Genomic DNA, 144,179 nt, shown 5'->3' on the forward strand with positions numbered 1-144,179 from the left:
CAGGTAGCTTTAAAATGGGTGATGTTACCAAACCTTTCTTGAGATGCTCAAAACTGTTGAGAAATAGACAAATGATGTATGCTACAGGAGGAGGTGCTGTATCCCATAAGCACAGTGAGGAGAGTGGAGAAGTTGGAAAGCTATAAAGACATATACTTGGCTCACTTTTCAATGCAATGCTATTGTCCTTTCAATCAAGTGTCAGGGTCATTGTCCTTACAGACAAGAATGTCTTTATGAGTCCAAGTCTTAGTCTTGGAACCTAATTCACTTGTGTGACAATTGGTCTTGTCTAGTCTATGTCTTCATGAGTTTGTACTTTGAGTTCTAACCTCCATAGCTGCCATGCTCTAGATCTGTGTTTTTCGACATGGTATCAGAGCTCAGTTGAGCATGGTTTAGCTCTCCTCTGCTCTCTCTCAATCACTCTTCAACTCTAGTTAGCTCAGTTCTAGTCCATGACTTCATCTCTCAACTCTACCTTCACTTGAGCTTCCATGTCAGCCATAGCCAGCAACACCCTATCATCTTGAAGCTCATGTATCTCACTCCACATACCAAATCTCTCTGGGCTTCCTTCTGGAGAGTGTTCGCCACCTCACAAAGCTTTCCTATATCACATCAATCCAATTGTCAGTTGTTGCTGCCATAACCCCAGTTTGTGGCTTCCAGGACATACCTCACTTTGAGCTCTCATATCTCTCAAATCAGGCAATATTTCATTGTGCTTTCTTCTGGGGGATTGTTCTTCTACTCAAGGATCTTCTTCCTATCACATCTAATCTTGACATTGGGCACTCACAAGCCTGGCATTGCTGAAATTCGAGGTCACTGCCATAACTGTGCTTGCTGACGATTCGTTGATCTGCACGCATACTACTGTACCCGATCCTGATGATTTTCATGGGGTTGTTGTAGAGCATGGAGTAAGCTACATTTTCATAATTTTTTTAAAAAAAAATGATCAACTCTAGCTCTAGATATCTGAAAAAAACCAGGCTTGGGTCAAAATCCTAATCTAGGAAGCCATAGCCATCAAGGTCCAAGCTCACTTTTTCTTCAATTTCTCATTCCCTTCAACTTAGGGGACACATTGCCACTCTCATCTGAGTCTAAACTTAGTTCCCAACAAGTTCAACACTTCAAATCAACAACCAAGAAGAAGATCAAGCACTGACATTTAATACTAAGCTCAAGAATAGTATCTATTGATACTCAACTAGTGTCAATTGACACTGACCTCCTTGTGACACTTCACAAATCCTCCTTGCTGGTCTTTTCTCAGTTAATTGGAGCTACTCAACATGGCAGAGCTTGAGAAAATAGCAAAGTTCAATGGAGAAGGCTTGCATGCTTGGAAGGAGAAGACCATGTACCACCTCATGCGGAAGGGTTTGTGGAACCTATTTGAAGATGAGGAAGAAGATACAGATGACAAGAAGGAAGAGGCAAAAATCAGGATACTTGCAATAGCTCCACCAAGAACCAAAGAATGGAAGAAGATGAACAACAAAGCTCTAGGCATCATTGCCTGGGGACTATCTGATGATGTCCTACATCATATCTCTGGCATTAGAGATGCTACAAAGGCTTGGGAAGAGCTTGACAAGATCTTTGGTACTCAATAAAAGAATTCAAAGGTAAAATTGCTCATGCAGTTTTATAAGCTGGATATAAAGGATAGTGCTTCCATGTCCATACACATTAATAAGTTTAAGAGTTTAAAAACCCAGCTTGTAACTCTTAAAAAGAATATTGATGAAGATGAAGCAATAGCCGTACTGCTTGCAAGTGTAAACAAGGATCCATATGAGAATTGTGTCCACTCTAAGTAATGTTCCGAGTCTCTCACTCAAAGATATTGAGCACTCACTGCTTGATGAAGAAAGCAAATTTAAAAGCAAAGATGTAAAAGAGACCAGCTCAAGATCGCATGGATTAGTGTAGGATAATGAATTAAGAGGCACTTGGTTTGTGTTTGTGTGTTGGATCTTTCATTTCTATTGCATGGATGATTGGTTGCAAAGTGTAGATAGATTTAAGATTGCATGTGAATGTAGAGTTTAGGTATTAAGGTGCTAAAGTTAAGGGGGGGAAAAAAGTAAAGAAATTTCAGTCTTTGTATACTCCACTTAGTTGCAAGTAAGGGGCTTGTAAGTAGGGGGACTTGTGAGTTGTCCAAAAGCAGGATTCTTGTTTTTTTCTCTTTTTTACCTTTTTATTGGATTTAGCATTAGAGTTTGGAGTTTGCTTTTCGTTTTGGTGTTCACATTTGCTTTCAGTAACAATATTATATTGTGGAAAAACTATAAGAGCAAGGGGGGAAAGACACAAGGCATCAGTTGGAATCTTGCATTGGGAGGAGAGCAAAGACTGTAGAAGAAATTATGAGCTTGCAAGTCTACTCCATGTTGCTCAGACTTGTAGTTATGACTACCATAACCTTTGGATGATGTTAAATTGTTTCCATCATTGGTGTAAGTTGTGCATGCATTTCTCACTTCTCGTTGTACTTGATCTTGCTTTCAAATTTTGCTTTAAGGCCCATAAGGCTACTTATCCACTTGGATGAGAGATAGAGAGACTTAGTCATACAGACATGGAGAGAGTTGGCCATAGAAGTGCACATGGATGAGCATAGCTTTAAACAAGAGCCATTATGCTTAAGCCTCAATGCTCGAGCCTTAGCCATAGGGATTTAGGCTTCATGACAATAATGACCTTAGCATGATGACATCTATCTGAGCCATTTAGCCATGAATACCATGAGTCCAAACACAATGGGTTTTATATATGCATTGCCAACTTGCCACTTTGTGTTCTACTATCATGCCAACATTGCTATACATGGGCTTATGCATTTTACTAGCTACACCTGGATACATTGGGCCTTGCACACCATGCATTGGTTGCTACATATGATAAGGACCTTAAACATCAAAGCCTTAGCATATGAGAGCCATAATAAGGCTTTGAGCCATTGTGCTTTACATCTAAGTAGCGTCTGAGTTGTGATAATAAGGCTTTGAGCCTTTCAATTTTACATTTGAGCCTTTATGATTGAGCCAACATTTTATGACTTGAAGCCTCGATGGTTGAGCCAGCCAAGGCATCATCTATCCACATGAGAGTCATGAGGCTTAATGCAAGTTGTTTGCTAGAGCCATGGGCTTTAAGCCTAAAAGAATTTAATAAGGGGCCATTGTCTAAAGGGCTTAGAGGCCATTTAATGGGCTCTTCATGCTTAATTCTTGAGTCGATGCATATAGATGTCATATTCATCCACTCACATGTGGAATAGGTATCAAGCACACCTCCGAGGAGAAATAGCTACATTATGTGCATAAGCTTATTTGTAGGATAGGACTATCCACCATGGCCTCACTAAAGACCTTGCACACAAGCATGGCATGCATAGTCCTTAAAGTCATAATCATAGGCACAAATGCTTAGGCCTAGGAAGCACACATAGAAGTTGCAAGAGCTAGGCGAGCTGATGTGAGATTCAAGAACTTGGTACTAACTCCTACACACCAAGGCTAATCACATTTTAGAGTTTGCAAGTACCTAGGTATATGAACCTTGACCCTAGGACACATGGGTGCCATCAAGTTATAAGAGCTTAGACCTTAAATTTGCATTACTTGGGCAACTTGCACTAAGGAGTCAGGAACTGGGGACATCAAAGAGAAAGTGAGCTTGAATTACAATAGGTTTCTAAGCCATCCCTTGAAGTGCATCATCAACAAGGGAGGCCTAATGATTAGTGTGAAGCCCTTTGCAAAACGAGATGCATCTTTTGCTTATCCAAAGTACCATCACTATAGTATTTGGTCTTGAAGACCCATTCCACACCAATCACCTTCCTATGAATAGGCCTACGCACAAGATCCGAAGTGCCATTCCACTCGATAGTATTCAACTTCTACTCCATATCCTTCTTTCCAATGTTGTGATTACAAAGCCTCCTTCATGGAGGTGGGCTCCATATACTACATGGCACAGATCATCAAATAGTAGTTAGTACAAACGAGTTTGGTGGAATGTGCATGGTTCCTCTGAGAATGGCATAGTCCATCTTGTAGCTAGCACTTCTCAAGGATTTCCTCAATCCCTAAATCACAGAGTGTATAATGAGCCCAACGAGGAGGAGGTTGATACTCCCCTCATTGCTCACTATCTACCAAAGTCTCTAGAAGATCCATCAAGACTGACTCAAGGGGTGAATCTGGTGGTGAAGCAATCTCCTCCTCCACTAAGGATGGAGCCTCAATAGGCAAAGGCTCCGAAGGCATTGGATTAGGTTCCCAATTGTCACCTAGATCTCCAAGAAGGAGATGCTCAACAGCCCCCTCTTTGCAACAGCTAGAAACTTTGCGAATCGAACGTCTTGCCTCGTGTACACCTGTTGGAAGTGAGATTATAAAGCTAGAATCCTTGGGACTGCAAGATATATCCCACGAACACATGTTTCTTGGAAGCCGACTCAAACTTGCCACTCTTCTTCCTTGGGATGTGAACATAGGTATCACACTTGAACACCCTAAAATGAGAGACATTTGGCTTCTACCCAAAGTAAGCCTCAAAAGGGGTCATATCAGCCATGCCTGAGGTAGGGGATCAATTAAGGATGTGAACAATGGTGGCCACTACTTTTGCCCATAGACACTAAGGTGTCTGCAGATGCTTCATCATAGTCTACGCCATCTTGATCACACTACAATTCTTCGGCTTGTAATGGACACTCAAGCAAGGACAACCCTTGGTTCATATGCAAGCCATGGTTCCATAAAGTTTCTAGATGATTCTAGAAGATTCTAGAATATTTTAGATATATGCAACATTGCTTATAACATAGATGATGTTAGTGTGCCATGTGTGAATATGCATGTCATGCCATCTGTTGATGTGTATATCATGCCATGTGGGATGCTCTTGTAACGACATGTGTTCCCCTTAGCCTCCTCAGGCTAAATTATAAATATGGGTCATGGCCTACAAGCCATTTAGTCTTGCCAACACTAATTGTGAGGCTCTTGTAAGGTAAGTCCTCTTCCAATTCTTGTCTTGTTCTAGTCATGTATATTGAGTCTTGTCATGTTATCTCTTGTAATCAAGTTCTAGTCCAATTTCTCTTTCAAGTTCTACTCTTGTAAGTTGTGAGAGCAATCTCCTCTCTCTCGACGAAGAGCACTTGCTGTGTCCATAACAGTTTGGCAAGACCCTCCTACCACGATCCTGCCTAGTCATAATGGAGTCTGAAATGGAAGGTATTGTTGCTTCTTTACAAAGCATCTAGTAGAACAACTTCATTGTCTCCTCATGACAAGGATAATATACACACCACACATATCACTGAACATAGGATATAACACCCACAAATACACATCAAAATATAGTTTGAATGGAATCAATCCCCAAAAATGAAGAACTACAAAGGAGAATCTTCATTAAAAAGATAGCACATCCAAAGACTACACCACTGCTATGCAGGATGAAGATATTTCTTCCTAAACTTCATGCTAAGCTTGAGACACTCTAGGGTTTTGCTTTCATCCACAAAATGGAGAGGTACATTCTTTGAAGGAATTGTAGACAAGACATCCTTTCCAATAAGACAATGAATTTGGTAGGAACCACCTATGTAACATAGTACAACATATCCATCTAAGCAACAGTCACATCCTCATTAGGATTTATTGTCGAAGGCTTTAGAGTGTTCAGATTGAATTGTTGATACATAAAGGCAAGATACCAACAAAAATGTGCATCAAGATGTATAGAATTATCTTCAGACTAAGCATTCACGTGAGCAAATTAAAGATATGAGTTTGAATATGCTGAAGAAGTCTCCTAGGACCTAGGAATGAGAGGCTAATTAAATATAAGTCTTGTCATCACAGAATCATGTAAAGTCCATTGCCATCGAGAGAGGATGTCATTATCAAATCCAGGAGCATCCAATACATATTGAGGTGAAATATTGATATATTCCGTAGGAGGTGGAATATGAATTAGGGTTGAACATTGAAGAGATGGATATGATAGATCATAGAAAGATGGAAAGTGTAAATATAATGATGTTGGAAATGGAGGAAATGGTACTAAAGAAGCTTTAAACAAAAGGTTAAAGGAATAGGTGGAACAACAAGAGAAGGATCTGTAGGAGGAGAAGAGGTAATAGGATCAGCAAATAAAAGGGCATGGAGTAAAAACTAGAATATGAGGGGATAAAGCAAGGGTAAAAGATAAAAGAGGAATGGAATCAAGATTAGTGGCAAGAAGATGGCTATAAGAAGGAAGGCGAGCAACGATAAGGGAATAGGAAATAAGATAATGAGGAGCATGAGGATAAATAGAATAAGAGAATTTAACATTTTAGAAGAACTCCTCAGTAAACAAGGGATTATAAAAAATGTGTTGCAACACCTTAGCATGTAACTGCTGGATATTAGACTTATAAAAAGTACCCTATCAATGACATGGACCCATGACAACATAATCCAAAGGAGGATGCCAATTAACTCCTCTACACCATGATGTGCGCTAATGAAAATTTTGCAGACCATCCACAAGATCTAACTCCACAGAATGTACATACAATATAGCTTGCAAAACCACATCCCCCACATAAATATTCGAATTGTCCTCTTTTGTAATTTGCGAGTCCCCTTTAATATACACAAAAGAGAGCAATCTGACTTGAGGATCAAGGAGGTCATCCAAGGCTTTGTCAAATATTGATTTAAGTAAGCCTTATTATGGATGTTCCAACCACCCTCTGGAGGCTATAAATCCACATTGCTCAAAAAGATATATGAGGCTAACCTCTACTGATGATATTTAAGCCAAAAGTAGGGAGGAGGGGAGACAAGCTCACTAAAATGAGCAAAAGCTTCTTGCACACAATCCATATGGTGCTGTAATCTTTCCACCTTGGCAGAGCAAAGGCATCACCTAGCCTAGACCATTCCTATAAATTTTTTAGCTCCTTCTTAGAAGGAACAACATAAGGCATAATAGGAGTAGGAGGGGGATCAGAGAGGGTAACTATTTTAAACTACAACTCATCAATATGCTTTTGTTGAAATTCCATAATCACTTGGGCATGCTTCAATTCACCCTCACAAACACTAAGCTTCGTGGCTAAAGTAAGCATCTCTATCAAAGCATCATCCTTCTCTTTAGTGATGGATACCTTATTTGCCTCTAAGCTTGCAATTTTAACTTCCAGCTCTCTAATGGTAGCTTTCTGAGAATGCATTATGACAGTAGCTCTTTGCATTTGCTAATGGATGCCATGAGGGAAAACCTTTTTGAAGTCAAATTTTCTAGTGCCTTACTCAATCTGTGAATCTAGTGTACCTTCCTATTTCACTGCAAACAAATTAGGACATGCAAGGAATGGGGGAGGGTAGTATCGGAATTTGTACCATAGGCGACAGAATAGGGACAAGGGGCACATCTAATGATCATGAAAAGGGGCACATCTAATGAATTTGAAATGGGTTGCATAGGAGGAGAAGGAATATAAGGAGAAGACTACTTTGGAAGTGTAATAGAATCAGGCACACAAATGCCACCTAGGGGAGGTCCCAATAGAATGATATTCTGTAGAAAAACCCCATAGGAAAAAGTACTGAGTTGACCCTTCTTTACATGCTAATCCATTTTAGCCAACAAAAAGGTTGTCCTGTCAAACTTAATCCCCTCAAGGATTCTGGTAGACATAGTAAATAGTTCCTTGGATAAGCACTTGGATGTAGGCTTGCCTTCTTGGAGAAATTGGCATAATTGCTTCCATAAGGGAGAGGAAATATGTGCCACCCACTGATACTCTTGAATTGGTGTTAACCTTATTTGCAACAATACAGTAGAGGTCTCCTTCTGCAACAAGACAAGGATCTCTACAGTGGATAATAAATGGTTACCACTAGGTACAAGGGAAGCTGCAAAGGGAAGGATTAGGGCCTCATTGTCAATAGCAGGGGATAAATAGAACTAACAGCCATGAATCAAGTTCGAAAGCTTCTTGTAAGTCTCCAAAAAAGAGTAATAGAGCTTTGCATCCACCATTGGAGGAAATTTCATGGCCACAAAAAGATGAAGACTAGCCTTACGAATGCAATTAGCATCTAATAGGAGAGAATAATCATGGACCAAAAGAGAAAGATGTTGAATCACAAGTGTAGGAGATTCAGAAGGTGCCATTCAGACTATTTAAAAGAGCAAGACTAACAAGACTAAACTAGACAACCCTAGGCAATTTACAGCCTATGGAAAAATTTTGACATAACCTATGTAAACATGCGATTGAAAGCTTCATGCTATGCAGACAAACAAGCACCCTAATCCTTGGTAATTAAGCAATCCAAATAAAGTATAATCAAGTCACACAATATCCCTGACTCAAACTTAAGCAAAGAAACCATAATAGACTCATGAACCACATATAGTAGATAGGATTTAACCAGACTACCATTGGTATGATAAATCCCATCCTTGTAAAGTGTATGTCATCAACCTAAGGTACGGTGATGTGGGTGGGTGAGAACTACACGGATTCCTTTTATGGGTGAAAATTTTACTTTGTAATTTATTATTTTTAAATTACCCATTACTACACGGTGAATTAGATTATGTAACCCAAACCCACTCAAGCTTAGATTGAACTTTGGTCTCTACTAATGCACTTCCTTGTTACAAATTAGATGATGTTTGCACAAAGCGCATGCATGCATGACAACAAATTTGGCGCAAAGTGCATGCATGCATGACGATAGGGGATTCATTTTAGTTACAAATTAAATGTATCTGTAGCGCATGTATGCGCGTACTGTGGACCTTCAGAGGTGAATTTTAATTTAAAAAATTATGTGGATTATTGTGCCATGTGCTCGTGCAATAACAAGTTTCCTTTTACAAGTTAATGGTCTTAATTTAACATTTTATGGGGTGCACTCTATTAATTTTGTGGGTGTAGCAGTCAGGATAATTTTATTTATAAATTACATGTGTATTATGGTGCACATGAAGAAGGGAAAAGAAAATGGAACTTGGTAATGTGTATGGGGCACTTGCAAAGTCTGATGGCACAGTGGAAAAAGAACTAGCACAACTCCCCCTCCACAAAAAATCCATAAACAAGTCTTGTGTAGCAGGTCAACTATAGAGAATCGTCCGCTTAGACAATGGTAAAATCGAAAAAACCTTATGGCTAATGCCCATCATTCAAAACAATAAGAGTGTCTAGTTTAGTTTGTAAATTATGTTTTTTTCCATTTTTTTAATTTTTTTAAAATGGTGTTTTTGTGTTCTTTGTAAGTGTGTTTATGTTTTTAATTTTCTTTTTTATTTATGATTTAAAAAAGAGTGTGATTGTATTATCAGTTTGTTTGTTTTCGTGGATTTTATTTATGTAAAATATATGTGAGTCAAGTTATGTTTTATTTAGTTTTTATATGTTGGCTTGTGTTTTTTTAAAAAATATTTTTACTTTTAGAGTGTTATGTTTGTGGTGTCCATATTTGTTTTGTTCTTTCAATGATGATATCATGTTGAAAAAAAGAAATAAAAAATGGGTGGAATTTATGTAGGGAATGGTGGTGGAATTTTAAGGATTTTTTTGGAGTTTTTAAAGCTATTTTTATGATTTGTACAAAATTTTCATAAATTTATTAATTTCGATGAAATTTTCAAATTTTTTCTTGAATTATTTATGTAAAATTTCCCTTTTGGAATGAGTTGTCCCAATTTCAAGATTTTTTTGATTTTTATGTAAAATTTTAGCAAATTTTCCCATTTAAATTAAAATTTTAATGAATTGTTATGGATTTTTGGATTTTTTGTTGTTTTTTTTAAATTTATATAATAATGTGGATAAAAGATGGGTATTGATGACACTGAGTGTGAAGAGTAGCAAATCCACCACTCAAGAAAGACTACACGCATGTCTTTGTGCATGAACGACCACGAAAGAACAAACACACAAGATGTGTCCGTCACAATCCACATGAATGAGGGTGTGCATGATCACGAGCACGACACGAATAAGAATTGTGGCATGCAACACAAGCTCAGACACAAACTTGTGCTTCGTGACATGGTGTTGGGGGGGTCAAATTAAGGGGGGGAAGGCCCAAATGTGGGGGTAGGGCCCAAATTGGGAGGGGGACTAAATTGTGTGGGTGGTGGGTTAAATTAGGGGGGAGGGGCTAATTTAGGGATGGTAGGACAAGGGGACGGGCATGTGGGGATGAAAATTTGGAGGTGCGGTGGGCAAAGGGAGGGACGGGTGGAGAGGTGGGCGGATTGGGAGCGGTGGGCGGTGGTCCGGCAAAGGGACGAGTAAGGGAGGGGTTGGTCGGGTGGGGAAGGGGTTGGTCGAGTGGAGGCGGGGTTGGTCGGGTGGGGGGGGGGGGGGGGGGGGGGGGGACAAGGGGTGGGTTAAGTTGGAGCGAGGTTGGTCACAGGGGGGGATGGGGGTGTGGGGGGTGGGTTAGGTGGGGGTGGGGGGAAGGGAGGGTAGGGGGGGAATAGGATGGGGGGTTGGGGAGTGGGGATGGGGGTGTGGGGTGGGGGTAGAAGGGACGGGGGGTTGTGGAGGGTGTTGTTGGGAGAGGAGGGTGAGGGAGAAGGAGAAGGACGAGAGGGTGTTAGAAGAGGGACGGGGAGGAGGAGGAGGAGGAGGAGAGGGAGAAGGAAGCAAGAGAAGAGGGGGAGAAGGGGAAGGAGAGGGAGGAGGGAGGGGGGTGTGATGGGATCAGATGGAAGTGGGGGAAGCAGGCACGGACCAAACGTCAGGCGGATGGCCCAACACGCAGGACGAGGCAAAAGATGGTGTTTACATGGAAAAATAATGAAAATGCAAACAAAAATACATGTAAAAATTAATAATGTAAAATCTGTTGACCAAAACGAAGTGCGGAAAAAAGGAAAAATGTATGGGCAAAGGTGTCACACACAGGCTTATTAAGTCAAGACATAGTTTCGACAAGAATAAGGCACGTTTACATGGAAAATAAAAAAATAAAGCCTAAAAATGTAATAAAAAAGTAATAACAAAAAATCAAAAAGTCAGAATTGAATGTAGCGAGAAGGAAAAATGTTTGGTTTGATGAGCTAGATAGGGCTATCAAGTCGAAATAGTTTTCCAATGACAAATGAGATGGTTCACATGAAAAAATGATAAAAACATAGACGAAAATTGAAATGAAGATTAATTCTAGACAAGCCATAAGCTGAAACAAGGGGCAACAAAAAGTAAAAATATTTGAGAAATGGTGGTCAATAGGGTTGCTAGGATAGAATGTGATTTCAGTGGAATAATGTCACATTCACAATTTAAAATTAATAATGAAAAATTGTTAGGTCGAAAGGAGGGGGAGGAAAAATGAAAAATGTACGAGGGGACTAACAGCTATAGGCTATCCAGATAGGATACCATTCTGATGAGAAAAAAGTACGTTTACATGAAAAAATATCAACAATCGTGTAAAAATAAACCCACAAACATGCAAAAATAAATAACAACTAATCCATGCATTAGAAAGATAGGCTAAAACAAGAAAAAGTGTTCGAGAAAGGGGATAGTTAAGGACTATCACATCAAATTACAGTTCCGATGTAAAAAAGATAAATTTGCATGGAAACATGTTTGATTCATGAATTTTTTTAAAAAATTTAATAACTAATAAACCATTGCTTTGAATATAGAGACTTGTAAAAAGAAAAAGTTACTAGTTCAAATAGGACTGTAAGAGCAGATTGCAATTTTAGTGAATGTAGGATGTGTTCACATGGAGGATTAACCAAATGATAAAACAATCAAAAGGGCCAGAGAAGACCGTGGGAATGGGTTAAAATAGGGTGGGGGGATGAGGAAGGGACCTCAACAAGGCATATCATGTAAGGATATCATGTGAGGATCAATTAGTAGGGTGTTCATGAATGTATACAAATGAGGCTCGTAGGGACGCGTTCCCACACTTAAAGCGTGAACATATCAATTTGACTAATCAATAGGGGCCTAATACTTGACCATGACCTGTATCCATACATCCCCACACTTAAGACATGAGACACACATAAATAAATACAAGAGGTAGGGTTAGAAACACTTAGCCCATTCAGTTGGTTGATGGAGATTGTCAACAATACCCACCGACTGGGGAGTTGAAGTCATCCACAGGAGATACTAAGTCTCATCATAGCATGATTTTATCATGGTAGGGACCAAGCAATAGTATCCAGTAAAGTAGCATCGTTGACGAAAAATCGATAAGTCGTTGATGGTGAAGAATGCAACAATTAATCACAATACGAAGCGGAAAGCTTTAGGGTTGCGGCTATAAAGCATGTCCAAACAAGGCAAAAATCAAGAAAAAAAGGGGGAAAAAAGTGTTTGAATGGATTTATGTTGCTAAGAGAGTGGTTGGAGAGGTCAAGGAAGGGTTTATAACCCAAGAGGCCAAGGGAGAGCTCATTTGCAACTATAGCATTGAGAGAGAGAGAGAGAGAGAGAGACCCATTGCCCACGTTGGATCGATCAATTCACCCATGAGTTTTTTGTGCATTGCAGGTATATACAACTCTTCCTCTCTATCCATAGCTTTGATTGGGACATGCATGCTATATCTAGTGAACGAAATCGTGAGGTCGGATCAATTTGTCATTTTATCTATCGAAATCGCACCACATTCGGCCCATCCAAGTGACGGCAACCCTGGGCCAAACCCCAAAATCGGCCCTTGGCCCTTGCATGTTCAACCATTCGGCCCACTACCATTCGGACGTTCACCACTTGGCCCAACCCCACTCGGACAAGTTGACATTCGGCCTGGCCCAATCAATCATTTGGACCAAATTGGCATTCGGCCCACTTGACTTGGCCCTCGGTCATTCGGCCATTCGGCCCTCAAACAACTACCTTCGAACGGTTTGAATTTGACATTTGGACCAATTGTATTTGACCCCTTCTCATTTGGCCCTTGTCCATTCGGATGGGTTGAATCAGACATTTGGCCCCTACAATTCGGACCTTTGGGCGGAATTTGGATTTTTCCAAATTTTAAACTGAAGGGCCTGATTGACCCAAACCACTATTGTCTGAACCCTTGAAGGCCATATAGACACTCAAAACACCTTTTTGGCACACAAGAAACAAGAAAATCTATGAAACACTGACTTAGAAGCGACTCTAGCCGATTAGCTAGTAGTCCAAGCCACTAGTAGCACCAGACTAAGTCATAGATCCCCAAATAGATCTCGATCAAGCTAAACGATGCAGCATAGACCCTAGGACTAGCGAGATCAGCCAAAGACCCCGGACTAGCGAGAATGGCTAGAAACCAAACTTACAGCCTACCATGCCAAATCCGTAAACGAGAGTGCGATAACCACATAGTCCCTATACCTTCACAACTCGTACTATTTTTCAGCACTTGAAGTACATACACACGCTGAGTAAATGTAAATTGAGTATTGTTTGTAATTAACAAGGAACACACTCAAACGTAACCCTAAAATGAATCCACTAGTAGGGGAGGACCTTGAGACATAGTCGGGTGATCGAAACCCCAAGCATAGGACCAAGCGAAAGATGCAAGAGAGAAGCCAGATGCAACAAGGAGAGACACCATTGAAGAAGTGGATCTACCCGATCTAATCAATCTTATCGACAACATGGTGGAGAGAGAGACCGCTGACATGGCAAAGACAAGCACTAACCATGGACAAGATGAAGAGCTCGACCTAGGCAGCCTCCCCAGACAGAAATCTAGCAGCTAGTCGCCAATTACGATCTATAAACCCAGGACAGACCACCACGGTAAGATGACTGAGGATATCATAGCAGACCTAGAATAGGAGAGGAGACTAACACGAGAAGCTTTGCAAGGCCTAGTGATCAACAATATAGAACAACAAGCCATGAGCTTGCAGTAGAGCATGGAAATGTGCGAGAGCCGACAGGCCCTGATGCTGAGAGGGAGAAAGCGTTGGAAGGAGATCTTACATTGGGTGAGCTTCTCATGAAGCGACTGGTAAACAACACTTCTGTCAAGCGAAGCGCTGCTGCAATGGCAACCTTGTTGCTTGCAAGATTAGGAGTTAACCAGGGCTCCAAGAGCCAATCTAAAATCCCTATAGTCACAAAGCAACTAGAAAAATACCAGCCCGACAATGATCCCTACAGCTTCGTAGAGCAGTTCGAGTAGGTTAGTGAAGCCAACGGCCTCACCGATCTCGCTCAGCGATCATAAGCTTTCAACCTATACTTAGGCAATAAGGAAAGGACTTGGTACACTAGCCTAGATGCCATAGAGAGCACAATGACTTCAATAACCTCAAGAATCTCTTCATTAAGATATTCTCGGAGGTTGGGTACTCAGGCAACCTGATCATACGACTCATAAACATGGAGACTTAGTACTCTTGTACTCTATCAAGGGTCAAAATTAGAAGATGAAGTTTAGAGGGCTAGGGCCTTTTAAGGTCCAGGCCATCAACAAAATCTGTAACGTGTCCGCCTATCGGCTGTCCATGCACGTTTTTAGCAATCCATCGAGAGACGAATCTAAGTGACGCCACACAGAGAGAGAAGGAAGACATCAGGGATTATGTGACCAATGTAAAGAGTCTCTTTAAGAGAATCCCGATGAACGAATGACCCATGGAGAGAGCGGTGATACAGGGTGAAGAACTCTACAAGGCCTTGGCAGGAAACTCAAGCTTGCAACGAGATGCGCTAACTAGGATCTTTGAAGAGGCCATTAGGGTGAATGTCCAGCTCAAGGAGAGAAGATCTAGGAGCTCAAGCCGAGAAGAGCCTAACCCTATAAACTCCGAGAGAGCTGCAACATCAAGCGAAAGATCAGACCCAATTACTCAGGACAAAGGAAAGGGTGTTGACCCAAGTCTAGGAGCTAGCGGCGGAGATGAAGATGGAGCTAGCCAAACTACAAGAGATGATGAGATGGCCAACACGCCCTCACATTCAATGTGTGTACTATGGTAGAAACCACCTGCCAGCTGAGTGCTAGGACCCTAGGTCCCAACCTTACATAAATTGTGGTAGGTTTGGCCACAATGCCATACATTGTAGACTACCAAAAGGAGACTTTCGTATTTACAATCTTACAATCAGCCTTACCTAATGAATAGGCCACCAACCTTCTTCGGAAGGGGAGCCCCATTGTGTCTCCCGGCACCCAACGATGCTAAACCGGTCATTCCTAGGATGGAGATAAATCCCACAGGAATACCTAGACCACCTGGACACTATGTAACCCACCCACCGAGCGATGCTCTAGTCCACTATGTGGAGGATCAGAACGATGAAGAACCTTACGTGAACCCTTACATCTCGCACGATGAAGCGGGTAATCCAATCCTTATGGATTATAAACCAATACTGGTGATGGCCTTAGGTAGAGGTAGAGGTAGAGGTAGAGGTAGAGGTAGAGGTAGAGATAGAGATAGAGGTAAAGGTAGAGGTAGAGGTAGAGGTAGAGGTAGAGGCAGAGGCAGAGGCAAAGGCAGAGGCAGAGGCAAAGGCAGAGGTAGAGGCAGAGGTAGAGGTAGAGGTAGAGGCATAGGAGGGCAGACCCAAGATCCTGTTGGACTTGCGGTCACCCAGGACATACCTCGTAGCGTTGCTCCCCCACCCGAGAGTGAGTAGACCAACTCGTGATAAGACAGATCTTAGATACACGGAGTGTGGAATCACTCTTCTCTTTGTTGTCAATATTCCTAGAGGAAAACCATCCTCTAGTTTGGAAATCATGCCATCAGTCCCATTGGGGTTGTTTAGCATCGAGGCACTCGATGGGGAGGCCACGCCCATCTTGTTGCATATAATGACCCACCCGCACGCATATGAAGTAGGCCAACATATCATTGCCAAGGCCTAGTAACTTAGATGTAGTCTCAATTGGAAAAAAGAGTTGGAGGTGAAGGAAAAAGAAACCAGACACAAAGGTCATGCTAAAAACAGAGAGTACCACAACACTACCTCTTGGAAGAAAGGTGAGAGACGCAGAGGTAGAAACGTCGGCTCCAAAAACAACTGAGAAGGGAAGTGTGAAGGTTGAGGAGTACCCCAACTCAAAGCCATTGAAAAGTGAAGGAGTGGATGAAAGAGGCCCAAGAACACTTAAAAGACGTTGAGCCCATATTAAAAGATGAGATTGATGATCTCTTAAGCATGAGCACACTAGACTTGCCTCTACGACCAAAATCGAGAGATATGACTGCGCCACAAGAGCAGTATCACTTAGACAGAGCTCGAACACTACAGACTAGCAAATCAGTCAAGGCCATTGTCCTAGAAATGCATAATTTGGAGAAAAGCTTAGGGAAGTTACTATATGTATATTCTCTACATCCGTGCGTTCGAGGTCTATTGATAAATATCCTTATCTGTGAATTTTTTGTGAATAAAACGTAACCCTTTTCTATTCAATTTGTAAATGCACTTCATATTACACCCTTGTGTATGTGAAAATTTTATAGGCTACTCCATCAAACTGGTTAGTGACCAAGGCATGCACTTCATTAATGAAGTGATCACTCACCTCCTACCTTTGTAATCATCCATCAAAAGTCTTCGCCTTACTATCCTCAAATGAATGACCAGGCTGAGTCTACTAATAAAATCTTAGTGAACGTCTTGACCAAAGTAGTGTCTGCTTCACATAGCGACTGAAATAACAAATTGATGACAACTTTGTGGGCCTACCGCACAGCCTATAAAATGACTATAGGACAGACTCCCTTTAAGTTGACCTATGGGATTGAAGTAATTCTACCAGTAGAGTTCTTCATTCCTAGCCTAAGAATCACTCTTCAAAAGAGATGGGATGGAAAGGAGGCATGGACAGAGTGCCTAATTGAGCTCGAACGCCTCTATCGGAAACTTGACTTCTAGCCACCCATGCACTGATATGTGAGAATCCAAGATGCAAAAGCTAGTTTGACAAGCATGTCAAGCAGCAAAATAAGGGAGACTTAGTACTCTTATAATTAGTCAAGGATCATAAACAAAATGTTACCGGCAACAGTAAAAAGCGGGAAAATAGAAAAGCAACAATAAAAAGTGGGAAAATAGAAAAATCTGAGAAGCAGGAAAAGGCGTAGGGCAGACATGGAGAAGGACCCAGAAGAATAATAAGTCCGAAAAAAATCCAAAAAGAGGGGAACAACCGCAAAAAATCCAAGGCGTAGCCACTAAAACCGCAGGAGTTAAAAGCAAGAAAGCACACCCTTAAATGTGCAGGCACCCTCAAATCCTTATAAAAGAGTGCCAGACTCCCTCCTGTGCAAATTGTGAACTTAGAAGGGCGGAACGACCAGCTAGGAAGTGAAGGAATGGAGAAAAAGGGCTTGGGCCATGGCCGGCCATGTAAAAATCAATGTTGACCACCCGTGGGAAGTGGGGCATGTATTCAAAGTTGAAAAGTGAATGAGAAGCTCATTCTTGTATGTGGCAAAAAGCTTCTTCTTCTTCTTCTCTTCTTCTTGCCTTATTGCTTATGCTTGAGAGAGGGAGTGAGTGAGTGTGAGGGAGTGAGGGAGTGAGTGTGTGAGAGTGAGGGATCGAAGAGAAGAAGCTCCCCATCTCCTCTCTTCATCTTCTTCTCTTCTCTACTCCTCTCTTGTCTCGTGCGGCTATGGAGGATGGAACTTGTTGGAGAGGGATTGAGGTTGCTTGAGCTTGCCTCAAGGATCGTGGAGCTACCGGAGTACGCGGGAGAGGAGGGTACTCGATCGGGAATTAAGGTAAGTTCACTACACCCCATAGGTAGGGAGGGTGCGTCGGCTATGTGAGGTAGCCATGGCTGCTCGGTTTGAAACGCTTGACCAATAAGTGGTCCGTAGGTCTTGGGAGTTAAGATTGAAGCTCCCTTCATTTTGGTTCCATTGCCGGGACCAACGAAATCGAGCCTTAAGTGCCGCATGCTTCGAATCGAGCATAGAAGTAGGGTTTTCAGCCCGAACCAGTGCTTGAGATAGATAGGAGATTTAGGTGTTTTGATCTTCGAAACAAGTAAGTATTTTGGTTTGTTGTTGAGCAGGCAAGTAGGTAAATCAACCTCAGCCAACTGCTTTTGATTTTTGTTGCATTAGGATAGGACTAGGACCAAGGAAACAAGGAAAAGTAGGAGGGTTTTCTGATGTTGTATAACAGGCTGAAACAAGAAAAAGAAGGGCAAAAAATGAAATCTAGGATTAAATGTTGGTAAGAGGAGCAAGGTTAAGGTGAATGCAAACCTGGGCAGGGCAATAAGAGGCCAGGAGTGGCAAGGAAGACCTCACTTCACATTTGAGATATTAAGGAGAGCTTGAGAGAGAGACTGTGAGTGCAGGTGCAGAAGGGATTCGATCCAATCATTTCGTTGTTGCCCAGCCATCCCAGGTATTTCTTGACCTTCTCTGAGTTGTGCTTGTTGGATTTGGAAAGTTAGGGCTTGTGCCAAGACCCCTACGCATTGCATTCATCATTTGCGCTCCCGCTACTGCACCGCGACAAACGCAGTCGGACCACTCTCCAGGTGTCCAAGTCCCAGAATCGGACACTCGGACTGTCCGACTCTCAGAGTTGGACCATCTGCCAGTCGGACCATCTAACTCAGCACAGCACATTAGAGTCAGACCACCTGGTCCGATTAGACCAACTAGATGACCTGACTGTTCCACCTTGCCAGTCGGGTCCTGCCACGTGACAATAGACCCATTTTGAGCCTCGGACCACTCAGTTCGATCGAATAGTCCGACTTCACCAATCGAAAGAATTTCAGTCGGACCACCTGGACTCGGACGGTTCGACTCCTAGAGTCGGACCACCAGGGCAGAACACTATAGACTGGTAAGTGAGCCACCCCCTTAGGCCAGGGCCGCTTCGAACCCATCTCCAAATATCCCCGAGTACCGGACCCATCTCTCAGAAGCCAAAGATTGGAGGAACCACGCCTGGGCAGCCTAGAGTCAATATCTAGAAGCGGGCCATAGAACAGGTGAGACTTAGAGTTGACTGATCTTCAGATTCCAATCAGGACTTGACGAAGTGTAGAGTGTACAGCATAGACCCTAGACAATACGAGAGGACAGCCAAACAAAAGGGGAAAGAGCGGGAACTGATTGGTCACTTTGCATTCGCACCCCACACTAATTTCACCATTTAAAGTGCACTAAAAGGAAAAAAGCCTGATCTGGCACTGTGCACAGGAAAGCACTAAGCACAAGTGTGAATCAAATTAACAGCTGCTTCCAATAGCAAGGAACTCACATGGAATCATAATAAATACAAAGAACCCACCAGTAGGAGCAGACCCTGAGGCGTAGCTGGGTGCCACAGAGCCTTGTTAGTAGGGCCCCAAAGAGATTGAAGACGATAGGATTGAGGGCAAGTCACTACCCGAGCCGATTGGACTGATCGACAACCTAGTGGAGTGAGAGGCTGCAGAAATGTCAAGAGTGGACACGGACCGAGAGGATGACTAGCTAGACTTGGGTGAATTCCCCCTCGAATTGCAGCGTATGGTTGATCAATATGACCGGCTAACAAGGACCGCGATCCAGAGCACACGGATCGAGGAAGTAGTTACGAGTCTTGAGGAAGAGAGGAGGGTAGCTAGGAAGGCGTTGCAGAGTATCACAGCATATAATCACGAGGAAAGGATGAGGAAATTGCTGCAAGACTTAGAGGTGCACGAGACATGATGCATTCTAGCCTTAGCTGGTAAGGCCACGACAGGGCCGAATGCAAAGAGGGAGAGGGAGCTAGAGGCAGACCTGACGCTGAGCGAGCTTGTCACCAAGCGGCTCATAGACAACACAGCTGCAAAACAGGGTGCAACATCACTAGCCACCTCTTACTCACAAGCTTAGGAGTCACACAAGGGGCAAGAAGCGACAACAAGATCCCTACAGTGGCCAAGCAGCTAAACAAGTACCAGCCTAGCAACTATCCCTATAGCTTCGTGGAGCAGTTCGAACAGGTTTGCAAAGCCAATGGTCTCACAGACCTCACCCAACGCTCGTAGGCTTTTGAGCTTTACTTGGGTGATAAGGGAAGGACATGGTACACCAGTCTAGATGCAGCAGAGCGAACAGACTTCAATCGCTTGAAGGATCTCTTCATCAAGAGATTTTCAGAGATGGGATACTCTGACAACCTCATGGTTCGACTGATGACTGTCGGTCATAAGGACAAAGAGGACATTAGAGAATATGTCACTCATGTACGTAGCATGTTTAAGAGAATCCCTACCAACGAATGACCAAACGAGAGAGCGTTCTCTACCGTCTTTATAAATGAAATCCGCAGCGAGGAACTTTACAAGGCACTAGTAAGCAACTTGGGCTTGCAGAGAGATGTGCTCGCTAGGGTTTTTGATGAGGCAATAAGGGTAGATGACCAGCTTAGGGAGAAAAGTGCTAGAAGCTCGAATCGAGATAGCTCTAGCCAAAGAACCACAGAGAGAGCCACAACCTATAGCGAGAGATCGGCCCTTGACATGCAGGATAAGGGCAAGGGCACGGCATAAGACCAAGGGCTGGCCGAAGTCAGGATGGAGCTTGCACGATTGCAAGAGCCAGTAAAGAGACCCACTAGACCGCATGCCTAGTGTGTGCACTGTGGAGGCAACCGCATCCCCACTGAGTGCCAGGACCCAAGATCCAGGCCTTGTGCAAATTGCAGAAGGTTTGGCCACAACGTAATGCATTGCCAATTGCCAAGAAGGCTTCCTTATGCACAGCAATATAACTCACCGTACTACGGGAATAGGCCGCCTAACTTCTTCGGAAGAGGAGCTGCACTGGCCCTTCCAACACCTAAAAATGCGAAGCTGGCCGTTCCTAGATTAGAGATCAATCCCACTGGCATATACCCAATCCGCCTGGACCCTTCGTGACACATCTACCAAGCGACGCTTCCATCCACTACATGGATGAGCCCAATGATGAGGAATCATATGTGAACTTTTACATCTCATATAATGAAGAGGGTAATCCGGTCCTCATGGACTATTGACCAATGCCAGTGATGGCATTAGGAAGGGGAAGAAGTAGAGGTTTTTCAGGGCCAACCCAAGATCCAATCGCCTGCTGGACTTGTGGCCACCCTGGTCACATATCGACACGCTGCCTAGAAAAAGAGTAGGCTAACGGGGAGAGAGCTAACCTTAGGTGCACTGAGTGCGACCTCTTCAGGGAATGCCCTAGGCAAAAGCCATCCTCAAGCTCAAGCAATGTACCATCGATACCTTTGGGGCTGTTTGGCGTTGAGACATTCGACAATGAGGATACACCCATCTTGCTACATGTCATGACACATGCACAAACGCGGTAGGTCGACATATCACTGCTTGGACCTAGCAACCTAGACGCCGCCTCGATAGGGAAGAAGAGTCATAGGCGGAGTAAGAAGAAAACCAATGCTAAGATCACTCTCAAGACTGACGAGGAGACGACTCTAGTGAGTGGCAGGAAGGTAACTAATGTTGAGGCTAAAACCACCGCTCCAAAAACAACAGAGAAAGGGAGTGCCAAGGTAGGGGAGTACCCCTGCCTAAAGCACCAATTAGAAGCGATTGAAAAGGTCAAGGAGTGGGTAAAGGAAGCCCAAGAGAACCTGAAGGATGCCGAGGCCATCATAGAAGATGGAATTGAGGATTTTTCTAGTGTGAGCACCCCAGCCTCACGCTCTCGACTAAGGTCAACAAATGCACCCAGCCACACGAGTAGCACCACCCAAGAGAAGCTTGGGAGCCACTAGCTAGCAAGACACCCCAAGCCAATGGCCTAGAGGTGTGGGAATGGAGGGGAGGCAAACAACGAGTAACCTCCGACATTAGTAACCACCCCAGTAACCATGAGCCTAGGAGACCTGCTTAGGCAGCATTCGACTCTTTGGCTGGAACTGAAGCACTGGGTGGAGGAGCCAATGGAGCAGACTGTGGCTGACCTACATGAGCATGATGCAGTCACACAGATACCTAGTTTGATGCTGCACTCGGTACCTAAATCTTTGCATGTAAATGCTTTTTGGGAGGGCACCGAGATGCACGTGGTGCTACCTATTCTGGCTCTAGGAGACATGACGCGGAAAGGAATCGTAGACATAGGTGCAAGGGTTAGTATCTTGAACCACACAGACTTGTAGGCCTGGGGAAACCATCCCATCGAGACTGCCACGTTCAATGTTACACTAGCAAATGGAATGAAGTTAATGCCATTCACCAGTGAAGATTGCAAGTGTCCAATTCTCTGTACACATCATTGTGATGAAGGGAGTGGACTACAACATCCTGCTAGGCCGACCTTGGATGAGGAATGCACGAGCCATCAAGGATTGGGGCAACGGTCTAATCTTCTTAGGAAATCAAAAAGAAGCAATAAGGGTGGAGATGGATACCTAGAAGACAACACATGTTGATCTGGATGCCATCTCAATCACATTGAGGGGTGACACGAAACCAACCATGTCGTATGGGGCGCTGACTAAGTATATACCCTGCCCTGAGGATGAGCGAGATTGGATGCAAGTCCTTGCAACGATCGATCTCCCATTCTCAGAAAATGAGGAGGAGTGCAAGCAAGCCGCACAAGCCATGTGGACACCAGATCAGGAACACTCAATACCACTCTGCATGGTGACAGGGAGTGCGTGTGGTTGGCCCAAACCTGTCACTTTCCATGTCCCAAATAATAAACTAGAACTCCAGGAGACCCTAGAGTATTTGACAGGTAGACTAGAGGGTAATCCTTCTGCTAATCTCATGCTTCTTAGAGACCTCTTGGGAGAGCACAAGTGGAAGTGGACCAAAATTCACGATCTGAACTTGTTGTACCATTGGGGTCTAGTCACCAACCAGATAGAGGCTAGAAAGGAGGACCTAGGAGACGATGAGTAGCCACGGAGTGATAGTTCTGATAATGAATATGAGAATTGTTCCTCCATCAGTGAAGGGAGCAAGGAGGAAATGGGTACTGTGGAGTATGATATTGAGGGAAGGGTGATAGAGCAGATAAGAGCAAACTCTAGGCCCCAAGAAAGGAATGCATATGAGATCATGAGAGGAGTTGTGAGATTGGATTGTAATCACTCTTGGTTGGAATGCATAGGGGCAGTGGATTATGAGCAGGCTGGAATTGGCCAACCACCAGTGATGTCTATGTTTAGGACAAACACACTGATCGAACTATGACCACTCGGGGAGACTCCTTCCTCCAGTGAGGGCTGTGAGTTCAACTCAGAGTGTGAAGCCAATACGGAGAGTGACCCTGAAATACCCATGCCATCCAAAACCAAACACACCAAGTGGGACTTGCCAGTCCACCTAAGACGCAGTTGGCTAAAGGAGGAAAGAAACAAACAAACAAAAGGGCCAAATGCAGAACGATAGAGGAAACTACAGGGCCTACCCAAATGCTTCACTAAGTTCAAGAAGGGTGACAGAGTGGTGGTCCTGCTAGGTGCAAAGAGGCAGGGCCAGACCAGCGAGCCTATCGAGGGACCCGGCAGAGTCAAGGAAGTCAACCTGGTAGGGGAGGGAGAGAAGCCTCGACCAGTATTCATAGCAGATGACCTAACTGAGGATGAGTAGGCTAACCTTGTTACTCTCCTACGAGAGTACGTGGAAGTGTTTGCTTGGTCTCTGGATGAACTTAAGGGGGTTAACCTGAGAGTTGTGACCCACAACATTCCTATGGTCCCTGATGCTGTTCCTGTAAAACAACGCCCTTACCCCATGAATCGAAAGCATGCCCATGTAGTAAAAGAGGAGATTGATAAACTCATGAGAGCAGGATTCATCTATGAAATAGAGCACACGGACTAGGTATCACCAATAGTGATCATTATGAAGAAAAATAGAAAGATCTGAGTGTGCGTCAACTACAAGAAAGTCAACGCTATTACGAAAAGAGATAACTATCCATTGCCATACATCAAACACATGCTCGAGAGGGTGGCAGGTAAAGAAGCCTACAGTTTCCTAGATAGTTTCTTGAGTTACAATAAAGTGCGAGTACACCCCGACGATGCCTTCGCTATAGAGTGGGGGGCATTTGCTTACATCGTTATGCCTTTTGGGCTAATGAATGCACCTGCAACCTTCCAACATTTGATGTGCACAATCTTCAAAGATATGCTCAAATGCGAGCTAGAGGTGTTTGTGGATGATCTATGCATACACTCTAGCTGGGCGGAACACTCAGAGAAACTACAGGCAGTCTTTGAGCGGTATCGACTTTATAATCTCTCATTGAACCCTCTGAAGTGCCAATTTTGGGTGAAACATAGATGCATCCTAGGGCACATGGTGCCCAAGAATGGCATCACCACTGATTTCTTGAAGATCAAGGCTATTGTCCACTTGCCACCACCCAACAATTATAAGGGTGTTCAGTGCTTTTTAGGTCACACATGGTACTTTCGACACTTTGTATTGAATTATGCATTAATTGCAAGACCACTGTACAAGCTGCTAATTGTGTTCGAGTGGATCGAAGAATGCCAACATGCTTACGAAGAATTGAAAATGGTTCTTACCACTGCACCCATCTTACAAGCCCCAGATTGGACCACAACATTCCATGTGCATATAGATGCATCTAAGTTTGCCACTGGAGCTGTGATGTGCCAACTTGGCGAACACAACCTGGATTACCCAATGAGCTTTGCTATAGCAAGCAGCTCACTGATACGGAGATGAACTATTCCACTACGAAAAGGGAGGGGCTGGCCATGGTGTTTGCCATTAAGAAATTTAGACATTATCTCTTGGCCACACCTTTCATCTTTCTTGTTGACCATCAAGTATTGCTCTATCTAGTGAACAAACCTTGCGCTACAGGATGCATTGCACGATGGTTATTGCTTCTTCTAGAGTTTGACTTCTCTGTGGTTGTATGCAAAGAGAAACAACATTACATGGCAGATCACGTGTCCCACATACCCACAGGTGAAGCCACTAGACAAGAAATAATGAACGACCTTCCAGACACGCATCTCTTTGTCTTGTCCAATGATAAGGAATTATTCAAGGCTTATTTAACGCCGTACTGGGCTGACGATGTCGTCCACGTGCTCAAAAACGGTCTACCCAAGGGACCCATCAAGAAGACCAAGCTTAGGAGGCTTATTGTGAAGATCCAACCCTATCAGTTGATTGCCGACTAACTCTATAGGTTGGGGAAGATGGGTTGCTACACAGGTGTGCATGCGAACATGAGATGCACGACACATTGAGAGAGGCACATGCCAAAATCACTATGGGGCATTTCAGAGGAGACACAATAGCCCGCAAGGTGCTGCAATCTTAGATGTGGTGGCCCACTATATTCCGTGACGCAGCTAGATTTGTCAAGCACTGCGATGAGTGCCAAAGGACCGAGGTCCCTGTGCGAAAGGACAAAATGGAATTGTCCCCTGTGATAGCACAACAACCTTTCAAGAAATGGGGCATTGACTTCATTGGACCCATTAGTCCTGCGGCCCAGTATTCACAGGCTCGATATATCATCGTAGACGAAATGGGCGGAAGTGCGAGCCACAAGGAAGAATGATGCAAGGATCACAACGAAGTACTTATGGGAGCAGGACATCTCGAGATTTGGGTGTCCTATTGAGATAGTGAGCGACCATGGTACCCACTTCATCAATGAGGTGATTTCCCACCTGATGTCAACCTTCTTGCTACCCCAAATCCAATGGCCAAGCAGAATCAATGAATAAGATTCTGGTCAACGTACTCACAAAGGTGGTGTCCACTTCACGGACAAACTGGGATAACAAGCTCATGGCAGCTTTATGGGCCTATTGAACACCCTATAAAACGGTTGTAGGACAAACACCCTTTAGGTTGACATACGGAATGAGGCTATCCTGCCTTTAGAATTTTTTATCCCTAGCTTGAGGATAGCGGTGCAAGAGTGTTGGGAAGGGAAAGATGCTTGGACTAACTATCTTATCAAGTTGGAATGTCTCATCGAAAAACTAGACTCATCGCCACCCACACTCTAATTTGTGAAAAGGTGTGAAGAAAGATGTGGTTTGACAAGCATGTCAAACAACGTGATTTTGACCAGGGCAACCTTGTGTTGTTGTACTCTGTGAAGGGTCATAAGCAGAAAATGAAGTTCTGAGGGTTAGGACCTTTTAGAGTGCGTGCCATTAGTAGGATGGGCAATGTCGAACTTGAAACACTAGAAGGCGAGGGCATGGGCTTTTTCAATGGCAGTCGCATGAAAAAATACTACCCTCCTAGACATCCTTTACATGAGCCCCCTATGATAGAGGCTCCTATCCATGTTTGCCTCGCAACCATCACCGAGATAGAGGATGATGAGGAAGCTATTGCTCCAGCTTATTTACGAATCATGGCCATAGCCCAAAAAACGCATTCTTTTGATGCTTTGATTGATGAGGGAGGTGACTTCAATATCCGAACCCATGCTCATTGGACCCTCATTGGTCAACCCCAGTTGCAGCCAATTAATGCTAACCTTAGCCCATTTGGGGGCACATCCTATGCATTCCTTGGGAAGTGCAAAGTCGTTGTCTCTATTGAGTCTAAAAGTTTGCCAATCATCTTCTATGTGTTGCCCAACACGAAAGAGCCGAGCAGGCATCGCTGCTAGGGTGCACTTTCAAAAAACAAACCCATTGTTACGTTGATTACGACTGGCAACGTATCCACCTCGCCATAGGAAATGAGCGCGTCGTGACAACTTTCAACAAGGGCAGTGCGGGTCCCTCCAAGATCGGTGCTCCACCAATAGAGAAGACCATGTCTAAGGCTAAGGAGGGGGGTAGTGATGTGTCACACCCCACTCAGCTCCCAAAACACCACCCCACCAAGCCCACTCCTCCGGTTAAGCAACCTACATTTCAATGGGTACCAAAACGTCAAGGCAAGCCTTCCCACAATAAGCAAACCCAACCCCGCAGACCGAGGAGCTTTCATGCAAGGCCTAGAAAGTAGCCTAGATGCCACTATCGTAAACGCACCCTTAAGCCACAATGGGTCCCCATAATCCTATTACGTGCTCAAGGATACTATGAGGGCAATAGCTGAATCTGGGTGCCCAAGATATCCATCCTTACGAACAGATCCCTTACACTGCCACACCTGCTTCAAGTGGCATATTCACTAATCCACCAGCCATGCCTAAGACCCAAGCTGTCAAATCTATGATAGCCACAAAGGCCGAAACCCCAAAGCTTAAGCCCATCCATTGGCCAAAGTCGCAACCTGCTGGCTTTAAACCGGCCACTACTAATTGCGAGAGCACCGTCTTTAGAGACTCTACCAAAATCAGTCCCACGCAACCTGAACACACTATGTCTCTCGAGATCTCACATCAACTTACGCAGTAGCTAGATATCTCGCAATCATCTAGCGCAACTAACTCTTGCATGCCCAAAGCAACTCACGATGGAGGTTGCATGTCTTCCGAACCGCAAAACACACAACCAACCTTCCAGGCGGATGTTTCTCCCAGGGCGCAGTCTAGCATAACATTATCGCTAATGCAACCATCTAGTTCGGTTCCACCGCAGCCACCAACAAGTCTTAGGCCTTCATATGAGTGACACTCATTCCTTGTCATGGCCAAGGACCTCGTTGCCAATTCAGGTGATGACCTGGTCACTTGCATTAAAATGCTAGACAACACATTTACGACCTTCGCCAGAAGTTATGAGCGGCTAGACCTTGGCCTTCTTGATGAGCCCCTTGCTTCTAAAGTTCGTACCTTACCATGCACCTGGGAAGAGTATGAGCTCATGACCATCAAATTCCCTCAGGTTGCAGCTAAGCTTATCACTAGCGGTGAAGTCTCAAAAAGCAAGCAATCATCTGCAGGATGCTGACCTCCTACCGAAAGCCTGCCGACTCTGCACCAATCCAAGAACTGGAAGAGCTCCTGAGTCTAGCAAGCTCTACCTCTTCATTCTTACAGCATTGGTACGCCTTTCCTCCAATGGGAGCAAAAAGGTTGCCAAATTATGATGAATGCCGAGTAGAGATGTGCAATCAAGGCTGCGGAATATGACCCCACATACGTAGCTTCTACTTCTTTTAGGGTTATGGCCATCCTACGTAACAAACTGCTCGATGATCATTTATCGGCCCATCCTTACATCTACAAAGTCCTTACAAACGAGGAGCTACACGTGATTAGCTACCTCAAATTTGGTGATGCACTCTAGGATGTCCTAACGTACATCACACAAGCATCCATTAGACCGCATGAACTTGACTGTCATGCCCAATTGGAATACAAACCAGATTTCTACCAGTGGTTGTTGTCAAAGTAAGCACACCATGCTGTGCTTTAACGTCTTGCCTCATCCTATTCAATCCTAGGAAGGATCTTCATCTTCCCACGAGGGGGAGGGGGTAAGGTGATTAGGGAAACATAACACAAAGGAAAAGTAGGAAACATAACACAAAGGAAAAACATAATGAAGAATGAACACGCATAAAAACTTGAGAGCAAAGTGCACATGGAAAATTCATGTATTCTCTTCCAGTGTGATATTCCTCAAATTTCATGTTCTTGTGCAGCTTTTCTAATTGTTCGAATCTTTCATAATGTCATAATTCAGTCTTGCCTATCCCATCAACACTAATTATGAGTACTGTCGCATGGCAGGTACCCATAATGGCAGGACAGGAGAAAGACGGTAAGCTTTCGTTCACAGAAGAAGAGCAAGCCAAGTACTGGATAGGTATGGAGACATGGGGATTTAATCAGTTCACCTTCAAGCACACTCTAAACTTGGACGAAGCCATCCTAGAGGGGCTAGTAGTAAAGCAACTAGTGGACAAGTGTGCTCTCTGAAAGTATGTGGAGAAAGTGGGACATGCAGTGGATTACAATGCTTGTGTAGAGTTCCTAAGGAGTTTTGATGCTCATAGGAACTGTGGCACAGTGACAGTAAGAAGAAGGGATGTTGCCCACTAGGTGGAGGTACCGCTTAATGCGAAAGTGGTGGAGAAGCCCTTGGCTTGGCCCCCAAGGCAGTAAAGCATCAGAGAAGAGACATATATGCCATGCTGGGGATGAACAAGGGTGAGGTGCACACAATGGATGGAGTAAGCTTGGCAGACATCCCAAACCTGAAAGTGAAGATGCAAGCAAAGATGGTCCATGCCCTCTTCTCAAGACAGAGGTACAATGCTTTGATAAATAGGATCAGTGTCCCGGTGCTGGAAAGCATGGCGGCAGGGTTCGTGGATTGGAACGGGTTCCTCATAAAGACCATCAAGACAACAGCAAAAGCCCTTGCTATGGGCGCAATAATGGCTAGAGGAGAGTCCCCTACCTCTACAGCGAGATCAACCCGCAAGAAGTCCTTTGCCAAGGCTTCTACCATCAGATACAGTGGTGTACTAATAGCCATTACTCACGAGGCCACCAAGGAAGCATGGGGAATTGAAGAGATAGTCGCACCTCCCATCCACTACTCCATGAGGAAGACAAATCGAGCAAATGCACCATGAGTGACAAAGAAATGCTTGAAGCACGATCCACACAAGCCGAAGCTAGGGCACAAGGAAAGGTGAAGACGGCCAAAATCCAAAAACAAAGGAAAAGATAAGTAAAGAAGATAAAGATGAGTTGAAGAGAGCACAAGAGGAGTCCAAGAGAATGGAGGAGCAATGAAGGAGAAAAGAAGACGAAGAATTTGAAAGAATCAGAGAAGAGTCATGAAGAGACGAGGAGGGGAGGAAGAGGAGAGGGGAGGATGAAGCTGAAGACATAAGGAGGAAGGAAGCGATAGACTTGGCAGAGGCAACTCACAGGTCCAAAGAAGAGACCCATGGAGGGAGGGAGATGAGCCTACTGAGCCTGCCTCATGAGGTTGGAGTTGGTGGCACTGTAGAAACAGTCCTGGTGGTTGCAAGAAAGGGCAAGGCCCCACTGCACCCCATCTCCTCTTCCCTTGTGCCACTCCCAGCTGAAACCACACCCACCACAACATAGGAGTCGGTGCCAACTGTGGACACCGCTCAACTAATGGCAATGATACAGCTCCTGGCTAACAAAGTGGCAGAGATTGCCCCTGAAGAAGGAACAAAGAGGCCAGCCGTAGTAGATGCAGAATCACGGCGAGACCCCAAGCAGCAAAAGTTGGAAGCATCGACAACTACGGCCCCTCTTAGAGTGCCACCAGCAGCAGACTACGATGCATACGTGGCTAAACTCCTCACTCAATTGATCTAGGCTAGAGAGGAGAAGAAAGCGGCCTTGGCAAAGCTGGCTTTCGAAAAGGAAGCCTCGGTAGCTTTGAGGCTCAAAATGTCCAAGCAAGCCGCAGCTCATCAAAAAGAGCTTAAGACTCTAAAGGAGCAGTTGGACGCCAAGACCAAGGAAGCTCAAGAGAGTGAGGATCATTTGAGCCGAAGGCTGGAGGAGGAAGAACAAGATGCACTAGCCCTTTTAAATAGTCAAAAAATGTTAATTCAGCAATATAATGAGCTCATGGAAAGGACCGCTTGCTTGGAGGTGCACTGGCAGCAAGAAGGCCAGGAGTCGGGAGAGCAACGACAAGAGCAAGAGGACGACCTAGTGTTTCGACTATGGTATGAAATAGAGGAGCAAGGAAGGCTAGAAAAGAGAAATCCAAGCCCTGGAGCAACAAAGGCAGAATGCCACAGGAAGAAGCACGCAGGAGCTAAAAAATGACTTGAAAAACACAAAAAGTGATGTGAAAGCCCTCATGGCTATGGCGATAACAGAAAGAAGACTGCACTTTGCAGAGTTAGAAAGCCGCAAGCAGATCCGAGAAAAGCTGTCGAAGAGGTTCGCAAAGGTAGAACTGCAATTTAGCATTGCGGAACAAGGAAGGAAAATAGTCGAAGAGCAGTTGAACTGCCGCAATAAAGAGAAGACACAGATGCTAAACTTAGTAAATGAGCAGTAACAGGTGGTAATGATGCTATCTTGAGAAATGGAGGAGGGGAGGAAAAAGATGGAAGAAAGGGCACAACAATGGGAGTAGCACAACTTCGAATGAGGGCATGGACTAACAGAACACCTTGCGGTGAGTAAAGGTGAAAGAATGTTCACAGAATCAAGAGCAGAGGCTGCCGAAGTGTGCTCAGATGCTCAAAGAAAAGCCTTTTTGAGCACGATGTTGAATGTCACCCAAGTTGAAGGCGAGGACTCAATGGAAAGGATGAAGAGGAAGTTGGAATTGATATCTCATGCCTTAAGATACGGCCTTCAAGAACGCACCCTTCCAACCAGCATAGGTATTACTACAACACAACAACACAATTACTTGCGGCAAGACGGCCTTTGCATTGATGAGCTCAGGGAACTAGGGTTTGAAAAACAAGTGCAATAGCCACCTCTTGAAGACTAACTAGCGGCATAGCAAGCCAAGGAAGAGGGGCCGGACTTTGAGCAGGAATATGAGGAGGAACAGCACAGAGAGCCGAGTCCGCCCCTGCCTGAATTCCCACTGGAAGAGACAAAAGGGGCACAAATCCCTCAACATGTAATAGTAACCTGAAGAAGAAGGCAAGAGCTTGTGGAGCAAGCTCAGAGGAGAGCGAGAGTATGGCCACAGCAACTCCCTGATGAGCCTATGTCGATGCACGAAGATCCCCATCCCGTCAACAACTGGTCTCAGGAGTTGGCTATATAGCGACAGCAAGAGCTCTAGACACGACCCTTTGAGCTGTCCTTTTCTTATCCACGAGCTTTGGATCTTGTTCTACCCCTGGAGACGGTGGCAAGGGTCAACAGAATGGCCATTGATCTCGTTAACATATGGATAGAGGAGAGAAACATTGCGGTTACCAGATGGAGACAGGAACCGACAGATTATTGGCAAGACAAAGTAAACCGGGTTCCCAAGACTGTCCAAGGCTACACGGCACAGCCGAAGTGGAGGAGGAGGATTTGGGATACCAACTCTGATGCCTGGACTGCTTTTTTCAACTCGTTGCGTGAAGAGTGGAACGACCCCATCTACATGCCCTATCCCCGCAGACATGGAGTTGACCATGATAGGAACTTGCATGGGGCCCTTGACTTTCCAATTGTCTACAACATCAATGCACGGACTCCCAAGGGATACTTGGCTTTTCGATTGGAGGATATCCTTTCATCCATCAACCACTTCCTCGAGGATTTCTCCTCATGTCTAGACCCAGCATTCATAACAACATGTAATTATCTTAGGCTTGTTAAGTTCCTGCTTAAGCAAAAGCATGCAGAGCTGAGGAAGCCCACCTTCCCCCTCTCTCTTTTTATATCAATTTAGGCATCGATAGTTGCACCATGGCTAGGCTCATGATGAGGGCAACCTTACTCCCCTCTTTCTGCATGCAAATCCTAGAGAACATGAGCGATACCCGCTATAGGAGGTGTAACCATCCCTTTTTGTCATCAACACCTTTGAAGATATGAGCTAGCATCAAAGAATATATGCAAAGCTACACATTTTTGACTAAGTGCCTGAGGCCACCTCGTGGACCCTCCGATGATGATAGGCGTACAGTATAAGAACTCTTTTGGTATTCCAGTCTGCAGTCATCATCAATACATCATCCAAAAAAAAGGCGCAAGAAAGAGAAAAGCAAGGGGTTGAGCTCCCCATGAAACATCTTGAGTGCCACATTCACTGCACCTAGGGTTCCCCCCTAGCCCCTTCCCCACCTCACACTTAGGGCACATCAAGGGCAGGACTTCCAGACCCGTCACCCTAAGCTCTGCACCGCACCCATGACGATGCACTAACTGGGTCCTCTAGTGTGGGACAACACCGAGGGCTTGCCCAAGGTTCAGGTTCGACCCAACTCCTAGTTCCACCGCCACGTGCACTACACGCACCACGGAGAGGCAAGCACTCCCTTAGGAAGCGCACAACTTTGCCTTGCAAGTTAAGTTCGATCCGTATCAAAGAAAAAGCACATCAACCAATGGCTCCGCCCCAACACCGTTCCCAATTTCAAATGCAAATCAGTGTCCTGACAAGCACGACCTTTGTCACAACCCTCCAACACCATTCTCAACATGGGTATCTAAACAAACTCAAGAGGATACCCGGCCACCAACACTACCATCTTCCCAGGCACCACCCAACAGTGCCATGGGACTGGCCCTCAGCTAGGAGGGGGTAATGTTACCAGCAACAGTAAAAAGTGGGAAAACAGAAAATCAACAATAAAAAGTGGGAAAACAGAAAAATTTGAGAAGCAGGAAAAGGCGTAGGGTAGACATGGAGAAGGTGCCCAAAAGAATAATAAGTCTGAAAAAATCCAAAAGCAAGGAACAATCGCCAAAAATCCAAGGCGCAACCGCCGAAGCCAGGAGGAGTTAAAAGCAAGAAAGTGCACCCTTAAATGCGCATGTCCCCTCAAATCCTTGTAAAAGAGCGCCAAGCTCCCTCCTGTGCAAATTGTGAACTTAGAAAGGTGGAAGGACAAGCTAGAAAGTGAAGGAATGGAGAAAAAGGGCCGGGCCATGGCCGACCATGTAAAAATCAATGTTGACCGCCCGTGGGAAGTGGGGCATGTATATAAAGTTGAAAAGTGAATGAGAAGCTCATTCTTGTGGTGGCAAAAAGCTTCTTCTTCTTCTTCTATTCTTCTTGCCTTTTTGCTTATGCTTGAGAGAGGGAGTGAGTGAGTGTGAGGGAGGAAGGGAGTGAGTGTGTGAGAGTGAGGGATTGAAGAGAAGAAGCTCCCTATCTCCTCTCTTCATCTTCTTCTCTTCTCTACTCTTCTCTTTTCTCGCGCGGCTATGGAGGATGGAGCTTGTTGGAGAGGGATGGAGGTTGCTTGAGCTTGCCTCAAGGATTGTGGAGCTACCAGAGTGTGCGGGAGAGGAGGATACTCGATCGAGCATCAAGGTAAGTTCACTACACCCCATAGGTAGGGAGGGCGCTTTGGCTATGTGAGAGGTAGCCATGGCCGCTCGGCTTGAAACACTTGACCAATAAGTGGTCCATAGGTCTCGTGGGTTGAGCTTGAAGCTCCCTTCACAAGAGATGAAGTTTAGAGAGCTAGGGCCTTTCAAAGTCTGCGCCATGAATAGAAGCGGTAATGTGGAACTTGAAACCCTAGAGGGAGAGGGCATAGGCTTCTTCAATGGCAGTCGCATCAAGAAGTACTACCCTCCCACGCACCCATTACATGAACCTCCAATCCTAGAGTCGTGTGTCAATGTACGAGTGGCCATAATTACGGAGATTGAAGATGAGGATAAGGAAACAGTAGAACCAACTTACTTAAGCATAACGGTCATTGCCAAGCACACAACCACCCTCAATACACTGATCAAGCCCACTAATGCCAAACTTAGCCCATTTTGAGGCCGATCATATGCACTCTTGGGAAAGTGCAAAGTAGCAATCTCTATCGAGTCTGAGAGCATACCAATGCTCTTTTATGTGTTGCCAAACACTAAAGATGCGTGTACAGAATCACTGTTGGGATGCACATTTAAAAAGAAAGCTCATTGCAATGTCAACTACAAGTCCCAACATATTCACCTCGCCATAGGCAACGTGCGTATAGTCACCGCTTTTAGCAAGGGCTATGTAACTCCTTCAAAGTTTGCAAAGCCACTGATAGAGAAACCCATCGTCAAGTCTAAGGAGGGAATCATGACCCATCACAACCTGCCAAACCTCAAGACGGGCAAATCACTAGAGCCAAAGATGAGGCCTATGAAGCAAAGCCTCAATGGATATCTAAACATCAAGGCCGCCACCTAGGAGCAGACTCCCACAACCCTGCAAGGCTAAGAACCCGCACTCAAAACCTAGAAGGCTGAGATGAAACTACTGACATTGACAAACAGCCTCTCCAAAACCTTATTGTAAGCTTAAGGCTATTACAAGGATAATACATGGATATGGGTACCTAAAGACAAAATGGCCAAGGGCACTACTCAAACATCACCCTCAAGCTTGACCAACTAAAGCATCAAGGCAAATTAGGCACACATGCCACAAGAGACTTAGGCCGCGAAGCCCATAGAACCTCAAAAGCCTAAGCCAATAGAAACCAAGCTATCAACAAAAACTACAGCCTACTACTCACAAGCTGCCTCAACGTGATCCCAATTGTACCCTTAAGGCCTCGGAAGCATCTAGTAGCATGACACCCATAGCGCCAACCAAGCCCGTCAAACAAGATGTCAAGCCACAACCTTAGGAGCAATCCAAGCTGCAATAATCACTTGCTAATTTATCTAGTTCCAACCACCACCAATCGGCCTTAGATGCTCTTATGAGCAGAGATCAATTCTAACCTTGGCCGTAGACTTAACAAAAAATACGGGGGATGACTTGGTTGCTTGCCTTAGACACTTGGATGCTACCTTTATGGCACTTGCTAAAAGCTATGACATGTTGGATTTAGGTATTTTGGATGAGCCTATAGCGATGGAAGTGTGTGCACTCCCTTGTTCTTGGGAAGAATCAGCATTTGTATTCATTAAGGCTTTTGAAGAAATTGAGGAGCTAATTGCCACCAAGGTCTCCAGAGAACATGCATGAAATTGACGCCTCATTACATCCTATCACAATAGCACTGTCCTTGCCACAAACCATGAAATCGAGGAGTTAAAACAACTCGTAACATTGACTCCTCTTTCGTAAGAGGAAATGGTATGCTGTCTGACTTCAATGGGAGCTAGAAGGCTACCAAATCATGACTACTATTGAGCAATGACATGCCATTAAAACCTCAAAGTATGCCCCACTTATGTAGCTCCAACCTCCTATAGGGTGTTAACCACCATTCATAACTGACCCCTAGAAGAGCACCTCTTGACCCACCCACATTTAGATCAAATTCTGACTAAGGAGGAGTTACATATTGCCAGTCAAGTAAACTCCAGTGACCTCCTGGCAGATGTTCTCACCTACATCACTCAAGTAGGCATCCACCCTTTCGACATGGATCACTATGCTGATCTAGAATACAATCCGAACTTCTATGCTTGGCTCATGTAAAAGTAAAGCACCAAAAACACACCTTGAATGCCCTTGACCTCTCGACCTCTAATCCTAAGAAGGATTCTTCTCATTCCAAAGGAGGGAGGGGTGATAAGGTGAAGGGGTTAATAAGGTGAAGTTAGGTAAAACCAATAGGTGAAATCAAACATGTAAGGGGAATGAAACACGCAATGAAAAATTTAAAGTCTCAATCAACATCCAAAATAGATGAAAATTAACTTGTGATTGAGGAAAAGTGTCATAAAATTTTGGAAATGAATAGAATTGCTCAAAGGAAATTTATCTTTTTGTGTTTAAGCATGTTTTTCTTTCCATAAATGCATGATCAACTCTTGCTTATCTTCTAGCAAGAAAGTGTCTTAAGAACGCTAATGGTGAACCATGGTTTCATGACAAGAACTAAAGATGGCAGCACAACAGGATCGTGCCCAACCATCTTCCATTCCGTTCACGGATGAGGAAAGAGCGAAGTATGCCATTTTCCTTGAAAATCGTGCCTATAACCAACGCAAGTTCCAAAGCCTCCACAATATTGCAAAGGTGGTGGCTAAGGAGAAGGCTGCAAAAAGGGTCATGGAGCAATGCAACCTAGCTAAGTTCCTCGAGAAGTTTGGTAATAGAAGCCAGACCACACCAAATGTGTGGAATTTTTGAGGACCTACAACCCTAACAGGGAATGTGGGATGCTAACTGTGGGGGAGGGGAGAAGAAACTAAGCAAGTTCAAATTCAACTCAGTGAGGCCTTGGTGGAGAAGGCACTGGGTCTAGAATCCAAGGTGGAAAGGAGACAAAAGCGGGACGTTTATGCCATGCTAAACATGAAGGAGCAAGTCTTGACAAATGACGGTATAAGCATTCAAGACATCCTCGACCCAAAAATCAGAATGTAGGTGAAAGTCGTCAATTCCCTCTTCTCCAGCCAACAATACAACTTCCTCGTGCACAAAATCAGTGTGCCCATACTGGAGAGCTTGGCAGGTCACTCATTGGATGAAATAGACTGGAACGGCTACGTGTGAAAAACCATCGATCAATCCGCTAAAGGCACTAGGCCTATGAAGCAAACCGGCTGGTGGGGAATCCCTGGCATCAAAGGGAGCTAAGAGGAAAAAACAATTATCCAAAGCCTCATTCATCGGGTATGGGGGAATTTTGACCACTCTCATCCAAGAAGCAGTAAAGGAGGCACAGAATGGAGAGGAAGGAGCTAATGAAACACCTAGAAGGCCACCTCCCCATCATGAATGAGAATAGTCAAGCAAGAGAATGGTTAGTGAGGAGGAGGTAGAACCACAAGCCCAATCTAGCAGAAGGAAACCAAAAAAGCCCAAGAAAAAAATGACGCGGGAGAAGGAAGAATTGCAATAAGTGAAGGAGAAGTCGAAGAAAGAGGAAGAGCAAAGGAAGAAGAAAGAGAAAGAAGAGTCTAAGAGACTGGAAGAAGAATCGAGAAAAGCCGAAGAGGAGAGAAAAAGAAAGGCTGCTGAAAAGGAGGAGGAATTGAAGAGGAAGGAAGAGGAGGACATTGCACTAGCCACACGCTTGTCCATCGAACAACAAGGTAGGCAAGACGATCTGGGTGCCTCGAGCCCGCGAAGAGATGAAGGCCCAAGATCGAGTGCACATGTGCTAGAAATGACATCACCTGCAGTGTGACTGAAGGCAAGGGCAAAGCCCCTATTGACCCCATCCCACGCCTCTTGATACCCACCACTGTAGCAGCAATGCCTACTCAAGGCACCCCGGCCATAGTAGATGCTAGCAATCTCATGGCCTTGGTAACACCATATTGGGGAATGTGGGAATTTCCCATAAGTTTGGGACACGTGGTTAAATCTTTAGATTTGTCATAACTTGAACACTATAACTCCAAATCAAGCAATCTATAGCTCAATAGATTCCATTTTTCAAGCACTTTCCAATGATAGGTCACATGATATGGTTTTGAGAAACTTATGGGCATGTTATCCGGGTGCCACCTTTTTAGTATTCAAAAAATGGGAATCGAGAGATTCCCAAATTCACTAATATTGTGTGGGTGCAGTACTTCGTCAATAAGGAACTCACACAAGATAGGAGTGTGGAAACCACAACTTTTGGGTAAAAGAGACCGACGACAAGCAGATGCTGAGTCAAGACAAGACTTGAAATGACAGAGAACATAAACCTCCACGACTCCCATCTCTATAATAATTATGCGACTACTGACTACGACGAGTATGTCAAAGAGCTGCTCTCACAATTAGAAAAAGCTAAGAGGAGAAGAGAATAGCAATTGGAAGCTGAGAGGGAGTTGGTGGCTGTCTTCCAATACTACAAAAGACCAAACAAGTGGCCATGTACCAAAAGAAAATATACGAGTTGAGCTCAGAACAAAGGAAGGAGAAGACAAACGATGGGAGGCAAAGTTGGCCGAAGAAAAACAAAGCTTCATGAGGATGCAACAAAATGTTGTGGAGTTGGGAGAGTTATGCAAAGAATTACATGTGGAAATGGCAAATCTTAGGGAAGCTATGACAACATTGGAAACATATAGACAAGAGCAGACCCTCAGATTGCATAAGGCCTATGGAGGAGGGATCGACCAAAGCATCAAAACTCCAAGTCGAAGAAGTAGAAGAAGTTCTCAAAGAATATACAGACATCATGCCCTCAAAACTACCAAAAGGATTACCCCCAAAGACTTTAAGATCGAGTTGATCCTAGTGGTAGTTCTACCGCCTAAGGTCTCATACCGAATGAATCCCACCAAGATAATGGAGTCAAAGACGCAATTGCATGTGCTAGAAGAGCAATATTTTATCCAATCAAGAAAGTCTCCATTCCAAGCCCTAGTGTCATTCATCAAGAAGAAGGATGGAGGACTTAGACTTCGCGTAGACTATAGGGCACTCAACAAGATTTCCATAAAAAACAAATACCCCATGCCCTTAATGAATGAATTTTTAGAAAGATTACATGGAGCCAAATACTTTAACCGCATAAATCTTAGGTCAAGCTTCCACCAAACCCGCATAGCTAAAGAAGACATCCCAATGATTGCCTTTTGCACACTAGACATGGAAGTTTTGAATGGCTAGTCCTAGGATTCAAGCTCAGCAATGGGCTAGAAACCTTTTGTGGGCTGATGGATGGAGTATTCAGGTCAGAGATAGATGCTTTCATCTTAATTTACATAGATTATTTGTTATTCCATAAACTATATGCCAAGTCAAAGAAGTGCGAGTTTGCAATAAAGGAGCTAGAATTCTTGGGTTTTATCCTAGGGGAGGAAGGAATCAAAGTAGACCTGAAGAAATTAGAAGCATTGAAGAAGTGGCCATTCCTAATAACAATCTGAGGAACCAACCCTTTCAACAAATAGAAGTATATGGTCTAGGAAGAAATCTTTTGCAAGTTTTTGGGTTCAACTTACAACATGTCGAAACAATTTGAAATCAAAAGTTTTCTTTGACTCAAGTACAAACCAATGTGACACTTACTTCAAGACTAGCCACTTATGGTAAACTTATAGTATGTAAACTTCAATACAAAAGGTGGCGCTAAACATCATGGTTTGCCAACACAAGGCACGTCCATCTACTCTACTATGAACCTTGTTTGATATTCAAACCCCATGTCAATGATTCGGTCAGCTTCAGCAAGTACAATGTATTTAACATGGTAAAACATAAAAGAATACAAGATGTCCTCCTTAGCATGAGCATGAGTGTCAAAAAAGCATCATCAACACAAATCCGGTTAGTCTTGTTAGGGTCACTTAAGGACTAGGATTATGGGAACCATGGGATTATGAAGTTTCCAAACCTTAGCTTATGGTGGGTGTTATTATCTCTTTGGTTCCAACCATGGAGGCTTATGATGTCTATTCATTTGGAATTTTCAATAATTAGAGAATAAGAGTTATAAGCACTAGACCAAATACAACAGTTTTGGAATCCCCCTTATATTCTTGATATAGAAAAACCAAGAATGACCTTGAGATGCCTATCCTTTGGATAATGTTTCATATGATCTCTTCAATTCTCCCTTATGTTTGCTTGGATTCTTGGGGATAAGGATGGAATAAGTGAAGAGAGTGAAAAGCTACTACATGTTGGACTATGTAGTGCTTAGATGTAATTGTCCTTGACTTGGAGAAAGAGTCTAGCCATCCTTCCTCGTTACAAGCACTACTTAGCTTAGCTGTCATGTCTTCCTTAGAGCATATAGCATCCTCTTTCAACAAGCACTACTTAGCTTAGTTGTTATGCCATCCTTAGAACACCTAGTATCCTCTTTCACCTACCACTACCTTTTGTAGTTAATCACTACCTTAGCCATCTATATGTCTATCAGTCACACATTTTCCCTTAGTTGTGTGCCACCCTCTAGAGCCATTGTAATGCTACTATGGCATCCAATCAAAACCTTATCCACTCACGAGGATAGTAGCTTCTACTTCCCTCCTCTAATATACCCATTACGTAGCTCATATCAATAAACTAATGCACATCTCAAAACAAGTAGTTGAACATGGACATAATTAATAAAGTTTAACTTGTATAACCAAAAGATGGAAAAACCCACATATTTGTCATTTTTATAAGGATAAGATGCATAGGCAGCCCACTAAAATAGTTGAGTTCCATATGGTAGTACCCCAAGAAGATGGATAATCACCACATGAGTAGTATTCCTTGAAGTATAGGCCACTAGCCTTCCTTCTTATACTAGCACCCCATTGATTGCAAGTCCACTTGCTCCAATGATTACTTTGAATGGTTGGCTAAAGTTAGGGGGATTCAACACTAGGGTAGTGGTTATTATAACTTCTTTAAGTTTATCAAAGGTTTTTTAATGTCCAATTACCCATATTATCACAATATTCTTCTTCAAGAGATTAGTTAAGGTTGTTGCAATGACGGAATAATCCTTGATAAAGATTTGATACTATCCTCTTAGTCCCAAAAATCTTGTTGTTAGTAGCATCAAAAATATAAAGATAGAACCTACGTGACTTTTGAACAATACACATTAACTTACAAATGCCCCAACTCTAAAAGTGTTTTATCCACATAGAGACCAATATGAAGGCCTTGAGACCCTTGCATTGATCTTGCAACTCATTTGACATCTCCTTGCCTCAAGTGGAAGGAAAAGGGACCATCCCATCTCATCCATACATTCTCAAGCTATTGCATTGGAATATCTTCAACCTACCAAGCCCAACCTTAATTTTCTTCTAAAGTCAAAATCACCTTGTCCATCTAGTGCCTCAATGCACAAAAATTCTCAATGGCATCCATAGCTATGGATTCACCTTGCTTAAGAATTAATATATCTTCAAAGAATAGGAAGCGTGATGGTGAGTGTGTAAGTGCATCTTGGACTAACCCTGACCTATCATACTTGACCATGTGAGAGCTACAGAGGTAAAAGACTAAGAGTGTAAGTGTAAAGCTTGCAATTTGATCTAGAGGAGGACATATTGACCTACAAGGATCCAAAGGTAGAACTTGGAGAGAATTTATGTCGTACTTTCCCTCATTTATGTAGCCATTTATTCTAATGAAGAAGAAGAAGAAAAAGAAAAAGAATGGGATTTTTAGCTTCCTATCTTGAGTGAATTTTGTGTGTGTTGTGTGTGTTTTATAGGCTCTCTCTCTCTCTCTCTCTCTCTCTCTCTCTCTCTCTCTCTCTCTCTCTCTCTCTCTCTCTCTCTCTCTCTCTCTCTCTCTCTCTCTCTCTCTCTCTCTCTCTCTCTCTCTCTCTCTCTCTCTCTCTCTCTCTCTCTCTCTCTCTCTCTCTCTCTCTCTCTCTCTCTCTCTCTCATATGGTATTATAGCCTCCTCCACTTAGGAGTTATAGTCCACAAGCATAAGATCTACAAGGAAGCCTTGCTATGGAGCATACCTGTGAAGATCTCTTATATACAATCTCTAATTGAAAAGCTATCTTCATAAGCTTGGAAGGAATTGAGGAAATGTTTCAAAGTAGACCTTCCATCTGAAGTTGTGCAGTCAAAATCATATTTTGAGTGTGTTTTGGTATATGTTCAAGAGTTAGAGATTATCCATGTGTAAATCTAGTAAGGTTTGAGAACTCTGAAAAACTTTTCCATGTCGCACAAGTTATAGATGTTTGGGGTGGCAAATAATATTTGTAGACTATCATGTATTATAGGTGTTGCCTAGTGTATGTATATGAATTGACATTGGTACTAGTGACAATTTACCTAAATTAAAAGACTGTGTAGCTTAGCATACTTTTGAGTTTTGTTATGCAATTTCTGAGGAGTTTAATGAAATTGTCAAAATGATAAGCTTGACAAGCATAACTTTCATATTTGAAAGTTCAAATCAACTTAGGTTATTGGGAATATATGGAAGGAGATAATGCAAAGGCTTTAGAGTTACTGTAGCAAAATGCTACACTTGAGCAAGTAAAGGTATCTATGGAATGAAACTAGGGTACTAGGAAAGTTGTGCAATGGCTTTTCTTAAGTGTTTAAAATTGCATGATTGGATATATAAAAGCATGGAATAACTTGGTCACCTATTTGGTACAAATATCAAAGCCAAGAGTAGAAAAGTTATATAATAATTTTCCACAAGTGTTCAAAACACATGATTGGGTGTCTATAAGATGTAGGTAGACTTGCAAATGCATGGAATAACTTAATCAAGCCATTTGGTACAAATACCAACGCTAGGAATTCACAACTAAAGTATAAGGGTTAAACAATGTCAAGCATGGCAAAGTTGTCCATCAGTGATTATGCATTTGAAGATACAGAGCATTGTTGAAAATCTTGGATCTATCAAAGTGGAGATTGGTGATGATGATATAGTGGTTGCATACTTAGATGGTCTAGGTTACTAGTACAAGTAGTTATGGACCTCCATCAACAAAAGGGATACCACTCTTGATTTTGCAAATTTGATATCTACGTTGATTTCAGTAGACAAGAACTTAGGACTTGGTGTATCTTCATCACAAAGCATAATAGGTGCTCTACACCAACACAAGTAGAGGCAGAGTTAGAGGTGTTAAATGTTATGGGAAAAATCAAGGGTACTCTTATGGCTCACATGAGCAGTCATATAGAGGTGGTAAAGGCTAATCTTGAGGTAGGGAAAAGCCATAGAGGACATAGCATATGAGTTATGGTAAATAGAGAATTATGCAATTGTGGTCAGAAAGGTCATATTGTATATGACTATCCAAGCCTTAAACGGTTTTTTTAGACCATGAGAGAGCTTATAGTGATACAATTAAGAGAATTTGTTGACTCAAAGAGCCTATGTTTACTATGTCATATGCAATCATATAGGAGCTTTGAAGTTGTATGAAAGTTTTCATGGTTCATAAGGAATCTTTGGATGTGATTTAGATAGAATGTGGTGGATGTAGGGTCTATGCTTCATGTTACCCTTTTTAATCCATATTTTGACTATTGTCTTTGAGCATTAAACATTGTGTGATGTACTTAATTATGCAGCATGCTCATTGATTGGAGCCCTTGGTAAACTACATGGTATGTGTTGTAGTCCATATTTTCATGAGCAATAGACATTACTTGATTATTTAATTGTACTCTTTAATAAATGGATCTCTTTGGTATACCATTCAAAATGTTTTATCTACATTACACTTATTTGTCTCAAACTTGTGTATGTGTTGTAAAATGTAACATGTGTGGAGAACAACTTGTAAATGCAAAAGGAAGTACTTTCTATGTAGATTTATAGGAGAACATTGTTATATGGGCTCATCAAATATCTTGTACTTCCTTTATTGATATACTTAGTTAACACATGGTGATGCTTGAGATTAATATGCATGTTTGATAATAAAGTTTGTTTGAGATTGATACATTATGTGATTACCCTAGTGATTGAGATTTGACTTATCATGAATAGTTGTTGAGGTTAGATCTCATTGAAATGTCTTTGATTTTAAGCTATTGAATTAGAGGTCTGATAGGTTTGACATGCAATGTGACTTCACATTTAGCACCAAATGTCTTAACTTGAGTTTAAGATCTTATGCTAATATTTTTAACCTTGAGTTTAAAATAGATATATAGTATTGTAGTTAACCATAAGTACATCTACCTAGGTGTGATGACATCCCCATCCCTAACTAGGCTAGAGGAGGCAACATTTAGTAGTTGCTCAAATATCTCTCCATGAGGAGCTCACCCATGGGATGCACAAGCTTAGTTAATTGGGCAGTCTTGGAAATACACTTGTAGCAAAACATTGAGGTCTAAACCCAAATAATCAATCTAGGAGTCCCTTAACTTATAAGGACTCTTAGCTAACAATCTAGTGCCCACCTAAAAAGGGACTCTTAACTAGCAATCTAGTGCCCACCTAAAAAGGGACACTTTGTAACCAAGAAAAGGTGAGAGTAAGCTAACACGACACTTGGTTTTCAATGAATGGCTTCAATGGTCACTAGGACCAATGCTCACCTACACTCATTTCCACTAAAATGATGTTAATCCTATCCAATGAAAAAGAAATGTCATGTTCTAGTGGCTCTATCTAGTGTTAGAAAACTACCAACTTATCAAGTTCACCCAACCATAGATGTCGATTTGGAAGACTGACATCTAATGCTTTCCTTGGTGGGTTTGTTTAATTATCTAATGAGAAAACCATACTACCACATTATGAGAACATATAAAAGTATCATCCTTGCATTATCCTATTACAAAAGGTTTATCATATATTCCTTAGGCATAATACGTAAATAATCAAACATTGGAAAAAAAATTCTTTTAATTAGGATTCAATTCCTTTATTATGATCCCTACAAGGGTTTTGAATTTTGAGAGGTTGTCTTAGTGTTCATAAGGCCTTTTGACGCCTTAAGGTCATTCCACCTCTTTGCTACTAGTATTCAAGGTCATCCATCCCTATCCAACAAATGTCATATATGAAGTTCAATGTCCCTATCATAGGCCATCGAAGGATTTATTGACTTAGAGCCCTTTTGGGATTCTTTTCTTAAGGTAATGAATCAAAACCAACTTGACCTTTTTTACCACTTAGATCTTAGGCGTGGACACTAAGTAGTGCTCTTCTAGGTTTATCTTAATCCCTTCGGTATTCCCATTGAACCTTTCGGCAAGTCCAACTATACCAATGCTTTATAGTATGTACATAATGTGGCTATGTCATATGGTTAAACGATCTGCCATCTATGAAATTAGGATCCTGGCACTGAAAAAAAAAAGTATTGTCTAGTTGCTTAATCCATGCATGACTATATAAAATAAGGAATCTCCGATAGTAAGTTTCATATAAGGCTATAATTGTTGATCTAATAGATCCAACAACCATTTATCAAATTAATCTTCTTATTAATTCACAAGCACATTTGATCATTTTTAATCAATAAACAAATAACTTCAAATAAAGCAATCCTTTCAACTTGAATACAACAACTACCTAGAAAGGAATCTCAAACATAGTTATCATGACTAGGTATGCTATGATGTGCATCCTTGATGATTTCTTCTGAGTTTATGATCTTCCTTCTTGAATCATCTCGAGAGATTACTAAAGGCCTCCTTTTCTTCATTGCATCTTTTAGGGGCCATTGTTCTAGAGTAAATTTGGAAGAGCTTACACAAGTTTATGAAAAAGAGAGAAAATGTTGGGTGATTTTTGACAAAGTTTCCACATATATATTATAGAAAAGAGAGAAAAAGCTAGATAGATTTTGATAAAGTTTCCACATGATTATAGAAAAGAGAGAAACAAATTAGTGGATTTTGCAAGAGCTCCAACATGATTATGGGAAAGAGAGAAAAAGATTAATGGATTTTGTCAAAGGTACCATGTAATTATGAAGAAGAGGAAAATCCTTGGTGGATTTTGGTAGAGCTCTTACACAATTGTGAGGAACAAGATAAAAGCTCATTAGATTTCGGTAGAGTTTCTGAGCAAGTATGAAGAAGAGCAAAAAATCTCAATGAATTTCAACAAAGCTTCTGTATATGATTATGGAGAAGAGGGAAAATAAGTCGATAGATTTCAAGAGCTTTTATGCAATTGCAAAGAAGAGAAGAAGAGATTGGTGGCATTTGACAAATGTTCCATGGGATTGCTGAAGAGAGGAAAGAAACTAAGAGAGAGGTGCTTCTATTAGCCTTGCTTACACGACATGTCATTGACTTTTCAATAATGCTGTAAGCTTGTGATATAGCTAGATAGCCTACACCAAGTCTACTAGTCAAATTTTCCCTTCCAAGCATTTCATGAGAACCTTCCAAATTGGTAATCCCTTCAAAGTTGGGATATCAAATCCAAAGCGATCAAGCTCTTTCTTTTTAGGCATTACATCTCGAAATGACCTATTTCATCACAAACGTGGCATCGGTGATTTCCTTGAGCTTCTAATACCATATAAACATGACCATTTTGTGGATTAGGTCTTGCACCATAGTAATTTGGATATCCTCTTGGAATGTAAGTGATCCCACAATCTTTGCTAATCTCATTGACCAAGGCTTAACTTGTATTATGGCATCTTCTAAAATGATAGGTTTCATTGATTCAAGGTAGTTCTTAAGAGGAAAATTCAATCATTGGCAAAACATTGTGATCTGTTTGGCGATTATCATTTGTAAAAAATAGTTGCAATGAGTGAAAGCTTTGAGTGATACTACCCTAAAGTTACGTCAAGATGTTAAAGGCCAAAGAATTCATTCATTTTTAAGTTTTGAAATAGGACAAAATGTATCTTTCTCTTATTGCAACTTTTATCTCAACAATCCAAGTCCTTGATCCTTCTGACACTCTATTAGCAAGACACCACTCTTTCCACCACAACTTGGCTTCACAAGTGAGATCTAGGCAGCATGCTACCATGGATCTATTTGCTTCATTATCCCACAAATAAGGAAATTATCATCCATATTATCAATGCAATCTTTCATCCCTCAACTTGGGTACCCTTACCATTGAAGTCCAATGGTTTAATTTACTTGAGAAGAAGTTTCTTCTCTTAAAGTTTAGTAGCTATTGTTGAAGGAAGTTGTTGACCGATGAAGTACGATGAATCTTGATGTTTCATGATGCATATCATATAGGGTTTATAGTTGTTTAAAATTAAAAGATTCTAGTAGCATGAGGAATATTAGTACTAGCCCTAAGCAATAAAGCACTATCGTAGTAGGAAAAAAATCATGAAAAGAATTGTCTTCGCACTAGCACGTTATTGATTTTCAATGGATAAATGTGTTTGAGCATGATGGCCATATACACTCTTGCATTGATGCACCATATGGTATCATATCCTAGATGTATAGCACCTATTTATATGAGTGATGTGATGACCGATGCTGAGAGTGTGAGGTATCCCAAGCTATAGGGCTAGATATTCCATTCCTTGGGGGCTATTCGATGAGATTTATCTATTATCTCCTGCATCAATTCATCAAAAGAGTGGAGTTTGTTTTGAATGTGTTCAGTGTTCATGGCACATCTTGGGGCCAATCCTTGAGGTCTTGATGTACTCGAGATCATGAAAACACTTTGTATTAGATTCATTAAATAATACTCTATGGAGCTCAACAATTTATTTAGTTATCTACAGATACTCTCAACCAAAACCCTTGGATTCACTTTACCACTCATTTCCAATTAGTCCATCTTTTCCTTCCCTTAATCCAAGAATCTCTTCGTCATAAGAAGTCTAGGAAACTTCAATTCACAATGAAATCCTCTTGAAGATGACATGGACTAGACTTCCACTATAACTTAATGATTTCAAAGAAGGAAATTTTTCTTATGTTTCTAGGCTCTCAAGATCATATACTTCAATAACTTATGCTCTTAGAATCTTATATTTTGATAACCTTTTATTTTGATACCACATGTGACGTCCTTATTCCTAGCCAGGCTAGAGGAGGCAACATTAATTGGACACCTCCCTACCAAAAGTACAATATGAATCCCATAAGATGCATAACTTAGCTAGTTGATCAATCCTCCTAAGTCTACCTTGCATTGGAACATTCAGGCCTTAACTTGAAAGATCAACTTAAGGATCCCTAAATTTCTAAGGTCTCCTAAATAGCAGCCTAATCCTCATGCAAGTAGGGCCACTTTGCAAACAACCAATCAAAGGTGAGGGTAGGGTAACACCACACTTGGTTTGTAATGAGTGGAGCTATCTTTTAAACTTCTATGGCCATTAGGACCAATAGTCAACCACCTTCTTTCCCCTAAAATGGTGTTAAGCTAGTTCTATCCAATCAGAAAGAAACATGTTCTAGTAGCTCTAGCTAGTGTAGGAAATATATCCAACTTATTGAGTCCTCAATTATGGTGACCATGATCTCCACTTACCACAATAGGTTTGTTTTAATTATCTAATTAGTGAAGCATCCTAGGTTCATTATACCTTTTTTAGACACAACACATAAATAATGAAACAATAGAAAACTTCATTTTAATTAGGATTAATTCCTTTACTATGAGCCATGCAAAGGATTTCGATTTCTACAAAGCTATCTCAATCCTCATAAGGGCTCCTAACACCTCAAGATTGTTCCACCTCTTGACTGGTATTTAAGGTCAACCATTCCTATCCAATACATCAAGATAAAGACATTCTATATCCCTATCATAGGCCACCAATGGATTTATTGGCTCAAAGAACTCTAAGATCCTCTACCTTGAAGGAACAACATGCTTGACCTTTTTCAGCACTTAGATCTAAGCCCTACATAACCAAGCAGTATCCTTCTAGGTATCACTTTGTGATTCCTATTAGGCATTATGGAAAGTCCAACTGCCAATGGCTTTGTGTACACATCCAATAGTCATATATCTACTTATTATTCTTATTAATTCAAAGCTCTAGGTATAAAACTGCCACATAAAATTAATAAATACAATCCTTTCCAATCTACAAATAACCTCAAGTAAAGAAATCCTTCCGACTTAAATAAAATAACTAACCAAAATAAACAACTCAAACCCCATTTTCATGACTAGATATGATATGGTTTGCATCCTCGATGATGTCTTCTAAGTCTATCGCTAAAGCTTCCTCATCAAGTTCTCCCATTCCTTCTTTGAAGCCTCCTTTCTTTCGCAACTTTTAAAAGCCATTCTTCTAGAACAAATTTGGCATCCTTTTATAAATATATGAAAGATGCATCTTTTAGGAACCATTGTTCTAGAGCAAATTTGGCCATGTAAGAGAGCAAAAGATTAGTCGGTTTTGGCAAAGCTTCCATGAAATTACGGAGAAGAGGAAAAAACTCACTCAATTTTGTCAAAGCTCACATGTAATTATGGAGAAGAGGGGAAAATACATGTATATCTTTACTGACATTCTCAGCAAATATATACGGGCTTAGGGGTTTCCCTTGGCTCGATAATATTCATCTCTTTTACCTTTATTGGTCCCTCAATGGGTTCTTTGGATGTGCCATTGCGTTTAGCCCCAAGCAATACGAGTACTTGCTCAATTTTCTTAAACTTCATGAAGCATGGTGGTAGATCCTGTTTTCTTTTGACTCAAATTCTACATCATGCTTCAAGCATTTTTTCCTTAAGTGGACTGGAAGTTTGGACTTGGATTGTAGAGATTGAGACGGTTGGGAATTTTTGGGTTAGATTCATGATCTCCTTCTATATCAGAGTTAGATTTGTCATAGTGTCCTCCTGGACCTTCACTTGGTCATTGTTGGCTAAGAATACCTCTGGGTCAGGATTTAGAACATGAGTCTAATGCCTAGTTTGCTAATAATCAAGAATTGTAAGATAGTTAAGCCATTCCAATTGAGATGTGACTTTGACAAGCCCAACATCAATGAGAAAACTCTCAGATTGTGAGGGCTTTGGGTCCAAACATATTTGCTTAATGGTGTGGCGATCAGTATCATGGTCCACTAACTTTGAATCGAACCTTCATTGTGTTGAATTGGCAAATAGTCCTCAGAGTCACTTATCTCCTTAGCCTCTGTACCTTACTTTGCTTTGGTAAGATGAGGAGCTTATTATGGAAATCAAACAGGACTTGGTGCAAACTTGTCTATCGCCATGTGGGGTTGGTATTTGATTGATTGCAAAAACACAACCTTCACTTGCTGAGGATTTTGTGCAACACAAGGTGTTTATTAGAGTTGAATAGCCCTAGAATGTGGTAGATGTTGAGTCAAGGGCCATCATGATGAAGAGAGACACTGAACTCGAAGGTTTGAGGATAAGGGTTGTAGTATCCAACACATCTTTCTAACACATGTGCTCATGGATAGATTGATACTCCAACTCCTCGATGAATGGTGATTCTAAAGTTGCAAGGATATGTATCTAATCTTGCTCATCCTTAGGGGAGGGAACATATCTAGCCAATGCTTATTAGAGTTGAATAGCCCTAGAATGTGGTGGGTGTTGAGTCAAGGGCCATCATGATGAAGAGAGACACTGAAGTGGAATGTTTGAGAATAAGGGTTGTAGTATCCAACACATCTTTCTAACTCATGTGCTCATGGATAGATCAATACTCCAACTCCTTAGTGAACATGATTCTAAAGTTGCAAGGATATGTATCTAATCTTGCTAATCCTCAGGGGAGGACGCATATCTAGCCAATGCTTATTAGAGTTGAATAGCCCTACAATGTGGTGGGTGTTGAGTCAAGGGCCATCATGATGAAGAAAGACGCTGAAGTGAAAGGTTTGAGGATAAGGGCTGTAGTATCCAACACATCTTTATAACTCATGTGTTCATGGATAGATCGATACTCCAACTTCTCAATGAATGGTGATTCTAAAGTTGCAAGGATATGTATCTAATCTTGCTCATCCTCAAGGGAGGGAACATATCTAGCCAATGCTTACATGATTGGAGGGTCATTAGACTCACCTTTTAATAATGTCAAGATAGCATCTAGGTCAATGGGGGTTGTTTTCCAGGACTCCATCTAAACATGTATTGCCTCCTTGTGATTACCTAGGAAAAGTAGACCCTTTCCCCAGTCTCTTCAATGAGACATGCATTGTGCATCCATGGTTGACCAAGCAACAAGTTGTAGTCAACTCCTTTCATGACAACAAAGTTTACCTTAAACATCACCCATGTAATTTTTACTAACCAATCTCTTAGCCCTCCCAATGGTTAAATTTTGAATCCATCAGCTCTACAATTAGATTGAGCTGCATCAGTTTAATGGGTGGATTGCCCCAAGTTTTGAGTACATTGTGGTTAACCATGCTCACACCAACTCATGTATCTATAATTCTTCAATGAATAGTGTCTCCAAGGGTTTCTACATGAAGTATTGCATGTTGCTTAGCTCCTTCTACCCATACTTTTAACCTTTGCCAAATTGTTGGACTACCTTTAAGTAGGCTTTTGAGTGGAATGGTGACTTGGTTTGATACATGTGATATAATTATGGAAGGTTCAATGTTCTCATAGATGTATTGCGATCGACTTGCATTAGGGACAAGAAAAATCCTCCTATTTCATGGGTTGTGAATTAGTTGGTGACTTAGTTGTGATCTCGTGAAGTTGTCGTGTCATTTCTTGAATGGATGCATTAAGCATGTGATATAGGTAAGGGAGGTTGATCATTGTTGAGATGTCGAGCTCTACATGAGATGGGATCCACTACGTGCCTTGGTGATGTGGCAAGATATAATTCACTGGCATGTTAGGTGAGTGACATGAGGATACGCCAATGATTCTACAGCTAGATTACACCCACGTAGTCCATCCTTGGTTATGGCACATTCATTGTGCCACCTTTTCTTTCCTTAGCAAGTTCACACTTAGTGATGCATGTATATACTTGGTGGTACCTTCATATTAGTATTTTATCATATTGTAGACTTAGTTCCTTTGTGTAGAAGAAAAAGAAGTTGTCAGACCTATCTCTCTGTGTGGCTGAGTCCCCGTTGCTTTTGTGTGTGTGCTCTCTGTCTCTTCACCTCTCTTTCATGTTGTCTATTTTCTTGGCGTCAAAACTATCCCACGATTGCACAGAGCTCAATTGAAGTCTGAGATGTGTTGGGAATAAAGGGCCATCGTGCCTTTTATATGTGCACGGGTGTGAGCTGAGTCCCCGTTGCTTTTGTGTGTGTGCTCTCAGTCTCTTCACCTCTCTTTCATGTTGTCTATTTTCTTGGTGTCAAAACTATCCCACGATTGCACGGAGCTCAATTGAAGTCTGAGATGTGTTGGGAATAAAGAGACATCGTGCCTTTTATATGTGCACGGGTGTGGACACACGCTTAGTACATTGTACTTTCACATATATATCTATCTAAAAACCTAAAGTGGTACACTCGTCATTGTACCGAAAAATGTGTTCACTCTCTACTCTGCTCTTTCGCACTCTCTCTGTCTCTCACTGTGCATACGACAGTCTGCCTCGATCTTCGTGCCTAATCAATTCCTACAAACAGGTATCAGAGCATAAGGTGCTGCAAATGGTCGTCATGCTGAGGTAGAAGACCAGAGCTGGTAAGAGACAGCTCAAAGGCGAGTAGGAGAGTCGCAGGCAGGCCCGTGTGCTAGAGAGACAGTCGACTGGTGCAGCAACTAACGACGACTGTAGGTGACGATTGACCAGCATGGTCCAGCAGGTGATAGCGTGGCAGGCGTGGACCAGTGGGTGTGACGTCTCAGGGAACAACCACCATGCAAGAGGGCACGTGGGCACCAAACACGCCACGCCAGCGACGAGGCGTCAGCGTGTGGCATCACGAGACGGCGGTCAGGTAGGCGCCGTGACGCGGGTAGGTCATGCGACCGGCCCCATAGGTCAACGAGGCCACAATTTTCAAAATTCTTCTTGAATTTTTTCCTTAGCCTAATGGGGGGTTCGCGCGCACAAGCCTGAAAGGTCAAATTTGTGCAATTTTGGCCTAGAAAGTTGAGGCTTCGCCAGATTGAGCATTGTTTGTGAAACATTGAGGCATCTGTGTTGGAATTGCAAACATTGTGCACATTTGAATTGGGGATTTCGCCAAAATTATTGAAATTTTTCTCATTTGAGTGAAATTTCTCAACATTTGACCCACAAAATTTGGGGCTTTTCCCAAATTTGGGGAATTCGATGCAAGACAAGCAAATCTGTCTCAAAAATTGCAGGAATTTGTGACATTTTGTCCCCGACATTTGGGGCTTTTAATGTACATGTGCAAATTGGGCTGAAATTACCCAATTTCTCGACATTGAGACATTGGACCCCGTGCAATTTGGGGCTTTTGCGATTTGGGCAAAATTTGTCCAACATTTGGTCATTTTATGCACATGTAGGTTGAATTCCGCACAATTTGGACATCAACACTTAGTAAAATTTGGGGGTTTTGCTAAAATTGTTTTATTTTGGCAAAATTGGACAATCCTATGCATGATAGAGGAAATGTAGATGTGTGTTTGATGCTTTTGAGCACAAAATTTTGGGGCTTTTGACCGTTCGTGTCAAATTTTATGCCTGTGGGTACATGTACAACAGAAATTGTAGCTGAAATTTTGGGATTTCTCATGTAATGTGATGCACATGCCCTTGGAACAGCTGTAATCAGTTGGATAATCCTGTAGCACTTGTTTTGGCGCTTCTGAATATTTAATTACAGATCTGAAATCTGTACTTCTGTGTGGTCATTTATTGTTGATTGGTACTTGTTTGTACCTTGGTCACTCAAGTGATAGTTTTGGCCTACATTTACTGGTTTTTTTGTCACATTTGGGCTAAAAATCATGGCTGGCAGCAATGACAGCAGTAATCTGATGCACAAAAAGAAGCTTGAAGGCACACACAATTTTGCAGTTGGTAAAAGCAATGCTACAATATCCTGTTACAAAAGAAGCAGGCAAAGCCGATCAAAACCAAAGGGGCAAAGCCCGCGGACATGGATCAGGATGATTGGGATAGGTTGAATGATCTTGCATGCTCAACCATAGAGCTATCAATTTCTGATGCCTTGCTATTCAACATTGAAGGTTTGGATTCTAAAAATGCTATATGGACTAGACTGGAAGAACTGTATGCACAAAAGAGTGCTACAAGCAAAGTGTATTGGTTGAAAAAGCTTATGGATTTGCGTATGAAAGAAGGTACAGCAATGTCTACTCACTTGAGTGAGTTTAACTCCATTTTCAGCCAGCTGGTTGCCTTGAAATTCATGATTGATGAGGAATTTAAGGCTACTGTCTTGCTTTGCACTCTACCAGAGAGTTGTGATACATTCAGGACTACTATGAGCAATTCTAATGTGATCCTTTTGTATGCTGATGTAGAGAGTGCTCTACTTATGGAAGAGATGAATCAGCAAAACAAGACATCTAGTAAGTCTTCCAGTGCTTTGCATACTAGGGGCAGATCATAGCAAAAGGGCAAATATGATGGCAAGGGACGCAATAAATCATGTGGCAAAGATATTGAATGCCATCATTGTGGCAAGAAGGGTCACTTTAAACATGACTGCTACAAATGGAAGAAAGAGAAAGGAAAAGGCAAGAAGACAGATGATTGCAAGGAAGAGAAAAAGGACAGTCAACCTAAAAAGAGCAGTGTAAAAATTGAAGAGGTGAATGTAGTCACTCATGGCAGTAACAGTGGGAGTGATGTACTGTTTGTCTCTTCACATTTTGGTGCACATGCTTTACTTGCAGATACAAATGATGACATGCATACCTGGATTCTTGATTCAGGTGCTGCATTTCATATCACGCTCATCGTGAGTGATTTTTCGCCTATACAGGGGGTCGACATGGTGTTGTCCATCTTGGGGACAACTATGCATGTGAGATTGCAGGTATTGGCAGTGTGCAGTTACAGTTTCAGCATGGCTCTACCTTTACACTTCAGCATGTACGACATGTACCTCAGCTCAAGAAGAGCTTGATTAGCACAGGGCAACTATATGATGATGGTTTTCATATCACCTTTGTTGATGGAAAATGGAAGATCTGTAAGGGATTTAGGGTTATTGCCAGAGGTTGCAAGAGTGATACTTTGTATCCACTTCATGTATCTAGTATGCGTGACCATGTTGTTGCCATGACCGAGCAGCCAAGCGTTTCTTTGTGGCATGGCCGGTTGGGACACATGAGTCAAACATGAATGAAAGTGCTTTCTCATTTGGGTTACTTGCCTTGCCTTCGTTATGCTGATTTTGAGCATTGTGATCATTGCATTTATGGCAAACATGCACAGACGTCTCACAAAAAGTCTCTTTCTTTGAAATCTTCTCCTCTAGAGTTTGTACATTCAAATGTGTGTCAAATGCCAAGATTATCTTTAGGGGGAAAGAAATATTTTGTCAATGATGCTACACGTAAAGTATGGGTTTACCCTATTCGTAGCAAGGATGAAGTGCTTGACAAGTTTAAAAAATTCTTGGCATTGATTGAAAATCAGATAGATAAGACACTTAAGTGTCTTCGATCTGACAATGGTGGGGAATATGTGTCCAAGGCCTTTTAGGCATTTTGTGACAGCAAAGGGATAAAGAGGGAGCTCACTGCCCCTCATAATCCACCCCAAAATAGAGTTGCAGAGCGTATGAATCTAACCATACAGAATAAGGTCCGTATGATGTTGTCTCATGCTACATTACCCCATGGTTTTTGGGAAGAGGCTGTTATGACAGTCGTTCCCTTTATTAATCGGTCACCAAACAAGTCTTTTGGGGGGGGGGGGGGGGGAGGAGTTCCCCAAGAAGCGTGGCCGAGCAAGCCACCTTCATGTGCTCATCTGAAAGTGTTTGGCTACGAGGCTTTTATGCACATTCGTAAAGAAAAACGTAGCAAACTTGAGCCAAAGTCCTATAAATGCATTTTCCTAGGATTTGGTGACGAGGGTGAAATGGGGTATAAATTGTGGGATCCCGAGAAAAGGAAAGTAGTACCCATAAATCATGTTATCTTCCGAGAAGATCGCATGCACAACAACCCAAAAAGACTGAGGAGGTCTGTAGGGTTGTATTCTGAAAAATAATACCTTTTGAACAGCAAAATATGCCCGTTGTATAGTAGCAAATACCTGTTGTAAATGAACTTGAAATTGCAAGAAATGATGCTAGAAATGCTCAGCCAGCTATTGCCCATGAAAATGAGGCATTATATGTGCAAGAATAGCCAGGACATCAAGTTGTTAATGCTGATTTGCAGGCTGAAATACCAGGACAGCATGCTGAAAATGAAATTTTGCAGGAATAGCCAGCAAACAATGACCATTGAGTTAAGAGATCGTCTAGGGCTACTAGACAACCTGACAGATTTGTTCCTGGTGCAATTAATGTGGCTAATTATGTCATGTTGACAAATTGTGGTGAACCATCTTGCTTCAAAGAAGCAATGGATAGACAGGTTAGCAAGAAATGGTATAAAGCCATGCTATCAGAGATGAAATCTCTTGAAAAAAATGGCACTTGGGACCTGGTGCACTTACCAAAGGGCAGAAAACCCTTCCATGCAAATGGGTTTACAAGATGAAGGTCACTTCTGGTTCCTCACCCAAGTACAAAGCAAGATTGGTTGCAAAGGGGTACAAGCAGGAGCATGGAATTAACTTTGATGAGATTCTCTCTCGTATAGTCAAGAAGACTACATTGAGAATCATTTTTGCTTGGTTGCAATTGAAGATATGGAACTCATATAGATGGATGTAAAGACTACGTTTTTACATGGTGATCTGCATGAAGACATATATATGCAGCCGCCTAAAGGGTTTGTTGAACAAGGGAAAGAAAAAATGGTATGTAAACTCAAAAGGAGTTTGTATGGACTGAAACAAGCACCAAGAGAATGGTATCATAAGTTTGATACATTCATGCAGTCCCAAGGCTTTCATAGAAGTCAAGTGGATCACTGCTCGTACACCAAGGCAGCAGCAGATGGCAGCCTTATTATCTTAGTTTTGTATGTTGATGACATACTAATTGTTGGCACGAATACTCATGCCTTGGATTCATTGAAGCAAAGTCTTCATGGCAGCTTTGACATGAAGGATCTGGGTGATGCAAATCACATACTTGGCATGCGAATACTCAAAGATAGATCTAAGGGCTTACTCTATCTATCTCACAGGAGTATATCTCCAAAGTTTTGCAGCGTTTTAATATGGAGGGGGGGAAAACAATTGGAGTTCCATTGTCTCCATATGTGAAACTCAGTGCAGAGGACAGCCCTACATCTGATAATGAGAAGGTTGAAATGGCCAAGATACCATATGCTTCAGCTGTTGGCAGTTTGATGTATGCTATGATTGCCACACGTCCTGACATTGCCTTTGCAATGAGAGTGGTTAGTAGACACATGGCAATCCCTGGCAAAAAGCATTAGGATGCAGTGAAAGGTATTATGTGATACCTCAAAGGCACAAAAGAGTTGTGCATCTGCTTTGGAAAGCAAAAGGCATCTGTTTACTTTCACAGGAGGAGCAGTCTCTTCGATCTCTATGCTACAAAAGTGTGTTGCATTGTCTACTACAGAGGCAGAGCATGTGGCTGCCACTGAGGCATGCAAGGAGACTTTATGGCTTTCACGTTTGATGGGAGAGCTTGGCATCTCTCAGAGTTGCATGTTCTCCATTGTGATAGTCAGAGTGCTATCATGCTAGCACAGAATCCTATCTTTCACGCAAAGATAAAGCACATATAGGTGAAGTACCACTTCATTAGAGATGTACTTGACAACAAGAACATTGAGCTTGTCAAAGTGCATACAGATGATAACCCTGCAGACATTCTCACAAAAGGTCTTCCAAAGGTTTGCATAATCTCCCTAACAAGCGCTTCAATGCTACAAAGCAATGGGGAGTCCCTCCTAAGCAAGGGTGCAAACCAAGAGAGAATCGTACTTAAAAGGTGTACTAGCAAGACCGAATCAAGGGGGCATCGATAGAATAGCATTTGCACGTTTTTCTAGCAAACTGACTTTTGTCTTGGAATGACAAAGTATTATTACGAGTGTTGAAGTCTCTATAAGGAGAGATATTTATATACCTCAACTATGGTTGAGTCAATGATTGGTGGTATGTCAACTAGCAAGATTTCTACAATAGAGTCCACCCTCGTGTAAGAATTCCCACAAAGTTATATTAAAAAGATCAATGGATGGATGCAAATGTGTAAAAAGTTCTGGACAAATTCCCACTGATTCCTACATTGTGAATTAAGAAGTTCATGAGCTTCTGGAAGGGACGTAAAACACACCTACTACATGGGAGAATGTCAAAAACTTCTTGTGATGTTGCCTTGGGGCCTCTATTATTAGACTGTTAAAGATATTTATGCCGCCAGAGAAACTGCAGCCAACGGTTTGAACTACCCATGAAACTGAACCCATTCTCAAACACACTGGGCTACAAGCTCGTTGGCTTGGAGCCTCTATTGTTTTATCCAGCACAGGAGTACAATGTCTACCGTTCATTGTTTGATACAATGCAATAAGTACAATGTTGATAGAAGGAGCCGTTTACTGTGCAGATTCAACACACATTTGTTCATCCCAAGTCCTTTAGCCACCTGCAAATGCTGACGTTCTGCATCACCCAAGAGCAAGAGTCTTCTAGTAATGCATATCCAACGGCCATTGATTGCATTATCAAATTGTCGTCCTCATTCTGCAAAATGTCATTCCCTGTTCAGGGATTGCTCGATGCTTACTGGCCAGCAACGACTAGCCATCCTAGACGTCAAAGGAGAAGCTCTCTCACCTGTAAACTCTTTTGTAACGCATGCGTTTGTACACCCCTTTCAGTTTTAAAGCTTTGGCCTCCAAGGATGGACAGCGTTGTATATTCTCAACCTTAATACTTCATGGAGGGTTCTCAATCCATTTGGCGTTTGCCATACGATAATTAAGTACTACAAAATGGGATGGTGTGAATAAGCGGTGTATGTGCACACCCCGGCCCCTTCTTTCTTTTCAGGAAAAAAGAAAATTTGCCAAAAGACCATCTTCCAAATTTCCATGTTCCATAAGATCAGAATGTGCACAATGGATCTCAGGCTCTCCCATAAAGAGGAGAAGATAAAAGAAATTTTATTCCACATTATCATGTATTTACATGATTTCAAAGAATATGTTTGTAATAATGTATCATACAGCCTAGATATGCTTCCCTTCTCATCAGCTGGATAGGACAAGCAAACACATAACCAATTTGGATTAAATGATCATAAGCAGGATATAGATAGCTATGTTTTAGATCACCTACATTCCTGCTCTCTATCAACCAGCTCAACTAGTTACTACAACCAGAGAACCTTAATACATCATTTGTGAATGACCAAGTAGGTAGCATGTATGTGGGTTGAAGAGAAAATACCCAAACACCGCTATGAGCAGCCTCGCACTGGACAGCATCACTGCAATACCCAATCACAGCTATGAACAGCCTCACTCCAAGGCATCACTGCTAAGAAGCCACAGCAGCCGCAACCATGTCTTTGTGGGCTTTGCCAGCCTGCTTAGGCACACCTTCTTTAGAGACTCTCTTAGAATCAGTTGCTGCTGAGGCAGCAAAATGTTTTTGAGGCCGCTCCTTCCTCGGCGTCTGCATCTTTATTCTCTCACCTATTACTGCAGTTGAAGATGAAGTGCTCTTTCTTGGCCTTTCTTGAATGTTTTGCTGCAGTAAACTTGTGTCATCATCTTCTTGCCTCTTGGAAGGTGTTGCGCCTCCTTTGTCCTCTCCAGGAGTCAGATGACCATTCATAGTTTCATGTGACCTCCTGTCTGGACTAGCATTGTTGTGAGACTTAGCAGGACTCTCCATCAAGCTGGTCCCATCACCTGATATTGCTTCTAACGAAGCAGATTCCACAGCCACTGACACACTGCCATCACAAACCTGAGAAGCCAACTTTTCCTCTGACATTCGAGCTGACTTGTCTCCTACAGTCTCATCATGACACTCTGCCGAAGAGGTTCTGTTTGTTGAGGACTTATCAGCATTTAGACAGATTGCTGTCTCAGAAGGCTCAGTCCTTGAGCTGTCAAAAGGCACTGCTCTACTCTCTTTCTTGATTGTCACTTTTTGCGAGGCAGGTGAATTTCTGATAGGTAAACCATGAGGGGGCATTTCCATCTTTCCACCATCACTATTTCGAGCAGCTTTGATGTGCTTCGACCCCACCGATAATTCAGATCCAGTTGTTCCTGCTTTATCATTGACTTTTCTCCCCAGTTTAGGAGACTTTGCACGAGTAGTTGGCATCTACATGGAAACACACACAAATTTCAAGCCCAAACAAATATCAGCAGGTCATTCTTGAGCAATAAAGCACACAACCTCTTAAAGAGCTATTAACCACCATCCTTCTTTCAAAAACTTATAATACCCCAGGTTTCTTAGCTTCAGTCTTTGGCTGCAAGGACTCCTGATAGAAGTTTGGCATTGGTGTGGCTTTGAAGTTTAGGCTCTTCCGTAGTTGTTTAATCTCTTCTTCTGCTTCTTCCTGACAAGATTGGCCAATGGTAACTTCGAATATGTTTTTGATACTAATGATGTTCTTTCAAGGCTATGCATGTGCATGTGCGCGCACTTTTTTGTACACTTACAATATTAGCTGCCCCTCCCCACCCACCCGTACACAGAGAGAGAGAGAGAGAGAGAGAGAAACCTAGTATGTAGCGAACTGAAATCACCTGTGTTTTAGCTTCAGCTTGAGTCTTTTCAGCTTCCTTTGCATTAAGCTTTGCTTCCATCTTTGAATTGAACTACAACCAAATCGGACCTTTCATGAGTGAACATGTTATCAACATCTTGTACAATTTCAACTGTGATAAGAGCCCTTCTCATATCTATTATCAGGATCAGGTATACAACAAGTTTAGGCTGTGTGTATGAAAATGCACTTTTGTATCAAGTTTCCAAAACTGTGCATCTGCAAATGCACTTTGATATCAAGGTGCCATTATGGATAACAGATACTGAAACCTGAGTAACCAGACAGTCTAAAAGTGGCTTCTTTCAGTAGTGTAAACAGCTCACAAGATTATCAAGTTGAAGCGCAGGACCAAGCCCAGCAGACCAGTATGGAATTTGAGAGAGACACCCATGTGGAGCCCAGACCAGCACAAGTTTGGAACTATGCAGCAGAAAATTGCAACCATGTAGATGTATCAATTAACACAAAAGTTAGTGGGCACAATCCAACAAACCTAACTGAAGGTCCAGCTACCATCAGCTTTAATTGGCCCCAGAGGATTTGTGAAGACTCTTTTAAACTTGTTTGGACTTGTTCAGGTTCCTGGTTTTCACCTTCAAACTAGTAAATGCACTTCAAGCCCCGCAAGGTAAGTTTCCCATTGCTTTTATCAATCTTATTTTGGTTTGTAGCAAGACTAAGGCTGATGGAGCATGGTTTTTTCCAAACTTCTGGCTTAACCATAACTGACACTAAATTATTTCATACTTTCAAGGAACCAGATGTAGGCAATAGATTTAACAAGCTCTACTACTTGACAATTTAAAATGCATCTTTAACAATAAATAGATTCACAACACATTGAAAAACTTTCATGATTTATTAGTTGCTAAAAGAATCAACTAACATTGTCAATTTTTGGTGTCCAGAGCAAGTCCCAAACAACACCAAGTCTTCTTGTCTTGACTCTTTCCCTTCATACCTGCACCACTGCTTATTGGTTTATATGCATTGATCATTTCATCTGAGCTCTTATCTGTTACTTCCGCTGTCATTCGTTGTTTCCGCTGTGCACTCTGGTGAGTTGGTATCAGAGCACAGTATTTTCATTCCTATACTTGAGTGAAGTGAGGTAGTCAGTGAAATAACGAGGCATAGCTCATTTGTGAGGCATTGAGGCTTTGAGTGTGCCGTGTTGCCGTTTTTCGAGCACTTCCGTCCTCTCACGTCCAATAAACCCTTTCAATGGCTTCCAAGCAATTCGGGAATGCGTTTTCTTCTGCTTTCAAGCATCTCTCAGAATGCTACAAGTCTCTTGGTAACTCAACAATCATTGTTGATGAAGCTCAACCTAGTTCGAAGTGGATTCTGCCAGAAATTGGTGCATCTCAAATCTATGGGGAAAATGGAATTTTCAAGTTTAAGGCATCTACCGTGTTCATAGAAGATCAAGGTATTTTAACTGTTGGGGACTCTCTTTCAGAAGATCAGCATGTGAATTTGCTATCTCTAGTTTATCCCAAAATCCAAAAACAACAAAATAAAAAAGAATACCCTTATCTACATCTCAGCTATATTCCCATATGTATTATTCCTCTGTTTAGAAAAGGATTAAATGCTTCTTGTATGGCAGCCGTCTTAGATACTAGACACTTAGAATTACAAGATATGATAGTAGGCGCTGCAGTATCACCCCTGTCTAATGGTCCAATATTCTTTGAAGTTAGACCTAATTATGTCATAGCAGTTGATGATCCTTATCTTTCAGACCTTCTAATGTTACACATTAGAACTATAGGATTACAAATGAAAGTATCTTCTGCACATTTAGCCATCCAATACAGAATGGTATTTCGCTGTATGTCTTTAGCTATACCTAGGGTGATTGAAGGAGTCAATTCTTCAACAGATAAAGGACAGACTATTATTATGAAATCTGATGAAGTTACTCAGAGGTTCTTACCTGACTGTGTTAATTGGTCAAAAATAGAATTACCTACAGAATGGAACCTTGATATTAGCTCTATTAGGAAAAAGGAATTACTTTCTCAAAAAATTATCAAAGTTCAAAATATAAAAGGAAAAACATTGCTACTTCCACAGAGACTGAACACTCCAGAACATCCAAAGGTAGTGGTTCAACCACAACTGAAGGTTTCTCCTTCACAGAGAACCAATCTTCTAAAGTTCCATACACAGCCTTGCTCTCATGATCAAGTCGTCCATGGAGTTTGCCAGCATTGCCAAAAGCTTATAGAAAAAGCTTCTTTATCCGTTCTCAATGTCATCCAGACTTTTGAGTATGAAGAAAACTACTATAAAGCTGCTCCTTATTTACGCCCTCAAAATGGCCATTCTTGGACACCAAAACTCCAGGCAGCCAATTGGACACATTTGGCTCTTTCAGGACTTATGGAAATAATGGATTCTCTTCAGCAAACCGCAGATCAATTACTTGTCTTATGTCAACAGACACAGAAAAATATTATTGTAAAGCAAGCTACCAATGTATCTTTAGCAATAGTACATACACCAAGTATGGCTACAGATTGGTCTACTTTCTCAAATAAAAGGCTACATAAAGGATGGACTTCACACTTTTCTTCGCCAGCAACTAGTTCATAAAATATGCATATCTCCAACAAAGGCAAGGAAAAAAAGATTATACCTACAGGTGAAGGTACTTCTACTTCTACCTCTACTGAAAGTCATAAAGCTAATACACTTGATGAAAATGATTTGTTTTGCTATGAAAATCTACAAGATGAATATGATTCTGAAGATCTCTTACAACAAATCCAAGACATATATTGTCAACCCACTGGTTCATGGTCACAGACCACCACAGAACCCCCACTGCTTCAAAAGACAATACAACCAGGCTCTACAGCAGTAGAACTATTAGAGTATTTGGAATTGATGTTTCCTGACTGGTCAGACTCTGATTACAAATTAGCTTTTGATGATATTTATCTTGACCTGGAAAAGATCAGAAGAGTACGAGAAGAAAATCTAGTTCTTGAAAATATGCCCTTGTGCATCAACCCTGAGCAACAAGATGATGAAGACCTTACCAGGAATGTTCATAACAGATTGAACTCCAGATATATGGGTGAAAGTATTCAACGGACACCACCGGATCTACCTACAGTAGAATCACCTGCATGGTATGCTAGGGATCAGGCTTATTTTGAAGAAAGAATAGCCTATACCCTCACATCTTCAGACGAAGATGGTGATAGTGTGATTGAAGAAGAGTTCACACCCATTAATCCTCACAGGTCTAAATCTCCCACTAGTATTCTCCGAGCCCAAATGAATGCACATAATTCTGTTACTCAAACCGGTTCTTTGAATGCAACTACATCTGGGTCTACATCAAAACCATCCCATACCACTTTCTACACTAAGATTGGTGTTCTTGAGAAAGTTGGTTCATTCCCTATATGGTCCATAGATGGGAAAACACCTGAGGAGATAAAACTACTAATCTACATGATGTATGCATATGCAGGACAGAAAATAGTGGACAAACCTTAAACTAGCAGGATTGACATCCTAAATGCCATTACACATGGATTTGTCGGTGGAATCAAGCATTGGTGGACATCGATACATCCACAGGTAAAAGCTGCAATAGCACAAAGTCCAGACCCTGTACAAATATTCTTTGAGTTACTACTAGGAGAACTAGTAGGCAACAAACTTGATGATGTTCTAGAAGCTCAAGAAGTATTCTTCAAATCCAAGCTTTGTGACCCTCGCTTGTATAAAGAATACTTGATATATATGAGGAATCTATTGTATGAAGGCTTAGGAGCCCAGGATAACACCATGAAAGAACATCTTGTGTATTCCTTTCCAGAACCTATTCCATTTTACTGTAAGCAGAAAATGAAGATTGAAAACAGAGATTTCACAGACAGTGTTGGACAGATTATCCAGACTATAGAACAAACAGTCAAAGAAGTTTGTTAGCATCAGAAGATGACACAGCTAAACCAAAGGTTTCCTCAATCTATATGCAAGCAGGCACACAAATTTGACATGGAATTCGGATGTGACAAATGCTCATGTGACAATGTACCAAAGTTCAAACATCGTCACCATAGACATCACCATCTTCCTAGGTATCATAGAAACTATTCTCATAGTAAGTCTTTTTTCAACAAACAAGATGGTAGATATCCAAAGTATTCAAGATACTCAAGAAACTCAAGAAAATTATACAAATCTTCAAAAGGAAACTCACAGTACACACAAGAACATATGAATGAAACAAAGAAAAAAGACTTACTATGAGAATAGTTTCTACGATACCTAGGAAGATGGTGATGTCTATGGTGACGATGTCTGAACTTTGATACATTGTCACATGAGCATTTGTCACATCCGAATTCCATGTCAAATTTATTCTCATAGAAAGTCTTTTTTCAACAAACAAGATGGTAGATATCCAAAGTATTCAAGATACTCAAGAAACTCAAGAAAATTATACAAATCTTCAAAAGGAAACTCACAGTACACACAAGAACATATGAATGAAACAAAGAAAAAAGACTTACTATGAGAATAGTTTCTACGATACCTAGGAAGATGGTGATGTCTATGGTGACGATGTCTGAACTTTGATACATTGTCACATGAGCATTTGTCACATCCGAATTCCATGTCAAATTTATGTGCCTGCTTGCATATAGATTGAGGAAACCTTTGGTTTAGCTGTGTCATCTTCTGATTCTGACAAACTTCTTTGACTGTTTGTTCTACACTCTGGATAATCTGTCCAACACTGTCTGTGAAATCTCTGTTTTCAGTCTTCATTTTCTGCTTACAGTAAAATGGAATAGGTTCTGGAAAGGAACACACAATATGTTCTTTCATGGTGTTATCATGGGCTCCTAAGCCTTCATACAATAGATCCCTCATATATATCAAGTATTCTTTATACAAGCGAGGGTCACAAAGCTTGGATTTGAAGAATGCTTCTCGAGCTTCTAGAACATCATCAAGTTTGTTGCCTACTACTTCTCCTAGTAGTAACTCAAAGAATATTGGTACAGGGTCTGGACTTTGTGCTATTGCAACTTTTACCTGTGGATGTATCGATGTCCACCAATGCTTGATTCCACCGACAAATCCATGTGTAATGGCATTTAGGATGTCAATCCTGCTAGTTTGGAGTTTGTCCACTATTTTCTGTCCTGCATATGCATATATCATGTAGATTAGTAGTTTTATCTCCTCAGGTGTTTTCCCATCTATGGACCATATAGGGAATGAACCAACTTTCTCAGGAACACCAATCTTAGTGTAGAAAGTGGTATGGGATGGTTTTGATGTAGACCCAAATGTGGTTGCATTCAAAGAACCAGTTTGAGTAACAGAATTATGTGCATTCATTTGGGCTCGGAGAATACTAGTGGGAGATTTAGACCTATGAGGATTAATAGGTGTGAACTCTTCTTCAATCACACTATCACCATCTTCGTCTGAAGATGTGAGGGTATAGGCTATTCTTTCTTCAAAATAAACCTGATCCCTAGCATACCATGCAGGTGTTTCTACCGTAGGTAGATCCGGTGGCGTCTGTTGAATACTTTCACCCATATATCTGGAGTTCAATCTGTTATGAACATTCCTGGTAAGATCTTCATCATCTTGTTGCTCAGGGTCGATGCACAAGGGCATATTTTCAAGAACTAGATTTTCTTCTCGTACTCTTCTAATCTTTTCCAGATCAAGATAAATATCATCAAAAGCTAATTTGTAATCAGAGTCTGACCAGTCAGGAAAGATCAATTCCAAATACTCTAATAGTTCTACTGCTATAGAGCCTGGTTATATTGTCTTTTGAAGCAGTGGGGGTTCTGTGGTGGTCTACGACCATGAACCAGTGGGTTGACAATATATGTCTTGGATTTGTTGTAAGAGATCTTCAGAATCATATTCATCTTGTAGATTTTCATAGCAAAACAAATCATTTTCATCAAGTGTATTAGCTTTATGACTTTCAGTAGAGATAGAAGTAGAAGTACCTTCACCTGTAGGTATAATCTCTTTTTCCTTGCCTTTGTTGGAGATATGCATATTTTATGAACTAGTTGCTAGCGAAGAAAAGTGTGAAGTCCATCCTTTATGTAGCCTTTTATTTGAGAAAGTAGACCAATCTGTAGCCATACTTGGTGTATGTACTATTGCTGAAAATACATTGGTAGCTTGCTTTACAATAATATTTTTCTGTGTCTGTTGACATAAGACAAGTAATTGATCTGCGGTTTGCTGAAGAGAATCCATTATTTCCATAAGTCCTGAAAGAGCCAAATGTGTCCAATTGGCTGCCTGGAGTTTTGATGTCCAAGAATGGCCATTTTGAGGGCGTAAATAAGGAGCAGCTTTATAGTAGTTTTCTTCATACTCAAAAGTCTGGATGACATTGAGAACGGATAAAGAAGCTTTTTCTATAAGCTTTTGGCAATGCTGGCAAACTCCATGGACGACTTGATCATGAGAGCAAGGCTGTGTATGGAACTTTAGAAGATTGGTTCTCTGTGAAGGAGAAACCTTCAGTTGTGGTTGAACCACTACCTTTGGATGTTCTGGAGTGTTCAGTCTCTGTGGAAGTAGCAATGTTTTTCCTTTTATATTTTGAACTTTAATCATTTTTTGAGGAAGTAATTCATTTTTCCTAATAGAGCTAATATCAAGGTTCCATTCTGTAGGTAATTCTATTTTTGACCAATTAACACAGTCAGGTAAGAACCTCTGAGTAACTTCATCAGATTTCATAATAATAGTCTGTCCTTTATCTGTTGAAGAATTGACTCCTTCAATCACCCTAGGTATAGCTAAAGACATACAGCGAAATACCATTTTGTATTGGATGGCTAAATGTGCAGAAGATACTTTCATTTGTAATCCTATAGTTCTAATGTGTAACATTAGAAGGTCTGAAAGATAAGGATCATCAACTGCTATGACATAATTAGGTCTAAGTTCAAAGAATATTGGACCATTAGACAGGGGTGATACTGCAACGCCTACTATCATATCTTGTAATTCTAAGTGTCTAGTATCTAAGACGGCTGCCATACAAGAAGCATTTAATCCTTTTCTAAACAGAGGAATAATCGTATGCCTTTTCCCGATGCTCAATCCTCCAATCTCTTCGGGATGCCCTTTCCCTTGGGGATCCACAACATCAGTTTAAAGCATTTGCCCATTGTTTTTAGGCCTTTGATCTATGGGACAGATATAGAGCAACGGAAGCAAAACAGAGAGGCTGTTGTACACACAATAAACTGAACTGAAAGACGAGAACAGATCAACTCAGAGACAAAGAACTCTGGACATGGAATCCATACACCAAAGCATGAGAGTGTGTACAAACCACACATGCTGTGGGCAACTAGTAGAGTGCTCCTGATATCTGGCTAATAGAATAAAGGCCAAAAATACAAGTTGGCCAGCATCACAAAATATCTGCCCTATCAATGAGAAAAAGGCACCTGATTCAGCCCATTAAGCTGCCTTCTGCCCATACAACCCATGAGATAAACAAAGCTAGCATGATCTTAGTTGCTCCACGTTGGGGCAACTAAGATGTACATCTTAGATCAATGAAATATTAAAATTCCACAATGTGTGTGTGTGTGTAAGAGCCTTGGTTGTGCTTCTTGGCAGCAAGTGACCCTAAGCTTACGAAGTGAACTGCTCTCTTGGTTATTAAGAGACATGCTTACTCCTTTCCCAAGAAAGGTTGTACATCATAAAGAGAAGCCCCTTCAGAAATGTAATCCCCCTGCTTCTACAGTACATTGAAAAATGTAATTCCCATGCTTCTACATTCCACTTAATTTCTATCCACATAACTCTGTAGTGCTGCATGCAATAACTTGTTTGGGAGATAACAAAGCCTATTTTACTTAAAAAATGAACTGTAGCAATTAAATGCCATTGCAAATTTACAAAGATATGCATAAGTATTCATACCTCTTTCCTCTTTTCTGCTCTTTCATCACTTCTAAAATTGAAGGAACTCATGTTACTCTTTGCTGGACTTTGTCTAAATTTTCCATTGGGTTTGGATTGACTTGGTCTAATTTTGAGGTCAAAGGAGACATATCTTTAGCTGGCAAAAGCAGCCAAGGAAGTAAAATGTCCAATCTGTTTCTGTAAAACTGGCTACACGATGTTAACACTTAAAATACTGGAAAGGATACAGAACTGGGGCTGATGTTGAATCTTCTTCCTTCAAATGGTTTGAAACCCTGTCAGCCTGCTTTTCTTCTGGTCTGGACCAAGCAGGGAAAACACTTAAGCTTAATCATCTAAATGAAAAAGGAATCTAAGTATTCCTAACTTAGCCTGAAGTGGTTCCAGATTCATATCTATGGCTTCAGGAAACGATGAACCTCACTCTCTAGGAATCTGGGGAAATAAGCTTGTACAACCATGTCTTTGATTAATCTGTTTTTAGAGGTTTTATGTTTGCATGTCACATTAAGCAAACCAATCTTTTACCTTGCTGATGAGGCAACACTTGCAGAGCTTTGCTTTCCCATTTTTTTCGGAGCCTGTAACAAACAATCAGTAAGTTTTGAAAACAAAAGTTCCCCTCGCTTTTGAGAAATATCATGCCAAAGGATGCCAATCCTCGTGACAAACTGGAAGTCACTCATCCATGACAATATTGGCTAACAACAATGCACAGTTGTCCAAGGTGCAAGAGTGAAACTTCTCCCTACTACATGAAATTTACCTGAGCTTTCTTTGAAGGTGCAGCATGCAGCAAAGATCCATTGCGATCTGGTTTTTCTGCTAACTTTGATGGCAAACTACTATTGCGATCTGGTTTTTCTGCCGACTTTGGTCGCAAACTACTATTGCGATCTGATTTTCCTGTTGACCTTGGTTGCATTGAGCCACTGCAATCTGATATTTCTGTGGGCTTTAATTGTGGGATGCTTCCCCCAACAGAAGCCCGCTTGCCAGTTGCAAGAGCAAATGGTTGTGGTACTGTAATCTGTGAGGGTAATCCTCCACTATTCACAGATCGTGGATGACTTTTCCCTTCCAATACCCCTCCATTTGCCTTTCTTATAGGCAAAGCACTACTTTTAGTTGTCTTCAAAGAAGGTTTTGCTGCAGCAGTTGTTGAGGGGGACCCTAGCTTGACTTTGGGAGCCTGGGTAGCCAGTACAGGTGAACCTTTAGAGGGCTTCCTATCTCGTGAGGGCACTTGCTTTTCCAAAGATTCTGTGGAGTTCTCCTGTACAACAGTTGAAAGAATTAAATCTGGACAATTCACATATAACCAGACACACTAGAATGCAACTCATCAACAAAGGTTTCCACATATAATCTCTATAGAAATTGAAAGTGAGCACCTGACCAAAGCATCAGAAATTGAACAAATGACAATACATCCCTGCAGGGGACCACATGTAAGCCCACTTGGATCTCTACACACAATAGCAGTGTTCAAGAAGGTATGTGATGCTGATTTAGCATAAAGCTGCTTTCGGATGAAGCTTAAAGCCTTGTGTAGAGTCAAGTTCTCATTGATTGCAATAAATCATCTGAATGGGATTTTAAAAATGGTGGAATCTGGATAATGTGCATATGTATATGGACTTGTGACTCACAGTGTTTGCAGGAGCAATACAATCATTTCCTATGGGTTATACTACAGGACAAACAAGTATGAAGCTGTATTTGTAAAAATGAGAACAGTTACTAAACTAATCAAAACCACGCATACACTAGCCCTGCATATAGCATTAGTCTTTTGACGTGGGTTTGAGAGCAAACAAATAACGAGAATTGAAATGCATAATACTCTGCTAATAAGCAGATAGAAGTACTAACCTGTACCAAATCAAGCTTTGCTTCCCCGTTTCTATCAGGTTCATCCACATGCTTTTCATCCTCAGCATGCCCAGCAAGAAAGATCTTATCAACCTCCTGACCATTTTGCAAAACCTCTTTTGTTTCCAGCTTAGCTGCCCCCGGTTCTGGAAATGCAAATCCTCCTTCAGACTCCTCAGAAATATCTAGATTATCTCCTTTGTCATTGGATGCATCATTGTCCATCAGTTTTTCAAATTTATCGGCCACCAAGCCTTGATCTCTTTCTGCATCACACACTTCGGGAATCGAATTAAGTTCTTGAGTAGCAGCAATGAGCTGGCTGGTGGTTCCATTACTCACATGTTCTGGATCTCTTGCTACATACTCAGAAGCATCACGCAAACTTTCATTGGCTAAAACTAATGTATCAGTGGCATGACCGTCTGATGCATGGACCTGTCTTTCCTCTGTGTGATGACTTTCATTATCCATCTCAACAAATGTCTGACCATCACCGTTGCCCTCGGCAAGGGCTTGCTCCATAGCCTTCCTTTTTGCAATTGCCTTGTAATAAGCTTCAAAATAGGCCTTCTTCTGACGGACAGAACCAGGGGTCGAGCAGTTCCCAAGTTCTTCAAGGTATTGATTATGGTTGAAGGAAGATCGCTTTACCCAAGCAAATGAATCAGTAGTAAACCTCCCAAATGAAACAGACTCACCAAGCCCTCCATCAAAAGAATCCTGCAACCCAAATGAATGTAATTAAAAGAAGAATGGCTAGTTGAATTTAAGACCCATTGTCAAAATCTTTCTGTAAGTTTAAGAATGGCATCTAAGTCATACAGCACATTAACACCCAAAGGTCCAACTTACAGACTTAAGAAATGAGATGACTGACAAAATCTGACGCAAGACAGCGACTTAACAGAGAAATTTAAAAATTTTTCAAAGACAAAGCTACATTGATAACATACACATCACAAGGTTGCAAAATGGACAACGCAATCAACAAATGTCCAGAACATTATATAAGAGATTCAACATCGTTTTTGAGAGAAAATGAGAAAGTAATAGCAATAAGAAAGGATAAAAATGCTGGAGTACAATCCTAACTGCTCCTGAAGTCCCCATATAAGCCTTTACGAAATCTTATGCTGCAATAAAACAAAACGTATCTCAAGAGGATTGTACTAGGCAATAGTCTTGTGAGACTACTGCATCTGCTCTCACTTGTGGTGCATATTCTTGGGGCATGAGTAGTCGAAAAAGGGCCATCTGATCCAGAAAATGCTGGAGTACAATCCTATCTGCTCCTGAAGTCCCCATATAAGCCTTTACAAAATCTTAAGCTGCGATAAAACGAAACGTATCTCAAGAGGATTGTACTAGGCAATAGTCTTGTGAGACTACTGCATCTGCTCTCACTTGTGGTCGATATTCTTGGGGCATAAGTAGTTGAAAAAGGGCCACCTGATCCAACCAAGACACAAAAAGATGGTCATGTGGACGACCACAGCTTAACATTGGTCCCTCAAATTAACTTGATAAGCAAAACCTGCAGAGTGTCCAAATGCATGGTGAAAAACACTAATAGCGATGAAGGCAAACTGATCAGCACAAGCTATGAAGGTATCTGAATACAATGGCAGCCCCTAAAGAAATACATTGTGTCAGCAATGAGAGTGCCAATGAGTGGAGACTGGAAGGACAGCTGGCTGAATATGAAAGGCCAGTGTATCGCTACAATGACAAACTGCCCTAAAATAGGTAAATGACTTGGTGTATTTGAGAATGACCTAAGTTTATAAAGCTCTCAATGTTCCCCACCAACTCAGCATAGAACTCACAAGCAGGAGATCATCAAACTGCTAAAAGCCTTCCCCCCCCCCCCAAAAAAAAAAAAGGGTGTGCCTGAAGTGTAAGGCAATGGAAGAGCCTATAAAGTGGCCACACACACACCCATATACAAGCCAATAAAAGGCCAAATATTCACATGATATGCACTATGCTAACACCCTCTCTCAAATAGTGAGTGATAAATACAATGAAATATGCAATGAAGTTGTACTCAGAATCGACCACCAGAGAAGATCCTCTGAACATCCACCATGTCCCATATCACAAGAGCCACCAAAAAACACTCAGCAGCATAGTACATATGACCACGACATCAGATGCACCATGGATAGCATTGCACTAGGTGTACTGGTCAATGCCAAATGCACCTTGGAAGAAGCCTAAATCAATGTCGATCATACTCCAACCTTAAACATGGAAAGTGATAATGACAAAATCTATTTGCCTGCCATGCATAGCCCAGCAAAAGCTCAGTATGTACCATGGATTCCACTTCCTCTACCACCCTGCCAAGGTCCCTCCACATCAGAACCAACCAGAAGCTGAATCAGCTCGTTGTCCCTAACTCCCATCATGGACTTAAAGTCACACCACCTTCTATGAGCAGATTAGTCAGCTCATCAATGAGTCTGTGCATGTATATTTCTGACCTGGGCACAGGAGATTATTTTAGGCATCTTTCTGATGCCTATTTTTGTGATTTCTGGCATTTTTTGGCTTGCCAACTTTATTCTTAGGCCATCGCGATTCTGGCTGACCTGTCATTGTTGTATGATGAGTCATTATCATTGTGTATTTTATTGTATCAAATCACCCATGATCTAAGAGACGGTATTATTAGATTAGACAACTCATGAGTGAGTTCATGCATGTGTATTTGTGGGCTGGGCACAGGAGATTATTTTAGGCATCTGTCTAGTGCCTATTTCTGTGGTTTCTGGCATTTTTTGGCTAGCCAACTTTATTCTTAGGCCATCGTGATGTTGGTCAATTTGATGCATTCTAGGCATGATCTTTTGCCTACTTATTCTTGGCTCCCTCCTCCACATTGATTCACTCACTTGCAAACTTCTAGAGCATGTCTTGTTGAAGAGAGGGAGCTAGTGCCAATGCCCACACGATCGGTAAATCATAGGGGTGTGTGATTGTCTCCTATTTAGTAAGTATATGGATTCCATTTCCCAAGCATGTCTTTGAGTTCTCCCTTTGCAATGTTCTTATGCTCTTTTTTTTATCTTCTCTTGCGTTGTGCAATCTATTATAGTAGTCTTCAACGCTTCCATCACTGCATCTACTTCTAACAACTGCAAGGTTTTAGAACTACCACACACAATGGTCCACCACATCAAATAGGAGCAAAGCAAGAAAGCCCCACTCATACCCTCTCATTGTGCCTCTATGGCCAGCAAGTGCATAAGAGGTGAGGGGTTTGCAATACCGAGGTTGGGAAGGAACTTCCACTATCACAGAAAGAGCTACCATAGCAGAGGCAAAGTGAAACAAAAAGTCATTCACCACCCTTGTCCTTGTTGCCTATCTTCTTCAAGGCCTTCTTGTGTTTCTTGCAATCTTTCCCAAGATGCCCCTTCTTGGCACTAGCCATAGAAGTAGCATGTTCCCTTCATCTTCTTTTATTTCTTTCCTCCAACAAAGAGTGATTATAGATAGGCATTGCAAATGACAATCTCCCTTGTGACCTTAGAGCGGACTCACATGCAAGTAACATAGAGTTCATATGCAGAAAACTCACCAATTGTTGAGCCCTCAATATATTAGCCACCATCACACTTTGGAGAAAGCTTGCACAAATCTCCACCGTGTGCTAGTAGAAGAGCCAAAGCCATGTTTTGAAGATGACATTGGATAATTGTCACTCAAAATAAAAAGGTTTGCATCAATTCACCTACCTCTTGACATAGAGTTTTAAGCCATCTTACAAATTTAAAAAACACATAGTGGACTATGCCTCATAACGTCATAGAGCTTGGCCTAAACTGGTAGGGAGGTCAAATTGAAGATGTGAAGCCGGACTTCGGACAATGAACATAAACTAACTTGAACACATGAAATAAATCAATGGATAAACAAAAGATTCACTTAACAAGAGAGCTAGAATGCTTGTCCTCAATTAGCCTCACCAACCTTGACCAAATTTGCATCCTAAAAATAGTCAACAATTTAGTTCATAAGAAATTAGTGTTGTGGTTGGACTTTGAAGGGCGTGAAAGAGTAGACCAAAACAATGCTTGCCAACAAGAGCTCAAGTGTGATAATAAAACTGACTAGGCATTTAGATCTTTGAGTAGATTTCAAAACATGTAACCAAGAGGCTCGAATACGTGTATTGGTGTGAGAAATCCCCACTTGTTAAATAAAAGATTTTCCAATATCCACCCAAAAAATCTACTCCAAAACATTCTCCATGAGAGTTAATTGGAGAGCAAGGTAACTGCATAATGCTTTCACTGGCATTGAAATGCAAAATGCCTAAAACGTTTCACTAAAATGCGAAACGCCTTCAGTGAAATGGCTGACTGAAACATGATTTTTTAATGGGAAAAAAAAAAATCTTTTTTCTTGCTTTTTTGAGGCTTTTCAACAATCTATAAAGAGGATACACATCATTTGTTGATATGAAAGGAATTGTATCATATACATGTGTAAATTGTGTAGGGACCAGTTAGGCACGGAGATCAAGACAGAGAGAGTGAGCATGTTTTCAGGTACAATGACGAGAGAGTACCTTTAGGTTTTTAGATAGATATATATGTATAAGTACAAGTGCTAAAGGTGTGTTCACACCCGAGCACATTTAAAAGGCACGAGACCTTTATTCCCAACAACCTCGCACCTAAAGGCAATGTGCCTTAAGACGAGAAAAGAATCAACTAAGTCTAGGTATGTACAAAGCTGAAATACATATATCTATCCAACTCCCATCATCTGTCAGCAATGAGCAAAGTGCTCTGTTGGAAGACCCTTTGTGAGAAGGTCTATAGGGTTATCATGTGTATGCACTTTGACAAGGTCAATGCTCTTCCTATCAAGTACACCTCTAATGAAGCGGTACTTCACCTCTATGTGCTTTGTCTTTGCATAAAAGACAAAATTCCGTGCTAGCATGATAGCACTCTGACTATCACAATGGAGAACAGGTAACTCTATGATGCCAAGCTCTCCCACCAAACGTGAAAGCCATAAAGCCTCCTTGCATGCCTCAGTGGCAGCCACATACTCTAGCTCTGTAGTAGACAATGCAATACACTTTTGTAGCCTGGAGATCCAAGAGGCTGCTCCTCTTGTGAAAGGAAACACATACCCAGAAGTGGACTTCCTACAGTCCGCATGACCGGCATAGTCTGCATCTGTAAAGCCAACAACAGATGCTTTCTGCTTTCCAAAGCAAATGCACAACTCCTTTGTGCCTTTGAGGTATCTCATAATACCTTTCACTGCATCCCAATGCTTCTTGCCAGGGATTGCCATGTATCTGCTAACCACTCCCATTGCAAAGGCAATGTCAGGACGTGTAGTAACCATAGCATACATCAAACTGCCAACAGCTGAAGCATATGGTATCTTGGCCATTTCAGCCTTCTTATCATTAGATGTAGGGTTGTCCTCTACACTAAGTTTCACATATGGAGGCAATGGAACCCCAATTGTTTTCCCCCCCTCCATATTAAAACGCTGCAAAACTTTGGAGATATACTCCTGCTGAGATAGATAGAGTAAACCTTTTGATCTATCTTTGAGTATTCGCATGCCAAGAATGTGATTTGCATCACCAAGATCCTTTATGTCAAAGCTGCCATGAAGACTTTGCTTCAATGAATCTAAGGCATGAGTATCCCTGCCAACAATCAGCATGTCATCAACATACAAAACCAAGATGCCATCTACTGCCTTCTTGGTGTACAAGTAGTGATCCACTTGACTTCTATGAAAGCCTTGGGACTGCATGAATGTATCAAACTTATGATACCATTCTCTTGGTGCTTGTTTCAGCCCATACAAACTCCTTTTGAGTTTACATACCATTTTTTCATTCCCTTGTTCAATAAACCCTTCACGTTGCTGTATGTATATGTCTTCATGCAGATCACCATGTAAAAACGCATTCTTTACATCCATCTGTATGAGCTCCATATCCTCAACTGCAACCAAGCCCAAAATGGTTCTTAATGTAGTCATCTTGACTACAGGAGAGAAAATCTCATCAAAGTCAATTCCATACTCCTGCTTGTACCCCTTTGCAACCAATCTTGCTTTGTACTTTGGTGAGAAACCAGAAGTGACCTTCATCTTGTAAACCCATTTGCATGGAATGATTTTCTTTCCTTTAGACAACTGCACCAAGTCCCAAGTGCCATTTTTTTCAAGAGATTCCATCTCTGACAGCATGGCTTTATACCATTTCTTACTGTCCTGTCTGTCCATTGCTTCCTTGCGAGCACATTTTGCTGTCCAAAAGGTATTTCTTCTCGGAATACAACCCTACGAACATCCTTAAACTTTTCGGGCTGTTTATGCATGCAATCTTCCCAAAAGATAACATCATTGTTGCATACTACTTTCCTTTTCTCGAGATCCCACAATCTATACCCCATTTCACCCTCATTACCATTTCCTAGGAAAATGCATTTACAGGACTTTGGCTCAAGTTTGCTACGTTTTTCTTTACGAATGTGCACAAAAGCCTCACAACCAAACACTTTCATATGAGCATATGAAAGTGGCTTGCTCGACCACGCTTCTTGGGAAACTCCCCTTATAGGGACTCGTTAGGCACGAAGATCGAGACAGAGAGTGAGAGAGAGTAGAGTAGAGAGTAAGCACGTTTTCAAGTACAATAACGAGAGAGTACCTTTAGGTTTTTAGATAGATATATATGTGTAAGTACAAGTGCTAAGGGTGTCACACCCGATTACATTTAAAAGGCACGAGGCCTTTATTCCCAACAAATTGCGACTCATTATTTATATGGAAAATAATTTTGTATATATTAATCAACCGTTTCACTCGGCCTTTTGCTTGGGACTTGCCCAAAGATAAAACCTTTCAGGGTGAAACACAATGTTTCCGGATGAAACGTTTCACGGTTACCTTGTTGGAGAGCCACCATGTATTTGACATCCAAATGAGCAAACCCGCCCATACACATTAGAGTAGTAGCATGGTCCCAAGATACACAAGGTCGGCCCACACAAATTCCTTGTTTGTTCCATAGCAAAAATCAAATTGGCTATACCAACTCATCCAAAGTTTTTGGAGGCCATGGTAACAATGGTAGAAATAAGAAAATCATAGTACCCATAACACTCTGTGCCACTTTGACAACAAGCATGAAATGGCCAACCTTAAGGTTTCCAATATACAAAATTATCCCTCATGCAACCAAACATCCAATTCAACAAATTCATAGATGCAACAAACTCCAATTAGATAACCCACATGTCTAGTGATCCTCCCTCTAGAAACAATCACGCCGTGCCATCCCAAGTCATTCAAATTTCTTTAATGCAACTAATAAAAACAATCATGCCACGCCATCTCAAGTCATTCAAATCTCTTTCCATGTAACTAATAAGAACCAACTTTTACATACTCATATGAGATTCCCATGCTAAAGCAAAAGAAATCTAAGCATTCATAGCTCTTGCCACATTATATTTCTCTGCCCTTAGAAGCATGAAAGAGTCATTAACCAATGATTGAGCGACAAACTTCACACCACTAGGAGGGTGAGACCAATAATACCTCCATTGAAGGCAAGCTTATACAGTAAACTCGAATGGGATGAGTGACCAAAGGAAACAATAAAGGACTGAGTCTTGAGAGGGCATCCTTGCATCAAAGAACGAGAGACAGCAATCTCTTCAAAGACCCCTCTAGCATGCACAATCATGCATTTCCACTCTAACTAATAATATATAGCAATAGCCATTCGAGGCCCTAAACCCATAGAAGCCATCAGTTCTTGTAAAAAAGACTAACATAATCATAAGCTTTTTCTTTGTCAAATCGGGTCATTGCCACTTCTTGTCCATTGTCCGAACACTTGTGCGTGATCAATCCCATGTTGAACATTAAGAATATTGTGCAAAATATTTTGACACTTGATAAAACCATATTGTCAAGGATGAATCAACAACATAACTATTTTTTGCAACCTATTTGCCAAAAACTTAGTCAAGAATTAACACAATGACCCCACCACAAAAATTGGGCTCCACTACTTTAACTCCATTGATACAAGCACTTTGAGTAGAGAATGAAGTAAGCCCAACTTCCAATCAAAAGGTATCACACCAAACCTTCATAGCTCTTGGGAGTATTAAGATGCTCCATGTGAGCTCCAAATAATTTAGTTGGCAATTCATCCCATCCTCAGCACTTCTATGATAGAGATGCAACAAAACATACTCTGCTTTGCCCTTTGAAATGCCTACATATAAAGTTGATTCTCACTCAAGTGACTTGATCACAAACCATGTCTAACATATATCTACAGGTTGCACTGACAGAATCCAAAAAAAAATCTCTACCAAGGTCAAAAAGATGAATAGTCCATGCATATTTTGAGAAATCTATGGTTGCGTAACCATGAAACCTTGAGAATCTAGCAAACATACAATCTTCTCTCATGCATATATCTAATGCAATCTTCCAAAGAAATCATGTTCGACGATTATCATCTCTCAAAGAATCTGAGCAAGCCAACAACTTCTATTTTTCATATTGTGTGTTCTTGCATAGAGGCCATTATGTTAAGGTAAAAAGGTGTATTAACATTAAAACTTCATTCAGCTCATTAAATAGGGATAATACCATTTATACGTTAGAACACCTACAACAAAACACTTAAATTCCTCAACAATGTAGAGTACACATGTAACTTTAGAAGAGATTTGACAAGTATACATGACTCTACCAAAGGTTTAAGATAGTAAGACAATATAATCATAATCCATGAGTTTCAAAAACTTTCGAGATCAAGATTTAGAACCCAATATAAAAGACTACACTATGCCATGGCCCATGAATGATGATAACATATGTCAAGATTAAAGACTCAACAGTGAACAACCATAGACTCGTATTATGGCATATAGACTTAAAAAAGAGAGTACTCATTAAACAATGCATGAAAAATAAGTACAACTATGATGTATCATGCATCAGTGTCAAGACTCAAGTGATCACAGTATCTCATCCAAATGCCAATGAACCATGAACATGATTAACTAACAATAAGACTACAAAGTACAAGTCTATGAATCATGATCTACCATCTAATGAGAGTCACTTAGTATCATCCAAAGGCATGTCCTCTATCTCGTTCTCTGGGCTACTAGCAAGAGCACTAGTACTACTGCTAGAGGAAAAGAAAGCATCATCATCCCCATATAATGCTCGTGTAACAATCTTCGTGTGCATAACATGGCAATAGCTGTATTACCACCACTTCAAGTCACCTCTAGCTCCATGGTTGCTAATGATGCACATGTGGCTTCAAAATGTATCCTTAACCATGGTTTTATAGTGGACCTTGCTGGAAATAAAGGAAACCAGCAGCAAAAGTGGGAAAAACCAAGTCGAACCAATGTGGACAGCAAAGGACAAAGAGAGGAGAGGGATTGCTTGCTAGAAACACTAAAAAGCAGCTGCAAATCTAAGGGAAAAGAGCTGCAAATAATGTGGGCAAGAAAGGAAAAGGATTGGGCAGCTGACGGACGAGGGATGTAGGGTTTCAAGGCTGTACACAGCAGTAAATGTGAAACGGAAGAAACAAACAACAACCAAGGAGAGTGATCAGCCGAGAAAGACGGTGGAGAGCAAACGAAAACAGGTGGAATTTGCACACAGTGAGGTGAAATGAGGCACTTGTCATGAAACTAGGTAAAAGCCTTGCCTACCCAAAGCGGCTGTCCCAAAACACATTTCGGGGCCAAAACATTTCCATTTCAGGCAGCTATGCTCAAATGCGCAAGTCTGCTTCAATGTCCCACGAGTGAAACCCTAAACCTTGGTCAGTCCCCTCTCTATAAATGGAGAGTGAACTAGGTCACTTACATCCCTTTGAATCCTCTTTGCATAACTTTTGCCATTCACTCTGCCCATCATCACTAACTCTTGCCATGACCATTTGAAGCTGCCCACACTTGTGTTTGGTTCTAGCTACTATCATCATCACTTAAGCCCCCTTCACAACTGCTCTAGACCCCTTCACAATCATTCCAGCCCCCTTCGCATCCGCTCTAGCCCCTACCAAAGAGTTTCCAACTGCCAACCTACTCGATAAGGCCTAGTGGACTTTTTGTATTTACATCAAAACAAGCCGCCCTGCTGTCGTCCATCGGCTAGAGGTCATCCACACTGTTGACATCACCTTCCACAACTGCATTTCACTATTTACAACACTCCCTAATGACCACCTATTTGCTAGTCTCCTCCTAGTGACCGCTAATTAGGTCACCACAACTACCATGACTACCACATCATCATCCATACAACCAAGACTTGTGTTCGGTTTTACAACACTTATTCTACATCAACCTGATCTATGTTTGTAATTTTTGTTAGTGGATATGTCTGTTCATGGCTGCGTCTATGCATGTGATTCAGTGGGCTAGGGCACCAGGATATTATCTTGATTATTTAGGCATTTTTCCTTACCATTTTATGATGATCATATTAGCATTTATTGCTAGCCAACCAACATTAAATGTTAGCCAACCCGACATGATTTATAGCATTATTTTTGCCAATTTATTCATGCTTCTCCTCCACATTATGATCATTCATCACCTGACTCGTTCTAGCGGAGGGAGGGGAGCAGGTGCCAGTGCCTTCATAATCGATGACTCACATTGGTCCTGTGTTGTCTCATATCTTGGTATATGGATTCCATTTCTCGGGTGTCTATTCGTTTTTGAGTTCCTTGAGTAGTGTTCTTTTCTTTTGCAGTGTTTCTCTTTCTCTTTTCTTTGTCTCTTGTGTACAGCAATTTATTGCAGCAGTTTTCCACGTTTCCATTACTCCATCCACTTCTGACACAGCATCAAATTGCAAGATCATTGTTCCTGCTGCTGTTTTACATTGTTTCAGGTCTAAGTTTTGACTTTTTGTCTGCTGCCTGGACCTGTTCTGACTGTTGTGACTGATTTACAGCCCGGGTGACCACCTTCTGATCATTTTTGGCCTGTTTCCTCAATTTTTTGTAGACTAACATTTTCGTTTTCAGCTTTTTGGGCCTCTTTCAAGGCTGGGGACCTGTTACTAATCCTTCCAAATCTGTGTTTTGGTGTCTGCTACCTGTGTTTTACTGATCAGCACCTGCATTTTAGCTGTTTGCTCCTGTATAGGGCTGGGCTGGGCAACATTTTTTCCAGCTGGTTCTGGTTATTCTTGGTCTGTCTTCTTACTGTGTGTTGCACTGCTCAGCTTTAGAGCGGGTTCATGTGCATCCCGTTGTGTTCTCATCACTACACTCTGGTTATTGTTCATCTTTCCTCTATGTGCTTTCTTTACTACTTGGAACTCGTGCAATCCTTGTGAGTCTGTATGTTTGTCATACTTTTCTCCCTAAAGATACCTTGTCTTTCTTCATCTTCTCTGTATCTCCCTCCTCATGGCTCCTCTAGCATCTCCTCTTGATGGTCATATTTCTTCATCTACAAGTGTTATGTTGGAGACTTGCTATGTTCAGCTTCAGGTTTCTGTAAGGATGTTGCTCTCTCTTGGTACTTCAGAGGTTCCAATTTTAGAGAGGGATGCCATGCGGCCAAAGAAGAAGCCTGAGTGCTATTATTGTGGCAAGAAGGGACATCTTTGGAAGGACTACAAGACATTAGCAGCTTTACAACAAGAGCAAGCACAGACGGTAATGACGGGTGAGGACTCTCTAGGTGAGTCTTCCTCTTCTCCAGGCCCAAGTTTAGGCACCATCTATGTGGCTCCAGCGATAGCTGCAGGGGCCTCCCTTCCAAGCTACTAGTACAAGTGACGGGGTCATCCCTCACAACTCTCCAATGTCAAAGAGGGAGTGTGAGAGGGTGGTGAGATGGGGTAGGTAAACCTCATCTACACATATATACAAGTGCATACATTCCCGAGAGTGGTTTCCCTAACGCATCGTCTGAAGTGAAACCAGCCTTCCTTCCGTGGATGGGTGGTAAATCCTTGATTACAACTTAATTACAGCAGCAAACAATAAATGCAAATCTGAAAATACAAATTTACCTATTGATCTTGGACAAAGCAAACCCAATTGGCCCCAAAATTGGCGCCCCTTTCGGTATTTCTTTAGCTTTATTGAAGAAGAAGTTAATTTACAACTCCCGATCCCCTTCGCAATACAAACTCCTCTTGCTGTCCAAAGTGACCAGCAAGTCTTCAATCTGTTTTGCCCCTTGATTCAAGCACTTAATTGCCCTTCATCCACTTCATAGACGATGGAAATGCCCCAAATTCAATGGTTGGCTAGTCCTCCACCTGAATTTAGCTGAAATTCACCTTCAGCCCTGAAAAATCCAAGTCTTGGAGCTTCCAATTTTTTGGCGCGCTTCCCAAGGCTGCTGCTAAGCCCTAATTTCTACTATAAATTAGGGTTTATAGCAGATAAATTTGCAATTTCTCAGCCTCCAAGGGTCCAAATGCTGAAATCTTTAAAGCAAGGCTGTGAAATGGCTAGGAGATGAGAGAGAAAGCTGTAGAGAGAGAAAATTCAGAGTTTTGTCGCAAAGAATGACTAAAAATTAGTCAAATGCAGCTGCTACCCTGCCACAACAACATTAAATGTTGTCGCCTACAACTAAGACATCCAAATCAGCTGTCACCTTGTACCTTGATGCAATCGCCCGGTTGTGGAGGGTCCGAATCTGCAATCGCCTCCTCAAAACTCACTCGTGGCTGGCTGCAATGGCTGAAAATAGGCTGGCCATGGCTGCTCACAACTCTCCCACATTTGCTACCGCAAGAAAACGATCTCGTTTCTCCTCTTCTTTAGACTTTTACCAGCCTATTTGGGCAAGTTTCCCGAGTGGCAACCTTCCCAAATGGTTTTTTCAACATTATCCATCATTGAATATTAATTTTCAACCTTTAATTACTAATAATTATTTTGGTGCCCAAAAAAAAATCTGATTGACCAATAATTAAATTGGCTAGGCATCTTCCACTCCAGAGTCTCTCTGTGTCATCTTTGACCATTAGATTGGCGTTAGGTACCATTAAACACCATATCTCTAGTGTCACCAACTAGCACTTATGGCCAAATGAATGACCTAGGCCAACAACTTACACCAAATACCACCAAGTACCTGTGCAACATAACTTATAGCAACTTTTGCCTTTAACATCCCGTGATTTTCTCGAATCCCGAGCTCGTAAATTTACTCTAACCCCAATTGCACCTCACATGTGCAACATTTACTTAATCATGTGATTAAAAATTAATCCACATGTTAAGTGAGGTTTCAAAAATACATATCCTCATGACAAAAGTCTGGCAGAGTTCAAATCCTAGTGCTAGGATTGACATCCAAGTTCATGATGAGCTTCTTCTTTAACATCGAGCAGTCTTGACTCCTAGTCTAAAGCTCACATGAGGGGACACTTTGGCAGTTTAGCCAAAGGCAAGGAATCTATGATCACATAGGTTTAGACTTCAGAGGCATTTTTGACAAACTGATCTTGTATGCTACTACAAGACATTGTTAATAGATATTGAGAGCTACTATGATTCTTCTCTATTTTCAAGTGCTCGTATGATCAACATCGACATCAGATTCTCTACGAGGCACCTTGGTGATGGCTTGCGCACCCACTACTTGAGTATCCATGGTTCTACTATGATAATCCTTGTTGTATGTACTATGATGGGATATTATCATTGTATATTGTATTGTATCAGATCACCCATGATCTAAGAGATAGTGTCAATAGATATGCCAATTCATGGATAAATCTATGCATGTGATTCAATTGGCTAGGGCACCAAGTTATTATCCTGATTACTTAGACATTTTTTCTAACATTTTATGATTATCAATGTAGCATTTATTATTGGCCGACCTAACATGATTTATGACATTATTTTTGCCTATTTATTCAAGCTTCTCCTCCACATTATGATCATTCATCACCTAACTGGTTCTGGTGGAGGGAGAGGAGTAAGTGTCAATGCCTTCACAGCCGATGACTCACATTGGTTTTGTATTGTCTCATATCTTGGTATATGGATTCCATTTCCCGAGTATCTCTTTGTTTTTGAGTTCCTTATGCAGTCTTTTTTTCTTTTGCAGTATCTCTCTCTTTTCTTTGTCTCTTGTGTACAACAATTTATTGCAACAATTCTCTACACTGCCATCACTACATCCACTTTTGACAATTGTCACACATCATTTTTGAGTTTTTTAACACTTTTCCACATCATCCTCTTCTTCAACCCATGGTTACTATTACTAAGGATCTGTCTCCAATGGACAACACACTCCAACACCTCTATCGAGCCGTTCCCACAAGAGTCATCAACTGTTGGACTACTTTGCTTTTAAGCATTGTGTGCATTCATTCACTCATTGAGCATACATGTCATTCATTCAATTTCATCATCTTCTTCCCTAATTTACCTTTTTTGTGTTTTTGTTTGAGTTATTGTGTTCTAGTTGTCTTCATACATTCTACGATTTCTTCATGCAAACCCTACCATATCTTCACATGGTATCAAAGGCAATGCTGTAGTGAAGAGGATCCTATGGCTATCACAAAGGGTTGGTTTGAGGGAGTTGCACAAGCGAATGTAACCACGATGCTGAGACAACTTATCCTTTAGACACCATTGTTGAGCCACTAAGTTTAAGGGTTCACTCATAATCTTAATTATCATGCATTAACCCCTAATTTAGTCTCCTTAAAACATCCCAAAAAAAGTAATTAATGCCATTTTACTATTACAACATGGCTTATTTATGGCAATAGGACAAAGGCACCCCCATCCTTCTATAAATCTGAGTTTATGTTGAGTGCATCCTTATCCCATTCATTCCAGCCAGCCAGCTTTCAGCACTCTCACCTTCCATTGCTGCCCACACTGCTTCCCAAAGGACATCTCAGCTTGTGGAGCCTTCCGGAGTGCTGCCACTGCTATCCACAAGGTTTAAACAGCCAGGCAACCTGTTTGGGAGAGTTTCTACATGATCATCTTCATCAGCCACACCTCACCCAGCTGCATCTCATCATTTACCAGGCTGCCAGCTGTATGTACTGTGTGCAGAGGCCACTCGGCATCCAGTCTTCATCAGGCAGCTGTTGACATCATCTCCAACACCTACATTTTCTGCCAGACAGCCTGACAGCTGCTATCATCTGTGTTTTATTGCCTGGCAGGCCACCCGCTGTTCACAGCCCTCTTGAACAGAGGACGGACATCGCGGTTCGTGCTTCACACTGCCCTCACACCCCTTGAGGCGGACATTGCAGTTGTGGTTCATGGTGGCTGACCTCTTCCTTCATCAGCAAGGCACTCTGGTATCCATGGCTTCTTTACCAATAGATGACCAGACTACTGGGTGCTCCTACTGTGGCATCACCAGACACACCACCGATGCTTGCCGACTTCGACCTTTGCTCCCCACCCCCCCCCGGAGTATATGCGTCTTCCACTAGGCACTCCTTGTGCCACCTCTCCTTCATGGGCCACAGAGATCGTTCTACATCGGCTATCAGAGTACTATGCTCAAGGCAATAAGACGCATCCAATGCGCACTAAGTCCTTTCGAGCACAGGGAGGATCAATTGGCACTACGACCTCCTGGAGATCGTCGCAATGCCAACGGCAATCTTTTCCCACTTATTTTCAGGTGCAGTGGCTTCCACGACCTACGGATCTGCAGTCCGCTCCATCGAGACAGTGATTGTTTGATACCGTCTCCTCGTCAATCTGCTCCTTCTAGAGACAATGGCTGCTCGACTCCTTCCTCTTCTTCGGCTACCCAGTCTGCTCCACTAAGAGACAACGATTGTTGCCCACCTCATGCTCATTCTGAGCCCCACCCTTGGCTCATCCTGAGCCTCCTTCTTCCCCACCCTCTTCCACTCAGTTTCGAGAGGCACTTCTGAGTGCTTTCTGGCTTCCTCTTCGGCACCCCAGATACCTTCTTTGGCACGACCGGCGGCACTTCCTTCGACATCAAACATTTCGGAGTCTGTGATCCATGAGTTTTTTGATTCCCTATCTACTTCAGAGGGGGATTCAGAGGGGATGTTATTTCTTTGCCCTCAGAGGGGGCATCTACTTTTTCTTCGACTTCAGCGGGGGGCCCTCCACCTCCCACCTCAGAGGTGGAATCTACTCCACATGAAGTTCTTCACCCATCCTCTAATTTCTTGGGATGGTTGTCTTCAACCAGTCATCTCTTCTATTGATACCCAAGATCTTCAGGTACCACCTAAATCGAGACCTCGAAGGTTCAACCGCGACTTGGTGACGAGGCCTTCATATTTCTTCCAGCATGGATGCACAGAGCTAGTAGCTTCTCTCCTGAGGTTGAGTTTCGAGTTCTCCAATTCACTCTGTCTACTAGTCTTTACTACAAGTTCCCTTTCTGATGGAAATCTTGGATCTTCGGGATCCTCTACATCTTCCTCCTCTTCTCTTCTTGCCTTGGTCACTTGGTCAACATGGAGCCACCTCCCGAGATCGAGTACAAGCATATCCTTATGGTTCTCGGCACCACACAAAGTTCGACATTTCTCCTATGCATTGCATGTTTTCATCATCTTTGGACTAGGGCACTTGGGCAAGTGACCAATTTCCCCACGAGGAACACTGTCCAAGTGGCACCTGCTGCATGAGCATTCTTCAGCATGTAGCATTGCCTCTCCACCTCACTCTTCTCTTGTTCCCCTTTCTGGGCTTGAGAGGGGGTGTTGAGAAACCCTTCACCCTTCACCCGTAGTTTGCACTTTTTGCATTTTTGTGTTCTACGTTCAGGGTTTGCAACCCCAAAAAGAGACACCATCCTAGACTAACTGTGCCTATTTATAGGCCACTCTCTCATTCATTCCTGGCGGCTAATTCATTCAATCCGTCACCTCTTCTCTCCAGTCTCTCCACTACCCTTACACCCCTTCAGGAGGACATTACGATTCGTGGTTCGTGGTTGTCATCATCATCTTCCTTGTGCTACGGCACCCTTCTTCCCTTGTATCACATTCACTCCATGATTCAGAACTTCATCATTCCATTCATCAGAGTTTCTTCTCTCTTCTCTTTTCTTCTCCATGTTTGCCGAGTTCACTCCATGTTCCTCCCCGCCAACCCTACTGTCTCGCTGGTATGTCATCTTTTGACAAGGAGGTACAAGGATACCACTAGAGGAGTGGATGGGGGATGGGATAAGTCCCCTACAAGGTGCCTTGTACTTTTTATTTTGCCTTGGTATACTTTGTCCCAAGGGGAATATTAGTAGATTCTATTCTCATCAAAAAATAAGGTGTGTCTATGAACAAGCCTTAATGTGAAGAAAACCCTAATCTAAATATCTTCCTTACACAACAGTACAAACCCTTGCTTGTGGAGTCTAGAGTAACTCATCGAGTCGAGATCCCTTGTCACCATGAGAGAAGGCTCTAGCATGGGGACGGGACTAGGATGGCCTAGAGACAAGCTAGGACTGGGATGAGTAGCTAGAAAATTATCATCCCATGTTACTGTGTTGTGGACTAACTCATCCAACTCTCTATACAAGGTTGAATGCTTGTTTGCAAGTTAAAATGGTTGAGACCAAATTCTTTTCAAAATTCATGGCTTCTATGGTGTAATGAATAGGTTGCTTTATCTTCAAAATTCACAACTTCTATTGGGTAATGAATTGGTTGCTTTATCTTCAAAATCCACAACTTCTATTGGGTAATGAATTGGTTGCTTTATCTCTTCAAAATCCACAACTTCTATTGGGTGATAAGTTTCAAATTATCTACCTTGATCTCTTAGTCCTCCATTCAAGTTTACACCTCATTAAGGGTCTCATGATAACCATGATATCTTATACAATGACCACAAACAATGAATGTCAAAAGCTCTAAAAAGATATATCTTTAAGAGTAGCTACATAAATTTTTGCTAAAGTACCTACTTACGTCATCCAAATCCTTGGTTAAAGACAATCCTTATACATAGGGCACAAATGTGATCTAGTCTAATCAAATGACCTTCTTGAAGTAGCCATGATATTCTTATGTCTGATATTCATATGAGATTGCAATGCAAAAACTTAAGTAGTCGAAACACATGCAACGTAACACATAAGTTTAAAATACAAATCACCTTGTCTTTAGAAAGTTCTGCTATTAGAACTCACACAAAGAAAGAAAGGGAGAACCTCTTCTAAAGGTCATCAGACCCATGACATGAGGAACGCATTACATTGTGGATGTAATATAATGTCTCATAGACAAAATATGGCAAAAACAAAAACAACATTAGCATGGAGACTAAAATTTTACATCAAGATCAAGCCTTGCTGCTGTTATCACCATGGAAAAGCTGGTAGATATTGGGCAAGGTTCAAATAGTACTTTCCTTTTGATCTATAAACATTGATTGCAATAAATCTGTCCACAGATTGTACGAAATTTAAGCTACACATGCACCCTTAAATATCTTCACAAACAAGTATAATCAGCTATCAAATTCATGAAGAAAAACCAGAAAGACAACATAATCATTTCAATATTTCCAGCCTGTCAGTGTAACTCAGGCTTAATAATGCTCGTGCATGATAAAGCAGTGTGATCATAGATGATTCTGAAAATCGATCTTTTGGTATACCATCCCCCAAATACGAAATCTCAGCAGTGAAACAATTCCCTTTCAGTTGCTTCGACTAGAAATCTTTCCGAGTCCTAAATTGGATTTACAATCGTCATCCACAAATGTGTTATCTCGAACCTATTCTTTGACGCAGGTAAGAATGTGAACCTACTTGTGCAGTGTGGTGATGTTCAAACGCATCTTCATCATGAGAAGCAGGGCATTGTACTCCAGTCTCCATGCGCACACCTGCTGTGAAAATGTGGTAAGTTTGATATAGTCATGAAAGGATTAAATACAACTCAAAATCCGAACTTCAAAGTGCTGATTAGCCCTAAATCTGCCATTCATAAATCTGCTTCAGGAAACAGTGACACAGATCCAGCTGAATAAAGGCGCAAAGAGGTCTCATAAGGGTGTATATCTCCATCTTCCTAATAAGTAAATTGCTATCCAAGAGATTATTGCGGAAAAGTGTAACCGGTTGCCCTGATCCATAATTTGCACACTGCCCATTTGAGGTGCAGCTAATCGAGTAAGGCAACCATGCCGCATAAATTTACGCAAAACTTCAGCGCTTGTGATTTTGAATGATTATCTGTCTGGGTAGGATCTCTGCACATCTAACAACCACCACATGCAGGATACTACAATTGGACACAATATTGTGCAGAAATTCCAAGTAACCGCCGATATTAGCAGAAGGGATTGGATCTGTATACGTGGGAGCACTTTCTGTAGCTGATTAGCGCTGTCCGAGCAATCATTGAGCTGAGGCAGCTAAGTTAGCCTCGGCTCTGAGACAGTAAAGAACCCAAAAAAAAAAAAAACACGCTAAACTAGAGGGATTGAGCAGAATGCTGGTTGTCGGAACTGACCTGGAGCCTCTCTGTTCGAGGTGGAAGAGGAGATGGGGAGCCCAAAAGGGAGGGATGTAAAGGTAGGCCGGCTGAGATGGCAGCTCAATGTGGCGAACAAGACAAGCAAACCATTGGTAGAAGAGAAAGAGAGGGTAGGGTGGTTTGGTGGCTAGGGCTTGAAGCAAAAGAAATAGGAACAGGGGAGAGAATAATAGTAATAGCAAGAACAATGAGAAGAAACAGGGCAGGGAGACATAACAAGGGGCGATTACAGTAGCAAAACTTAGAAAATGGAAATTAAAAAACGCGAGAAAAAGAAAAAGAAAAAGAAAAAGCAGAGAGAGAGGGAGGAGGAAGGTCTATTGAAGCTGAGAGAGAGAGAGAGAGAGAGAGTTAGAGAGGGAGGGAGGTCTATTGTAGCTGACAACACAGAGGAAGAGAGAGAGGTTATTGAAGCCGAGAGAGAGAGAGAGAGAGAGAGAGAGAGAGAGACGGGGGGAGGTATGTTGAAACAGACGGAGGGAGGGAGGGAGAGAGAGAGAGAGAGAGAGAGAGAGAGAGAAGCTGCACAGAGGAGAGACAGCTAGCGTTAGCAGCAGTAGCAGTACTCTTGTTTTGTCATGGGTTGGGTGTGAAGTCTGAAGGATAAAAAAATGTGTATGAGATTAATTTAAGTAAGCCAGCCCCGGTAATGGTGATTGCAATGCAATGCAATTTACTATACTGGTATTGTTGGGGGCTGATGGAAAACTTGTGTAAGGTCGCCTGAGAGAGATACGTGTGATAAAGGAGCTCTTTGCTTCCCAGCCTCACACCCGTGATTCTCGCCGGCCGTTTTGCCGTCCTTTTGCTGTAGGCTTCCCTCGCGAAGGTAACGTTCTAGTTCCCCCCCCCCCCCCCCCCGGGGGACTCTTCCTGGCCTTCTGCGATCCCAAGGTACTTGTTGGGCCTCACTCATAACTATTGCAAACGAGAGAGCATTTTACAGCACTTTTTTGTAAGCTTGCCTAAACCAAACTTTGAATTTTGAATGAAGATTTAAACCTTAGACAGCAGCCACACGCAACTAAAATCCGCCAGCGACAAATGCAATGGTGCAAGTCCAGTTGTTGCCTTGGGCCTTCGTGGATAGTTAATGCTTAAAGGAACCAAACTGAGGTTAAGTGGGAGAAAAATAGTAGTTTAGCCTATGCTTCTTTTAGTATTGCACGTATGGTGGGCACCATAAGCTGACATGAGCTAGACAACTTAGCCTCTGTGGTATTTTAATCCTTGCAAAATCATATTTCTGTTAAATTTTCTGAATATATTACAATCTGCATCTAAAAGTTGCAGCATTGTAGTAATATGCATCGAGGCAAGAAAAAAATAGTGTTTGTGGGAGGAAAGGGGGAGAGGGGAACTTGTGAATTTATGTCACACATGGACCTTTAAAACACATGGCACTACTTTTTTCTTCTTCTTCTTTTTTGTTGGGCTAGGAGGAGTGGTTTTATGCCACCACATGGCCCCCCTCCATGCAAATATCTAAATGGAAGCTAGCTAGAACCATCATCAGCCATGAGCGTGAGAGCAAGAGATCAAGATGATTGCTCACAAAAGAAAGCATGGAAGATAATGGTGGCTTGATCAACAAAGGTGGCTCTTCTGTAGGCTCTCACAAGCGCAAATGTTGTGACATTGATTTGAATGGTGGGAGTTCGGCCTCTATAGAACCTCTTGTCAACTTTCAAACAATGTAGAACAAATCTATTAGATCAAAAGAAGGTATTATGCTTCACATCATAGCTAACCCTCAATTGGTACCTGAGATTCTTGTTATATCTCTTCATAGAAACATGGAAGATAGGGTGGAAGGAGTGTCAAAGAAGGTGATCCTCAATGTTGACAAGGTTAGCGCAAATGTGTTCAGGCTCAATAGCAAAGAGATGCTAGCTTTCTTCACTAGAAAGCACAAGGGTTTTCCCAAGTCTCTTGCAATATCAGACAAGATGTTCCATAAGTAAGCAGGAAAATCAAGAATTTCCATGCACACAAGACATTTCCTTTTATATAGTCCTTGTTGACCTTGATTGGCTGTGACTATATGATATAGATGAGCTCCAGTCCCCAAAAATAAACTCCATGTTCTAGCACCCTCTCTATTGCTTTGAAAAAAAAAAAAAACAAATATCACTTCAAAAAAGTGCTTCCCACCATTGTAGTAGATTTGATGCATTGCATAGATAGGATCATGATGAACTCAGTGGCAAACTCCATGGCTCCCACTTAAGCTTACTTTGAGCAAATTCACAAGTGTATGCTACAATTGCAAACTATGGAGGGACCATTATAGGGATTGATCCAATGAAAGAGGGGAATCTCAACATTCAAATCTAATCGCAACTTTATCTCCATGGGTTGAGGAAAAACCATCAGCCTTTTGTGAGAAATATCGTTCAAGAAAGGCCAATGGGGAAAGAAATTTGGTAGCCAATTAGGAATATAAGTGACAAGGAAAGGCAAGGGTTGTTTATTTGAGAGAGCACATTGGCAAACCAACACAAGTCCAAAACTTTTGGAACAGGATGGACATATTGAAAGCTAGCACAAGTAAGGCAAATGCTTTTACTAACAACCTTAATAAATTTCTTATGGATCGACTAGAGTAAGAATATCCTAGACTGAAAGTCGATATTTGAATTATGTTAATTTAATTATAATAAGTATTGCAAGAAAAGGCTAAATTTTTTCTCTTGTAAAGGCTCAGTTCTAAACTTCTCCATAACCAATCAAAGCATGGTGCCATTGTAACGCCAAGACCAATGGAGACACCCAAGTTTATTAATAGACCAAGGCACTCAAATCCTCTCACCAATCAAGAAGCATAGCTTCAAGTTTCTATTTACTCACCATTGACCTTGCGAAAGTCACAAACTCATCATAAACCACAATAGTTCTATTATAATTGCATCAAGGTTTCTTCTGTTACATATGCAAACATTCAAGTTGTTCGCCATCTTTCCTTTGCTGAACTTTATAATCAATGTGATGAAGCAAGGGTTGAGTGATTAGGAAAAAAGGGGGTTCTAGAGGGCATCCTTAACACATCCTTAGAGTGAACGAACCAAATTAGCAATCATTGATACAAACAATTATTTTCACCTTGCAACATAATGCTTACACCATTTTGCAAAATGTATTAAAAACTGCACCACTCCATTAGCTTAATTAGCAAGTGTCAACTTTACTCTCTTGTAAGCTTGATCTAAATCCATCTTGGCCTCACTCCCATCTCCAATGCATTATTAGTTCATAGCAAAAGTTTCAATATTGCATTATGTTACTACATGAAGCCATATCAATAGGGGTGAAGCAAGACAAAGGAAGGATATACTTTGATTCTCAAGGCCATTGCTTTGGATACTATTTTATAAACACTGTTCATCATAGTCAATGGTTTATAATGACCTAACTTTCATGTAAGCTCCCCTTTAGGTATAAGTTTCATCAAACCCTAGTTTTCCTGTGCAAATATCTTATTTAATTCTCTTATTTTATTTGCTAGTCTACATATGTAACTTGCACAAGCATCCCATAAGCCATAAATACCTTTGAAGGGATTCCATTAGTACTAAGCACCTTCTCCTTTTTTAGTTTCTTTAGGACAAAATGATACCCTTCTTTGCTAAACAACCTATCCAGTAGAAAGCATCCTCATTGCTTATTCAATCTTTCATAGGATCAAGAAAGGATATTAGCATCCCTTCATAACCCTCCACAAGTTTAGGCCATGAATCCACTGAAGAAGAGGTATGGTTCAAAAATATATTCAATACACTTTTCTCACCCTTAATCGAATTATCATTATCATCCTTTATAGCTACATTGTGTCACATTTTTGCTTCTCCTTCATAGATTGAAAGAAGATCTAGTGCAATGATTCACCAACAATTAAATCCATGGTCCTTAGTTGAACCTTAGTAATTGAAATTCTATTAGCTTCCCTACCATTAATGTAATGGTAGATCCACTCTACATGACCACCTAAAAGAGATCCTCAACCACCGTGGGAATAGTAGACAACTCCCATGGTATGATCTCATGTGCTATTGTATACAACACCTAGGCAAAAGGCATGCACTCAATAAAATAGAATAATGAGCTCCAAATCTCCAATATTGTGAACTTCATGAATATAGGGATGATCCTACTTTTAAATGATCCCTTACAATATCCCCTCTCATTGCCTCTAAAACACATGTGCCTTACATGCCTTCTACTTATTTATAGCTCCAAATTAGGTGAGAAGTTGATAAATCCTACCTTGCACACAAACACATCATTTCTAGCAACTAGTCATGTTTTGGGTCTACATTGGACTTAGGCGCATGCTACTTGTTCTCTTCCTCCTTTTCTTGCATTTTAAGGGACTAAATATTTGGAAATCAAATTCTTGCAATTTAGCAAAACCCGAAGTTGCAGACTTCAAGCTCTCAAATTAGTACTTCATTGAGTCATTTGCAAGTCACAAAATCTTAGGCTCTGCAACAATCAATGTATTGAGAATAAGATCTTTTGGGTTCTAGTCTTCATTGGACTTAGGCACATGCTACTTGTTCTCTTCCTCCTTTTCTTGCATTTTAAGGGACTAAATATTTGGAAATCAAATTCTTGCAATTTAGAAAACCCGAAGTTGCAGATTTCAAGCTCTCAAATTAGTACTTCATTGAGTCATTTGCAAGTCACAAAATCTTAGGCTCCTCAACAATCAATGTATTGAGAATAAGATCTTTTGGGTTCTAGTCTTCTTAAGAAGATCTGAAATGGGCTCAAGCCAAGCATGGCAAACACTATATCAAGAAATGCCACCTACCTATGATATTGATTGCTTGTACTCCCTTATTTTAACTAAAGACCTTTAAAATAGGAGTTTTTTATTAAATAATATTCATTTATTCAAATGCATTTACCTCTTCATATGTAAAATCGCTTGGCTCCTAGCACAAAGAGGAGTAAAACCCACTTTCAATGACCAAAGTAAGAGACCAACTTTTGGATAGTCCCTTGAAGTTCTCGATACTTGTTTTTGCTCAGCAATTATTTTTTAAAAACATGTTCACATGAGAACTCTTGTACTCACACATGTTATGGCATATTTGTGTGTACTTAGACTCTCCAATTCTATGATTTCTATCAAATAGTAGCTAGCCACAATATTTCTCAAGTAATGGTACAAAAGACCTAGCATCCATTTTTAATCTTAAGTTTCACCAATGTAATGAGTATTATAAAATACATGGAATGGCATTTTTAACAAAATCATGATAATTTTAGCTCATGTATAGGGAGTTTGAGATAGGAGAAAGGAGCAAAATTTTTTAGAGCTAAGATGCTGTGCTTTTCCATGCATTTTTCAAGCTAAAATACAAGAGTAGAAATATTGGATGATTTGCCCAATTAATCTTTGTGAACTTTCTATTGGAAATTGATACAAAAACTTCAATCTCATTATCCTACAAGTTTTTAGTATTCTATATTTCTTTGTCATATTTTAAGATGATTTGACCTTTATATTTCAAAGATTAAAGATATCCTTAAAAGATTTCAATTGAAAATAACGATTCACTTAACACTAGACCTCACTTTTTATCCCAAATTGAGCTTCAAAATGAGGAGTGTACTTGCAATATCTTTAGAAGCAACATAGAAACTAGCAGTAGTTGTGTGGAAGGCTAGAGTAAAGGATTGGGATGGTGGGGAAGGGATGGTCGAAGAGGCAACCCAAGCCTTCAATAGGTGGTTTTGGCTTTTTTATGGTGAATTTCAAGGTAAATTTGTCACTATGTTAGAGAAGCCCAGACTCTCTAAGGCCCTCTATGGATGAGAAATGAGAAGGTGGGAAGATTCACTCAAATGTCTCAAAACTGGTGATGGCAAAGTCTTTATTAGCTATGGTAGGAGAAGTGACTTCCATAGATTTGAAGGTTTGCATATCTTTAGGGGATAGGAATGCTAAAGGAAAAGGTGTCCTCAAACCAAGATTAGGACATGGACAAGAAGGATAAGGAGGATCTAGGTTAACATTCCTTCAAGAAAGTTGAAGCTTATGCTATGGAAACCCTTGTGAACAAGCTCACTACAAGAGAGAGAGAGGCATTGCAAAGGAGATGCCCACCTTATGCATTTGTGCAAAAGACACAATGTGACACTTTAGCACTTGGCGTGGAAGTGTTAGAAAGTGAGGGCCTTGTGGTCAAATTTGAGGGAGTGGATGAAAGGTGCTAGATCTCATGGCAAGATTAATGCCAATAATGTTTATTTGGACTATGGGTAACTTAATGAGGGACTAGCAAAGTTTTGGGACGTGCTATGTGCAACTTCCATTAAATTCAGTTGGTTGAAGCTGCAACAACTTAGTCCCCAAGGTACATGAGCTCATAATCATGCACCATAAAAATTTTTGGCCACAAACAATGTAGTAAATGATCCTTAATACTCTTTTCCATGCACTTATCTCATCATAAGGAATTCTAAATCCATATAATTTGAAAGGTCTAAATCTATGTCACTTGATGCAAACCATCAACATACATAGAAGTATCATGTATTTTGGCATATCAAGTTTTCACCATGAGGATCTGAGGCTACTCACACATCAAGAAACCCTTGCTTGAGCAAATTAAAAGTTGAAATTTGCATGCACTAGTCATTGGAGATATTAGCCTTACCTATATCCCATTATTAGGCATGGTGCCTAGTATCCGTGTTAGGTGGCATTCAAGTCCCTAGTTAGCTAGATGACAAGCCCACTTTTAATGTTCAAACTTTTATTGCCAACAAATTGGGACTTTAACACCCATCTTTAGTTGATAGAACAATGTTGAATACAAATGTTGCGGTGGCCACAATATATGTGTAAACAAAGTGCTCATGACCACACTAGATATAAACAATCTAACACTAGAGAAATTGGTGTGTAACTACCTTGATATATTGTGCAAGATGAGCAATTTGGCTCTTGATTATGGTGGCCTTAAAAGTGGCATCATGGTTTCTCACCAAGCATGGTAGATGGACATGAATTGCCTCGATTTTCTACAAGAGGGGGTTCCTCCAAATATTAGCTAAGAGAGTGGTAGGAAAGAGCCAATGCAAGATCCATGCATGTATTTTTCCTATGAGAACATATGATAGTTCTCAAGACAACTAAACAATATAGTTTGATTGCATTAATTTGACCCTACCAAGGAGGAGGAACCAACTAATTGTTCAAGTGGGCAAGAGCACATACTTACACAAACACACCATATTACACAAAGGCACCCTATGAACATGGGTGTGTGACCATGCACCCAATGAGTCTTGAACCCACAACTTCATGATTATGAGCCCAAGTGTTAAATATTAGGTTATCACATGTAGGACACAAAACCATCATCCTCAAACCCCTAAAAATGAATGATAGAGGTTAATAGTAAAGGTCAATGTTTCCAACCCCTTTGAGACATTATCAATGTCAAACAACGATGAATCACTTTAGCATCGATGCTTGGAGGTACAAGGAAATGGTGATATGATACAGATATGTAGGCAACCCTTTCAATCTAGTTCATATGCTTGGAGGCACAATGACATGCTAATATAGTAAGGATATGTAGGTAGTACCTTCGATCTAGTTCACCCTCGGTAACGTTCAACCAAATCTACAACTAGCTTTAAAACAATTGTTATTATTTCAAATGTAGTGTCATTTGGTTGCACTTTAGCTAATATAGAGTTGTTACTATACTTTGCAATTGTATGCCCATATTGGATGAGGCACTGCCTATAGCATCTACTTGTTCCCTACTTTATTTGATCATCAATGAGCATGGCTTGCTCTTGAGCATTAAAAGTGGCCCTATATTGGGTTGCATGTTTTACCTTGTAGTGCTATAATGTTTCATCTTGTATTTAAGGACGATTAATTAAATATGCCCTCTTCTTTTTGAGTTGTTAAACATACATTGTATTTACAACATTCCTCCCCATTAAATTGTATGTCTAGGCTTTCCATTAAGCCTAGACATACAATTTTATATTCAATCATTGGCAACAACAATAGTTGTTTCATGCATGCTCCTACATTGTTCCTTTTAATTCATTATGTTTGCTTAACTTTTAACTCTGAAACAACATCTTCCAACATATACATGATTTGGAGCAACCAAAATACTTCCACATGAGGATCCTCTCGTTAATAGCCAAAACCATATTAGATTTCATATTGTGTATGTACATTGCAAAGTCCATTAAGCTTCTAATTAACTTCTAATGAGAAGCTTTCCTTTTCATGAGTTCCCTTGTCACAACACTACATTATTATCCCTTTTTCTTAAAACTTATTAGGTTTGTAAGTGCAAGATCTTCAAAGAAGTAATACATATTTGAGCTATTCTTTTATATTTTTTACTTATAGATTATGCATTTGATGTTTTCTCATTCATAGAATTGGTCAATGCTTTCCTCCCAAAGAGTTGATTTTACTTGTACATTATGCATTTGATTCATAGAATTAGTTAATGCTTTCTTCCCAAAGAGTTGAAACTTGGGAAGTAACAAAGCTTTATATTTCTATCTTTTGAACCCATGTGTTAACTCAATCATGCTGCAAATGTTGTTATTACATTTATTTTATGATTCTTGTAGATTACCTATATCATGAGATTTCATGTCAAGATCCTTTTTCTAGCTTGAATGTCTCCCTCCTTGTTTTCTGTTTCAAAGTGGTTCTCCCATCCTTTTCTCACACTCAAGATGTTGACATGATATAGATCAATTATCAATTAATTAAAGACTCCTTCGAGGTATACTCATTACAACTCATACTAAGACCTTGGAAAATTTGATGCAACGAATTCAAAAAAAGAATAGGTTTGAAATTGTAGTCTAGCGAGTATTCCCAAGCAAAAGAAATGTATGCAAATAATGAATGTTCCCATTTTGAAGTCTTGCTTGTCTTATCCTCATTCATGGACGTGAGAAAATTCACTCCAAATGATAAACAATTACAACATTGAAAAACACACCATGCTTAATGGCATAAAAATAATTAATAATGGCATTCTTTGTAGATGCTCATCCACAACATACACAAGCCTAATTTCAAGGTGGACAGAGAAATCAAGTCTCGTTTGCTTCACAAGTACCAAAACTTGACAGGTTAGATATTAATGCAATATGTAAGTTGACGACCAACTAAGCAAAAGCTAATAAACAAGACTACCATTTCATAACCTCATAACTCATGAATAACCCACCATTCTAATCACCTAATAGTTGTTGCATGGCTTACAAAAGCAAAGCATGAAACATACCTACCATGTCTAGAATGACCTTTATCCCTTTAAACCACAAATAACACTACAATATTTTTCTTTAACCATAGATCTATTTGGTACACGCTCTAGATGAATATAAAACCGTGAACTCTTGTTCCAACCAATACTCATCCTTCAAAATAATGATGTATGTGTAAGCTCTTTATACGGTTTTAACATTTGACTTTGAATGCAGGGGCTTAGATGGCATTCTTATATCATCATTCCTCCATTCATATGGCATGAAGATTTTACATACTACTTTCTAATGAAGAGGCCCTATCCACCTAAGTTGCTATGCAACAAAGTTTTATATTATGTCTAGAAACACTATTTATGCATTACATACTATTTTTGAAAACTTTTATAAAGAGCATGCTAGATGGGCAAAATAAGTTCTCTCAAGGTTGATTACCTAAGAATAAAAAATTGAGTTAGTGACATTTGTATAAAGTAATAGATTGCATGGTACAATATTAACATATGGTCATGCATATATGTAGATAAACACATTTGCATAAATTTAAATGTGAAGTTTATAACAACAAATGCTAAACGAATCTCATTTGTGCAACCTACAATGATGCATGGTTGAATGTATGCATGTGCACAATTGAACCTTAGAAATATGCAAAAGGATTTTGGTCCTAGACAACTAATCCTCAAAATCCCAAAATTCCCAAAAGAAAACCAATGTAAGAGTACACATATAGGTTCATACATGCCCTTGGACCCCAATAACACATTCTTCATCATTCATGTGAGTTAGCATGCGTGTTTGTATAGGTATACATTAATGTAACTATGTTTTTGGTTGTTGAAAGTTGTCCAACATTAAAACTTGTACAAATCAATGTATGTGTTTGTTTAGGCTATTTATAGAATTTTTTTGCAAGCTCATGGATATCATCATGTATTCTTCTATACAATGAGTTAAAATGTTTAGAACATTTAACATCAAAGCCAACAATATCTCTTTAGACCCCACTTCTCTACTTAGTTGAAGGTATGTAGTTTTTTTTTCTATCGTTTGGTTTTAGTATGACATCATCTATTATTTCATTTGCATCAATCATTGCATGTCTACACGAGTGCTTTTGTTAATCTTACATTGTTTTGATTGCTTTCTAGCAAGTTTTCAGACCTTCTTATGGAGAAATTGTGTCTATATACACGCTTTCCAATGCAACAACCACTACTATCTTGTTTTCCTTTATGCTAATATCATGCATGCCATTCTTGTTTAACTAAGGGTGGTTTCTTAACCAACATGAGAGGAGGGAGGATACACATATAACTTGTAGGCATAAAGAGAGAGAAAAGTATATTAGTATCTTGCATGCTATAGAGCTCTAGAAATTTAGAAGTGTTGCATCTAATGCAATGTATTTACTAATAGCATAATCAAAGTGATAGAAAACCCAAACATGGTATCAAAATCTTGTCAGTAATCTAGACTTGGGTTCTCGTACATATCCTTTTAAGGAAATGGGGCTAGCATTAGTAGGATACTTTGTAAAAGTTTGGCACTTGCAAGTTTCCCATTTTGTAAATGTATGCTAGTTAACGACACACCTTATATGTTGCTCTAGAACACATTTAACTCAATACTATTTTGGCTATAATGTTGTATGTTTTGGTTGTTGTTGAGGAGATTTTTCTTCTTGCAATGCATCAATAGTTTGGAATAATGGATGACAAGTGGAGGTATGGATGCCATAGTCAATACACTTGGCCTTGTGGTGGATGTGGCTAGTAAGAAGGGAAGTGCCTTTCACTATCAATAGCTTCATTTGTCTCCTTGAACATTCCCTTTGTTTTTAGTCCCTGGTTAACTTTTGAGCTTGGATTGTAGCCTTCATCTTACTACTTGGATTGTAACCTACATCTTCTCAAAATTGTCATTTTTTGGGCTTTGTTGTTTCTCGTCATAGTTGTCGTTGTTTAGTGGGTGATATTTTTAGAGTGTGTAGTTTGGAAAGTTGAGTAATCCTTAGATGAAGCATAAGGGGAGAATTTTGGTAGTTATTTGCCCTAGTACATTGTAAACTCCCAATGTGAACATGTGTCCTAGTTGAATTTACAACTTGTGTTGGATCAACTACCACCTTGGATATGGTCCTATAACTTTGTGGCTATGGTTAGGGAGATTGTTATTGTTTTAATGTTTAGAGGGTGAAAATGGTTGGAAAGTGTGCATCATATCTAGTAGTGAAAACACAGAGCTTTGTCGACACCTTGTTTCTTGTGGATGTGGCTAGTATGAAGGGGATTCCTTTGTGTAATATTATAGCTTCATAATCTTTCCCATTGCTCTTTCATCTTTAGTATCCTTTTCATTTTGTTAGCTAGGTTTATACGTCTTCACTTTCTTTCCTATAATTTTTTTGTCTTTTCTATTTCTCACTACACTTGCTTGCTCATGTGTGGTTGGTTGGGGAGCAAATTTTGATTTTGTAGAGACATTGTTGGTTGAGATGTAAGGGGAGAAGCTTAGCTTTTGTTAGAAATTTTGTGATGTATTTGAAAGATTGGCATAACATGTTGCATCCCTTTAAATGGTCTACATGGTTGCCAACTCCTTACAAGAGAGAGAGGGAAAAGATGAGGTTGAGAAATAGACTAGAGAGGGTGTTTGTATCCCAAAGAAAGGGGTGCTTCACAATGACCTCAAAATAGAGCAATAAAAATGGTAAGAAAGATGCTTTAAAATATAATATAATTGTCTTGAATAGTCTCAAAAGGATGCAAGCCCGTTTTAACCCTTCCTTCACCTTCCTTCACCTTCTCATTTACCATGATTCATGCGTAGTCAGTGCACTTCCTCTTCACTATATATTGCTATTTTTGGTTGATATTTTATAGCATAAATTTTAGATTATTTTCATGTCTCCAATTGTGGACAACTTTTCTGAAGGAACTTATTCCAAAAATTCATTTAACAACTGCATGCTCTTAGACATAATGTGGCTAATATCTAGCTTTGCTTGTCTTCCTTTCATGGCATGACCATTGATGATATGATGAATTTTAGTGAAGAACAAGCAGACTTGTCCATGCTTACAAGCCAACTCTATGCTCCATGATTCAACCATTTTTTTGTATTGTGTGCCATTTGGCTTATTGGGATGCTGCTCGAAATTGCTAAATAGGGTACCATTCATAAGATGGCGAGTGTCATAGAGCCATGCTGCAAGTTGGGGGATTCGATCCATGGATTAAGAGAAACACATGCACGCCCACCTTAAACAATTGAGCTATTGCTTGTTGATTGATCCAAAAACTTGTAAGTCTTCGTATTTATTTGGAAATGCCAAGTAATTTACTATTTGCAAGCAATAAAGAGTTGTTTGAAGGTTTGACCCTTACAATTGAATATTATAAATGTTTATCAACATAATTTATTTACTAAATTTTTTTGTGCTAATGACATTTTTAAATGTATGTATATTATAAATCATGTTGAGATGATATAATTACAAATCTATAAATGCAACCAAACTTCCTCACGTGCATGTGGAGGTATCATCTTATGCTTATGTTAATGCAAATCCCATGACATGCTAGCACAAATGTACAAATACATGAGAGTACAATGGTACAAATTTGTTTTTAGACTATTGTAAGTTATCTTTCTATATCTAATGTGGATAAGACTTACTATTATTTATATTGTTAGAAATTATGAAGAACAAACTAGTTATTTGTGAGACTATGATGATGGACTTCGAATGTTAATAAGCAAAATAGTCATTTTCATATATCCAAAAGGAAACAAGATGTTGATTCAAAAAAGATAAATCCAAGTAGCTCAAAATGAATGCTATCATTGTCACATCTTAAAACAAATAAAAAAATAAAATAAAGTATTTCTTACAAACCATAAGGTTTATGGTCTTATGGTAGATTAAGAGAGGAAGATAAAGAGTGCAAGAAGTCATGTGAAAAATACCTATAAACTTTTTGAGAATCTTTCCAAAATGTGGACTAAGAAAAAAAACCATTGAAATAAATAAGATTAAAATGATTATTATATATTGCATTTTACATTATTTAGAATTTGTTATTTATGCAAATAATGGCCAAATTTCACATTAGGCCCAAAATTAGACATATTATTTTATGACAGATCAACATTTTAGAAAACTATTAAATACTGCTTACATTTTGTATGAAGACCTATTGTAAAGAAGGAGATAGAGAGGACATGAAAAGTCTACAAAAGAGAGAGAAAGTCTAGATAAGGAGAGAGAAAGATTGGAAATAGAGAGAGAAAGACGTGAAGAAGAGAGAGAAAAGAGAGGAAGCCATAGATACTAAGCGAGAAGGTTAGAGATGAAAAAAATTTATGTTACTTGCATGAATGATGAAAAAAAATCATTTTATATCTTATACTTATACCAGTGTGGCTAGAGTATTATTCTCTCACTAAAATTAAATGCGTATTTTCCTTTTATTACAACCTCAAAACCAAAAAAAGAGCTCATTACAAAGAAGTGATCAATGAGGATGACAAAGTACTACTCTATTTATAATAAATACAAGAATATGGACAATCTAAAGGAATCTTCATAAACTAATTGGAATCAAAAGAGAGGACCAAGTAGACCATATGTACATCCATGATAAGCCATAAAGGTAAAGTCTTGGTCACAATATCTTCATAAAAGTCCATATGTAAATAGTGAACAACAACATGTTGTCTACAATAGTCCCATGCTATAGTAAAACTAAGATAGCTTTTGATAGACTTATTTGATTTGAGTGTGCCATATGTCAAAATAAAGCTCATGATATGTACTTTCAGCCCAAACATGTAAATGATCTCTAAAAATTGATTAAGATAAAAATTGTTCTAAAACAATGAGATGTTTGACGACTATCTATAATGAAACAGGAGCCACATATGTTTGTTCTTTAACCAAAAGTGCCTCCTTGTGATAGGGAAACGCCTCCACTATAGATATTGGTCTCCAAGAAGCCTCTTTTGAAGGTAATCCTTTCCATTTGATTAGATATTCCACCATGGATCGAGTACAAAGCTTCTTTTCTAGTTGGCCAATGATCACTTCAATGATATATTAGATAACTACCTCTTCATCCATTGGTGGAAACTCCTTAGTATAATCCACTTGTGAGCCAATGAAAGGTTTTAATTGTCTCACATGAAAAACATCATGGGTCTTGGTAGTAGAAGGAACTTGCAACTTGTAAGCCAAGTCTCCAATCCATTTAAGGATCTTGTATAGTCTATAATAGCAATGTGCCAATTTGTTGCTGGAGTGATCCTAGACTTGGGCACCTTTATAAGTACTAACCCTTCTTTATGAAACTCCATGGGTTTTTGTCTCTCATTAGCATAGAGTTTCATCTACTCTTGTGCCTTCTCAAGGTTCACTTTGCATTGATGAAGTAGGGCCTGCATTCTTTCTAGCTCTTTCTTTCCTTGTGGATTAATCCTTTCATTGAACATAAATGTTGGGGCGGGGGGGGACACCTCATGACCATACACAACCTCAAAAGGAGGAACTTCAATACTGGCACGAGTGATATTGTTATAAATAAACTCAACTAGGTGTATACAAGCATCCCATGCATGTTGCACATAATGGTAGTAGTGGCAAAGGTAAGTCTCTGGCCATTTGTTAACTGCTTCGTCTGACCATTAGTCTAGGGGTGATAAGTTGTGGATAGAGCCAATTTAGTCCCCATAGAATTGAAAATAGCCCACCAAAAATTGCTCATAAACTTGAAATGATGGTCATGAACAATGACTTATATAATTTAAATACCTATCCCATAAATTGACATGTTACTTGAGATGCTGAAAATTGGCTCTTTGTAGGGATTAATAAGTGAGTTGCTTTTGTTAACGTGCTTGATATAATATTCCACCCCTTTTTAGTTATAAGCAAACCAATGATGAAGTCTATACTGATGTGCATCCATTTACCCTCTAGAATGGGAAATGACTGTAGTAGACCTGATGTGTGTTATCTTTGTTTTGTTGTCATGGAATGCAACATGATACAAACTCTTTCACATTTCTCCATAAGCCTTTTTAATAAAAACTTTTAGGAATCTTGTCATAGGTCTTAAATACACCTAAGTGACTAGTTGTTGGTGAAGAATGCATTTTTTCCATGTTTTGCTTGAATAGGGAAGTGTATGGAATAGCAATCTTGCCACGAAACCATATGAGATCATTGTATTGAAAATGGAAATTCTCCTCCATTAAACCTTATTGTAATTGATAAGAAAGGTAACTGAAATCTTCATCTAAAAGATAAGATTCTTGTATTTCTTTAATCCAATCATGATAAATTTCAGTCATAGAAGACACTCTATAGGTCCACATTCTTGTTAGTGAATCCACCACAATGTTGATTCACCACAATGTTGTCTTTAGTGTGGGTAATATCAAAGTCATAATTCTAGAGAGTAGCCATCCATCTTCTTTGCTTTGGAGTAAGATTGGATATGTAAGAAAATACTTGAGTACCCTTGTTATGGATTTATATTTAATGATTTATTTTTATTGTGGATTTTATCTATTTGCTACATGATTTGTGACTTATCATGTGAATGTGTGTGTACAGTACTATTTACATTATGCCTGTTAGACAGATGGAAGGATACTAATGAGTGCTATGTTATGGCAAGAAGATAATTAGATAGAATTAAGAAAAAATATTATTTTAGAGTACACAATTTAATGTGTAGAATTAATACACTCTACAATGTGGCAAAATAATACTACAAAAACACTATATTTTATATGCACCTATTAGTATAAGAAGTTATGCGTAATAGCTTTATTTTGATGTATTTATTAAAGAAGATAAAATATTATTTTTGTAAAACTATTAGAATAGAGCACGTTTTGATTTATTTGTATAAACGCAAGTTGTGCAAAGTGAGAAAAATCAAGAAACACAAAAAGGATGCTTTAAATATATTTTGGACACAAGAGCTTATTCTAATATTATAAATACATGCATGGGGGAGGTGCTCACCCATATATAGGGAGAGATTGTACCAAATCTTGTATTGTGTAAGTTGTTGGAGTCTTCTTCTTTCATGCTATTTATTCAATTCTTATTCTATTTTCAATTATTGGTTACTCCATGGTAAATGTAAGCAATATTGGTATCAAAGCAAGGTGATTGGTTTGCATGTCAACATCAAGAAGGGAGGTATCCATTCACCTTAAAGACTATATCCTCCTCCACATCATGCATCACTGGAATAACCACTGGAGGAACACTCAAAGGTTTCTACGTAAACATTGGGTTTTTCAAGTGTGCTTTAATTCCCAAGCCTAAAGTGTTGAAGGATGACTTCTCTAAGGTTCAATTAAAAGTCACTTTCTCTCTTTCCTTTCCACAAACCCGTGTAGATTTCCCACTACCATCTTCACTAGAGGTTTTAAGATTTGTGAGTATCAACTTGATGGCATCACCTTGCACTCTCCAAAACCACCATTCATTCATATGAGTCCACCATTTTGGTTGTCCTATGAGTAGACCATTGACTGCCCTGTCGACGTTGTCATTAGTGCAACGCTTTTTTAAGTTTTAAGCTTAAAAGCTTTTTACTTTACTCATGGGTAGTTTATTATTTTCATTGGGGTTGGGGAAATCCATAAGCACTTAGGCCCTTTATTAATTGGCTCTTAAGCCACCAAGGCCTTGTTCTTGCACAAATCCAATTATCTTCAGTACCCAATGAAGATCATTCTAAAACTCTGTTCTTGTGCAGGAAAACTTTGGAGTATTGATTGGTCATACACAACAAATGAGATTTATTTTGTGGGCTTCCTAAGAAATCTTTTACATGTAGGGTATTTTATTCTACAAGTTTTTCTAGGGGATTATCCACATGTAGTGGGTTTTCTTTAAAGCTATTTCTTGCACCCTGAATTGCTTCTATCATGTTGGATTCTTCTAACATCGATGAAGTCAATACTGAGAATATGGAATCATCTCTTCCAGAAATTACATTGCAGCAACAAATTGATCTTCTTCAACATAATTTGAATGTAGTCACATGGGCACTTCAAAAGCATGAATATCAACAAAATCCTATAGCTCAAGATGAAGGTGATCAATATTGCTCAAATCGTGAAGGGTGTATTCAATGCTCAACAAACCAAAAGGGATGAGAAAATAAGTTGCGAGTCTTTTCAATTGTCTAAACTTGATGGGAAAATGGATGATTTTTTTTTTGTCTTGGTTGAGCTAGTTCGATGATTACTGTGATGAAGAAGCTTTTCCTAATAAAGATAAAATCAAGTATGCAACCAATAATTTGATGGATAAAACTTTGCTTTGGTGGAACATCCTATGCCATAGCATCAACTGTTCAATGACATGGGTTGAATTTCAAGACAAAGTCAAAGAATCTTTTATTTTGCCCCACTTTCATCTACAAGTGAGGAGTAATTGGTCTAATTTATATTGGCAAGGAGGCGAGAATATTTCTATCTATATTGAAAGATATTGGTAAAGACTTTTGCTATTGTGCATGCTTGAGGAAGTTTCCAAGGGTACACAACAATGCAAAGATACCCAACATTCAAGCTAAAGTGAATTCTCTTAAACCCACCTCTTGTGACGAAGTTATCTCTTATACCCATAACACCGAGAAAGAATCCCAATCTATTGCCTAGATGCTTTGTAGTCAACAATCCAATACACCTCATTCCCTCAACAACAATCACAACCTAAAGTGACCTTTTGTTCCTTATTGCCCTAACTCTTTTTTTATCTAACAAGTCTTCTAATTTCCAACCACGAACTGGCAACATGCAAAGGTATCCAAACAACAGGATAAAGCTTCAAGTTGCAAATCTTAATGTTAAAAAAACCAAAATATTTTGTCAACATTGTGGAAAATTTGGATACTATTGAGTGGATTGTCAAGTTCCATTACCATCCAACAACAACCAAAACACTGCTTAATTGCATAATATCGAAGGGAAACCTGACTACACTCCTAACTTGACTATTGACACACTATAGCAAGAAGCAACTATCGAAGAAAAATCATGTATATTGCCTATTTCCTTACATGTATTACTAAAGATGAAAGGTTCTGTGCATGATTTAGATGTGACTGTTTTGCATGATGATGGTAGTTCTCATGATTTAGAGGCTACAACTAGAAACTAATCCTTTATTATACAAGGTTGAATTTGCATTTCAAGGCATTAGGTACAATGGTACAATGAAAATTAAGGGACTAGAAATTTCTATAGGAAAACATAAAGAAAAACATGATTTCTTAGTTGTACCTCTTCAATCATTAGATATTATCCTTGGTATACCTTGCAGATATCAATTTAATCATGACATTGATTATCATACATACATTTGTCATTCAAAGCTAAATAATTTATTTGACTAGTGACCTTGAGATTGAATTGTTCCCACTAATTAGTCATACACATGCTAAGTGAGCATTTATGAAAAAATATAAGGTATGCATGATTTTTTGACTAAACTTGAAAAGTTTGAGACTTTTGCATTGACACCACATAGAAAAAGCTTTTAGATTCGGATAAATATTGTTGTGTAGGTGATTATCCACCTTAGATACCTCCATCATGAGGAGAATTAGATTACAAAATTGAATTGTTTCTTGATGTCTCTCCACTGCATAAAGCTCCATATAAACACGATTCTTTGCATAAAAAAAAATCAAAGATAAGTGACTAAATTGTTGGATAATGGTTCAATTTGTCATAATTCTTCTCCTTTGGGTGCACCTGTTTTTCTAGTTGAAAAGAAAAACAAAACATGCAACATGTGCATTGATTATCGAGCCATAAATAAAATCATGGTTAAAAACTGATATTTGATTCCTAGAGTTAATAATTTACTCAATAAAATTAAATGAGGTAAATAATTTAGTAAAATAGATCTTAAATTAGGATATCATCAAATTCATATGGATTCAACTGATGTATTTAAGATTGTATTTAGGACACAGTTTGGACATTATGAATTTATTATTATGCCTTTTGGTCTTACTAATACACCATCTACATTTGCCCAAATGATGAATTGAATTTTTTAGATTATCAAGATTTTGTAATTGTTTTCTTTGATGATATATTTGTTTTCGGTGAATTAGAAGAGAAATATAAGAAACATTTGCGCATTGTGTTTGATTTACTACACAAAAATCACTTGTATATTAACCTTGATAAAAGTTTGTTATTTTAACATTAAATTGAATATTTGGGTGATATAGTTTCTATTGAGAGTATTATTGTTGATCCTAAGAAAATTTAGACCATAAAAGAACAACTTAATCCCAAGAGTGTGTACAAAGTTTGATCTTTCCTAAGATTAATTAGGCTTTATAGAAAAATTGTTAGAAAAATTTCCATGATTGCTTTGACTTTGACCATGTTGCTACACAAAAATATTGTTTTTTGTTGGGGCCCTAGTCAACAAAAATCTTTTGATACTTTGAAATACCTTTTAACCTATGCACCAATTCTTCATTTGCCTAGCCTTTTTTCCTAGTTGTCACATTGATGCTAGTGGTTCAAGCATAGGTACTATGTTAATGCAAAATGGTCAACCTTCAAAACAAAACTATAGTATGTAGATAAAGAATTATTATTTGTAGTTCGTGCTTTGGATATTTGGAGATATTATTTAATGGGGTCTAAAGTTCTTATAAATATTGATCAATATGCGATAAAACATTTACTGAATTAATCCCTAATCTCTGACCCAACACATTAAATGGCCTTTCTTCATTCAAAATTTTCACCTTATGATCCAATACCAGCCATATCATGTTATGTTATTGTAGATGCATTAAATCGTAGACCACAGAAAAGTATTGCATCGCATCATCTGCTTGGATTTGATAAAATTAAAAGTGTATATCTAAACCATGTTTCTACTATTAAAATTTAGACCTTTGATTGCAATGATTCCTATGTATGTTTTTTATCTAGATTTCTTTTTTATTTGGCAAAAATTCTAGACTACTAACACCACTATCTTTGTTAATTACTCTTATGTAAATGGATTGTTATATTATCAATGAAAGCTATGTGTTACCATATCTTTTAGGCATGTTGTTAATGAATCAACTTGCATATATGGAACATAGAGGTATCCAATCTATGATACCTATACACAAAGAGTATTTTTATTAGCCTGTTATGAAGCATGCCATAGCTGTTTACTTCCTGGCAAACACCTTAGAACTTACAGATTTGAAATTTGTGACCACACTCACAATCACATTAGATATCCCACGGGCATAAATTTTCCATAGTAGGCAATGTTTTGTATAAAATCCATGGAATTTTATAGTGCAAATTCACTGTAGTAGGAAGAACTAGTATATGGTGCAGATTTGCCATAGTAGGCAACACCATCTACATGTGATTGGTTGCCCTTGCATTTTTCCTTTGACTTATCAACTAGGGATAATTGTTTTTCAACCCCTAGGAAATGTTATGGGTTTACATTTATTAATTAATTTTTATTATGAATCTTATCTATTTGTTGTATAATTTGTGAATTATCATGCAAATACACGTGTATGATACTTGTCACATTATGCCTGGTAGATAGATGGAAGGATACTAATATGTGATGTCCTATTGTGACCAGATAATTAGATAGAGTTAAAATAAATTATTATTTTGGAGTGCACAATTTAACTCATGAAATTTATGTGCTCTATAGCATGGAAAAATAATACCTAAAGCATTATATTTTGTGTTGGCTTAGCATAAGGACTTTGCATACCCACATGTCTAATATATTCATTTTGATGTATTTATTAGAGAAGATAAAATATTATTTTTAAAGCTACTAGAATAGAATATATTTTAATTTATTTACATAAAAATAAATCATGCAAAGTCAGGAAAAGCAAGGAACATAAAAATGACACTTTCAATGCATTTTTGGCACAAAAGCTTATTCTAATATTATAAATACATGTATGGAAAAGGTGCTCACCCATGCATGGGGGAAGATTGTACCCAACCTTGTATTGTGCAAATTTTTGAAGTCTTCTCCTTTCATACTATTTATTCAATTATTAATCTATTCTCAATTGTTGATTGCTCTATGGTGAAGACAAGCAATAATCCTATGGTTACTCTTTACATGGAATTGGCTACCATAAAGATAGTGGTGCCATTTCTGGATAACATATAATATAGCCAACATATCGTGGTCATATATATTCATTTCCATCTCTTTGTTACTCAACTTGCAACTTTCAAAGGCTATGACCCCATGATGTTGAAGTAGGACAATGCCAATATCTTGTCAATCACTAACAATACACTGAATGATAAATTCCTTTGAGAAATCAAGGTAGACTAGAATAGGGGTTAAAGTGAGCATCTCTTTCAACTAATTAAAGCTACAAATTGCAATCGAGTCCCAAAAAAAAACTTCCTTTAGACTTTACAAATCTTTCTATCTTAGTATCTGAACTTGGAGTGTAAGGCAAACCTCAAACACACACTGAATGAGAGATTAAATTTAAAATAAATTAAAATATTAATAAATAAAAGTAAACTTTTAAAAATCACCAATATACTAAAAGAAACTTGAGTACTTGAAAGAATTAAGGAGCAAAATAATTTGATCAAAGAGGTTGAAAATGACTTTTTATAAAAAAGCCTTTGATCAAAGAAAATTGAAAAGTGTGTAATACGGTTACTTAGCCATTATTTGGGGAAGACCTAGAATAATGGTGTATTATCCACATATAGAGACATTTCTCCAAACCGAATAATGCTACCTAGAACTTAGAGAATACAAGTATATACTATATATCAAAGTTGGAGATTGTTGTGCCCCCCCAAAAAAGTGATTTTAGCTACTATAAAAATTCCACACACACACACACACACACACACACACACACACACACACACACACACACACACACACACACACACACACACACACACACACACACACACACACACACACACACACACACACACACACACACACACACACACACACACACACACACACACACACACACACACACACACACACACACACACACACACACACACACACACACACACACACACACACACGCACACACACACGCACACACACGCACACGCACACACACGCACACACACGCACAAAGAGAGAGAGAGAGAGAGAGAGAGAGAGAGAGAGAGAGAGAGAGAGAGAGAGAGAGAGAGAGAGAGAGAGAGAGAGAGAGAGAGAGAGAGAGAGAGAGAGAGAGAGAGAGAGAGAGAGAGAGAGAGAGAGAGAGAGAGAGAGCCCACCCCTAGCTAGCTTAGGGTAGATCTTTAATAGCCATTTCACAAACTCTCCACAAGCAGCATTGTCTATACCCCATATAATGCATGGACCTAGTCAATAGGTTGATATTTGAGTCTACCTTGCAATGAGATGCCATAACCTTGGATCTAGCCTAAGACACAAACTTCTCAAATCATCTTCAACCTAACTAGTACTTGTAAATGTTGTGTCCTTATGGTAGGCATGCATTTCTTTAAGATAATAAATTTCCACACTTGGTTAAGTGAGACTTATTTTTGTGTGTTGGTTGGTTGGGGTTCTTAGAGTATTTTGATCTTCTCAGCTCTAGTCATTGCTAGCTTGAGTGTTGGAAAGATACCCAACTTATCAACCCACTTGTCCTTAGAAAGGGACTCTTAAGGTCACGGTATCTCACCTTCCACTCAATGAACCTGCATAATTTAGTTACCTTTTGGCAACTTATACTACCACACAATCGTGACACAATAAGTATAGCTTTCAATTAATCCCCTATTTTAAGATTTGTTACACGATCCTTTAGTCATAAGATGTCAATAAATGAATAGAATAACTCCTTTGACATGGTTCAATTCCTATCACAAGATCTTTTTACAAAACTCTTGCTTTTTACTAAGCCAAAAAACTCTTATTGTGGTTGTTCTTCTTGTTATCTAGGATTTGATCCTTGACTATGTTAGCACATGTATGGTCGCGTTCCTTCTTTGGCTATGGGAGATATTTCCTATATTGAAGGCCCTCTAAGGTTCTCATTGCACCTATGGAATCATTAGCTCTTTGCTTGGTATACTAAACAACTTATTGACACCTTTAGAGGTGATAGACACCATTGAGCTTGGGGTATATCCAACTATCATCATTTTCTAAATCCATCCCCTTGGACGATGGCAAGATAAATCCCTTATATTCACATGCTTAAACAAAAAACAACCATATCTATGGCATACCTAATAATAATCTTCTAGTACAATTCACCTTGTAAAACAATTGACATTTCTTTTAACAATCATGAATCTATATTTTGATAACAAAGTTTCGTACTTTTTCTATCATTTATGAGATTATAAAGTATTTAACCTAAGGTTAGGTCTAAGCTCCTCTATTTTTATCTATTCTTTTGAACATTAGATCTTCATGCTACCATGCTAGCTATCATCTCCTAATTTTGCTTACTACCAGATAATAATTGAAAATATTTTTGGGTATACTTTTAGAAGAACTTGGGTTCCTTGACTTGAAGTAGGTTGCTTGATCAACTTGGCTTCATGGCATTCCTTTGGGTCATTGTAGCTTTCTTTGAATTGGTCCAAAAATGGGAGCATTCTTCTCCTTCTTTTCTCTCTATCTCTTTTGTTATTTATCCCTCTCTTTTGTATCTTTTCTAAACTTCTTTCTCTAACTCTTCATGTCTCTCACTTTATATTTTGTAATCTTTCTCTTTTTTAATCTTTTGTTAGTCCCTCTCCTTATTGTCTCTCTTATGTTCTCTATATCGCCTCCCACCCGTCTCTCAGCATTATCCCTCTTCTCTTATTCTCTCTATCTTTTGTCCACACACACACACACACACACACACACACACACACACACACACACACACACACACACACACACACACACACACACACACACACACACACACACACACACACACACACACACACACACACACACACACACACACACACACACACACACACACACACACACACACACACACACACACACACACACACACACACACACACACACACACACACACACACACACACACACACACACACACACACATTTCCATTAGACATGTAATAGGGTATTTTGTTTTGGGGGGGATGCTACCTTGCCAACACATGGCCTCATACTTCCCTCCATCCTTTAATTCGTCCTCTTTTTATTTTGCTTGGAAGTTGGGACATATTAAGCATGGTGCCTTCCCCTCAACATGTATGATCTTCAACATGGTGGTAATGTTATAACATGTGATGACAAAGCTAACTAATTGAGAAAAATGTTTCCATAAAAAAGAAATTAATCTTTGATCCTTAAGCTAATAAAGCTGTTAAAGTCTAAGAAGGGGTTAACACATGGTTTTGCATAAATTGGTATATCACATTCTCTCCCCCTCAGAGAAATCAAGGTGTCCTCAAATCGATCAGAGATGGGTTGTTTTTTAAAAACAAAGAGTGGACCTATCTATTCAAGCTTGAATTAATGTTATTGCTATGCTTTACTAACATCAACTCATTGTGACATTGAAAATAAGTAGAAAAGCAAAGCACAACCACAAAGCTTGAGCACATGAAAATAGCTCCAAATCCCTAGATAGATATGCCACACCATAGCTTAGTAGGTAAAACCTTCATCATAGTCTTTAGGCCATGATTAATGGAACATTGTGTATAATGGCATTTGCATAGTACAAGTCACTCAAAGATAGACTTGATGTCATTAACTTCAAGGGGAAAACCCCTAGGCAAGAGTATCACCTCGGGCATTGTTTGCTATAAATTTGACTATGAAAATAAGATGATTTTTGCTTTTGTAGATTGTTTATTTGTTGCATGATGTGTTACTTGTTGCATATACACAAACATTATCACATGTTTTTGCATAAACAGAAAACCCCTACTAAGACATCTTGTAGTGAGGATTTTGTGTGCTCGATTGTTTGCATGACTCCTTGTTTTGTTGTTTTTTAGCTACATTTTTTGTGTTTGATTAGACTAGGATTGTTTTTTGACATTCTTAGATTTATTGCACTTGAGAATTTGATTTCCTTGGTTGAGATTGGTGTTTTCTTGGACAGATTGGAGTTGGATTTGGATTGAAGTTGCTAGACATCTTGAATCAAGTATGATTTTTTGTCGATATCTTTGCAATCACTGGGATTAACGGTTCATGAGCACTTTCACTTTGCACTTGTTAGATATACTACACTTAGGGGCCCGCTTGTTGATTTTCTCCAAACACTTCCATGATATAGGTTAGGTTAAAGCACTTGTTGCACCATCATTGAGCACTAGCATGGCATCATGCTTGCTGCAACTATATGCAATAGAAAGTGTGGGAAATGATGCGAAGTTGCACAAATATATTTATGGTTTGGAGCCTAGTCTCTTAGGTGATATTATGGCCCCAAAATGAGCCACAATATTCCAAGTAGATGAATTAGCTGCAAACTTGCACAAATACATTTATGGTTTAGAGCCTAGCCTCTTGGATGATGTTATGGCCTAGAAACTACCCATACTGCTCTAAGCAACTGAATTAGGTGAAAGGTATGCTCGCAAGTATGTGAAGTAAATGTTGGTGGATCTAGCATATCTTTTGGCAGCCCTAAAGTCCATACATATCCATCCTTTAATGCTTCAAGGTAGCAAATCAATTTTAAATTGCAGCACAAGTAAGGTGAAAATAGATCCCAAAATAATTCAACAAGTTTTTAAATCAACCATATCCATGGAATCATCTCTTTAGAGAAAGAAAAGAAAAGGGTCTATGGCTTAAATGTGGAGAAAATAATACGACTAACTATGCTTCAAAGTGCACTTTTAAGAATGGTAAAACTAATACCTATGACATAATTGTCCTTAAAGATATTGATGAAGAAGAAATTGAGGATCAAAATGTGGTTAGACATGCTAAAATTGAAGATCGTGATGAGGAATTTGAGGATGATTAGTTCTATGACCCATCAAATGGCTTTTCTTTTGACCCAACTGAAGATGTACAATTTGATCCAGGTGGGATTGATTTACACACTACTACCACTACACTTTGCTCTATTTCTATGGATGCATGGGAAAGTTCTAGGACCCCCAATACACTTTGTATACAATGTATCATCCATGGAAAATATATTTTCATTTTGAGTGATAGTGCTAGTACTCATAATTTTGCAAATAGGTCAATATTTGAGAGGCTAAGATGTCCTCGCATAGATATATCGTATCCCGTTAAGGTTCATGAGTAGCTTTAATAGATGGTACACAATTCTATGGGTGCTAAGTTGGCTCCATCTATAGCCTACCATCCATAGATTGATATTAGATAGAAAGGGTCAATAAGTGGTTTGGAGACCTATCCTAAACACTTCTATTATTATGTGTAGCAAGCATGGGAATCTTAGCTATACTTGGTTGAGTTTACCTAAATAATGCTATTTATGCTAGTATTGGATTTTCTCCATTTGAAGCCTTGTATGGCTATAAAGTGCTCCTTCTCACTGTTCTCTTTAGTGAGAAGATTAACCCTCATGGGAAAGAACAATTAGAATGGATGCGGGCCCTTCTTCAACGGTGCAAAGTAAATCTTAGGAAAGCTCAAGAGCATATGAAGGTGTATGTTAATGAGAAGAGGTCTCCTATGGAGTTCTAAGAAGGAGAGTTAGTGTTGCTGAAGGTGTCCAAGTCTCACTACTCCCCTTTGAAGGATAGCTCAAGCAATAAGCTTGCTCATAGGTTTATGGACCTTGCAAGATTCTGAAGCGTATATAGGAGACTTGGCCTACAAATTGGAAATTACCTCTTCTACTAAAATTCACAATGTATTCCATATCAACAAGCTCTTTCTTTGGTACCCAAAGGACACAACGAGTGAGTTACCTCCCATTGATAAAGAATGTGTTATATATAGTATGCCCTTGAGGAGCTTATAGGTGAGTGTGAAAAGAAGCTTTGATCTAGGTCCATTATTTGAGTATTTTATTAAGTGGACATGATTGCCACTCGAGAAAGCTTCTTGCAGGCTTATATCTATACTGGATGAGTTTCCCTATCTTTGGAATGTATTACTGGTTGATGTGTAGTCATAGTTGGGCCTGTAGACAATACCCAAACAATAGTCTATTTTAGACCAAATTTTATTCTATCTATTTTTTAGCAAATTGCCACTTACATAAGATAAAATTACTCTTCGAGAGTATCATTTTGATATGGGGTATGCCTCCTTTGGACAAGCCCTTGGAAATTTATTTTAGATTTTGTTTGGCAGGGGTTGTTATTACAAGTTGTCTATTGACTACAAACACCTTTCCATGAATATTTTATGGCTCAAAATTCTTCTTGAAGGCATCTAAATGTTATACATTATAGAGACATCTACCTTAGTCTTTATCTTTAATAGCCAAAGACTTAATTTTTTCCAAAGGCATAGAATATAAAAACTGAGTAGAGATTTATATTTTTATTGCATCTGGGATATGATATTATGTCACATTGACATAGGTATTAGAATGTTAGAGACTTGTAACTTTCACCATTTAATAATATTCAATATAATCTCTTTAACTCTCCAACTTCTCTAAGCTTTCATGGCTTCTCTCACCTCTTTTCTTTCATTCTAGCCTTTCCCTCTCCTCTTTTCTCTTACTTCTACATGCTTCCCTCTCCTGTATAGTCTCCTTCATGAAATAATTGTCTACTACTCACAATCACATTAATCTCACATGAGTACAAATTCACGATATGAGGTAGCATTTCGTAAAAATCCAAGGTTATCTTATTTGCATAGGAAAGGTATAGATTTGTTGCATGAGGTAGCATTAGCACGTGGTTGATCACTCATGGTTTTTTTTTTTTTTTGGTTTTATCAACTGAGGAAAGTTACTTAAGATGGTTTTTACTTTTGTAGATTTTGTCTATTTACCGCATGATCCGTGACTTGTTACACATGTGCACATGTGCGACACTGGTCGCATTATGCTTGTAGATAGATGGAAGTATACTAATGTGCTTTATGTTGTGATGATTAGATTATTAGGTAGATTTATGTGAATTAATATTTTTAAAGAATTATTGAAAATAAACTATCTTTAAATAAATCTACATAGTTAATATAATATATAATAGTAAAATATTATATATATTTTTATATTTATGAATTATTCATTTAAGCTTCTTTAGTGATAATTTTAACTAAGTTATTCATCTTTAGTACTATTAATTATTTAATTTAATCTCTTTAACAAACGTAATGCTAAAGTATTAGATTTAAGACATGCTTTTATTAGAACAAGCTTTCTTTATAAAATGCATTGCTATTTTCTTTAAGTGGTTGAAAAGCTTTCCTAGCTTTCTTTATAAAAGCAACAAGACTGTGTGCAAAATAAGAGAACATGGTAAAAACTTAGCTTTGTTGTTTCTTTCTCATTCGAAGTCAAAATTGAGAGTTTTCGCAATCATACTAGAAGTCTTAGTATATTCCGAACATGATGGTGATATCAAAACAACATGATTCAAGATACAAATTTTTTGGTATCAATTAGGTAAGCCATAAGAAACCTCTTACTATATGAAACTTTATAGTTTGATTGATAATTGTATTTTCTTTGCAATTGGATATATGTTATGAATGTAAATAGCTATGTAAATCAATATTCCATAATAGAGAATGGCAAACCATGGCTTTTGTCATGGGGGAGGTTGGGCCCTGGCATGTTTTTTTCTCTTGTTCTTTGTGAATTTTTAAACTTATTCAAATTCTTTTATGTTGAATTAAGTTATCTATATCTAAGATTTGAGATCTAGATTTGCACACATGGTCTGATTCGCAACATTGCAAACATAAAGCAAACCTCTTCATTAAGCATAATAGCTCCTTCATACTCATGGGCCTATTATTTTAGAAATATCAAACTCTTGATGTTTGCTCACAAATCATTAGTATTAGTATCATCGTCCTATGCAATGAGCAAGTAGGTACCCTTGATGAATAATTCATTCAACAAATGTCAAATTTAAAGTCTTGTCAACCCATAAGGATACCTTCCAAGCCACAAGCTACCCACACACCTCTACATAGGGATACTCTTGAGATAACATTAGGAGGAGATAGCAAAATGTTTGTACTATTAGAACTTGGAAGAATCCAAATTAGGGGATTCAACTATTTTTATATGAGAAATTGTTTGAGGAGCTCAAAAAAAATTTCAAACATCAAACATGCAAATAAGGAAGTTAAATTTTGCTTACTTACTAGGTAGTACTTGTGAGATCAAAACTTACAATTAAAAAGAGATGCTATATATCACTGTATCATATTGATCTGTATGTACTAGCTCAATGAATTTGGAAGAGGAGCACATCAATATAGAAATAAATTGTATGTCTTGGATCCATTCCTTGGATGAATCCCACTTCCCCCACTTTCTTCTTATCCTCTTATAATAGGGTCTCTCTTTGCCTTAGCTTCCAACTTGTCCTTTTCTACTTAGTCACAAACACCTCAAATTCTCCATTTTTTGAGCTCTACTTTAGCTCATACATAGTAGCATTAAGGAAGCACTTCTATCTTTACTTGCTCTCCTTAGTCTCATGCCACTACTTCTCACCACACCACCTCCTCTCAAACTCTCTCATCCTAGAATGTCATCTTGATGTATTGTCACTTTTGAAGTGATCCTACTCCCCTCCTCATGATGCCTTTATATAGACTATTTAGGTGCTTTAAAGAAATTCATGCCTTTTCAAATATATACTATCTTTGCTACAACATGTTGCACTTTTCTTAATGATGATATTTCTATCGGTACCCCTGTATGGATACTACCACCTCATCACAAACACTCTAAACATATGCTTTTAGCAATTTCGTCCATTTTATTTGTCCTAGTCTCTTTGTGCATCCTTGAAAAGCCATTGCATGCCTCCACAGATGGCATTTCAAAAAGCATCACTATCATTGGCCACTTTTGTCACCTCCATTTAAGCTTAAGATTTATATTAAGCTTTTGTGCTCTTCAATGATGGCCCCTTTAAAAAATCAACTTCCACATGCCTTTTAGCTCTAACTTTGTAGGTCCTTGGTCACATGGCCTCCAGTTTTCTTTTGGATTTTGCACCCCAAAAACACATCCTTTACAACATCATGACCATCCTAGGGTGCTTAAATAGTGTCTCCATACAAGATACCTTGGGGCCATAGTCCTCAAATAACCATAATATCTTATATGCTATCAGGGCCAAGTTTGTGATGATACACCTATCTTCAAGCTCGAAACATATAGAGTTAGCCATCTAGATCAAATTTAATCCTTGACTTAGAATTGTTGTGGTGTTAGGTAAAACCTTCGCTATAGCTGATATGAAAATACCTAACACATTGCCTCAGCCTCATACAAAGAAGACAGACAAAAAAGCTCCTAGGCTCAAAGTCCTTTCCAAATCTAGCCTACATTAGGGCACAAAACCTATCATTCCCTTCCTTATTGTGCATAATGAATGTGGCATTGCCTCATCCTTAGACCCATTTAGACCCTCATGAAAAAACCTCACATAGTTACCCATTGCCCTAGTCCAATAAAACATTCATATTCATCAAGAAAAACATGATTCAAATAGCCAATGGAACCCTCTTCCAATAAGGTGCCTCCATAGTGTCTCTCCCTTTCATCGATGTGTCCTTCACCATTGCCATGATCCTAGATTTATACTTCTTCAACTTGCATTCATTTACCCTTCTCATATATAACTCACCATTAAGATTTGCCAAGCTAATAAGTGCCATTAGCATACTTCATTACTACTTCGAATGGTCTCTCTCTTCTCACTTGGCACTTCTTTTGGAAGGTATGATCCAACATGCCATTATATCTTACCACTAGACAATTTCCTTCTATACCCTTTCCTTTATATCCATGGTTCATCCATTCACTTCATTTGTCTTGTACTCTCTCATAATGTTCCAAGGCCAACTTCACGTCCAATTGCATCCCTTGCAACTGCAAAAGTCTCCCTTGATATGAATTCTTGGTCATAGTATACATTTTCATTAGCAATCTCAAAGAAGAAATTGGAACCTCAATTGGAAGGAGGGCCTCCTTACCAAATATTGGTTTGCTTGATTCGGAAAACATTCTATCTCACAACAATTTTGGTTACTTGATAAGGCGATCAATCATAGTGTGGGTTCAAAGCATTTGCATTCACATGTGCTATGTGATATGACATTGACTTCTCACTACCATTGCTAACTTGCATTGGTTGCATGGAGATCCCAACCCTTGAGCAAGGTAGGCATCTTGATTACACACTCGAGATCCATTAGAAGGAATGAGATCTTATTTTTGTTGCAAAAATGTGGCCAAACTAAGCTTCAAACTGACCTAGACTAAGGTTTAGACTAAGTTCTAGACTAAGGTTTAGACAAAAAGGAATATAGAGCACCATCCTAGACCTAGGTACATAAGAACTATCACTCATTGTTGAATATCACACACCTCAAACCAAAGAACAGTGGTACCAAGGTAGGTGCTTACAAATTGAAACATTTTTACACGCATAGATAGCCTCTTATAGCTCAAAATAGGGTACAACATTATAGCCCTTTATGACCAAGATTAGTGGAATCTATTGTATATGGGCATGTCCATGTTACAACTCACTCTTCAATCAATTTGATCTCTATAACTATGGGAGGATAACTCTTTTGAAAAATCTTCTCGTCAGGCATAGTGAACGTAAGTAACTCATTGCATCCAAAATAATAGCACCTTCATAATCATAGCCCTTTGTTTAAGAAAATCAAGCTCTCAACTTAAAGCTTGCACCCCAAGAGCATTAGCATCATAAATCCTCTACAAATCCTAGCAAAACGGGCAAGTAGAAACTCTGGACTACCTTCAAGGAGGTAATTTGCTCACCATGTCATGCTTGGGCGAATTAACTAAATAGCATTGATTGGAGGCAAAAAATAATGACTAATTGTTGAGGATCGTCAATGTTAATTGGAAGTAAAGGAGGATAAGTGATTATCATTAAAGGTTATTAAACATTGCTTTGAAGCAAGAAGGAATAATTAAGGATGATGGGACATTGCCAACCTTGAACTACAAATAGGAGGAAAGCAACCAATTATCATGGGAGATGATCATGATGTCGTATCAAGGTGATTCAAGTGCACTTGATCAATCAACTTGTGTCAATTATATCATGGCCATGGCTTGAAAGAAACTTCGTAGATCCTAAGAATGGTAGGAAAATCATCAAAATGTCATTTTTGTTGAAGGAGCCATTGGCCTACTCCACTAATTTTAGTGTTCCTCATACTTGACAGTTTGCTCAATGAACCATAGCCTTATGTAGAAAGTCTCATATTGTGCTATTGTGACCTTAAAGATTTTAGCCATATGACTAGATGTAGGTGTTAAAGTCACATTGTAGCCACCCCAAGACCTTGGCCATTGCTTTAACCTTAGCCAATCACCATGCATGTGAACCCTCAATCTACACTTCCCATATGGCATCCTCATAAGGGTGAAGTCTACTAGCTAACACCATCCTTGAAGAGCACCTCACCACCTTCACCCAATCCCCATCAACTTGCCAATCAGCCATTACTACATCATGTCCCATATATGATAATGCTACAACACTCTATCACATGGTTTTGCATCCACACATGCATAGTTCACATAATACACTCATCTTCTAGCTCACACTTACCTTTTTTTTCATTATTGCATGGTATGACATTCTTTATTGCTCTTGTAGTATAATTCGTGGTATACTTGGATATCTTTTTTGGAGTCTAGGGTTTCTTGGTCTACAAAAAGAAGCCCTTCTTCATAATCCCTATTTTTTCCACTTTGGAGCATGGAATCTCTTCCATATAAGGATTGAGTGAGAAAATGGCACTTTCGGCTTTATAAGGCACATCCTCTTGTTCTCACCCCTCTTTGAATGTACTTCATCCTTTTTCTTTGGTAGCTACTTGCCTTCTTCATCCATCACAATTGGTACAACTTCTTCCATAAGCTGATTACCTCAAGTATTTAAATTCTATACACAGTAATGTGTACATGTTTGTAGTGCATCCCTTCATAGAAATATTGCACTATTATGGTCACCTTCTTTTATTCAACCTACTTTCACTTCTACAATTTTTATTTTGGTCTTTTGTCAATAAGTTCATTATACTTTATTTTGGTTACATTGTGCTCAATAGGCTCTTGTTGTCTGCATCAAGCATAGGAGCTCACATGTCAATATTGGGCACTTGTCCATGAGGCAACTATTGGGATATTTTTTAAGCATCTCTCTTTGTTTTATGTTTTGGTTTACACAATTATTATATAAGACAACCATATTTTATGTAGCATTGCTCCTAGCAGTTGTTTTACTTTTTAGCACAAAAGTGTAATGAAGTAGGCAGGAGAGAGAGAGGAGAGGAGAGAGAGAAGGTACAGAAGAGAGAGAAAGATTGTAGGAAGAGAGAGAAAGAGAGTGACGAGGAGAGAGAAAGACTAGAAAAAGAGAGAGAAAGAAGCCATGCGAGCTTGGAGAATGAGATGAAGATGAAAGGAGACTTGTATTATAATCTGATGATGAAAAATCAAGTCCCTAACACCTTATATACTAGCTAGTGTAGCTAGTATTTCCCCATTATTAAATCCCCCTCTCTTACATTCCATCCCCACCCTAAGGTTTTTGCCCTCAAAAACAATTTGGGCACTTATGTTAACTGGGTAGGAGCAGATCAGAGTACTACTCTACTGCCTTATTACACGGGTATACAAATGAATGAAGAGATATTATTGTGCATGTTGGGTCATTGGGGTATGTACGTTACATGGGTCTTATTTGGGAATTATAAAAATGAATTTTGACCCAAGTATCTTGAGTGAATGTGAGTTGTAGACAGTGGATAGCAAGCTGCTTACTACAGGACCATGCTGTAGTAAATTTGTCATAACTTTCTATAGGGGACTCCGATTGGGGTGGGCCATATATCAAAACAGAGCTCTCGAAGAGTACTTTCAGCCCATGTATGGTGTCCATTGCTGTCCATAGTGCAGGGTAAAATCTACTTTGAAACAGAGAGTTGTCTACAATCATTCTGAGAGAAAACAGGGCTATAGTTAGCTAAATTTCAGCCAAATCTACTTCTAATAGATACGGGAACTCTTCCAAAATTGAAGCTGGCCTCCAAGAACCTTCCTCAAGTGGTAAACCTTGCCACTTAATCAAGTATTCCATGATGGAGCGAGAGTGAAGCTTCTTTTCCCTTTGTCCAATGATTTGCTTGGGTATGTATTGAATGGTGCCTTCTTCATTTATCGGTGGTAACTCCTCAACATAATCCATTGATGATCCAATGAAGGGCTTCAATTGGCTCATATGGAAGACATTATGAATTTTTGTGGATGGCGGTAGTGCTAACTGATATGCCAAGTCTCCCACTCTTTTGATAATCCGATATGGCCCATAGAACCTGTGTGCCAACTTGTTGCTAGATCCATCCTTAAGGGTGGCATATCTGGACTTGGGTACCTTCAAAAGCATCAAATCCCCTTCTTGGAATTCAGTATCCCTTCTTTTGTAATCAGCATAAAGCTTCATTTGATCCTGAGCTTTCTTCAAGTTGACTTTGCACTGCTGAAGTAAGGCTTGCATTTTATCCCTCCTTGCTTTGTGGGTTTATTTTATCATTGAAGATAACCATGGGGAGGGGCACCTTATAGCCATACAATGCCTCGAATGGTGAAAGTCCAATGCTAGAGTGTATAGAGTTGTTATAGGCAAACTCAGCCAGATGCAACCAAGAGTCCCAAGTATTTTGCACATCATAACAGAAATGTCTCAAGTAAGTTTCTAGCCACGTTAACCCTCTCTGTTTGGCCATCAGTTTGTGGATGGTAAGCAGTGGAAGGTGCTAACTAAGTGCCCATAGAACTGAAAACTGCCTGCCAAAAATTGCTCATGAATTTAGCATCCCGGTCATGCACAATGACCTGTGGTAAGCCATGTAGTTTGAAAACATGTTCCATGAATTGGCTAGCTACTTGAGAAGCATTATATTGAATCTTTATAGGAATGAAATGGGCTACCTTGGTGAGTCTATCCACAACTACATAGATGCTGTTCCACCCCTTCTTAGCCGCCGGTAGGCCGGTTATGAAGTCCATAGTGATATGTGTCCATTTGCCTTTGGGCATAGGCAATGGCTGTAGTAAACCAGCTAGTTTTAAGGTGCTGTCTTTGTTTTGTTGACATGGCACACAGCTCAAAACAAAATCTTTTACATCCTTCCATAGGCCCTTCAAATGGAAGCTTTTAGCAATTTTGTCATAAGTTTTAAAAATGCCCAAGTGACCAGCTGTAGGTGAAGAATGCATCTCTTACATGATCTTTTGCTTAAATGGGGAAGTGTATGGGATGGCAATCCTGCCATAAAACCATAAGAGACCATTCTTGAGCTGATATGGAGAGTTTTCTTCTACATGTCCTTGCTGTAATTTCTGGAAAATGTGGGTGAAATCAGCATCTAACAAATAGGCCTCCTGAAGCTCTTCTATTCAATCACTATGAAGTTCCATAATGGCTGAAATTATACAAGCCCACATTCTTGATAATGAATCAGCAACTACATTTCCCAGTGTATGTGTAATGTCAAAGTCATAGTTCTGCAATGTAGCTACCCATTTGCGTTGTTTGGGGGTAAGATTAGACTGAGAGAGGAAGTATTTGAGGACCCTATGGTCACTCTTGACCCTAAATCTACTGCCATACAAGTAATGGTGCCATTTCTTAATGGCATGAAGGATGGCCAACATTTCTTGGTCATATACATTCATGGTCATCTCATTTTCAACAAGTTTGCGGCTCTCAAATGCTATAACCCTATGCTCTTGTAACAATACAACCCCTATGCCTCTGCCACTGGCATCACACTGAATGGTGAATTCTTTCAAAAAATCTGGGCAAACCAAGATGGACACCGAGGTAAGCAATTCTTTGAGATGATTAAAGCTCTTATCAGCTATGGCATCCAAGAAAAAGGCCTCTTTCTTAAGCCTATCTGTTAGGGGAGCTACAATAGTGGCATAATGTCTAATGAATCGATAGAATGATGAGAGACCAAGAAATCCTCTAAGTGAAGTGGTATTTGCAGGTGTGGGCAGTCTTTTATACACTGCACTTTCTTAGAATCAACCCTAATTCTATCTTGACTAATGATGTGCCCCAAGTATTCCACCTCCATCTGCATGAAAGAACATTTTGTTTCCTTGGCAACGAGCCTGTGCTGCCTCAATACATCAAACACATGCCTCATGTGCCAAATGTGATCCTTCAGTGATCTACTATAGATGAGGATGTCATCAAAGAAGACCAACACAAATTTGAAAAAAAAGGGCTGAAGTATTTTGTTCATTAAGCTCTGAAAGGTGGCTGGTGCATTAGTTAACCCAAAAGGCATGACCAAGAAATGATAAAGCCCCCTATCAGTCTGAAATGCTGTTTTGACCTTATCCCCTGCCCTCATGTGGATCTGGTGATAGCCTGACCTCAAATCTATCTTCGTAAAGTACTTAGCCCCCTTGAGCTCATCCAGCAAGTCATCTATGCGTGGAATAGGGTACTTGTTCTTCACGGTGATCTTATTAAGATCCATGTAGCCTATGCACATCCTGAAAAATCCATCCTTCTTTTTGACCAATAACATAGGGGAAGCATACAACTCAATGAATCCATGTCCAGTAATTCTTTGACTTGTTTGGCAACTTCTTCTCTTTCGCACCTAGACAATCTGTAAGGTGGCTTGTTCACAGGCTTTGACTGAGGCTCTAGATCTATGGGATGATCAACCGCCCTATTAGGGGGTAGGGCTGTAGGTACTTGGAAGAGGTCCTTGTACTCTTTCAAAAGAGTTTTCAATGCTGAATTCTTTACTGTTTAAGTGGATTGATTTGAATTTTCTTTATTTAACTGCAATACGAAGATTTGGGACCGTTTCTTGAACTCTTTCTTGAGTTGTTGGTAATGAGCTGAAATTCACTATCATTTTGAATTCCCTGCAAGTGAATGAGCTGTCCTGCGTTGACAAACTCCATATACAGCAAGGAAAATTCCATGGTTATAGTGCCCAAAGTTTTCAGCCAATCACAACCCAAGACAACATCTATAGGCCCCATTTCTAATGCAATTAAATCCAATTGCTGTCCAAAATTTTCAGCAAGCTGAATATGAATAGCAAGGCATACTTGTGTGCTAATTTCTTCATCCCCATTGGCAACTTGCACCTTCAATGGCTGCTGTAAATCAGTGGGAAAACACTTTAGCCTGTCCATGACTGCTCTGTTAATGAAACTATGAGTGCTACCATTGTCCACGAGTATAAACACATCCTTCCCATGAATTTGGCCCTTAATATGCAATGTATTAGGGCTTTTGGATCCTATCCAAGCATCCATTGATATGGTATAAGCAGTAGCAGCATTTGTTTCAGTATGTGGTTCAATCTTTCTACCCATACCCCATGATAAATGGCCACCGGGGTCAAAAGGAAAAGAGTCAGCACGGTCAAAGAACTCTTCTTGAGAAAACTCTTCATCAGCATCATCTGTTTCAGCAGTCTTCTTGAGAAATGCTAAGGCACGGGTTCACCTCGTGTTGGTACTTCTCGCCACACTTAAAACAAAGCCCCTTTTCCTTTCTTTCTTTATACAAATCCATGGGAATGGACCTTGGACTACCAAAGGCTGAAGCATTTTTATTTCTGTTGTCCCCTTGCCTATTATCCATTCTTGGGCTGTTTGCTGTCCTTAAATTGCCTTGTGGTCTTGAGGCATTAAAAGTGGGGTATGTGGGGATTTTTGGAGTGCTGAATGACATGTTACCACCACCATAACTGGCTCCAAACTGCCTTGGCCTTATAGCACCTCTTTGCTGTCCAAAATATGACTGCATGTGTCCTCTTTGCTACCCAAACACTGGTTGAGATGCCCCCCTTTGCTGTCCATATTGAAATGAAGCATCTCGGCGATACTTGCGAGAGTACCTTTCAGTCAATTCAATGGCTTTGAACAAATCTGATGGGTTTTGAGCTGAAACATCAGCCGAGAGTTGGGGATCCAGCCCATACACATACTTGTGTAACTTGGCATCATCACTAATCGACTCAACATACATGATAAGGTTGAGGAATTGATTTGTATATTCTCTAATAGCAAGACCACGTTGTTCAAGGCCATACATCGGCGGGCAAGCTTTTCTTTCTCCACCGGTGAGACAAATACTTGCACCATGAGTGCCTTGAATGCTTCCCATGAGTTTACTTACTGATTTTCTCTTTTAATGTACCTCCACCATGTATATGCAAATCCTTCCAAGTGGATCGTTGCAAAATGGATCTTTTGGTCATCATTGCGGGGTAGGATGTCAAAGTAATCCTCAAGCTTGGAAAGCCACTCTTAAAGTTCAGCTAGGGATGATGATTGACCATTGAATTTTGAGAAGGCAATCTTGTCTCTCAGCTCTCTTTCATGATTAGGTGGCTATCCCACATATCCAACTGATCCATGTGGCTACCCAAAAATGAACCATTATTAGAGAAATTTCTACCAAAAGATGGTTGAGCTCGCATAGATGGCATGGGCCCTTTGATGATTGAAATTGTTCATGGGCTCCTCCTGTCTATGTGAAGGCCGTCCCTGTTCAAAAGTGTTGTTAGGGATGCCCATTCTCCCTAAAATGCCTTGAGAGCTCATATTTGCTGCATTCACTAGTGGGGCCGTCACTAGTTCAACATGCATACCCGATATATCCTCATGTTCCTTCCCTTTCATTTGGAATTCCATCCACTTAGTAAGCTAGGCAGCAAGGGTGTCCATAGTGGTCTTCATTTGACCAATGCCTTCCATCAATTCTCTATGCCTCTTAGCATGCCTTGTCTCACATGAACTAAGGGTATTAGTGAGTGCACTGAGGCTATCCATGCCATGAGAATAATCTTCATCTTCCACCTCAGGGTTAGTTTCAGCCCTCAGGACGCGTATATCCCTTATTTGTTGCTGAAGGACATCATTTGCCATAGTTTTTCCCTTATTCCGTGCCATGGTTAGGTGCAGTCCCGTTAGACCACTTGTCACTGTTTTGCCCGTAACTTGAGCTAGGAAGCTCCGATTGACCTATTTTTTTGTTCAAACCGGAGAAAGGATGCCCTCTTTGAACTGAGCATAAGCATGCACTTCCATATTTTATACAGAAAATTCTGTAATAGGAAAAGTACTATTGTACTGTGCAGTCCAGCAACTTGTCTACACCTGTAGGAGGCATGTTTTGACCTATAAGTATCTTGTGGAGTCCAAATAGAGTTTCAAAACTAATCCAAGCCCTTAGTAGGACCCGCGGGCACTCTACAAGACATGCACCTCAGTTCTTGGGAGTAGGTTTACCCCTGTAAATGCAAACAAAGTGCTTACAGCACCCTGTGAGGGTTAAGAAAGGGTTACAATGGATTATCTTGTCAATGCATGACTGAAGGCTCATCCCACATGGCATAATGCATTGCCCAGTCATCCAATTTCACTGTCTGTAGCCTTATTCTAGAACTGAGCATGTCATAAGCATCTCATAGCACAATTTTCCCATGCATAGGCATCTCTCATACATCCCAAGCATTGCATTCATTGCCATTGACTGCATATGTATTCCCATGTCTGCAAATACATCCTCAATAAAATTTCCATACATTTACACTTGGTAATACATCCATACATCAATGCCAAGTCAATATCTCAGTTCTTCAAATGAGTACCTATACCTGCAAGCAACTTTGGGCTCCGGATCACCGGGAGGTGGGCAAAGTTCCCCTCGGGCCGGGTTGTGCACCCCTTCAGGGTCTTTGATGGCAAGGGGGGGTCACCCCTCTTTTTTCTTGCCACCTCGCCTGGCATCGGGCTTTTTCCTCACCCGGAATATACATGGCAAACATTTATTATTTAAGCAATCAGCATGCTATGCAGGGTGGCTTGGAAGTAATTCTTTTCATGAGATGCACGGAACTGAATTGGGAATAAGGAGAGGGCTTACTGAGCAGTGACTCATTGCTAACTCACCTCATTTACAATGGATTTTAGGGATTAATATTTGCTCAAGCAATCATCACAAGTCAAGAGGTTAGGGTGAGACAATCAGTAAATAGTAATGAGAATTTCCAGCATGGAATGGATCATCTTAAATGCAAGGAAGCCTAAGAGAGGATTGAAATTAAATTGGCAGCATGTAAGCATTGAAATCTGGAAGAAAATGCATGATTGACTACTTGAATCTCTTCTAACAATAAGCTTCTTAGGCTCAGCAAGAGGATGAAATTAAAAGAGAGCTCAAGAGTCAATTACCTCTTAAATTGGTGAAGCTGGCTAAGAATCAGTGGTGGCCAATGTCCCCATGATCGGTCTCCAATGCTCCCATTAGCTCCATGATGACAACTTCAGCCAAGAATTGAGTCTTCAAGTTCGATTCTTCAATGGGGAAATGAAAGGTTGAACTCTAGTAGTTCTCAGCATGCCTCGAAGATCATAAAAGAAGAATGCCCCAAAATCTAACCCCATAATGCCTTCCCGTGCTCCATATCTCTTCCCATTGAGTAAGCAAGCTCCATTGACGGTAAAGAGTCCAATCTTGAAGCCCCAAGACTCAATCTTGAAGGGAACTCGAAGAAAAAAGGTCGTGGCCTATGGCTATGGCTGCCCCAAATGTCCAACTTGCAATCTTGCTTCCATCTTCAAGTACGGGCCTCTTGATGCTTGCTTCTTCAAGGTTTCCTATAGGTACAAGTTCTTGGGACCAAGGAAGGAAAAAGCCCTCAAGAATCAGTGTGAATGCTGAAGGAGAATCCATGGCTGTCCATGGCCTGCACCTGTTAGGGTTTCAGAGGCTGAAGGATGTTTAAGAGGATGAAAAGGTGGCTTCAATCTTGCAAGAATCAACTGCCAGATGTTGAGGAAGAAGGCCAAGATGAAGGAGAGGCTAGGTATGCTGCTGATTTTGCTCAGGTAGCTACCCAAAAATTGCGTCGCAAATTACGGGCTGTGCACAGGAAGGAAGGAGGCAGCTCAGTCACTCAAATAGGTATTTGAAATGAAGCATAGGGCCCCCTGGAAGCTGTGGTAGAAGGCATTTGATCACTGGGGATGGGAGGAAGAAGATCTCTACTATTGTTCTCCTCCATGGAAGCTTGGCAAGAGCTTGAGAAGGAAGAGAGAGAAGACTGCATATGAAAAGTAACCAAGACTAACTCTTCCCTACTTCTTGTGACCACTGTTCCTAAAATTTTACCTTCAAATTTGGCCCAGAATGACCCACGACCTACTAAATGTGGTGTTCCAGTCTCCAATCTTGGTCCAAAGACTCCATTAATGCTCCTGACTACTGTCCTCTTGGTCCTTGACCTGTGGCTCTTCACTGCTCCTCCATTTTTATGCCTGTCATTGTGCACCTGAAGCTTCTTGGATTTTAAAACTGAAAATGATGGTAACTGAGCATGCAAAGTAACTAAATGGATCAAAACTAGAGCTCTGATACCACTTGTAATGAAGTAGGTAGGAGAGAGAAGGAGAGGAGAGAGAGAAGGTGCAAAAGAGAGAGAAAGACTGCAGGAAGAGAGAGAAAGAGAGTGACGAGGAGAGAGAACGACTAGAAAAAGAGAGAGAAAGACAAAAAGAGAGAGAAAGAAGCCATCAGAGCTTGGAGAAGGAGTTGAAGATGACAGGAGACTTGTATTATAATCTGATGATGAAAAATCAAGTCCCTAACACCTTATATACTAGCCAGTGTAGCTAGTATTTCCCCATTATTAAATCCCCCTCTCTTACAAAAAGCCATGTATTATATAAGTCAATTATATTTTCTATAATATTTATTTTTAAAAAAACCACATGTTTGTTATTATTTTGCTATGATGTTGTACATATTATCCACATTGTTGAAGCCTATGTTTTTTACTCAATGATTCATTATTATGCCACACATATGATTGCTCTTACATAGTTAATTTCACTTGTAGGAAATCTTGTTTATTATCTTTCCTGGTTTGAATGATTGATTTCTCTCCATGAAATAATCGCAATACTTTAGCTTAGGTCCCTTTCGAGGATGTTGGAAGCTTTATACTCATTTCACCTTTTGGATGTTGTAGGCACTACGTTGTTATAGCCTTTCACATGCATAGAAAGATGACATTTCAAGTTCCCTCTCACCATATCCATGTTTTTGCAAAATGATTCTTTTTCATTTTCTTGCACAATGATTAGTTGCACCTAAAGTTTAGCATGCACAAGTTATTCATGGTAGGCATTTACTAACTTCTTCTTTTTGTATTGCTTCGTTTCATTCTCTGACATTTACAATTTACAAGCATATTAATATAGCATGCTGTCCCTCTTGCATTGAATAAGCTTGGTGCTCCATATTATTTACTTATTTTATAATTATCCAAAAATAGCATTTTTGTATGATAAGTCTTGACAAGGTTGTTATTTGTTCATTCAAGTTAAATTTATATTATTTACATTTTAATGTGAAACATTTTGGAAAGATGTATGCCTAACAATAATACTAACGAATTTTAATAGTACATAATGTCATTTTTCTCCCTGTTTTTGTATAAGCAATTCTAGTCCTTTCTTTCTCTCATAAGAAAGCTAACCCTATGCAATAATTTTTAATGTTGTCAGTCTTTAATGACAACTCTATTTCATTGGTAGCACTAATACATAAATTTAAATAATAATATTTATGCCCTCATATTCCCAAGCTAGCACCTTCTTATTCCTTCATGCTTACTTCCACCTTAGTCACCATCCCTAAGGTTCCTACGGGTGCAAAAATTTCCCGAGTATAATGTGCCAAGAGATGTGTGCTCAATGATGGTGCCTTATCTTGTGCACATGCATCTAGATTTTTTCAAGTATAGCTTCAGTGGATCTTCGCTAGTTTATTATTTATTTCACACTTCCATTACTCTATCTCTCCTTCTCCTCTTCTAATCAACCTTATGGCACACACTATGCAAACCACACGATGTCATCTACTACCATACCAAGGCAAAGGTTAAGTATTTAGTAATGCACCATGGGTAGGCAAGGAAAACCCCAACTTCACCTAGCCCACCAACTTCATCGATACAACTTCCTCATCTAGTACTTCTCTCTCCCCTCATCGATCCAAAGGTTTGAAGATCCTTCCTAAATCAGCCTTAAAAACTATAAAAAGAGCTCATGAACAAGAAGACTCTTTTGAAGATAAAGAAGCAAGCCATAAAGAAGGGGATGACAAGAAAAACACGAAAGATACATATGAGGGTAGCACCTATACTAATAAGGAAGGTGGTAATAATGATGGTGATGGCAACAATACTAATGGGGTCCCACAATGGCAGTGAAGTGAAGATAAGGAGAAAGAGGACAATGAAATTAACAAGCCCCAAACCATAGGTTGAGACAAGTGCAACCTGATGATATTGAATTGGCAAGAGTACCATGCAACACTTCAAGCTACAAACAAAGTGATTGGGGTGGATAAGCATGAGGCAAGTGCAATCATAACAGGACACTTAGGTAGCAAGGGCCCTATGTGACATCCCAAGCTACAAACAAAGTGATTGAGATATATAAGTCTCAAATGAGTGCAATCGTAACTAAAGGACACTTAGATGGCAAGGGCCCCATGCAATGCCCCAAGCTACAAATAGTGACCTTGATCACTTCTTCATCTTGCTCTCAGCTAGCCTTCATCATTGTTCCACAACCAAACTTGGCTAAGTAGCCCCAATCTCAACCCCAACAAGCATAGGACTGGCAATCACAGTGAGGTCCAACCAATGAGTCCTAAGCCAAAGGCCTAAGAAGAGAAAGAATGATCACTTGGTTAGCTCTTAGGGAAATATACAAGTACCAAATGAGCATAGAGTCATGGATAAGGAAAGCATCCTTTGCACATACAATGAAGAAAATCCTTTGGTCTTATGGAGATCAATTTTGCATGTAAGAAGACGCACTAGAAGCTATCTGGGAAGCCTCAGAAGCTTACCTTATTGGGCTTTTTAAGGATAAATACTTGTGCATGATTCATGCCAAGGAGGTCACTATCATGTAAAGAAACATGCAATTAGCCAGAAGGTTAAGAGGGGAGAAAAATATGAGATGCAAAGTGTTTAAAATTTTTATAGTGCCAACCAAAGTAGAATATGCGTTATATATTTTAACATATAATGAAAAATCTTTGCTTCTAATACAATATCAAATGTCTAATACTGTATTTTTTAATGATGGCTAAATTATAAAATGCAATTCGATATATTACAATGGAACATTAATAAAAAATTCTATGATTAAGTAGAATGGGCACTCGATTACCAGAGCAACTCAATAAGCTCCCATTCAATCTAATTAAAATATTGTTATTTTCAATGATTTGCAATCCTTAGTTAGAAAAAAAATGAACATGCCTACATTCAAGCAACAAAGCACATGTGTAATTAAAAAATAAACCGAAAGAAAATGTTATTGCCCAAATGGCCTAAATTTCTCTAAAATGCAAAAAAAATAATCATAAAAGCATACCCTAAGACACCTTTAGATACCCCAATCCACCACGATACATGGACTAATAGGTTAGCCAATCCATGCATCATGGCATGCTATGATGCCAAAAGACCTGCTTAATCTTTTCTTTGATGCATTTTAGAGAAATTATAGATATCTGATCACTAAAAAAAAATCATTTCATTTTTATAAAATTTTTAAATCATCATCAATCCCCCATTGAAATCATTATCACACTTAATGTATAACTTTAGTTTGTAAGCTTGAATATTACTCTCATCTTAAATACAAAACAATATTTACAATGTACAAAGATTGCACATGAGATATATTTGTATGAATACCTAGATTACAAGGGTTGTTTTTTCCTAATCTCATGTGATTTTTAGGCAATAGTATAAAATTTATTTCAACTTCAAGTGCCTGATGCGTGTCCTAGCACTATGTTCTATAGCACCCTCCCTCACCCTATGGCCCTTCCGACACCCACGGCCTATAGCACCCTCCTACATAGGAATGTGCTAACTACATGATTCACCAACTCCTTCTTCACAAGAATATCTTATGCATATTTGAAGTGATGGTGGAAGTGCATAGTACCTTTTGATGACAAGGCCTTCAAAATAGGGTGTTGGGTCTATGCATCCAAGATGAAAGAGGCATGTCTGATGGCAATATCACTAGTTGCACTATTGAGATGTCCTTCCCAAAAGTTCCTAACCCCTTTTAGTGATTTGCAAATTCATCGATGTCCAGCACAATCTACTTTGACAAGAATTTATCTCAAAAGAGTGTGCACATTAAAAATTCATTGTTGTTGGATGAAGACCTTGCTCATGCTCTCAATGTAACAATTGGTATGGGCCATATACAGGTTGTCCTATTGTTCACCTAAGCCACTTCCCAAGCAAGTGTCCATGGCCACTTTAGCTCAATCAATCATACGGTCTAGAGCTTTTTGTTCTTCTACAACCTTGGATTTTTCTTTTGCCTTGTCCAATAGTAAAGGGTTTGGGTCAAGGGCATGCTTCAACAACCATCCCACCTACTCTTTAGTAGTCATTGTAACCAGAGGGGGGATCCTCACCTTCATTGAGTAACAATACAAAGGTGGCTATCCAAGAGAGAAAGTTAAGGGCATATTAATCTTACTTGTATACCCTTGACCTCCCGAGAGGTGAGCCTTGTGCAGAAGGTAGGTGTGAGATTTTCATAAAATAACTTAGTTATTTGCACAAGCCTGGGTATCATTGATGTACTTAAGGAGTCATAGGAAATCTAATCGTCCTCAGTGGAATACTAAAAGACCACAATGAACTCTTGAAGGTGACTATTCATGTATCAGAGGGTATTCCAAGCGTGGAGCATGCCATACGATGGTATTATAATATTTGATGTTGGGAGAGAAGACTTGGTATAGGTCTGCCGATCTCTCTCCAAACTTTGTGGTTTAGAAAAATTACGTGAAGGTAGCAAAAATGTTTGAGAGAGTAGAAGTGGTTGGAGAGTCAAAAAGTGAAAATGAGGGGGGGGGGGGGGGGGGGACTAGTTATTGGTTTGTATAGGAAATGGATTGAATACAATTTTTAAAAAAATTATAACTTAGAAAAAATATTTATTAAAGTAATTAAAGTAAATTACAAAATAAAACTAATTATAGTGTTTAAAAATCCAAATAAAATTTAAAATTTTTAATTAAAAAACCCTCAATCTATTCATCATGAAATTTTTTAATATTATCTATGTCCACACAAACTCTGACTTGTTGTAAAGCACTCAATATCATATAATTATTCTCTATTTTTTCCCATTAAAAAAACATTTAGTAAGTTCTAAAACATCATCATCCCAACTTAAACAAAATGACACTAATATTAAGCAAGCTCACCTTTCTACCACAAATTTGAAAGTCAAAGCTCTTTGTACGTAGACTTTCCATTACTAAAATGTACTCCCTTAGATTTAGCAAGCTCCAACAATTATTGACAATGATTGACTGAAGTGTTTCATCTACCATATGAATTTGAGTATTAAAGGCTTGTCCCATTGGTGGACTCCATGAAAATCCATTGGCCCACCTTCTTCATCCATCTTTAGTAATAGAAGCACATGTATAATGATGAACATGTAATCAAGTAACTAAAGGTAACACTAAGGACTACCACGCTATATGAAAAGATGTCACCTTTGTGCACCACACCTACTTCATTCCATCCTTCTTTAAAGTTAAAATTAAGTTGACACTTATATCCTTACAAATGAACGTGAAGAGATAATGATGTGTATTAGTTATTTTGAATATATAAGAACAAATTTGATTTAGCACATACCATGAAAGGCCCACTAATTTTAAAGCTTTTTCAAATTTCAATAAACTATGAATATTATGTACTATCTTCAATTTCAATGTATGAAATGATCACAATCCAAAATGGGCCATTCCAAAGAGTTGAAAGGTGAAAAAGAAAGTAATTCAAGAGAATTGTATGAATTAATCGATGTAGGCATTACACACATGAATGTATAGAAGGAAAACATGCAATTTAGAAGATATTGCTATGATACTCTGATCATCATTATTGTATCCACATCCACATATAGAGCTTTATGTCCCCCATGAAAGGGAAGTGGAACCCAGGAGGAAGAAGCTTGGCGGTGAGAGCTATGGCAGATGGAGAGCAAGAGCCAAGAGAGAGAGAGACTCAAAAGTGGGAACTCCAACAACCACAATGTGTGGCCGGGCCTTCTTTTATTCAAACTATCACTAAAAGAATAAATAATAAGTGATTGTGATGGGCGCTTATCACCTGCAGTATGCAATGGCGGGTACTGTCAGTGTAGTAATACACGGGTAGCTAGGCGGAGGCACCTTTACCCCCACAACCTCCCACTTAAAGGTGAGTCTACCCTAGTGAGAGAGAAAAAGAAAAGAAAGTACAACATGTATACATGTACAACAGGATGAGGAAAAAGATGTCATCTCATCCAATGCCCATTAATCTCCTGAGGAAGGCAAAGTGCTCGCTAGTGAGGCTTTTCGTGAGCAAGTCTGTAGGATTCTACTAAGTCGGAATCTTGGCAAGATCAACATACCTATCCTCAATGACCTCCCGAATGAAGTGATACCTCACCTCAATATGTTTCGTCTTCGCATGGAAGACCGGATTCTTGGCCAACTAAATGGCACTCATAGAATTCAAATGCAGTATAGGCATAGCATCTGTCATACCAAGGTCTGCAATCAAATGGCCTAACTAGATAGCCTCCTTGCAAGCCTCTGTGGCTGCAATATACTCGGCCTTTGTAGTAGAAAGAGCCATACACTTTTGCACCTTGGACATCCAAGAGATGGCCCCTCCAGCATAAGTGAACACATAGCCAGAAGTGGACTTCCTAATATCTGCATGTCCTACATAATCAGAGTCAGTGTACCCCACGACTCCTGTATCCTGGTTGCCATAACAAATACACATATCTACTGTGCTCTTCAGGTACCTCATGATACCCTTCATGGCATTCCAATGTTTCTTGCTAGATGTAGCTATATAACGTGCCCCAATCCCAACTGCAAAAGCTATATCTGGGCGGGTGGCTATCATGGAATACATAAGGTTGTCCACGACTGATGCATAGGGAATCTTGGCCATCTCGGCCCGCTGCTCATCTATCTACAGACAATTGACCTGTGAAACCTTCACATGAGAAGGTAATGGACAACCAATAGGCTTAACATTCTACATGCGAAAGTGCTCAAGGACTTTATGAATGTACTCCCTTTGTGACATATAGAGTAGTCCCTGAGATCTATCGCGCATAATGTGCATACCAAGTATATGAGAGGCATGTCCCAGATCTTTCATCTTAAAAATCTTCTTGAGCTGAGCCTTAAGAGCATCTAGCTCCTCATGAGCTGTCCTTGCTAAAAGCATGTCATCCACATAGAGCACCAAAATCAGTAAAGAACCGTCATGGTCTTTCTTCTGTACAAGCACGGATCCATAGCACTGCAGCTATAGCCTTGTGACTACATGAATGCATCAAACTTATGGTACCATTCCCTAGGTGCCTGTTTCAAGCCATATAGATACTTCTTTAGCTTACACACTAGGTGTTCCCTACCAGGGTTTGCAAAGCCCTTAGGTTGCTCCATGTAAATCTCATCATGCAAGTCCCCATGTAAAAGAGCCATCTTGACATCCATCTGGTACAAGTCCAAGTCAAGTTGTGCAACCAAGGCCAAGACTAAGCGTAGGGTGGTCATCTTGACCACAGGAGAAAATACTTCATTAAAGTCAACACCATGCTCCTACTTAAAACCCTTAGTGACCAATTGAGCCTTGTATGCCGGCTTTGGGTGTCCAGGGGTACTTTTCAGCTTACACACCCACTTGCATGCCAAAGCCTTCTTACCCTAAGGCAAGTAAACCAAATCCCAAGTCTAATTCTTATGCAATGAGTCAAGCTCAGACTGCATAGACCTCTCCCAAGAGTGACAATCACCCATGCACATATCGTCATCATAAGTGAGAGGCTCTCCTACATTTGTAACCAATACATAATCCATAGAGGGCACAAAACGGTCAAGAGTTTGTCTATCTCTAGTAGAACGCCTCAATCCAGGCATTGCTACCTAACCAACATCCCGTCTAGCATCACCATGTCTAGCATTTGGGCCATGAGCATTCAGGTGATGTTGCACGCTGTCTAGCTGGCTGTGGAGCAGGTGGCTCCTCTTGAAAGATAACTCTGCATACCTCAACCACTTTCTCAGGCTGCATATGCATTTTTTTCCTCATGAAAGATGACATCATGGGGCTGCGGATCACTTTTCGCGCCTACGGATCCCATAGATGGTAACCCATCTCTCTTGCATCTCCATAGCCAATGAAAATGCATTTGACACTTTTAGGATCTAACTTATTGCATTTGTCCTTGGGCACATGGCAGAATGCCTCACATCTAAAGACATGCAAATGATCATAAGAGGGGGGCTTACCTGCCCATACCTCCTCTGCAACCTGAAAGTCAATGCCACTGCTAGGTGACCTATTAATGAGATGTAGTGTAGTAGTAACTGCCTCAGCCCAAAAGTGTTGCGGCAAGCCACCCTGGCTAAGCATGCTATGGACCCTTTCCTGAATGGTCCTATTCATGCGTTTAGCCATACCATTCTGGGGTGGGGTGTAAGGGGCGGTCAGCTGACGCTTAATATCCTACTCATCACAAAATTGCTCAAAAGCACATGATACATACTCACCCCCATTATCTGACCTTAGGCATTTGAGCCTTTTTCCAGACTAGTTCTTTGCCAATGCAAGCCAACGCTGAAATGTGTCTAAGACATAAGATTTTCTCTTTATGGGATAAGCCCAAACCTTACGTGAGTAATCATCTATGAAAGTAACAAAGTACTTTGCCCCACCAAGTGACTGATAGGGCATGGGCCCACATACATCTGAGTGCACAAGAGCCAAGGGCTCACCCATGCGTTTCTTACCAGACTTTTTATGCGTATTTCGAGTCTACCTGCCATACAGACAATGATCACAAGAATCAAAATACGAAGAGTCAAAAGGTGGAATATATTGCAAAGCACGGAGCATTTTCATTCCTTTAAGAGACATATGCCCCAAATGAGCATGCGAAAGGGATACATGGGGAATAGAATCCACAGACAAAACATGATCCAATGTAGCTCCAGATACAAGTAAGGAATAGAGATTACTAGACTTGGCACCTCTTGCAAGTACAAGCCTGCCACGAGTAATCTCCCATGCAGAGTCTCCAAAAGACACAAAAGACCCTACATCATCAAGCTGTCCAGCTGACATAAGGCTGTGAGTCAATGCAGGTACATGGCGTACATCATGCAAAACAAAAGAACTACCAGAAGGAAACTGCAACCTAACATCTCCAATGCCCACAATGTCAAGAGACTTGTCATCAACACGATGCACAAAACTAGACATGGTACGATAGGTATGAAACCAATCTCTACAGGGTGTCACATGAAAGGACGCACCTGAATCCAAGAGCTAGGACTACGCATACATAGAATGTATCTCAGAAGTCTATAAGGCATCACATGAAGAAGCTGTAAGTATGTAATCATTATTTGAATCAGTGGCCTGCATGACATTAACCTCTTCTATCTTCACACTAGACTTTGCAGATACAATACTACGCTCAGAAGACTTTTCCTGCACTTTTTCTTTTCCCTTTTCCTTACGCTTATCATTGCGCATTTTATGGCACTATGGCCTAATATGTTCTACTTTCCCACAATAATGATAGGTAAGATCAGACTTCCGTCCACAGGACTTATTGCGACCATGTGACTTAGACTTGGACTTTTGAGAGTCCCTGCCCTTATGATCATTATCATGCCTGCCATGTCTGCCACCTCTAACGGTCAATGCATGTGAAGAGTAGGAAGCATCATTGTTTCTCCTATTGATTTCCTCGATCAATAAAGCACTCTCAACATCTTTGATTTTTAGCCCATCAAGCTTATTCGTGCATATGGCAGTACAAAAGACATCCCATGATTCATGCAAGGTGCCAAGCAAAAACAACGTATGAAAGTCGTCTTTGAACTTGATACCTTGTGACAACAGACTTTTCATGATAGCATGAAACTGATTGAAACGAGATGATAGGGAGGCCCCCTCCTTCATGCGAAGGTCCATTAACTGCTTCAACCAATGCATTTGTGACGCAGGAATCTACTCCGCATAGAGCTCCTGAATTTTCTCCCATAAATCCCATGCACTCTGATTCTCATTTTCAACAACATTATGATAGACCTCTTCTGAGAGTGACAAAATAATGGTTAACTTGCATAGCCCATCAACTTCCATCCAAACATAATCATCCATATCTTCAGGTTTAACACCCTTGAAATACAAGTGCGGGAGCTTTCACTCAACCGCCAAGACCCACGAACCGCTTATTGTTTCAAGCATTCCAAGTTGAGCACTAATGGCTATCTCTCACATAGCCGATGCGCCATCCATATCTAAGGGTGTAGTGAGCTTACCTCCATGCCGATCGAGTTACCTCCTCTCCTGTGCACTCCGATAGCTCCACGATCCAAGTGCGAGCTTCAAGCAAGCTCCATCCTCAAGCTCCACGGTCCAAGCTCCATAGCCACGAGCAAGATAAGATAAGAGAAGAGAAGAGAAGAAAAGAAGAGAGGAGAAGATGGAGAGCTTCTCCTCCTTGGTCCCTCACCCTCACACACTCACTCCCTCACACTCTCACACTCCCTCTCTCAAGCAAGCAAGAAGAAGAAGAAGAGGAGAGCCACTTTTGGCCACATGACAAGAATGAGCTTCTCATTCACTTTTCAACTTTATATACAAAACCCTAAATTTTTTTTGGGCGGTCATCCCCTTATCCCCTTTTTTACATGGCCGGCCGTGGCCTAGGCCCTTTTTCCCATTATCCTTCTTCTTAGCTTCCTTCCTACCGCCCATCTACCTTTACAAATTGCACAAGTGAGAGCTTGGTGCTCCTTAAATTAAATCATGATGCGCTTGCGCTCTTTTACAAAAGTATTGACTTGTGCTTTTTCTTGTGCGCCTTTGTCTTCCGTTTCACTTTGCCTTGGTCTTTGTCTTTTGCTTTAGCTTTTCCAGATTTTCCACCTTGTTCGTCTACCGGTTAACATTACCCCCTCCTAGACGAGTGCCAGTCCCATGGCACTCACCGTCTTAGGTAGTAGGCTTTGGCATGCACTGAAGACGTGGGTGGAAGGGACATCTCTGGTTGCCATGGAGGAGTGTTGGTGGTGGTGTGGAGGAAGTTCGTTGGGGGCATGTTGGTGGCCTAGGTGGCTGGTGGTAGGGCTGTCCTTTGTTGGGGATGGCACTGATGGCCAGTACAAGTGTTGGTTTCTTGGGGATTCTGCACATGACGATTCTTGGCGGGCTTGTAGGATGATAAAGGATAAGAATTCAGAGATTGGTGTTGATGAAGAGCTAATGACACTTTTGTTGGAGTCGTCAATACCTGCATAGGTGGTCTCTCCCTAGGGGTAGTGCTAATCTTCTCTATTGTGCACAAGACATAGCTCAATTAGTTTGGGAGACAGGTCGAACTCTAAGCAAGCTGAGACTATTGTCCTACACTTGAGGACCCAAACTTTGTGTATATTTTGGTGCAGATATTATGTGAGTGCTCGTGCATACTTAGATAATAGTAGTTAGAAGACCGCGGGCTGGTTTTTCGTAACAATTTGTGGATGAAGAAAAGTTGTCCATGTTGAGAAGAAGTACACGTGAAGGTGTATGAGACATCCTTTGCATTGTGACTGCACGACGTAACATAATTGAACACAGGTACACTGCACTTTCAGTAGCTAGGAGCTATTGGACTTGCTTGATGAGGACGGTGTACTTTTCATGGCCATTCGTGAGGTGCTTACCACAATTGATTGCAATGGTATTAGGGCAGAGTGCAAGAGGGAATCGTACGAATGGGTCAGTGTGACAGGTCTAGGCGAGACAAGCTCCCTAAGTATGTCCTGCCCTTGATGTGCCTTGAACAATTGTGGCTGATGCTAAAGGGCTAGGGGACTAGGGATGGAGCTAGTCGACCAAGGTCACTGGACGTACCTAATTTGAGGACGCCTAGGTGCTGTGCTGTGATCATGGGTGCTTCGTATATTTTCGTTCTTTTCTTTTCTTTTTCATTTTTTGTTTTCTTTTTCATTTCCTTTTCTTGTTCTTTTTTCTTTCTTTCTTTCGTTTTTTTTTTTTTTGGACTTGCCTAAGTACAACCATTGCAATATGTTGAGGCTATCAGCCTTTCAATGGGTTGAAAAATGTCAAGCTTATTAGGAAATGGATATTACAATGATGATTGTGCCCTAGCCTCGCTGTTAGAGAAGCAGTCGTTGAGATGGGGAGATACACTTGAGATATTGCAAACCTCTTTGGAATGTGCGATGTTGGTACAATTGGGGTAACAATTACTGTGAGTGCCCGGCGTAGAGTGTAACCTAGAAAGAGGAAGTGGTTAAGATCATGCTTTGGGCCATGCGACGTGGGCACTCGCAAGGGTGATTTTTGCTTTCAGCAACATGGTTTTGTCGTGGCTCTTTATGAGGTTGGTGGTCTTGCGGTGACTTGGGCATTGAACACATTCGCACGAAGACCTGTGTCGTCGTGCATCCACTTG

General features: G+C 40.1%; 1 protein-coding gene across 3 annotated transcripts; it reads right to left on the reverse strand.

Annotated features, from left to right (window-relative positions):
- Nucleotides 1-58,973: 58,973 nt before the first annotated feature.
- LOC148040596 (uncharacterized) lies at nt 58,974-90,708 on the reverse strand. 3 transcript variants are annotated; one of them, XM_087701188.1, is made up of 10 exons: nt 90,028-90,707; nt 89,322-89,401; nt 70,492-71,214; nt 69,383-69,892; nt 69,145-69,197; nt 68,844-68,915; nt 68,614-68,719; nt 60,620-60,691; nt 60,313-60,429; nt 58,974-60,188 (listed from the first exon to the last, which is right to left on the reverse strand). In XM_087701188.1, exons 2-10 carry the CDS (start codon nt 89,388-89,390, stop codon nt 59,388-59,390), a joined length of 2,523 nt encoding a protein of 840 aa, XP_087557314.1. In that variant the 5' UTR covers nt 89,391-89,401; nt 90,028-90,707; the 3' UTR covers nt 58,974-59,387. The 3 variants fall into 3 exon arrangements, with proteins under 3 accessions (XP_087557314.1, XP_087557305.1, XP_087557323.1); XM_087701179.1 differs by having other exon boundaries at nt 89,322-89,398; nt 90,028-90,705; XM_087701197.1 differs by lacking the exon at nt 60,313-60,429 and having other exon boundaries at nt 89,322-89,398; nt 90,028-90,708.
- Nucleotides 90,709-144,179: the final 53,471 nt, after the last annotated feature.

This window comes from Lygodium microphyllum, chromosome 2 (genome assembly GCF_053477565.2).
Source record: "Lygodium microphyllum isolate KBCC chromosome 2, Lygodium_microphyllum_v1.1.10, whole genome shotgun sequence".
NCBI lineage: Eukaryota > Viridiplantae > Streptophyta > Polypodiopsida > Schizaeales > Lygodiaceae > Lygodium > Lygodium microphyllum.

What these genes read in the sequence shown, in the direction of transcription:
- LOC148040596 (XM_087701188.1), bottom strand. Translation starts at nt 89,390, where the DNA reads ATGGAGACTGGAGTACAATGCCCTGCTTCTCATGATGAAGATGCGTTT. An exon ending in CACCTTCAAAGAAAGCTCAG is followed by an intron (nt 69,198 to 69,382) that starts GTAAATTTCATG and finishes TGTTTGTTACAG; the next exon opens with GCTCCGAAAAAAATGGGAAA. An exon ending in AGTGTTGCCTCATCAGCAAG is followed by an intron (nt 68,916 to 69,144) that starts GTAAAAGATTGG and finishes TGCTTGGTCCAG; the next exon opens with ACCAGAAGAAAAGCAGGCTG.